The sequence below is a fragment of the Notothenia rossii genome (genome assembly GCF_949606895.1).
Source record: "Notothenia rossii genome assembly, chromosome: 2".
Lineage (NCBI taxonomy): Eukaryota > Metazoa > Chordata > Actinopteri > Perciformes > Nototheniidae > Notothenia > Notothenia rossii.
The window spans coordinates 30,310,859-30,430,902 of NC_136904.1; the positions used below are offsets into that span (position 1 = coordinate 30,310,859).

At 40.5% G+C, this 120,044-nt stretch overlaps 4 protein-coding genes and 1 long non-coding RNA gene across 9 annotated transcripts; 3 read left to right on the forward strand and 2 right to left on the reverse strand.

Moving 5' to 3' along the window:
* The first annotated feature begins 2,506 nt into the window (after positions 1 to 2,506).
* Positions 2,507 to 9,742, forward strand: LOC307028637 (guanylyl cyclase-activating protein 2-like). Its single transcript, XM_079663834.1, is given in 6 exon segments — positions 2,507 to 3,478; positions 3,480 to 3,575; positions 3,677 to 3,822; positions 3,824 to 3,826; positions 8,350 to 8,456; positions 8,577 to 9,742. Coding segments are annotated over 6 exon segments (783 nt in total). The 5' UTR covers positions 2,507 to 3,295; the 3' UTR covers positions 8,825 to 9,742.
* Positions 5,062 to 8,193, reverse strand: LOC307028636 (general transcription factor II-I repeat domain-containing protein 2B-like). The gene is made up of 2 exons (XM_079663833.1): positions 5,961 to 8,193; positions 5,062 to 5,757 (listed from the first exon to the last, which is right to left on the reverse strand). Exon 1 carries the CDS (start codon positions 7,234 to 7,236, stop codon positions 5,965 to 5,967), a length of 1,272 nt encoding a protein of 423 aa, XP_079519959.1. The 5' UTR covers positions 7,237 to 8,193; the 3' UTR covers positions 5,062 to 5,757; positions 5,961 to 5,964.
* A 33,464-nt stretch (positions 9,743 to 43,206) lies between the features above and the next one.
* Positions 43,207 to 102,922, forward strand: mapk8ip1b (mitogen-activated protein kinase 8 interacting protein 1b). 5 transcript variants are annotated; one of them, XM_079665471.1, is made up of 13 exons: positions 43,214 to 43,384; positions 56,174 to 56,437; positions 64,751 to 64,862; positions 84,819 to 85,076; positions 90,328 to 90,409; positions 91,987 to 93,108; positions 95,957 to 96,032; positions 97,142 to 97,314; positions 97,567 to 97,676; positions 98,119 to 98,235; positions 99,641 to 99,711; positions 99,973 to 100,071; positions 100,276 to 102,922. In XM_079665471.1, exons 1-13 carry the CDS (start codon positions 43,305 to 43,307, stop codon positions 100,346 to 100,348), a joined length of 2,637 nt encoding a protein of 878 aa, XP_079521597.1. In that variant the 5' UTR covers positions 43,214 to 43,304; the 3' UTR covers positions 100,349 to 102,922. The 5 variants fall into 5 exon arrangements, 4 of the variants coding, with proteins under 4 accessions (XP_079521597.1, XP_079521598.1, XP_079521599.1 ...); XM_079665472.1 differs by having other exon boundaries at positions 56,177 to 56,437; XM_079665473.1 differs by having other exon boundaries at positions 43,216 to 43,384; positions 56,356 to 56,508.
* A 6,539-nt stretch (positions 102,923 to 109,461) lies between these two features.
* Positions 109,462 to 113,045, reverse strand: LOC307029573 (uncharacterized protein; the record flags this gene model as incomplete). The annotated part of the gene is made up of 3 exons (XM_079665654.1): positions 112,351 to 113,045; positions 110,138 to 111,390; positions 109,462 to 109,867 (listed from the first exon to the last, which is right to left on the reverse strand). Exons 1-3 carry the CDS (start codon positions 112,693 to 112,695, stop codon positions 109,462 to 109,464), a joined length of 2,004 nt encoding a protein of 667 aa, XP_079521780.1. The 5' UTR covers positions 112,696 to 113,045.
* A 2,480-nt stretch (positions 113,046 to 115,525) lies between these two features.
* LOC307029078 lies at positions 115,526 to 116,947 on the forward strand. The gene is made up of 2 exons (XR_013805215.1): positions 115,526 to 116,579; positions 116,800 to 116,947. It is a non-coding gene; the product is annotated as an uncharacterized lncRNA (long non-coding RNA).
* The last annotated feature ends 3,097 nt before the right edge of the window (positions 116,948 to 120,044 follow it).

Consider the following 120,044-nt stretch of genomic DNA (forward strand, 5'->3'; position numbering starts at 1 on the left):
TAAACACTCCACATTGCGCATGAGTGGTTATATAGAAGGGTCATATGAGATCAGCAGCGGAAGTGAGAGTCAGACCTCTGTGAGGAAAATCCCTCACCTGAAAGCCTAATCTTGTTAGTTTGACTCAGTCTCCGTTATGTGTTGACGAAACATCATTGACACAGTGCCATCTAATCGTGAACCCAGACACAAACTGAATCAACCCTAGGAAGTATGACTAGAAATAATTTAAGATCTCCTCTTAAAAATAATGTATTAGAAATTCCAGAAATGTAAAATAATTATATTGTGGAACTATGTCAGCTACTTGAAATGTTACATGTTGACTTAACCGGTAACAACCAAAATATAATTTAAATAAAATTACACTTTTTTATGTGAAAGGCCCATGTAGGAACCGCCCATTGCAAACAAGCATAGGCTACATGCTGTGGTGACGTGGTACATTGCTATGGTCTTGTCCCTATAAAAACAATAAATAATGTCAATTACAAAATTGAACTACGAACAGAGTGGTGTGCATTATAAAAACATATTGTTTTGCAGTCCAAAAGCAATCTTGTTTAATTTCTTCTGGTTTAAATGTTTTCCCTCGGCAACTTCAACAAATTAGTTGAACAACCCCGATGGCTTTTATTAAATCTTCTTAGCGACATGCTAAGTAAAAACCATGTCTAAACTTTGCCAGGACAGAGCTGCTTATTTAAGATCTACCTTGAAGGTCTTGTATCTATTTAAGACCACAGGTGGTTTGACATGCAATAGCTGCATTAATGTGTATAGTATTGCAAAAAAAATAAAAACATGTTCACCCAAATTACAAAAACTCAATCTTGACATGACAAGACCTTTACAATAATTGGAGTGGAAATGTATTAAAAAATTAACCATTTGCATGCATGTCAATGGGATGCTTGAGACTGCTTTTTTTCAAAGAGATTTGAATGAACTCACTTTGACATGGGTACATTGGGGTAAAGAAGTCATTTTTACCTAGGTTGAGATGTTCTACTGCCACAGTCTATTTGTGTTGGGGATAGGAAGCATACCAATCTCAGGGCTAAAAGATATACAGATTGAAGTGTTTATAAGGACAAACACTGGAAGTATGATCAATATATCTGCCAAAGAAAACTTTCCACCAATAATTTTATTCCGTATGGATGCAAACTTTTGTATCCCTCTATTCAAATTCTTAAATATATTACAAATGTCAAATACATTAGTGTGAAGAGCCAGAAACACATCACATCATGATCAGAGGCGCTTTAAAAATTGATAAAAGACATCATCGGAGTGGCCCTGCTGTTGTGGGATTATCTAACAGTAGAAACCTCTAATGACTTCTCAGGGATTGTATCGAGGGTCACACCATTAATAAGTGTCCTGACTACCAGCCAATAATACATCAGCATGATAGCAATCCTAAACTAATTACACAGTACAAATGGTAAGTAAAAAACATATCTTTACTTTCTAATCTTTACTTTCAACTAAACAAAATCACCAAAAACTGCAATACGTCCAGAACTCTGCCGCCCATCTGTTCACCTCCACCCATCGCCGGACCACATCACTCCAGTCCTTCATAACCTCCATTTGCTCTCAGTCAAAGTCAGAATATATAAAAAATACCTCACCCCTCCTTCAACGCCATCAACTACCTGGCCCCTCCCTATCTCTCTGACCTCCTCCACCGTCACATCCCCACCCGCTGCCTCAGGTCTGGAGATGCAAACACCCTAAAGCCCACCAGGACTAAGATCCAGACCTGGGGTGACCGGGCCTTCTCTTCTGCCTTCCCACCCCCTGGACCGCCCTCCCAAACCACATCAGACAGTCAACCACCCTAGCATCCTTCAAACAAGAACTCGAAACCCACCTCTTCAGAGTTGCTTTTTCCCATTGAACTCTTAGCCCCCACATCATAACTCCGACAATCTGAATTTTGAATTGTCGTTTTCTTTGTGTGACCTTCATTGTTAAGTGTGACTTTTGTAAAGTGTCTTTTTGAAAAGCGCCAGATACGGTTTGGTTTGTGCAACTCAGCATCTTAATAACCACATTTGGTGACAGGTTATTGTGTCCTGAGTAGTTACTGGCACCATATCATAAGGTGTGATGGACCATTAAGTAATATAAACAGGAACTAACAAGTAACCATCAATTATTTTAAAACTAATTGGGCCCCCATGGTTGATTTGGACACACTGACAGAGCCTGAGGGATCTTGTCTCCTTAATGTAATCTAATTAAAGAGATTGATATACCAATTCAAAGTAAGCTTAACCTAAACAGCTTTAGCATCTTAGTATCTTTTAGTCGTGCAGACACTATGACTGATTAAAGATGGAAATGGAATTGGAAACCAGCCATTTGGCAAATAGAGTTTCCAGGGCAGGCCAGGATACAATTTAGTTGTTACCTGTTTTATACTGATATAAAACAGGTAACAACTCAATTGTATCCTGGCCTGCCAGTCATAGTATTAAGTGATGCAGCAGGTCAGTTAGATTAATATTAAACATGACGACATCTATGTCTACAGGGAGAGTCAAGGGGTTCCTAGATTGTTCAGTTCTTCACACAAATGTTCCAAACTGAATTGCAATTTGTATCCATTAGTTGTTAAAGCATTCAACTCAAATTCATATATGTCAACACAAAAGTGGCGCTTGACGAAATATCTGAACATCATAAAAGACATATCTAAAAATGGCATGTTTTGCCTTTATAGCTGCATTAATGAACGTTTGTTTTTTTCTTTTTTACCAATGGATTCACTTATTATTTGTAATGTCAAAAGTTTTACTCTTATGAAAAACAAAAACAAAGTGACCAGCTCTGAAAACCAGACATTCAAATGTAAGAAAGTGGAACATCAACTTGCTAAAGAGCGATGTTTTTCCAGTATTAGTAGGGGAATATATGTTACAAGTATTCACAGTTTGTTGCGGTTCACTGATGTTTCCAGAAAACGATTAACTATATATGTCAGAATTAATGTTGACCATCCAAGTGTCCCACGTATCGCCTTCATTTAACATTGCTGATGTTCTTTTTTTTATGTGCACCACACTATTGGAACACATACCGTTTCCTTCGCTTGTTGGAATTATGCCTGACCTTCCTACAAGTTTTCTTATACGCACAGGTACCTGCCTACCTATTTAACTCAGAAAGGAAACCCCACCAACATAATACTGTGGTAATCCTAAGGCCGCACTAATCACCTCTCTCATTGACAAACAGGACCATTGGGATTCAAGAGGGTTACAAAAAAAAGTCCAGGAGTATGATATACCCACTGCAGATTAGCCCATCGGGGAGTGTCCTAAGGTTTGAGGACGATGGTCTGCTTATATACAGGCCCGCCATGGGGCAGATTCAGCAAACAGAGAACTCTAAGTATGTTGATGTCCAAATAATTCAGGACATGTATCAAAAGTTTGTGTTGGAGTGCCCAAGTGGACTACTTTTTTCTGCATGAGTTCAAGCGTTTCTTTGGTGTGGCAGCAACAGGAGAAGCGTCCGATTATGCGGAGAGCATGTTTCGAGCTTTCGACAGAAATAGGGTGAGACCATAATAGCTGTAAGAGCCTGGCATATTGTTCATCTTTAGCAAAAAGGAAATATGTAACCCAATAGTTCTCATTCAACCTACTGTACCTTTCAGGACAACACAATTGATTTCCTTGAGTTTGTGGCAGCACTGAACCTTGTTTTCCGGGGAGAACTGGAGCCTAAACTGCGCTGGTCATTCAAGGTGTACGACCGAGACTGCAATGGCTATGTGGACAGGGATGAACTGAAAGCCATTATCAATGTAAGTCTACTTAAATACAACAAAATGTCTTGTGGGTGTTGGATGCAGCCAAAATACTGAGCTCTAAAGAGGGGATTCCCTTACAGAAAGTTCCTCTTCTGAACAGCATTTTGTTTAAAGCCTTAACTTCAAACAGATAATAAGAGCACATCATTAATTTGAACTCATATGCTACTTCCAATATTTATATCTTTCACTTTCCTACTGTTCAGTTCTGTGGACTTTATTATGTCTATCCCTAATAATTCTCCCATTTTAACTACACTGCAATTTGTTATTTTGTCATTGTAGGAAATGAACAGGTATCAACAGCATTGTGTCCCACTAAGACTATTATGACTGTGAGTCAGAATGAAAAATACCAGGCCTCTGACAGAGCTCAAAGGAATTCAGTTATTAATAATTTTAGATATACCTGGTCTTTTTGTACTATGACATGTCTGATGATAATCAGTTTAATCAAATCAAAATGTCATATTCAGGTGTAGCTTTTAGACCTTAGGTAAATTCACTGTAATCTAACATTGATTTAGTCTCACCTCTTCTGGAGAAGAAGGAAAACCAGAGAGGGAGGAAGGACAAGATCTGTTTTAATGGAAATAAGTAATATACAATATTTCAATTAATTAGTTGGTGTTTAGCCTCACCATTGAATCTGCAATCTGCTATAGTTACAGGTGGGATAGTACATGTGAAAAGTGTAATGGAGAAGCTGATTATCCAGACCATGATGTTTCAGTTCCAAGTGTGAACTGGTATATGTATATGTATTATAATAAAATATATATGCACAGTATCAAAACATGCTATTCTCTGATTAATATAAAAGGCTAACATAATACAAAACAAAAATGTGCAAACTGGTTTGAAGGCTATCACTGTGTTGCCTCCAATCTTGAGTATAAACAGATACATAAAAAAAAACATTTACTGACAAATTATGCAAGTGTTTAAAATTGTAAAATATTTCCCAGAATCAAAAATAGCTCAAACTAAAAAGGGAACATCATGCTGCAGTAAAGACATCACACATCATCCTAGTAACTCAATTAAATATTGAAAATGTAGGGTACTATTGCATCATTAGGGCAGCAGTGGCTATTATGGGGCCTTGTTTTTTCAGTTTAATACAACTTTTGGTTTATTTATTTCCACCTAGAGCAGGGGTCCCCAAACTTTTTTCTCTGGGGGCCACATTATCGTTCCTGACTGTGATGAGGGGCCGGGATCGATCATGTGGGCTGTATACTAGGCCACTGCCTGTTATAGCCATAATTTCTAGCACAAAATAGTTCATCATTACAAGTGATTTGCAAAAGAAGTGAGTACTTCACATGTTTTTCAATTTGAAATACCACAGGTATTCCTTTTATTTTCTAATAACAACCATGTAAAAATAGCAAGGAAAGGTTAGAAAAACATGGTGATTGACAGTTTATGAGTGATACAATAGAAATGGTAGGCCTATATTACAGTGAGATGAGAAATCATCAAGACAAGAAACTTGGTGAACAATATATCAACTAACCAACTCTTATTTGTATATTCAGGTGAGATTTTTTTTGTTCAAGGTGAAAATGCAATGAGCACCCAAACACTTTTACAGCACAATTATCATCCCTTTGAAATAGGAGATTGAGATGAGGGGCAGTGCATAAAGAGGAGAAAGAGGAGAGAGAGGAGAGAGAGGAGAGAGAGGGAGAGAGAGAGACAACGATGGAGAGGCAGATGCTGAGAGAAGAGATTGGGAGGAGAGACTGAGCAGTAAACCCTCGGCAGGTTAAACTAGAAGAGAGTAACAGAATGGGAAGTCAGCAATATGTGCAGTAGGTGAACTGAATTGGTACTTGTAGCCAGGGTGGAAGGAAGGATGGATGGGCAGTGATCTTTGAGGTCAGCAGTTGCAGTCCCCTCTCTTGCTGCCTGGAAACCTGGCATAAAGGGATGACATTGGACACATTCAGTAAATTATTTACAAATATGCTGCCTGTTGTTCCTTGTGATCTGATTTTACAAATACTGTGTAACATTATTCATTAAAATTCATTAAAAACATTAATCATATTTCATCAAAAAATCATAGTTCATGTTTACAGCCATATAAAATTGTAATAGTTAAAATCAGTATATTTACCATATCAGTGTGAACTGTGTGCTTGCTTCTGGCTGGTGAGAAGTCCGATGTCTGGGTGTAGCCTAGTGGTTGCCAGTCTCAAAGTTTGATGCAAATGTTCATCTGAGAGTCTGTTCCTCGTTGGATTTTTTATTTGCTTCATGCGGGAAAACGTCTGCTCGCAGGTGTAGGTGCTGCCAAAAACGGTACACATCTTCAGAGCATGTTGTTTAATGTTTGGGTAAGTGCCCTCTGGTAGCTCAGCATAGAACTCAAGGAGGTGGTCAGGCTTGAATGCGTCTTTAAGGACATCACAATTCTGCAGCTCGGCTAGTTCAAACTGAAGAGAGGGAAGTGCGTCGTCAATGTCAGCAGCAAAGGGGTTCTGGAACAGACTTATGTCTTTGTTGTTGACATGAAGCTCACGGAAGCGCACACTGAACTCTCGCTGCAGCATCTCCAGGGCATCTTTGCACTTCGCGACTGGGAAAGGGGCGGCTGGTTTCTCGGCGCAGTAGCTTTGGGTGGCAGGGAGATGTGTGAAGTCCAGCTTTTGGACCTGTCGCACAAGGAGCTGCAGTTTGACCTCGAATGCTTTTATGTGGGAATACATGTCGCTGATGAGATTCCCTTTGCCTTGGAGCTGTAGGTTGAGGTGGTTCAACAGTTCAGTCACATCAGTTAAAAACGCGAGGTCCCATTTCCACTCCGGGTCGGTCAGCTCCCGTACCGTTTCACCTTTAGACTGGAGGAAGGTGTTGATTTCGGGCAGCAGGTCGTAGACACGGCGCAATACTTTGCCTCGACTTAACCACCGGATTTCGGTGTAGTACAGCACATCCTGGTGAGCAGACCCCAGCTCGGAGAGAAAGGCCTGGAACTGCCTGTGTTTCAGCCCATTTTTCCGGATGTAGTTGACACAGTGCACAACCACCTTCATCACAGACGCCCACTTCAAAACTTTGCAGCACAGCGCTTGCTGGTGAATCAGGCAGTGGACTTGAATCAGTGGGGCGAGACCTCGTTCCTCGAACTCGCCGTTCAAGCGCCCTACTAGACCCCTCGTAGATCCGACCATGCTAGGCGCACCATCTGTAGTGACACTGGCAAAATTAGCCCATTGCAGACCAAGTTCGCCCATTGTTTTGCACACTTCGACAAAAAGGTCTTCTCGAGTTGTTGTGCCTTTTAGGCTTCTCAGTGATGCCAGCTCCTCTGACACTTCAAAACGTTTGTTGACTCCACGAATAAAAATCAACAGTTGTGCCGTGTCCTGTACGTCATTACTTTCATCCATGGCTAAAGCAAAACACTTGAATTATGCGGCTCTCTCTCTCAGTTGGTCAAACACGTTTCCCCCCATCTCCTCAATTCGTCTCGTCATCGTTTGTGCTGAGAGACTCACCCCACGGAAGGCATCTGTCTTCTCGGGACACACCTCCTCAGCCACAGCCAGCATCATGGCCTTCCCGAATTCTCCGTCTGTGAACGGCTTGCCGTGGGTAGCCAGTAGGTTAGCTACTTTGTAGCTAGCTCGGACAGCAGCCAGGTTGACCCGGGATTGACAAAGGAAGGCATCCTGTTGAACAGCTAGTCCGCCTTTCAGACGCCGAACCTTATCATCTCTCGCTAGCCCGCTCAAGCTAGCATACTCTCTGTGCCGGGTTTCGTGATGGCGGCGAAGGTTGAATTCTTTAAACACGGCCACATTTTCTTTACATATAATACAAATGGCACGGTCCTTCCATGGAACAAAAAAATAATCCTTGGTCCATTGTTCTTTAAAAACCCGACACTCTCTGTCAATTTTCCTCACTTTACTGCACGCCATTACACTGCTGTTCAACTGTAGCATAATATTTTCTGCGCATGACTTCGATCAGCTTGTAAGGTGGCGGAAATTCGGTCATAAACATACGTCATAAATAATACAGACACACATATTAAATTATATAAAATATAAATGGTTAATAAAAAAATATTTTAGTGTTAAAAAAACAAGATGCAAATGTAACAGATGTCAACCAGAACGTTACATAACGTTGCTTTTAAAGCGTGATAGAGGCGCTGGCGATCTGATTGACAGTTCCACTGTTTGGCTCATGGCCACTACCAGAGCCGCTCTGGCCACTACATACTGACGGCCTCGAGTTCTAATCTCAGGTGACGGAATGAACAGCGATTACCGCCCTCGTTTGGAGAGTCATGTTATTATTTCACAAAACAAGTTGGACAACTAAAATAAAATATTTAAAAAAATACTTTATAATTTTTTTCTTTTTTTTTTTTTCTTCTTTGGGCCAGTTCAAATGGTGAGGTGCAGAGAGGTGGAGGGCCGGTCAAAGGGGCGTGGCGGGCCGTATGCGGCCCGCGGGCCGTAGTCTGGGGAACCCTGACCTAGAGCATATAGATTCTATAAGATAAAGAAAGCCACAAAGAAGAATGAGGACGATTTTAAGCTTACAGTAGACGAGGCCGTGGATCGATTATTACGAGCCGTGGATACCGACAATGATGGTAAGCATTTTATGAAGCATCCCTTATCATGTAACAAGGACTGCTGTTGTGACAAAATAAGGTAGAATAACAATGTGCTTCAGCATAGAGCATAAATACTTCTTCAACTTTGTTCCTTAGGTCATATTAACATGGAGGAGTTTATTAGAGGCGCACAGCTGGACCCCTGGGTGCTCAACATGCTGCAGTTAGACATGAACCCTGCAGGATGGATGCTGTCTGAGCACAAACTGTCGGCCTTAACCATGTGGACTAATTCAAAGGACAAAATCCAGACTTTGACCAAAACACATCAAATATATCAAACACACATTTTACAACTGAAACATTGGACTCACTTTGGATACATGGTCAGCAAATGCAGTTGAATAATCACAGACTGAAATAAGTTGTTTAGAACTACCCAACGATAGGAACAAAAGCCCTTGAAAAATGTTACATTGTTAAGGCACAAAAACACTACTTTATCCTCTCTTGAATCTATTAAACAAATAATAATAGAAAGTCCTATATTTTCTTAAAATACTATTCAAACTATTTTATCACATTTTTAAAGGTGCATATCATATTTACATACAGTATATCACTGCTAACCTTAGTCCAGCCTTTTTGTTGTAAATGGTTAATATGTAAAAAGAAAATTATTTTAACGACTGCTTTTTTCTATCGTTGTCGTTTTGTGTTTTCTATAAAATTGTTTAAAATGTTGCTTTGTTTTTAAGCAACTTATGACATTAATATAATTATTGAGCATTCTGAATGTAAATACAAACTGTAAATTGGATATAAATCCAAAATGATGCACAATTATGATGCAAGTGTAAATATATATTGTTTGACTTGATTACTTTACTGTTGTTAAAGGAGGGGTTTAAAACCTATGAATTCAAGTTTAATAAAAAAAACAAAAACATAAGTCAGTGTCTTGTCCTGTCTACTATTCAAATATGTACACATATATCTGACACTGATCTGAAATGCACACCTAACTCTTTTTGACAAGCATGTACATATAAAACCCTTAGTACCTGACACTTGGATCCAATAAACCCTTTGATTCACTTATTCTCTACAACATTTACTAATGCTGGTGTTTTGATAAAAACGTCAACTTTCAACCTTTGCTTCATTTTAATAAACAACATGTTTTGTTGAAGATACTCACGTTGAAACTAAGGTGGCAACCACCGATTACATTAGACTTTAAATATTTTTTACACATCACTGTAGGAAAATTGTAGGTAAAAAACGTAACATTTTTGACGGCTGAATTCCAGTTTCCTGAATCCTGTACCTAATGCATAAAGACTTGGCATCTAACAAAAAATAGTCAACTAATAATCTAACAACAGCTACGAAGCTTGCCTCAGCAGATTTCTGTGCACACACACACACACACACACACACACACACACACACACACACACACACACACACACACACACACACACACACGAAAGCACCTCCAGTCACTATAACTGACTTATCATTTTTGTAAGGATAGCGAAAACAGCAGTGACCCTGCGTCACTAAAGGTTCAAGAAGGGACCAGGATACTGGATTACCACTTTAAACTCGGCTTGTCTTCACAACTTCACCTCTTAGTTGGGGTCAAGGATCACATATGACTCTGTGTTTGACCCCTTGAAGTGGACACTGTGCTAATTATTGCAGGATAAGGTCTGAGAGTTTAACAGCATTAAGCATCTTCATGTGTGTGGATCTTTTTGACATAAATTAACTACATATCATTGTAAAAAGTTTAATTTAATTAAAACGTGCATTTTATTTACTATATGTAAATCCTTGTGCCATCATTTTGATATAGTATAAAACAATCAGTGTTTATTAAAATACTTGGGCACAATAATTAATAAATAATAAAGATTCTACATTAGGACACTGCCTGTCTGCCTTAGACGTTCAATTAAAAAGATTTCAATGGAAGTATATCTATCTTGCTGACGGTCAAAATGAATTGATTGATGGATGGATAAGAATATCACTTTGTGGCCTCGTGTTTGATGAATGTGTCTCATATGGTCAGCCAAACAAAGAAACAGAAGCAGCTGGCAGAAAGGGGCATTTTCCTTGACATCCTGAATTTTACTCTCTAGTCTAGGATGTGTCAACCTTCAAAATCACTTCATCCTATATCCCAACCATGATGAGTCCTTTGTTACACTCATCCTCCCTAAAATAGCCATGTCTTAAAATTATACATCCCTGACATAATTCTCGAAAAAATCCCAACACTCCTCCAGAATCACAAAAGAAATGCACATTTAATGCCTGTCAAACGCTGCTGATAACACAATAGATCCAAATTATAATGGCTATGTGTGCATAACATACCATTGTGGATATGTTTGTAGTCAAGATTAAGTCCAAGTAGTACAATTATCAAACTAAAGATGACTATTCAACTTATTCACACATTCTACCCACCACGCAAAGGACAGCAGTAGAGGTGGCGACTGTCCATTACTGCTGTGAAGCTGCAACATGTAGGCTGTAAAACCCCTTACAGTGGCATCATCTGGTGGTAGTGTAACAATTGACAATGTGGCTGGAGGAAATGTGACTGAATAGGTATACTGTAGGACTCCATCGTTTTTTTTCAGTTATTCAGTATAAAAAACCTAAATATATAAAATAAAAAGAAAAATACTATATATTGTTCAAAATCACAATAGGTGATTGGAAACAGGAAGTTTGGTGGAAAACATTGCATCATTCATATACTGAAAACATATTGCCATATGATTACTTTTCAAACTTAGCTAATTTAAACTTTATTAACTTTCATTTAATGTTCATTGGAAATGTGCTGAAGGGTTGAATGTTCAAACACTGTACATCACATGTGTTTTTTTACAAATGTTTTAAATGTAAAAACATAATTCTGATTCTGATGTAATCGTTTTCAATGTAAATATTGCTATATTTGAATGATATTACAGTGTCCTTAAAATGGTTTTCTTTGTTCACTTTTCTTTATCATTGTTTTATTTGTATGTGTATGTATGCACCAACAACACCCGGGGCCTTTCTCATTTCCCTAATTTCCCCTCCTCGACTCCTCAAATCCTCGGTCCTCCGGTAGTGACCCGGAAATGGATTTCAGCACGCCATGTTGAAGGACATCTAATTTAGTAGTAATCAGCAGCGAACCGCTTCAACACGTGTATTTCCGTGTATTCACGGCATTCATTTTGTCATACTATTTGTGTTCTTTGAAATCGAAAAGGATAATCGAATTGTGTTTTTTACTTTCGTTGCAGTTGTATATGTCTTAAGTGTAATTTGGCTTGACTTCCTATTTATGGACATGCTTTTATTTTGAAGGAGAGTTAGCGCAGTTGACAGGAAGTTGTTGTTGCATAGAGAGGCGAAGTCCCTCCCCTTCCGGTCGAGCTCCATGGGACCTTATTTCGGAAAAATTATGTATTGAAGTCAATGGGGAAAGAAAGATTATCTTTCGATCCCGTTTGAATTGTGCCACGAATTACACATATGATGTTTGTCAATTTAAAAGAAAATGTTGCAAGTCAAAAAAATAAGAATGTGTAGTAAAACTGTGAAGTAATACATTTTTTGTGTGAAGCCGCTGTGTGAACTACATCTCTGGCCTCGCACAATACGCGTCACCAACACAAAGATGGCTGCCACGTTAGCACATTTCACCTCTTTCTTTCAGAACGAGGCGAAAATCACTACAAGTCTGGGCATGTGGAGAGCTCTACATTCACGAAAGGGGAGTTAGTCGGTTCCGTTGGAGCCAGCATGCGTCCCCTTCCAGGTCTTCGGAACAACTGGACTGCACACTGGAGGGTCCAGGTTCGGCGTCTGCAGACTGCACGCTGGAGGGTTCGGGTCAGTGCCTGCAGACTCAGGCCCTTTGGTGTAGATGTGGTCGGTGGACTGATTTACAGCTAAGCTCCCTTTCTCTTTTGACCTTTTGTCTTTTCCATGTGGAAAATGACAGCTGCATATTCTGCATTTCTCATCTGGCTCACTGTCTGCTCGTCTACTATGAGAAAATGATATTAATTACTAATAATCATTTTAACCTGCCAAATAGTCCCCCTACCCATAGTTTAAACAGTCTGCACTCTTATATTTATCTTGTGAAGCACTTTTAACATTCAGCTTTTATGTGTTTTGGTTGTCTTTATTTCCAGGTAGAAGAGGACCAAGAGCGAGGAAGTAAGACAGAGCTCTTAAAATGCCAAACAGTGTGTTTGGCCTTTTATGTGTGACACATATATGTAATGATAAATGGCTTCACCTGACCACTGTTCCTAAATAAAAAAAGTTATCTGCATCATCAGTAATTTTTTCAAAAATAATTACCAATATTTCACAAATTCTTCATGTAAACTTAAGAGCACAGCTGTATGTTGAGTATGTCAACTTTGCTTGGTTCATTTTACTGGGCAACCCTGTCTCCTAAAAAATACGTTCCCACAGAACTAAACTGCATTCTCAATTACGTTTAGCAAGAAACGTATTTTCTCCCACGTTACGTTCGTTATGAACGTATCTCAAATACGTTTATTTTCTACATATCTTCTAGAAACATATTTTATCCCACTTTACGTTTCTTATGAACGTATCTTAAATACGTTTATTTTCTACATATCTTTGCCATTTATTGTTTTGCTTATAATAATGATAATAGTAATTTATAAATATCATTTTAGAGCACACATTTGAAATTGAGAATCGGGCTCGATATATGGTTAAATTAAAATCAGTAGGCGAGGCTGTAATTTCGCCAGCTGTTACTCTCATGAGCGAGGCAGAAAAAATATGTAACTTTTTTTTTTTTTGGCATGTTTTAACATGCCAAAAAGCTGCTGTGTCGTTTATTGCACCTCAAACATTAAAACAAATCCAGAGTTACGTGTTTCTGTACTTCCTCTAAGAACAAAGGACACTAACAGAAGATCTCTGTGGCTTCAGGCTTGATCGCCGTTCAAATGACAGCGTTGGTTTCCCCAAAAGTGGGCGGGGCTGTAAAGTGACGTAGATTTTTCTCTCATCTATTATTCAAAACCATTCTATTTATTCTAACGTAAATTACATTCCACTGTTTTATCTTTTTATTTATTAGTTTTTATTTTAAATTGTATAATTTCTGACTTTTTTTCCCGTCTGTGAGGAAAATAAATGGGGCTTAGAGCCTCAAAATACTGAAATCTGTATTTTTGAAAATCTTTTTTTCCTTCTAATTTGTTATTCTTTTCTAAATAACACACTTTTATTTACTCAACAATAACACACAATTATCCTTGTTTTTATTTTTTCGTTTGATTCTATAATCTTGGGCTTTTTAGCATGCCTTTTAGCCGTAAATGGTGCACAGCTGATAGAAAAGGACTTGTAGTTTTTAAAGATATTACTGATTGTCTTTGACTATAAGAATGTAAATACTGAGTTGAGAGAATAGTCAGGGGATTTGGGTGATGGGAGACACATCTATGGAATCACAATTTCAATAGCTTACCATTAAATGACGGATATGCCTTTCTGTCTGTGATGTTTTACAAATCAGATATTATTGTGTAGAAGTAAAAGAAATAGTATAGCAATATCCTGTAAAATTATGTAAAAACATGAATAAAACTACACATTTTTAGATGTTATACACATAAGTGTCCGACACTAATAATACAAAGTTATTATTAGTATGCTGTGTGTACCTTGTGTGCACCGCCTCGTGGTTAAAGCACGCTATTGAACTATTTTTGTTGAATAATGTTATTTATGTTGAATAATGTTATTTGATGAAAAAGATATTAAGAGTACATACTTTCATAGGGGGAAAGTAGAAGGTCAATGATAGAAATATAGAATATAAAAAATCAAGAAGATACTATAAGTGATCTCTACAATAAAACAGTTTAGTGCTGGATGTACAAAGATATTAATAGGAGGACGTGCAAAACAGACAAACAAATGAACCTTTATTAGCACATTAAAGAATACTTTAGGTTAAGGTCTTCTTTCAAATAAGAAAAAAGCTTTGGGGGTATCTATCTACAGATAAATATTAAGCCTGACAAAGTACTTAACGTCTAATATATTGCTTTCCTGCAATGTTAACTATGTTGAAGTACTTATTTTAACTGATATTATACACATTAATTAAACTCTAATGTATGTAGATATTATAAAAAATTTGCAGAATTTGACAGTTTTTCATAGATATCTTGTAATGCACTGTTAAGGAACCTGTGACCCACGTTTTTCATTCATTGCATAACTACACCGTAGTTCAATCTATCAATCAATCAATCAATGTTTATTTATATAGCCCAATATCACAAATGTTACATTTGTCTCAGTGGACTTCACAGTTTGTACAGAATATCAGTATGACAATACGACACCCTCTGTCCTTAGACCCTCACATCGTACAAGGAAAAACTTCCAGAGAAAACCCACAGTTTAAAGGGAAAAATGGGAGAAACCTCAGGGAGAGCAACAGAGGAGGGATCCCTCTCCCAGGACGGACAGACGTGCAATAGATGCCGTGTGTAAATTGAAAAGATAATACATTTGCAACATAGGTAGTCCAAATGTTTGGAAATGCATGTGTGTATAATAGGAAGATGAATCCACAAGGATATCCATCCAGGACTTATAATCCAGGACCACAGCCACGACTCAAGATCCAGGACTCGCGATCCATGACACAGGACCGCAGGATCATCCATGACTCCGGATCCCGGCGTATATAGACACCAAAAAGAAAGAAATTTGGGGAAGCTGGGTTAATCGGAACATGAGAGTACACAGGTATAGACAGAGAGAAGGAAGAAGTAAGATGTCCCCCGACAAACTAAGCCTATATCAGCAAAACTAGGGGCTGAATCTAATCAGCCCTAACTATAAGCTTTATCAAAAAGGAAGGTCTTAAGCGCACTGTTAAAAGCGGATAGGGTGTCTGCCGTCCGAGCACAAACTGGAAGCTGATTCCACAAAAGTGGAGCTTGATAAGAAAAGGCTCTGGCTCCCATTGTACTTTTAGAGACTCTAGGAACAACCAACAACCCTGCATTCTTGGAACGCAATGCCCTAGTAGGACAGTAGGGTAAAATGAGTTCTTTAAGGTAAGATGGCGCCTGCCCATTAAGGGCTTTGTAGGCGAGAAGAAGAATTTTTAATTATATCCTGTGTTGTATAGGGAGCCAGTGTAAGGCAGCCAGAACAGGAGTAATGTGGTCCCTTTTCCTAACTCTGGTTAGTACACGAGCTGCAGCATTTTGAATCAGCTGAAGCGACTTGACTGACTTCTTGGTACACCCTGATAATAAGGAGTTACAATAATCCAGCCTTGAAGTAACAAATGCATGGACTAGTTTATCTGCATCGTTTTGAGGCAAGATATGCCTGATTTTTGCAATGTTACGTAGATGGAAGTAGGCGGCCCTTGAAATTGATTTTATGTGGGTGTTAAAGGATAAATCCTGATCAAATATAACACCAAGATTCCTTACAGTCTCACTGGAGGCCAAATTAATGCCATCCATAGTTAATATATCTTTAGATAATTTGTTTCGTAGATTCTTCGGGCCAAGTACAATAACTTCAGTTTTGGTCGTGTTTAACATCAAAACATTTAAGGTCATCCACGTTTTTAAGTCCTTGAGGCAGTCTTGAATTGTATTTAGATGATTAATTTCATCAGGCTTGATTGATAAATATAGTTGAGTATCATCCGCATAACAATGAAAGTTTACAGAATGATTCCTTATAATATTGCCTAACGGAAGCATATATAGTGTGAACAAAATAGGTCCAAGCACTGAGCCCATGGCTAACTTTGGTTTGCATGGAAGATTCATCGTTGACACGTACAAACTGAGAGCGTTCAGATAGATAGGACCTAAACCAGCCTAAAGCAGTTCCCTGTATGCCAACTAAGTGCTCTAGTCTTTGCAATAGGATATCATGGTGGATAGTATCAAATGCAGCACTAAGATCGAGCAAGACAAGAATAGAGACAAGTCCCTTGTCAGAGGCTATTAGAATGTAATTTGTGACTTTAACTAGAGCTGTCTCTGTGCTATGTTGTGTTCTAAAGCCAGACTGAAAATCTTCAAATAAATCATAGTTTTTTAAGTAATCACACAGCTGTTTTGCGACTGCTTTCTCAAGAATTTTTGAGAGGAACGGAAGATTAGAAATAGGTCTATAGTTGGCTAAAACCTCTGGATCGAGGTTGTGCTTTTTAAGAAGCGGTTTTATCACTGCTACTTTGAATGATTGTGGAACATAGCCTGATAATAAAGACATATTCATAATATTTAATAAAGAAGTGCTAATTAATGGAAAAACTTCTTTTAACAGCTTAGTTGGAATCGGGTCTAAGATACACGTTGATGGTTTAGAAGAGAAAATCATTGAATTTAATTGTTCAAGGTTTATGGCTGAAAAGCATTCTAGTTTACTATCTAGTGTAATATTAGAACTTACGTTTCGGGAGCTGTTGATAACACTATACTGGTCAAAGGCAAGAGGTCATTGATTTTGTTTCTAAGAGTAACAATTTTATCGTTAAAAAAGCACATAAAATCATTACTACTGAGTGCTATGGGAATAGAAGGCTCAATCGAGCTGTGGCTCTCTGTCAGCCTGGCTACAGTGCTGAAAAGAAATCTTGCATTATTCTTATTCTCATCTATTAATGAAGAGTAGTATGCTGCTCTCGCTTTACGCAGTGCTTTCTTATATTCATTGAGAGTAATATGCCAAATTAAACGAGATTTTTCAAGTTTAGTGGAACGCCATATCCTTTCAAGTTGTCTCGACTTTTGCTTTATTTTTGCGGGTTTCGGCATTATGCCATGGAGCTAATCTATGTTGTTTTATTTTCTTCTTTTTCAAAGGAGCAACAGAGTCTAATTTTATTCGCAGCGCATCTGTAGCACTATCAACAACATGATCAATTTGGGGTGGTGTACATTTTGTATAAGTTTCCTCCCCTACATGCAGACATGCTATCGAGTTAAGTATTGGTGGAATCTCTTCCTTAAATTTGGCTATAGCACTAACAGATAGGTTTCTGCTGCAGGAGCTTTTGGCTAATGCTTTGTAGTCTAGTAACAGTACTTCAAAAGTTACTAAGAAATGGTCGGATAAAGCAGGATTATGCAGTTCGACTAATAGTTGCTCAATTTCAATACCATAAGTCAGGACAAGGGCAAGAGTGTGATTATAGCAGTGGGTTGGTTTATTTACACTTTGACAGAAACCAACAGAATCTAATATAGAGTTAAATGCAACAGTAAGGCTATTTTTATCATCGTCAACATGAATATTAAAGTCACCTACGATAATTACTTTATCTGTTTTAAGTACCAAAGCTGATAAAAACTCAGAGAATTCTGATAAGAATTCTGAATAAGGACCTGGTGCACGGTACACTGTAACAAATAAGATTGGCTGCAAAGTTTTCCAGGTCGGATGCGTAAGACTAAAAATGAGGCTTTCAAAGGAGGTATAATTTAATTTTTGTTTAGTATTGATAAGTAAACTTGAGTCAAAGATTGCTGCAACTCCACCTCCTCGGCCCGTGCCTCGGGCAATATGAGTATTGATATGGCTGGGTGGAGTGGCCTCATTTATGCTGACATATTCTTCATGTCTCAACCAAGTTTCAGTGAGACAGCATATATCAATATTATAATCTGATATTAAATCATTTACCAGTATTGCTTTAGATCAGGGGTCGGCAACCCCTGGCACGCGTGCCAGCATTGGCACGCGGCACCGTAAACAGTGGCACACTAGGAATAAGTGGAATAAGTGTGCAAAATATTTAAATTAATTTTCGGATCCTGAACGCCAGAGCGCGTCTCCTCGTTACCTGCAGAAGGAAGCCATGCACGTAACGCAGCCCCGCTCTCTTTATCTCCAGGTGACTTTCTGCCGCTTTCCTCCGTGGTGCAGTGCTGATCGTTTCACCACGGAGGAAAGCACTTCACTAATTGCATACCCAAAAGGAGCTGTACAAATGACGCAGTTTTTGCGTGGCTGTGTTTATTTAGTTGAAAGCCCAGTGGCGATCTGCTCATCTCTCATCGAAATAATATGCTACAAAGGGGGCGGACTGGCCATCTGTGTGTTGAACTTTCCTGTCGGCTCCCAGACCGTAGTCGAGGAGGGCAGAAGCAACAAGCTTCAGGTTCAATAACCCACTTTAGCTTAAATGACTGGAGAGAGGCGAGCTCTTCTTGGGAGGACGTTGCATTTATTTAGCTGTTCTTCTGTTTCACAAAATATATCACAGACCTCTGTTTTTCTGCTTTCCCGTTTCACTTCCAGAAACATACACACGTTCCCTCACTGTCGCTCTACCATTCACAAACACACATGCACAAGCCACACCCCTCTCAATCTCTCAGGGACAGCGATCTCATCTCACTCTGCATGACCCTAATATCATAACTTGTGTGTTCTGGAGAATCACAGAACGGACGATCGTCCTTATCATTATGCCGTGTAAACCAATTATTTAAATGTGTTTGTTAAATTCGGCATCATGTAAGTTGCGCTGACAGGTCCACACACTGCTTCCCCGCAGCGAGGCTCGCTCAACCCCCCCCCCCCCCCATTGATAATTATCGATCGTTGGCACGCTGATAACATTTCTTTTTTTAAATGGCACTTCATATCAAAAAGGTTGCCGACCCCTGCTTTAGATGCTAGAGATCTTATGTTTAAGAGACCACATTTAATCTTCCTGTTTTGTTGCACTTTAGTAGTTGTTACATTTACTTTTATTAGGTTATTATGTATGACACCTCTATTAGGTTTTATTAAATTGTCCTTGGGCAGACACACACACCGTTAATATTGGGTATTTTATTGGGTTCGGGATTCCTATGGATGACTGCCTAGGAGAGAGCGCAGAGAAGCGTGTAAGACTGCGACTCTGCCTCCTGGTCTCAACTCCAGTTTGTCATGGATTAAGTCCACAAAGCCCTGAAATGTTTGCCGAAATGAGATTTGCACCTTCCAAAGTAGGATGAATGCCGTCTCTCTTAATCAGACCAGGTTTTCCCCAGAAGGCTGTCCAATTATTTACGAAGCCCACATTGTTTGCTGGGCACCACCAAGACAACCAGCGCTGAAATGATGACATGCGGCTATACATGTCATCATTGATCAGATTGGGGAGGGGACCAGAGAAGATTACGGTGTCCGACATTGTTTTAGCATAACTACACACCGACGCCACATTAAATTTGGTGCATTCTGATTGGCGTAAACGAACATCATTACCACCGACGTGAATAACAATCCTACTGTATTTACGTTTATTTTTAGCCAGCAGTCTAAGATGCGCCTCAACGTCGCCCGCTCTGGCCCCCGGAATGCATGTGACTGTGGACGCTTCGGTCTCTAAATTCACGTGTCTCATAATAGAGCTACCAATAACCAGAGTTGGCTTCTCAGCGGGTGTCTCGCTGAGTGGGGAATATCTGTTAGATACGTGAACGGGTTGGTGGGGACCTGCGGGTTTCGCGTTATGCCCCTTCTGAACAGTCACCCAATCTCCCTGCTGCTCGGGAGTTGCCGGGGGACGGCTAAGAGGAGCTACCTTTTGCCGGTCCGCACCGGCTAACATGGGCTTTACTGTAGCTGAGTTATTTTCTAAGATGCGGAGCCGTGCTTCTATGGCTATGATTCCCGCCTCCAACCTAACAACTATACTACATTTAACACATGTATCGGTACCAGTAAAGGAGGTAGGGAAGTAACCAAACATGAGACAGTTAGAGCAGGAAATAGCACCCGAGGGTGGGGAAAGAGCCATGGCTAGCTATCAAGCTAAAGTAGCTACCGTTAACAAACCCGAAAAGAGTGTAGGCAACTGTGGAGTTACAGTCGCTAAGAGAAGGAGAGTTTGTGAGTGCTTAAGCTGTAGTAACGTGTGATTACAACGTCAGGCAGTTGCCGTGATCAAGAGTTTTAAAACGATCTATTAAGTTAAGATAATAAGCTATCAGCAACAGAACAGGCACACGGGATACCCGGAGATGACAACAACAACAACCGGAAGTTACAACATGCTTCGCGCAATAGTGGTCCGTGTGTATGATATGTCAATAAACCTTAGAACATCTTGAAATCTTGAAAGGGATGTGCAAAATAGCAATTATACAGTCTTTAATTCACTATTAGAAGAGAATAATGAGTCATTAATATACTTTATAGAGATCTGCTGATAAATGTTTAGTCTTCTCAAGCACCAACTATCAAATATCTCTCCTGATTGTTGGCACTTGACAATCACCTATCCCTGATTTTTACTCAGGTGTAACTAAAGTCTGCTTTAAGGGTTGTTTATATTTCACATCATTAATCAGAATCTGCAAAGTAACTAAAATAAATTTAGTGGAGTAAAAATACCAGGTTAACCTCTGAATTGTAGTTGAGTAGAATTACGAAGTAACAATGAGCTGTTATGTGGGTATATATTAATGCTGCCCATTATGGATACAAGCGATTTTCACCCTTTTAGTAATTACATGTTTTAAATGTGTACACACCAATGTGTTTCCTATCGCCTAAACCTCCAGGGCTGTACACAGTTTAATACTGTCAACTTCTAATTTTGGGAAAAACAAAAACGTCTTTTAAAACTACAATTCCCATTAGAGACGTGCCATAGAGAACATGTTGCGAAACACAATAGCCAGCATGTGTAGTTCTCGGGGGGCTTTCGAGTCCAGTTTTGAATAGTCTGCCGTGGTTTCGTTCCATTTCAAAGACCTTGACGCTCGGCGTTGGCGCACTGCCACTCCAACATCCAATCCCAGAGCTTGAAGATTAATCACAGGGTTTGTCAAAGGGACTGTAGTCCCAAACGATAGCTGGGGATTATGGGTAGTGTAGTGTCTTCGGCCATCCTAAACTGAATTTTTTTTCGGATATCATATCGCATTAACAACACCACATCTGGCGTCACAGAGATCTTCTGTTACTGTCCTTTCTTCTTAGAGGAAGTGCAGAAACACGGAACTCTGGATTTGTTTAAATGTTTGAGGTGCAATAAACGACACAGCAGCTTTTTGGCATGTTAAAACTATTATTTTCTGCCTCGCTCATGAGAGTAAAAGCTGGCGAAATTACAGCCTCACCTACTGACTTCAAATGTGTGCTCTAAAATGATATTTATAAATGACTATTATCATTATTATAAGCAAGACAATAAATGGCAAAGATTATGTAGAATATAAATGTATTTAAGATACGTTCATAAGAAACGTAAAGTGGGAGAAAATATGTTTCTAGAAGATATGTAGAAAATAAACGTATTTGAGATACGTTCATAACGAACGTATCGTGGGAGAAAATACGTTTCTAGCTAAACGTAATTGAGAATGCAGTTTAGCTCTGTGGGAACGTAATTTTCAGGAGACAGGGTTGTACTGGGGGGCAACTACATGGATGTCGGTGCAGTCCACAATCATTGTGCAGTTGAAGGCAGAATTAATTTATTATTGACTCAGAATGAAGCACAACTTCATGTCATACAATACATTGACTTTATTTGTAATTGTGTGAAAAAATATGAGCATTGATTAGCAAGCAGGACCTGCCTGCCTGCCTTCCTTCGACTCTCCATGAACTGCCTGATCTTTTTAATGTTCAATCAGTGCATGACATTAAGGATTTTGGGAGATGGCCCTGTGGGCCATCTAAGTTAATTTACAGATGGCCCTGACCCCAATAGAGATTGCCCTGAAAAATGCGCGCGGACGAAATGGCAAAAAGGGTTTGGGGGGCCTCCCCCTAGAACATTTTGATTTTTGCAGGTCTTAGATGCTGTCTGGTGCATTCTCTCGACTGAATTATAAGATGAACCACCACAATATTATATTGTACAATTTCAATTTTATTCTTAATTTCACTTGTTTGTTTGTTCTTGTTTGTGTTTGCTCGCTTGCATGCCCTGCATAGCTATAAGAAATACTTAAGTTGTTGGTCAAGACACTTTCCATCTGATGAAGGCAAAGGCCTTCCCAGATGCAAAAAAGTAGAAAACATTACATTCAGTTGTAACTGCCAAAACAAACATTATTTACACTATTATGGCCCCTGTTAAAAATGTTTGTAATGTTATCTACTGTAAGTTGGTCGAAGCTTCTCATCCGGAAGCTGACAGAGCAGACCCGAGCGGCAGTCGAGAGGAGCCGAGCGCATCCGCGAAGCACACAAAATGGCGACGTCAGAGTTCCCGTTATAGCCGGCAAAATCTAAATCTCTTCGGTCATAATAATTTCCCTTTAGCGCAATACCGCTTCAGTTGCGCCACTTATGTGACAGACAAGAAGAGTATGTGACAGACAAGAATAGTCAATTCTAATGTCTAACACTTAATGTGGAGAAAGAGATGTCCTGTATAGGTTGATTGTGCGTTGATCTGTTGGTTATGCCTCGGGGTTACGGTGGGCATGTAAACAAATGCATAATGCTGCGCTATACTTTGTGGCCTCACCCAGTTGCACAGCGACACTTATTGTTTAGGTGTCTTTTAATAAGCAGGTAGTCATATCATTAGCTAGAACTAGCTGGATCTGATCAATATGGACATAAACGCGAGTGAAGTCTAATCTGACGGGAGAGAAAGATCAGCTGCTGCTGACGAGTCGACACCGTCGACACGCAGCTTTGCATGATCACATGTAGCGGTGAGCGGACAAAACACACACTTCAGGTTAAAATATCACACGTAGCTATTTTAATTACCTCTCAAACTACCTAAACTAGTTATAGATATGTTTAGTGTTACTGTCGGGTCACTCATTACTGGATCCGCGAGCTGCTTGATACTGGCATAATAGATTGCCCGATCGGGCAACCAGCAGGTGAGGCTTCATTGCCCGAGCTAAATACTAGATGGCCCCGGGCCAATGGTTCAATGTTAACCATTTGTGCAGATAGCATTAAGTAGAAAAGATCGCCCCCTTAGCACCCGTTGGAGGGGGCAGTAGGCTACTCTTCAAATGTTTCACGAAATACTTACCATCATGACTACTCTTACTGTTTAAAATGTTGGTTTACTTCATGTTAAGGCTAATAAAAATGACACGGCTAAGTGATGTTATGCTAACTAACGTGCTCGCTACCATTATCTATATCACCTATTTTCTCTCTGTGACCCCGGAAAGCAGAGTTGCGAGAAGCCAGTGTTAGTGCAACATCAGTTATTCTGGTTAGGACCTCGGTCCAAAACCCCACCTCTCTCTTAAACTCAGATGATATTTGCGCGTCAATGGTCAGATTATTTTTCCACGTATCATACACGACACATGCTGCCAAATGAGCGAGAGAATTCGTGTTCCTTAATCTTTTTAGAGAGACCCTGCCAATCATTTATTCCTATTCTCCACGCTTGGTGGAGGTGATGGGCAGAGGGTCTGTCACCGGACAGCCAGCACTGCTCACAGTACACCCGGTCCATAGATGGCGAGTAACATAGCCACTTGCGTGGAATTCTACATCCAATTTTAGATGTTTAGTTATAGAACTCTTTTGAAAAGCACCTTCCCTTCCCATCCCTTTTGAATGGCCCTTCAGGCTTGCATGGCCCGTTATTCAGAATGTACCGTTTAACATCATCGTCTTCTAAATCTACAGGGAATTTCCCCCTATCAGTAGGGTATTCAGTCACAGAGTTGTCGCTGGCCAACGTGTCCCTAGGGTGGGTGGGAGCTGCTGTCACTGTCGGGGCACGGCTAGCTGGCTGGGCAACCTTGGCTATGTCTGAACTGGCCTCGGAGGGGGCACAGCTGACTTCTTGTTGACCTGCAAAAATGAACGGATTAGATTCCAATTCCAATGTAACCTGTAGCATACTCTTACTGGTTATGGCGAATAAAACGTTCTATTATTCTAATGTCTCGAAGCGCGAGCCACGACTAGCTGGCTCGGCTGTAACGGGGCTGCTGGGCTGTCTGCCTGGACTCGGAGCTGCAGTAGGGCCTGGCTCATTTCGTGGCATCTGCAGGCAGTGGCAAGTACTTCCGGCATCTGCCACAGAGGCCGCTACTCCGTGGTATCTGTGGCAAGTATATGCCACAGATGTGGTATCTGTGGCAAGTATATGCCACAGCCACAACTTGCCGTGGCAAGTAAATGCCACAACTTATATATGCCACAACTTGCCGTGACAAGTATATGCCACAACTTGCCGTGGCAAGTAAATGCCACAAGTTAAGAGTTAAGAGAAGGTTTACGGTAGCTGCCACCCGCCTTCCGTGGCAAATGCTGATATTTAAACCCGTATTTATCGCGTAAAATGTCGCTGTTTTGGCATGACTTTATCGGACTGATCTGTACACAAGACTGATGATCTGTTACTGATGGTCCGATCATATTTTAAAAAAAGATTAAACATATGTTCAGATTTTACTTGGAGAACGTGGTTTGTTAAAATAAATAAACGTGCTATTTTTATGATAATACTCAAGATATATTATTAGTAAGTTGACATAAAGATCTAACATTGTTGACCAGAGGTGGGAAATAGGCTAACTTGTATACTCAAGTACTGTACTTGTGATTTAGAAATAGCCTAGTTGTACTTTAGTTGAGTATGTAAATGGTATGTTACGTAGTAGGCTACTTACCCCACTACAACTCAGAGGTAAATTGTGTAATTGTAGCCTACTCCCCTACATTTATTTAATACGCTACCTTTAGTTACTTACTACAGATTCTGATTAATGATGATACATATAATCAAGTCTTAAATCAGACTTTATAGTTACTCCTGGAGTAAATTCACAAGATACCCTACTACAGTATACAAAGTCATTAAAACTAGCTGCACCTTTACCAGCTTTGAGAACACTTTCATGATCAATCATTATAATGAAAACATGTAATATGCACTTTAAGTATATTGTTATGCTAATCATTTTGCGCTTTTACTTGAGTAACATTTTAATGCATGACTTTTACTTGTAACAGAGTATTCCAACATTTAGGTTGGCTACTTCTACTTTTACTTCACACTAGAACCACAAGGGGTCGCTGTATAGCCTACCTAAAACCACCAACGTGTCAAATGAACGAATAAATTGATTTTCAAGGTACAATGTTATTTTATTTATCATACTAGAACACAATGAGTGTTGCCACTACATCGCCGTGGCATGTGCCTTGGCATTTGTGGCATCTCCCACAGAGGCCACTACTCTGTGGCATCTGTGGCAAGTATATGCCACAGCCACAACTTGCCGTGGCAAGTAGGCTATATGCCACAACTTGCCGTGGCAAGTATATGCCACAACTTGCCGTGGCAAGTAAATGCCACAGATGCCACAACTTGCCGTGGCAAGCATATGCCACATCTTGCCGTGGCAAGTATATGCCACAACTTGCCGTGGCAAGTAAATGCCACAGATGCCACAACTTGCCGTGGCAAGCATATGCCACAACTTGCCGTGGCAAGCATATGCCACAACTTGCCGTGGCATTTGCGCATGCTGAACGGGAGTTGCCACAAGATGCCAGAGTTAAGAGAAGTTTTACGGTAGCTGCCACTCGCCTTCCGTGGCAAATGCTGATATTTAAACTCGTATTTATCGTGTAAAATGTCGCTGTTTAGGCATGACTTTATCGGACTGATCTGTACACAGGACTGATGTGCGATCTCTATTTTTCAAAAAGATAATAAATTATCATTTATATTCAATTTTACTTGGAATAGCCTACGTGGTTTGCTAAAATAAACAAACGTGCTATATCTATGATAGTATGCTAAACATAGGCCTATATTGTAATAAAAAAAGAAATATTGGCAAGTGAGCGTTGCAACGCAAGCCCTTGGCAATTGTCGCTTCTTGAGGGGAGTTTCCACTGCTTGCTACGATAACCAGGTGTATTGTTACTAGTAAAGACAAATAATTAAAAATAAATATCTGTATTGACACAGCAACGTGTACAATGGTGTTATTAGACTTGGCTACAGACTTAGGGCAGCTGTAACTGATTGCAGTTGCCACTGCTAGTGAGATGCTAAGATTTATATTTTATAAATGAGGCAAAGGACAGTTATATTTGATTGTACACATGTATAAATGTGTTATTTTAAATCCAGGCATATGTACTTAATTTGTATTATTTTCGTTGTTAATAAACAGATTAATGTCATTGTATCTGTTTTGTTGTTTAATATTTTAATTCTGGTTGAACATTTTTATTTAAATGCTTCAGATTATTCTTATTAGATATTGATATCGGTGAATCCAAACAAACCATGTTATTCCGTTAAGACAATCATGACAGTATATTAAAAATCAAGACACAATGCATGCTTTTTTATCCATCCTTTTATTGCGTTTTGAAAGTGGTGAACAATTAACATGAAGAATGTTCTCTTAAGCATGATACTCCAAGCAATCCTCATTTAACCGTATAAAGTTGATTTAATATGTTGAGGAAAGAGGGTTACAATGTAATATAATTACACCCTTGTTAAAACTTTTTGTGTGCATCAGTAAAAAGGTTATATGTCATGCATATATCAAATCATTGTGTTGCTAATTAACATAAACAGATTTTGATATGATACGTTGTATTTAATTTATTTATCTAAAATGTTGAAATCTTTGCGTTACAGCAAATAATAATAATAAAAAGAAACAGGAAATAATTTACACATTATTAGTAGATATTTATCTACAGAGTATCTAAAGAATAAACAATATAGCCTACTGAATATGTAAGAATACACTACAATAAACCATCTCAATAAAACCAATAGAAACATATATTTGTCTTTCTTAACCCTTTCATCCATGAATTATGAAAGCCTCACTCAGGATTTTTTTAAGTGTTTTTATTGCTCTTGGGGCATGAAAAACAAGATTTTAACTTTAGTTTATTTTTATCTATTTTTTTCAAATTTAGAACATTTAAAAATACATTTTAAAAAATAATTTTAAGGATGATGTTTTCCTTATTAATAAGTCACAAATCACAAACTCAGTAAATGAACACTGACATAACAAAAACACAGAAAATGACCACTAGTTGTCATAAAGTAAAACAGTAACAATAGGAAATTACAGTCTTTTCAAGTGAATGTATATATTTATATATAAAACAAACAATAGAAGCACACTTACTGTCAAGTAGCCTATACCAACATTAACATAAGATAATCCTTATGTGTATTATGTATGATGGAAATCCATCAAGGGTGAAAGGTTATATCATGTGCACAGCTATTGCTTATGGCAATGAAAATCGTATTGGTCCCGCCATGCGTTTTAGAAGGGGGATGATTTTAACCGTTTTTATTTCAGGGGGGATGCCATCCCCCCTCAACTCGAGTACCGACTATTATCATAAAAATAGCACGTTTATTTATTTTAACAAACCACGTTCTCCAAGTAAAATCTATAGAACATATGTTTAATCTTTTTGAAAAATATGATCGGACCATCAGTAACAGATCATCAGTCTTGTGTACAGATCAGTCCGATAAAGTCATGCTAAAACAGCGACATTTTACGCGATAAATACGGGTTTAAATATCAGCATTTGCCAGGGAAGGCGAGTGGCAGCTACCGTAAACCTTCTCTTAACTCTTAACTTGTGGCATTTACTTGCCACGGCAAGTTGTGGCATATAGCCTACATGCCACGGCAAGTTGTGGCATATATAAGTTGTGGCATATACTTGCCACGGCAAGTTGTGGCATGGTTGTGGCATTTACTTGCCACGGCAAGTTGTGGCTGTGGCATATACTTGCCACAGATACCACATCTGTGGCATATACTTTCCACAGATACCACGGAGTAGCGGCCTCTGTGGCAGATGCCGGAAGTACTTGCCACTGCCCGCAGATGCCACGAAATGCGCTTGCTGTCTCTCCGGAGCTGACAGCCGAGGGCCGGGGGGGGGTTGCTAGCGGTCTATCTGCAGTAACGTTAGAGTCTACGTCTACCTTTGCTGCCTGCCGGAACAATGACGTTATTTTAGGTAGTTTTGCCCTCTCCTGTTCGGCTTTCGCTCTCATTTTGCTTTTCTGAGCACCGCTTGGGTAGTGGCGCTTCATTTTTCATGTTTACCGGCAACGCAACTAATGAACGTTATTTATATGAGCAATGCTTCCCGCTTTGTTTTGAACGCTGCCCAGCCTACCAATGAACATTAGTTATCAGCCGGCTAGCCCTATCGCAGGTCAGCAAATAATTATAATGATACACTGTTGTACTACTACAGGCAGCGTACACATGACGGGGACGGGGTGCCTAGCAACATAGCAGGGAGGGGGGGGCCCCTAGATTATGAAATCTAAGAGGATAGCCTACAGTCGGGGCGGGGCCCCCTAAGGTCCGGGGCTCCCCCGCACTGCGGGGGGTGCGGGGGCCTCCGCTACGCCACTGTACACCGTGCAACACTAGTCAGGAGTCAGTGTCTCTCCACCAAACTCAGACATATAAAATTCGATATGAACTGAAGAGCCGCACAGGGCCGTGGGAAGTAGGGGTGCTGAGGGTACTGCAGCACCCCCTGGTGGAGGACAGGGGATCTGCACTTCTACAAGATATAATACAATAAAAACGAATTTTCAGCCTTTATGTAACAACATTCATAATTAAGTAAAGATAACACCCTTTTCACCCCGGTTAAATTTCCATTTGCTCTGTATGATGGGCGCTGTAGTGATGAAAGTGGGAGGTGTTGGCTTATCAGGCGCCCGCAGCTCACAGCCAAAGTGAGAGAGATAGAGAGAGGGGGTGCACCGGTGCCGGCGGGGATTGTTGTTAGCTTCTGCTGCGCTAACAGATATAAGAAGCTGTTTCTACAATAATGTGGAGGGAGAGTTCTGTCCTGTCAGACTGAGAGGCTCAGTGAAGTAAAGGACTAAATTATCTCAGTGAGTCTCAAACGTTTTGATCACAATTTATGTAAACAAATATTTCAAAGGCACACCTTTATAATTATTAGGATAAATAAAAACAGGTTTGAAATCATTCCAATGTATAGCCTACTATAGGACAGTAAACCAAAAAATATCATTTAAAACTGGAGAGATTTAAAAATATGCATAAATAAATAAATGTTTACTGGTAAAATAAGATATGAATGAACAGCAAAAATAAAATAAGTTACATTTATTTGTTATTGGCTATGGTAGGTTATTGAAAATGTTCACATACTTATTTGATTAATAAAATGCAAACCGATCTTTTTCTGGGTGTTTAGAGTTGTACACCCAAGATCAGTCTCTAGTAAATGGGCGCTCAAAGTGCACCAGATTGAAGCATTTTACTTTAAAATGTAAAAAATATCTTCCCGGGGGGGCACCCCCGGACCCCCCTAGAGGATGTGAAGTCCACCCCCCAATTAAAACATGTTATAATACTAAATACATTTGAAGCCTTTTTATATAAGCTGTCTACCATGTCAATATGTTTCTCTTTTTGTAGTGTATTGGTGTTTTGTAGAGGTTTTTCATTGTCAGCTAAAATCTTGCCTATAGGGCAGCACATTGGTCAGAACCAGCCCTGGTGCCATCCCCACAGCACCCCCCATTTGAAACATGTTCCCACGGCTATGGAGCCGCATGAAACTAGGCAAAGACCCGCATGCGGCTCGAGGGCCGCGGGTTGGCCACCCCTGCTTTAGAGTCTGGCCTGGATAGCTGGTCACAAATATCCTTCAGCAAAGTGACACACTCTGTCACATGGTTGGCCTCTTATGATGCTGCTGTCTTTTAATATATAATTATTTCTCAGCCGCTTGTTCGTACCTCGCAGATTCTTCAGTCTCATCAGCCTCATCCTTCCATCAGTCCCAGTCAACGCCTCCAGCATACTTCCAGTGTCTGACTCCATATTATATTGTCCTGATGCTGTAAGGGTGATGCCCCATGATCACAAAATGATCCAAGTGCCAAGGACCTCATATTATGTATGTCATTAATGTTACACCACCCATTATAACAATTTGCTTTCCTTTTTCTCCTCTCTTAACTGAATAGTACTGTCTTTAAGTATAATACAATGTAAAGTCCTTTTCCTGCACCATTTTAAGGCTTGAAAACAGGCATTTTTTACTGTATGTGTTTGGAGAAATAATACAATCAATGGCCCAGAATTGTACTTTATAAACTATGAATGGTTAAGCTGGCCAGGTTATATATATATATATATATACCTTTTTTATTCAATATTTATTAAAATGTCACTAGTTTTTTTTAAACAAACCATGCTGAGGATAATACAAGCAACCATAAAATGCCCTTTATCTAGAGAGCCATTGAAGCCCATGAAGAATTTATCCTTCCACAAATATTTTCATCTGGTCTATTAATAAAGTTGCAACGTGTTTTCAAATTCAAGTTAAGGCACTATCTGTGCAAAACATTACAAATATTCTTGATTTGCAGTATTTTATTTGAAAAGTGTTCAGCAAGACTGCATCAATGATATGCAATATATCTATATAATATCAATATTGTTAACTTCAACCAAAGTCAATTTAAATAGTGGGCAAAAACGGGTTGATTGATATAGTTTGCGTTGAATTTCAACTATTTTAGGCAGAAAAACATATATATTGACTAAAACTTTTTTTACAATTTACTATAATTTAGAAAGGTTTTTGTGAGAAATCATTTCAAAGTAAACTTTTTTTAAATTTTATATTTAAATTTGAAATGTTGGCACACAACATTATTAATTTATACATTTTTATCATTTAAAAAAAAGTATGAATCCATTTATTTTATTGTGTTTCCTGCATACAAATGTTCTATTACAAGTAAGTATAACATGGAGAAGGAAATAAAATATGTTTCATATGAGGATGTGGAATTGTTTTCTCTCACCTTGTAATTACACAATCAAACACTCACACTATAATTTAGCTATGGCCTTCACTCACACATTTTTTTTCTTGAATTGAACACATTTTTTGAATCTCTATTGACTTACATGCAATGACTGGGACTGATGGAAGAATCTGTGAGGAATGAACTGGAGTAGAGAAATAGTCCTTAAAAGACAGCATTGTCATAAGAGGCCAACAAGATTCACAAGGGTTTGTCACTTTGCTGAAGGCCAGTCTCTAAAGACTTTCCAAGGTGCAAAAATGCTGCTGCCTGGAAGTATTTCTGATATCATGTCATATCCTCTTAAAATACTCTGTCCAACAATATAATTCTCATGAAGAAAGGTGTTTTAATGCTGATTCAAAATAGCAGAGAAACATGCATTCTTGTACTCAGGAGGGGACATTGACAGAGGAGTACTCAAAAAGTACACAGTAAAAGTACTTCATAGTACTTGTGGGAGTAGTTTCACTAGTACTGAGTCCAACAGTGTCAATCTCACGAAGAACTAATGGCAAACATATTTTTTTCCCTCATCAAACTTAGCAGAAGTGGCTTGATTTTGTTCTCAGGAGGGGACATTGACAGAGGATTTTTTAAACAACACACTAGAAGTACTTCATTGTATTGTGGTAGTAGGTGTAAAACTACTGAGTCTTGCTGGTTTCAGAGTTATCTAACCGACCGTACTCAATGCGTCAGGTTGGGTAGTACTGTCTCTGAGCCAGTCACCTTGGAGAAGGGAGTTCCACAGGGCTCTATTTTGGGGCCTTTGCTCTTTTTATTATATGTAAACAATATTTGTAATCAGATGCCATTTTCTACCTATCATATGTATGCTGATTACACTATTGTATACTCATGTGCTCCTTCTCTGGATATGGCCGTTTCCAATTTTAAATCTGATTTTATCACGCTGCAGCATGCACTTCTTGATTCTAAACTGCTATTGAACAGTAAGAAAACCAAAGCAATGCTTTTTGCTCCCAAGTCAGCGTCCTCTTGCCTCTCCATTGACACCCTTGATGGTGTCTCTGTTGGGTTTGTCGATACCTACAAATATCTTGGCTTTTGGGTTGGTCTCTGGCTTATTCCTGTCCCAGCTGGACTAAGGTGATACCATTTATAGATTTGCCTGTCCCACTGTTTTGGCCAAACTTGACCCACTCTACCATGCTGCACTGCGTTATATACAAGCCCGCCTTAACCTGCCATCAGGCCCTGGGGCTGATTGTTTGGGTTTTGTAGGCCCCCTATTTAAACCACAAATCAAAGTCATTTATAGCCTCGGCAGGCTCTGTGATCGCACTTCTGGACTCCGCTCTACGCGCGCCTGGTTCTCTCCTCCAGATGAGTGACTTATCGGGCCTCCCTCATGTATTTGTCCGGTTGCCGTTGGCTCCCCTCCACGTAGCAAGTCCTCGTCATCCTCTCCATCTCCTCCAACAGATAATGTCTTCCCTCTTGTCTGTTTTTCCTCTCCCGCTACTCCATCGCTATCAGAACCAGACATGTGCCTGCTTGGCTACGAGGCCCCGCGGCCGGCACCGCTGCCGCTCGGTACAGAACTAATCTGTCCTTCCTCCTCATCCTGGCCTACAGGTTTAAAATAACCTGTAAGCTTCGGCAGTTTTTGTAATAGATGCTTGTCTCGAAACTCGTTTTCCCTCAACAATTCCCTTTTCCGAGCGCCACTCTCAAACTTTTTCTTCTCCGACTCACTCAATCAATCGCCATTTGAATAAGTCACATGTGAAACATATTCTCATTCTGATTGGCTGTTAAGTGGTGCCCACTGACTGTTACATGATTTTTGAGAAAAATCTCTGTAATCCATCGATCTGATTGATTAGCGGAGCAAATGATCAAAATAGTATGGAGGGAAGATATTTTCGTTTGGATTACTGGTCTGGGGGAAGCTCACGAGTGTGTGTGTGTTTGTGTATTTTTTGCGTTTGTGTGTATTGTGTTTGTTTCCCGGGGAAAACACTCACGAGAAACACCGGCTGTTGTTATGCCTGCTGTGACGTCAAGTTACTCCGTTCTCCGCTTGTAAGTATGCTGTTACAAGCTTCAAAGTTGTATTTATCATCTGAATTTGCCGAAACAAGTTTAATATTCTGAAAGCCAAGACTTTGTTTATTTGAAATCAGATGCCCTGCCGTATTATCTATGATTACTATACGCCTTACATTCATAATTTCAGCGGAGGGAGGGGAAGCGGCGCTGTGGAACAGCAGAGTGGTGAGGGAGAGCTGGCTTCTTCCCTTTACAAGCGTCAAAAATGTATTTATCGTGTGATTTGGAAATAAAAGCTTCATATTCTGAAAGCCAAGACTTTGTTGATTTAAATTCTTTTTAAAAACACCCGAAAAAAAAAGAAAATAAATTTGATTATTTTTTTTTTTGGCTCATGATAGGCCCCCGATCTCCGTAGGCCCCTGGGCTTTAGCCCAGCTCAGCCCGTGCATTAAGGCGGCCCTGGTATATATCAAATGCACCCTATAGGACTCATCATTGCAAACTCGCCCCGCCCCTCGCTCCAATGACCATTAGACCATTTAGTAAAGTAAAAAGCAAAAGCAAAAAGTTCTCTCAGACGCTCTTCCGTTTAGGTGTTTAATAAAAAAAAACAATTGGACGGTAGATACACGGATTCATAAACGTACTTAATAATTGGTAGCGTAAAGTTTTACCACATTATTTAAAAGGAATTTCAAGTTGTATGTCATGTCCAAGAAACTTATTGTGAAAGTTTATTCTTTATGTTAGAGTTGTCATGTCCCTTTGTCTTGTGCTTTATGTCTATACCCTTAATTATTTCTTCCTCTCATTTCAGGCCTCCACGCTCCCCGCCCCTTTTCTGTCTCCTGCGTCCTTGATTATTTTCCCCGCCCTGATTGTTTCCAACTGTGTCCCCTTTACCTGTGTATATATTGTGTTAGCTCCCTCCTGTTAATTGTCAGTTCGTTGTCTCTCGAAGACCACGTATCGGCTTACCTCACGGACCTTTTCACGGACCTTTCACGGACCTATGCTATAGATCGCATTATAGTTTTCCTCGAAAGAGTGGTTTTGTTTTTCCTTGTTTTATTACTGTGCAAATTCCAGTAAAGTCTTTATTTTGAAACGCTATCTGAGTCTGAGTTTTGAGTCGTGCAATTGAGTTCATGCCTCAGTGTTCTCCCCGTGACAGTACGAACTGACCATCAAAATGAACTCAGCCGACTCAGATCAGATTAAGAACGCTATCCGTTCTCAGGGCCAACGTCTTGGGCAACAAGAGGAGCGTATGGCCACCATGCAGCAGGGAGTGCAGGATCTAACCAGCAGCCAGGGGGAACTACAAACATCGTTGACGACCCAAGTTAATCTACTGGCAGCAGAGGTTCAGCGTGTGCTCACTCACCTGCAGGCTGTTTCTCCTCCTACGACTCCTCCGGTTCCAGCGGTGACCGGATTCGATCCCAACCGGGTTACTGAGCCGCACAGTGCTTCCATGCGTCTGGCTCCACCCGAAAGGTACTCCGGGGACTCAGAAGGCTGCCGGCCGTTCATCGTGCAGTGTGAGTTACACTATCACCACCAACCGGCTGCTTTTCCCACGGACATTTCCAAAGTGGCTTTTATGATCTCTCATCTCTCCGGCCGAGCAGCAGCGTGGGCCACGGCAGAATGGTCCCGAGGCTCGCCTATCTGCGGGTCTCTGGAGAACTTCATAGACACTATGAGGAAGACCTTCGATCAAACCACGCCGGGCAGGGAAGCAGCTCGGGCTCTGATCAAGCTGCGACAACATCAGCGGAGTGTGGCTGACTACGCCATCGAGTTCCGGACTAAGGCAGCCGACAGCGGCTGGAACTCCGCTGCATTGTTTGACGCTTTCGTCAGCGGTCTCTCGGATTCTTTACAAGACCAGCTGGCGCCTCTCGATCTGCCCGCTGATTTGGACTCTGTCATATCCATGGCTTTACGTATAGACAATCGTTTGACGGAGAGGAGAAGGAATAAATCCAAGGATGCGGTTGATCCACCTCTCCAGAGGAGACGCTCGCCGCTGGATATTACTTCTTCTTGGAGGTCCCGTCACCCCTCACCACCTGCGTTCCGGACAACAGCGCCCCCTGGCTCCGTGGAGGAGCCAATGCAGTTGGGCCGCGCCAAGCTGTCGCTGGCAGAACGTCAGCGTCGATTCAAGGAAGGCCTGTGTTTCTACTGCGGGCAGCGCGGACACCCACAAGCGGCTTGTCCGGTAAAAGAGGAGGCTCACCAATGAAGAGGAGTACGTTGGTGAGCCGGATCTCTTCCTCTGACTTTCCTCCTCGCACCCTGACCCGGATCCAGGTAAAAATCAGAGACAATGTAGTTACTCATGGTGTTCTCATTGACTCAGGGGCGGACGAAAGTCTTATGGATTGGGGTTTAGTTAAAAAATGGGACATAAAAACTAAACCTCTACCCCAGCCTCTTGAAGCGAGTGCTCTCGATGGGCGGCTGTTGTTTAAAGTGACTCACCAAACGGAGCCTTTAGAAGTAAGATGTAATGATAACCACCATGAGACAATGTCTTTTCACTTATTTAACTCAGCCCAACATCCACTCATTTTGGGTTTTCCCTGGTTGAAACTTCATAACCCTCACATAGATTGGCAATCTGGGAGGGTGGAGGGGTGGGGAAAGAATTGCATTGATCTCTGTTTTAAGCAGGTAGCAGAGATTGACAGGGGATGTAACACTGGGAGTGTTAGGCAGGATACAGTCCCAAAAATATATCTTCCGGATGTACTTTCAGTTCCTTCCTGCTACCACGACCTTAGTGAAGTTTTTAGTAAGTCCAAAGCTCTGGCTCTTCCTCCTCACCGCTCCTATGACTGTGCTATTGACTTAATTGCCGGGTCTCCCATTCCTAAGGGTCGACTTTATGCAATTTCAGGACCTGAGAAAGAGGCCATGAAGGACTATATTGATGCCTCCCTCAAGACAGGGCTTATTCGTCATTCCTCATCCCCAGCAGGGGCAGGTTTTTTTTTCGTGGGCAAAAAGGATGGGTCTCTTAGGCCCTGTATCGACTACTCACCTCTCAATGACATTACGGTTAAAAACCGGTACCCCCTCCCTCTCATCTCGTCCGCTTTCGAGCAGCTTCAGGAAGCCAAGGTTTTCACCAAATTAGACCTGCGGAACGCCTATCATTTGGTCAGGATCAGGGAGGGCGATGAATGGAAGACGGGTTTTAACACCCCTTCAGGACATTATGAATACCTGGTCATGCCGTTTGGATTGTCAAACGCTCCTGCAGTCTTCCAGGCTATGATCAACGACGTGTTGAGGGAGTTTCTGAACCGTTTCGTTTTTGTTTATCTGGACGACATTCTGATCTACTCCCCTGACCTTCACACCCACAAACAACATGTCCGCCTGGTTCTACAGAAACTGCTCCAAAATAAGTTGTTTGTCAAAGCTGAAAAGTGTGAATTTCATGTGGAAACAGTCACTTTTTTGGGCTTCATCATTTCCCCAGGTCAGGTTATGATGGACCCAGAGAAGGTTAGCGCAGTAGCCTGTTGGCCTACCCCTGACTCTCGCAAAAAAGTGCAGCAGTTTTTAGGCTTTGCTAATTTTTACAGACGTTTTGTGCGGAGCTTCAGCGCTATTGCAGCCCCTCTTCATGTCCTCACGTCCCCTCAGGTGCCTTTTGTGTGGTCTCCTCAGGCTGAGGAGGCTTTTTCTCGGCTGAAAAAGATGTTCACCACTGCCCCCATACTTACCATGCCGGATCCCACTCGCCAGTTCGTGGTGGAAGTGGATGCCTCCAACGAGGGGGTGGGAGCGGTCCTCTCCCAGCAACAACAGAAGGACAACAAACTTCACCCCTGCGCCTTCCTGTCCAGGAAGCTCTCCCCGGCAGAGAGAAATTATGACGTGGGAAACCGTGAGTTGCTGGCCGTGAAGTTAGCGTTGGAAGAGTGGAGGCATTGGTTGGAGGGAGCCGAGCATCCTTTTGTGGTCTGGACCGATCACAAGAACCTGGAGTACATCAGAAAGGCCAAAAGACTGAACTCCCGCCAGGCTAGGTGGACCTTGTTTTTCAACCGTTTTGACTTTGTTCTTTCCTACAGGCCGGGGTCTCAGAATGTCAAGCCTGACGCTCTGTCCCGTCTGTTTGACCCTGTGCCTGCAGCCAAGGAGCCGGAACCCATCATCCCATTGAACCGGGTGGTAGGAGCGCTGACTTGGCCAGTAGAGAAGGAGGTAATACGTGCCAACGCTGGAGCTCCTGCACCAAGGGGTTGCCCGCCTAACCGGATTTTTGTTCAGGAGGCCGAGCGACCACAGGTGATCCACTGGGCTCACACTTCGCTGCTCACCTGTCACCCCGGAGTCAAGAGAACTATGTTCATTATTAAACAACGTTTCTGGTGGACATCCATGGAGAAGGAGGTGAAGGAGTATGTGGAGGCGTGCCCTATCTGCGCTCGAAACAAGACCTCTTCCAGGTCGCGAATAGGGTTATTACAACCACTCCCTATTCCCAACAGGCCCTGGTCAGAGATCTCCATGGACTTCGTCACTGGCCTGCCCCTCTCTAGAGGTAAAACCACAGTTCTCACGGTAGTGGACAGATTTTCCAAAATGACACATTTCATTGCTCTGCCAAAGATGCCCTCAGCTAAGGAAACGGCGGAGGTCATGATGCAGAATGTGTTTCGGCTTCATGGTTTCCCTAAGGATATTGTCTCCGACCGGGGCCCCCAGTTTGTGTCACGCTTCTGGAAGGAGTTCTGCAGCCTCATCGGTGCCACGGTCAGTCTCTCGTCTGGATATCATCCGGAGTCTAACGGCCAGACAGAGCGCCTAAATCAAGAACTGGAGACCTGCCTGCGCTGCCTGGTGTCCCAGAATCCATCCTCCTGGAGCGAGCACCTCACCTGGGTTGAGTATGCACACAACATCCTCCCTACTTCTGCCACGGGCCTGTCCCCGTTTCACTGTGTTTATGGCTACCAACCGCCACTGTTCCCAGCCACGGAGAGGGAGGTCACGGTCCCGTCTGCCCACGCTCTGGTCAGGCGTTGTCGGCGCGTGTGGGCTGCGGCTAGGAAGATACTCTGCAGAAATTCACAACTGGTTAAAAGAGCAGCAGACCGAAAACGCCGACCAGCCCCTGTATACCAGCCAGGCCAAAAAGTCTGGCTCTCTACACGAGACCTTCCCCTCCACGTACTCTCCCGAAAACTGGCTCCCCGGTTTGTGGGTCCTTTTCCCATCACCAAGGTCATAAACCCAGTCTCAGTGAGACTACGGCTTCCCAGGGCCATGAAGGTACATCCCACCTTCCATGTAGGGAAATTAAAACCATTGAAGGAGAGCGCTATGGTTCCCACCGTCAAACCCCCCCCGCCCCCCCGGATGATCGATGGAGGTCCGGTTTACACGGTCAAGTCACTATTGGCTAGTCGGAAAAGGGGTAGAGGGCGACAGTTACTGGTTGACTGGAAGGGTTATGGTCCTGAGGAGCGGCAATGGATTCCTTCCCGCTTCATCGTGGACAAAAGCCTCATTGAGGATTTTGACCGCCTCAACTCAGAGGAGCCTGGGCCGTCAGGAGCCGTCCCTAGAAGGGGGGGTACTGTCATGTCCAAGAAACTTATTGTGAAAGTTTATTCTTTATGTTAGAGTTGTCATGTCCCTTTGTCTTGTGCTTTATGTCTATACCCTTAATTATTTCTTCCTCTCATTTCAGGCCTCCACGCTCCCCGCCCCTTTTCTGTCTCCTGCGTCCTTGAATATTTTCCCCGCCCTGATTGTTTCCAACTGTGTCCCCTTTACCTGTGTATATATTGTGTTAGCTCCCTCCTGTTAATTGTCAGTTCGTTGTCTCTCGAAGACCACGTATCGGCTTACCTCACGGACCTTTTCACGGACCTTTCACGGACCTATGCTATAGATCGCATTATAGTTTTCCTCGAAAGAGTGGTTTTGTTTTTCCTTGTTTTATTACTGTGCAAATTCCAGTAAAGTCTTTATTTTGAAACGCTATCTGAGTCTGAGTTTTGAGTCGTGCAATTGAGTTCATGCCTCAGTGTTCTCCCCGTGACATTGTATGTACTTAATTTATAAATGAGGTTGCTCCAAATATATTGTAATCAATCGTTTTTTGTTTTTTTGTTAGCTTTTTCCTGTTTTTACCTTTAAAGAAAGAAATTAATTAATTCCACAACAAAAATGTTAGGCAATTCTCTTTTTTCTATTTTGAACTGATAGTTGTCAGGAGAGACTTCATTTTTGTTTGAACATTTATTGTCATATGATAAATGTGAAGTCTTTGGCGATTAGACCCCGATCCTGAAATCGTATATCTAAAGGTGGAAATGCAGCCGTGAGCATATGGAACCCCCCGGGGACACTGGTGATGATGCTGAATATCTGGATTTGATGAGGAGATGGGATGAAGAGGGGATGTGATGAGGTATTTGGATTAGCTCTCCTGGCACTGGATATGATGAAAGGAGGTGGATGGGGAGGAGGCGGGCGGCAGCATGAAAACCTGAAATCACAGCTATCTGCGGGAGAGAGGAGAACCATTTTAAAGTGTGGCTGAAGCAGTGATTGGCTGCAGGAGAATGAGGTGAAACATAATAGGTAAAAGAGAACGCCTGTGATGAGCTGATTATATGCAGCTGCGGAGTGAATGTATACACCCAGTCTTCCTGAAAGAACTTGCGCTGAGCTTCATTTAAATCTTGAGAAAAAAAAGATATATAACAAATTTAAATTGCCCCACAAATAATAAATAAACATATTAGTCATATTACCATGGGAAATTGGGACACAGCAAATAAATGCTGCCATCACATCGAAGTTAGAGGCCTTTGCATATATAAAACCTGTGCCAAATATGTAAAATCTGTAAAGGTTTTGTAAAACTACAGTAACAAACTCTCAATGGCCACCAATCTGATGGCGATATTCATGTCCTTTTGAAGCACATTAAATAATAGGTTAGAGCATAAGAGATAATGAATTAGGTAACTGTCACTCTTAGCGAATTCAGAGCCATTATTACCAGCTGCTAAAGCAACGCTGGTATTGTTTTCACCTATTGAGTCTGCATGTGTGTGTCATCATCATGGCAATGTGGTCCTGAAGACACACAGAGGTGGTTTTGAGTACTTTGCCTAGTGTTTAAATGCATGTGGACAGATTTTGTCAATCACAACCGTGCAAGTTTTAGTGTATCTTCTCATCTTTTTTGCAGGTTCCATACACTATTTGAACTGGTTAAGTGAAGAGCAGAAGCCACTTTTCAAATTTTACACAATCCTTTTCCCATGTCATTGCTGTCAACACCTATCCATGCTGAACGTTGCTCAGATATTATTGATTGGGGTGTGGCCAAAAGTGCAATATCGAGCTTAAAAATGTAACTGACAGAGAGTAGTGCTTTTGTCCTGTGTTTTTACACTCTGCCCATGGATTTTATTTTACTTCAAGATTTGTAATTACTTCGCTAAACTCCTTGAAAAGGTCCTCTTCCTTTTCTCCAAAGTACATGAGAAGGCAGCGGATGGCTATAGTTCTCTGCATACTTCAATTGTATTGTGCTATTTTTGAAAAAGGAAAAAAAAAATTATCTAAATTAATATATTCTGAATGGGTGACTGCCAAACAACTTGCATTTCAATGACAACTCTAAATAACGATCCTACCTCAAGAAGCATGTCCTTGATCTGCTTCACCAATACAATTTTTTAATAAAAAGTGATATCACAATAGCAACCAAAGTATTTTTACACCCATAGTAGCCTCTACTGCTTTGTACCCTCTCAAAGAACTATTCGCAGTTCAAAGGCTGCTAATTTTGGTCAAACAGCAATTTACGTATACAGTGCAACTTCAAGGTTATCTACTGTATTTGAATGACAAAAGATGACACTCACCTTTTCATGACTGTCGGAACTAGTCCAGGCATGTTAAGTGGGAGTGGACTTGAAATCCTTAACTCAAGGTGTAGAACAATTAAGTTATCAAGCCAATTGCATTACTTACTACAACTTGAATTTTGTTTTAAGTCAATCAACGCAGAAATCCGAGTTTAAATTACACACAATATTAATTTGATGTAATTACCAATATTATTACGTCAACACAACTTATAAATGAATGTTTGCAACTTAAAATGTTTATCTAAATCAATTAAGTCAAATTTGTATCTTGAAACAAGATTAACAATTAAGTGGAGGTAAAAGGTCCCCTGAATGACTTTTTAGAATGTATAGGCCCGGCCTATACACGCATGCACCTCTTTTGTCAAGACATGTGAAGATTTAGTAGCTTGGGTTGACTTTTATGATTATCATAAAATAAGATTTCAATAATTCCCAAAATGCATAACAACCAGGGCCGTCCCTGGCAAACTTGAGGCCCCACGCAAAGTTAAATGATGAGGCCCTCTGTTATGCAAGCGTCGACGGGGGGTGCTACTGGAGGGGGGGGCTACTGGAGCCTGGAAACCATGCCGCGCCACACTAATTGCGCCGCATAAACACATAGGTGCGCCACATTTGCGGCTCAGTTGAGGCTCCCTCCGCAAGATGAGGCCCCCTCTGCGAGGTGAGGCCCCACGCAGTCTGCGTGATCTTCCTGTAGGGAGGGACGGCCCTGATAACAACTATCAAACTAATGCTGTGTAGCCAGGGCCGGCCCAGTCACTGGCGAACTAGCTGGTCGCCTAGGGCGCCAGATCTGGAGGGGCGCTGCGCTGGGAGAAAAAAATAATAAATACAAATAATTTTTTTTAAATTAATTTTTAATTTGTATTCTACCTAGTTGTATGCCCTTGATGTAATACATTTACATTAATAATTAAATGTAAACACCCTTTACACCCCGGGCCGGCAACATTTTGCATTTGCCGTTTATGATGGGCGCTGTAAGTGATGAAAGTGGGGGATGTTGATTTATCAGGCGCCCGCAGCTCACAGCCAAAGTGCGAACGAGCCTCCGAGCGAGCAAAAGAGAGAGAGAGAGATACGGCACGCATCAGAACCGCTGATTGTTGTTGGATTGAGGCTGATAACTACAGCTCAGTGAGGTAAAGGGCTCTGAGGGTTTAGATAGTTCACTTTAGTCTAAGTTATCTCAGTGGGTCTCAAACGGTTTGGTCACAATTTATGTAAACAAATAATTTCAAGGCACACCTTTATAATTATTAGGATAAATAAAAACAGGTTTGAAATGATTCCAATGCATACTATAGGACAGTAAACCAAATATATCATTTAAAACTGGAGATATTAAAAAATATGCATAAATAAATAAATGTTGACTTGGTAAAATAAGATATGAATGAACAACAAAAATAAAATACGTTACATGTATTTGTTAATGGCTATGGTAGGTTATTGGTTATGTTCACATACTTATTTGATTAATGAACCAATGGGCACCAAATCATAATCTGGGCACCAAAATGTCTAGGGCCGGCCCTGTGTGTAGCTGAGCATTGTTCAAACCATAGACTCAAACCCACATAACTTGTTTTTGAAGTTGAGAAACCTATTGAAAATGCTGATGTTTCCAAAGATGACACAAAGTACTATACTGTAGAAAGCAGATATAGGCCTGAAAACAATGTGTGAGGTCGCGTTAACCTAATATTTTCCGTCTATTACGGATGTTTTTTTAACAATGACGGAAAAATCTGAAAGCAGTCCGTCATTTCGACAGATTAGAACACACATGTAATCTATTATGTATGATGGACCGGAAAATTACTTGCATAGGCACTAAAACAGATCAAACAAAACACAAATGTTTCAAATCCTCCACTAGAATGTAGTAATTGTTGCGACTCTCTTCTGAGTTGCTATGTTTCTCACAGTCCTTGAAGGCAGCATCGCCGGACCTCAGGTGTCTGCTGGGCGTCTGCATATTCGGAGCCAATGGAGGAATGGTAACAAGGCAGCATGGCGGACCGAGAGAAGCGGAAAGTCAGCACACCCTCTGGCCGCAACAAAATCCAGGTGAAGTCCCCGGCCAGCTTCAGGTAAGCGCCCCGTCGGAGGGAGCCCGGGGGGGCTGGAGGCTGTGAGGGGTGAGACAGTGACCGTGGGGCTCTGCGGGCTGATGTGCTGCTGCTGGCGGCTATCAGTCCCTGCAGCTGCCGTTGGCAATGCTCAGTTCTGCGGTTTGAAGTCGCAGTGTGTTGTTGAGCCACATGTTTAGGGGTTGGGCGTGTCTGCTCCCCGAGGACCGAGACGAGCTGTGTGTTTAGACTACAACCATATATTCGTCAATGTGTCGCAGACTTTTTGGGGATCTGTTCCAAACAGTAATCCTTGTCATGACTGTATTTTTTTATATTGGTCTTATGCTCTGCTTTGTATTGCTATGTTTTCAGCCCAGTGAAAGTAGTTGTCCTCTACATGGCATCATTATGAACCTGATTTGTGACAACTTGTTTTGTTTTCGTGATATTCCTATAGTTACTCGTAAAACTAAACATCCGAGCCTTTTTCCTTCATATTTAATAGCAGTTCTCAAAGTGAATTAAACTTATCATGTTGCTTTTAGATTAATTAATTGCATATATTTAAGTATAATAATGTTGTTGTTTATTCTAATGTTTGCTGATGTGTTTGGATTTGGCCTGTGCAGTACACTGCAAAGTTAAGCAGAAACATTTAAATATGTGTTGTATAGTGGCCTATAACCAATCTTGGCAAAACAAACAAGAAAAACAATTTGGTACTGTTTTATAGCGTCACCTTTTGTTGTAGAATAGAAACAAGAGTGATTCTGGAGATCAAAGTTAGCAGCTGTAAATGTGCTAATTTTCTTTGAAAATCAACTACTCTGAAGTAATATATTCACTAAATTATCAAATATTGTGTGATAATACTTTAGAATTGACTCTATTATCTTATTGAAATCTCTTCTGGTTGTTGGCCGGTTGTCCATAATGAAAGCGCTACCTAAATAATGTATATGATGAGGAACTTGTGATGGGCATTTTATTGTACTAATTATTCATGAGTTACATAATAGCTTATATGTTATTCAATAGTAAAAAACAGTGTTGTAAAGCTACAGTACACATTACCCAGAGTTAATCAGGTAGGTGATCAGAGCTAATTCAAAGGTCAAATAAACAACATGTTGGAGGGCTGAGCACGGGGGGGATTAGCTGCATGCTGTTCACATACTTTCACACTCTGTGCCACACACTCACACACACACAGGCCCATGTTGCCTGAGGAGAAGCTGTGATTCCGCAGTGGTATGACTTAGTGGATGGATGGAGGTCTGTGATCAAAACCCCAGTGAGACAGCATCCCCCCTCCTCATCCTTAGGCTCAGTCAGTCCCTGTCTCATTAGCAGAGCTGCAAACAGGCTGATCCACAACCGTCTTTCATCACATGGCTTCAGAGTCGCTCCTATAGTTTATGATATGTCTGACAGAAGAATATATAAATATGTTTTTTGTGTGTCTCAAAGCTACTCTAAAAAACATCAGACAAATCAAAGCAAAGCAAAAGAAGAAACATTTTTAGTTGCACAATGGTTAATGACACAAATGTTCTAAAGGTAAGTAAGTGTTGTATAAGCACGCAAACAAAAAAACACAATGCTAAACATTACAAGAGCTAGGTCTTCTTATATCAGTCGTTTTAGAGAATCAGCTGTTAGTCAAACTCTTACTGTATCTTTTGTATTAGTTGTTGGCAGAACTTATTTTAATAAACAGTTTAACATAAAACACATTGCTAGGCAGCAAATTAAAATGTTAATGATAAAGACATAAAGGCAATAGATTACAAAAGTAATTAAACAAGTATTATAAAGGATGTATACTTTGTGTTTAACAGCTAAAAGTACACTTCAGGAACACATAATGTCCTTGTTTAAATTGATGTAGAAGACCACACAGTGTTGATAATTCTGAGTCAACAAGTCCTCCAACTCATACGACCAAATAGGTCGATTGTTCAAGCGCTTATAACGACCTATAATCACGTTTTAAAGTTTTCGACCTCTAGTGCTCCCTTTGAATGCAAACGCTACTCAGGGTCGTATATTCACAAATAACCCTCTCTGGAAAATCCTAAATTGTTGGCCATTAAAATGCTTTTTGATTAGATTTCTAGCAAGAAGTGTATATTGTACTCTCAGAATCCACGTCCAGTGGATGTGTAGGATATATAGTCTATATTACAAAGATGATTTGAGGTCTTGCCAGGAGAACGTGTTTATGCGGTCCATGTAAAGTTAGCGTCAACACTCATGGGGTGAAAACAGTATTTCTGGTCTCGAAGTTTTCATGATAAAACCGTATTCTCCTCACTGTCAAATTATTTTAAAGCTATATCTGCAGTACTCATCCACTAAAAACATCAGTTTATCCATTAATTGGTTTAAATTGTGTACAATGCTTTTGTGTTTTTCCATTTCGATTCTGAGAGACACATTTATTTTTTCAGAGGTTTTGATAGGCTAAAACATTGAACTTGAAGCTCGGTGATTGGATGTTTTAGCCGCAATGCACGTTAGGATATGGTGTTTATGCGATAAGAAATCCAAAAACATTTCAAAAAAATTCCTTTTTTCCGAGTCTGCTTGCTTTTCTCTTTGGAAGTCATCACATAACGGCATTGTAATACACGGTTCGGTCTGCATTAAATAGTACACATCTGCAGTAGTTCTCTATTTATAGAGCCCTGATGAGAAGACCTTTGGACAAACTGGAAGAAATGCCGCTGAAACTGAATACGTGCCGTGGATCATAAATATATCAGCAATTAAACAATATCTTCCATTTCTTTTCACACAATACGTCTCCTCGCAGTATCAACAATAATTCGGCTAACTTTTGATCCAATTGGTAAATAGGCTATATTTACACCATAATGGTGCACAGCTGATAGAAAAGGACTTTTCTTTGAATGTAAGAATGTAAATACTGAGTTGAGAGAATAGTCAGGGGTTTTGGGTGATGGGAGACACATCTATGGATTCACAATTTCAATAGCTTACCATTAAATGACAGATATACCTTTCTGTCTATGATGTTTTACAAATCAGATATTAATGTGTATACACATTAATATCTGATATATGACATTATATATATATCATATCATATATATATATACATTATCAGCTATAATATTTGTATGTGAAATAATATAGCAATATCCTGTACATGTAGTTGACTGTTACAGGTATACAGGTTCATGGTACAATGGATAAGCTTCAAATCGAGAGACTAAAACTGTATTTTCCTTTACCGTTCTGTTTTAATTTCACAATAAAGTTAATAGTAATATTATGTTTGATATTATTATGTTTTAATAACTAGACCACTGTTTTTTTAACCCGAACCGCCTAGTGGTTAAATCACGTTATTGAATTTAGTTGTTGAATAAGTTATATTTGATGAAAATATTTAAATTTTAAGAGTAGCCTACATACAAAATAGGGGTAAAGTAGAAGGTCAATAATAAAAATATAGAATAGAAAATATCAAGAAGATACTGTAGTGATCTCTACAATAAAACAGCTAGTGGAGGACGTCCAAAGATATTAATAGGAGGATGTGCAAAACAGACAAACTAATAAGGCTTTATTTAAACATTAAAGAGTACTTTAAGTTAAGATCTTCTTTTGAATAAGAAAAAAACGCTGGGGGTATCAACAGATAAATATTAAGTCTGACAAAGTACTTAAAGAGCCTGTGACACGAGTTTCCCCCATCATCCAAACCCATCAATTTGAGTAAATATTGTCCCCTTGAAAACCGTTACTGAACTGATTTTGGATATTTGTACTTTGATAACCATTAATCTGCCCTTCAATGTTGACAATTTTCTAGATCTTCTCGGGGATTCTTCAAGTCCCGCCAAATTATGTGTGACGTCATTGCGGGCACAGCGTTCCAGCTGCACCGTTCAGGATCCCAGCATCTGCATGTAAACGCACGATGGGGCACACAGTAGCAAGCTCAGACAGCGATGACAGTTTAATTTTGAACGTGTCTGAGAGCTCATATGAGGCTGAAGGATCGGTTTATGTTGTATCTGTTAGAAGTTTAGGAATTAGGTGCGTCAATATGGGCGATCATACGGTCATGTAGCCAGTGGTGGACTGGGAGTAAAAATCAGCCCTGGACTCTCGACCGGCCCACTTCGGTACCACTAGTAAATTGTCAACGGGGGGAGTGGGGGATGTGCTAGTGACTTATCCGACCGGCCCACTTCGGTACCGGCCCATCGGGATTCGTCCCGATGGCCAGTCCGCCACTGCACCCAGCCCAGCCCACGTAAACTGTCAACGGGGGGAGCCTCGCTGCGGGGAAACGGTGGACCTAGTGTCCCGATCGGAGTGGGAATAATAATAATAATCCGTGCATTTTAACCATTAATTTCCCCAACATTGTGGTAAAAAAACCCACACGTTTAATCCATGTTGGTGTAATACTACAACCAGTGGTGTAGTGGGGATGTTTTTACAGGGTGGACGGGGTGGTGGGTGGACGGGAGACACTACGGACGCGCTCGTGAACTGTCAACGGGGGGGGGCTTGGGGACCTCTGTGTCGCCTGTCAGCGCAACTTACATGATGCCGTTTAGACAATATAATAATAAAGGCAGTGCCGGCCGTCAGCGAACCGATCCGGCCTTTCTGCGCGACTATCACTCAAATGCGGGACATAGTCTCAATGTGTGGGACGCAGGACAAATAATAAAAATGCTGTGTGTGTAGGGTGACCAGGTGTCCCGCACTGTGCGGGACTACACACACAGCATTTTTATTATTTGTCCTGCGTCCCACACATTGAGACTATGTCTCAATGTATGACAGTTCTGCCCCTCACACACACACGCTTCAAATCAAGTTGCATAAATGCTTGAGCTACGTTTTTATTATAATTACTGTGAAATCTGCCTATTATGTTTTCGTCATTATTACAACAAACACACACTTGCAACTGATAACACTGGCAATGATTTTAGATGTATTAGACTATTAAAAAAAGAAATTATGCTTCAAATAAGTGGGGGTACGGCGTACCCCCGCGTCCAACGCCCACTACACCACTGACTGTAACTACAAAAAGCTAAGGTTTGTTTTCTCATCAGGAAATGCAGACCGGCTCAAACAAAATATTTTTAAATCATCATCCTCACGATCATTTAATGTATCATATGTTCGCCGAATTGACATGAAAGCACTAATAAATGTAGTTTCATCCACTTGAGTTTCCAACTACAAAAATAATCGATTTGTTTTTATATCACATCCGACGGGAGGAAATTCAGCAGCTCTCACTACCGATTTTTAATCCTAATTTAATCATCATCTTCACCAAGATCATTTATGTTTATGTTCGCCGAATTGACATGAAAGCACTGACAAATATGAATATACTGTAGTCAACTTCATTAAAACGTTATTAACGTGCCTAAACTCAGTAATTCCCCATTTCTACTCATGACAACACACTTTGTCCGTGTTTGGCTCTCTCGCCGCACAGTGAAGCGTTCCCGCATTGACGTCACTTCCGGCTTCCCCCAAAACCTCAAAATGAGTCGAAGGAATTTTCCCGCGATGTTCGAAATTATTGATATTTATCGGAACGGTATCGCTTTTTCTTTTTTAAACTGACGGTTCGAGATTACTAGTAGCCCACTATTTCATTGCACAACAGTTGTTGGGTTCGTGTCACAGGCTCTTTAACATCTAATATATTGCATAGTTTATTTTGGCACTTGACAATTACCTTCTCTGAATTTTACTCAGGTGTAACTAAAGTCTGATTTTAAGGGTTGTATATATTTCACATAATTAATCAGAATCTGCAATGTAACTGAAATAAATGTAGTGGAGTGAAAATACCAGGTTAACCTCTGAATTGTAGTGGATTAGAACAAAGTAGTACATGCTGCTGTATTAATATATAAATATATTAAATATTTCCCAACTTGGGAACAATAAAGTATATCTTATCTTCTCTTATCTTAAGATTATCAATGGCTACTGCCATATTTGCAAAATATGCCTCTGAACCTTGACAAGTGCATGTTTCAAGGCGTATCAATGAACAACAGGAGGGGTCACAGACATAAGACCAGCTGTTAAATAAAGCTCTTCTGACCTTAGCTGTCATGTGCGTACATTAATTCTGCCCATTATGGACACAAGCAATTTTCACCCATTTATTAATTATATGTTTTAAATTTGATAACACCACTGTGTTTCGTATCCCCTAAACCTCCAGAAGTGTACAATACACAGTTTAATACTGGGAACTTCTAATTATGAGAAATACGAAAACGTCTTTTAAAACTACAATTCCCAGTAGAGACGTGCCATAGAACATGTTGCGAAACACAATAGCCAGCATGTGTAGTTCTGGGGGGGGGAGCTGGGCTGGACCCGTCCAAGTCCGAGGGGGACCCAAGTTCCCATCAGCGAAAAAACACGTGGGTTTGTTATCCTGGCTCCAAAATGGTGGAATGGGCTCCCCATTGAAATCAGGACAGCCGATAGCTTGCACATCTCCCGGCGCAGACTGAAAACTCATCTCTTTCGACTCCACTTCAATAGATAGAATTACTAACATAGAATGACTAACAAAGCACTCACCGGTATATACTAATAAAGGACTGGCTTATCTAAAACCAGTTAAGTAGCACTTGAAATGTTTTAGCTCTATGAAACCTAATGTACTTATATGATTCTGTTTTCTTCAAGTTTGTATCTTGTTGGTCGAACGCACTTATTGTAAGTCGCTTTGGATAAAAGCATCAGCTAAATGCAATGTAATGTAATGTAAAAGTCCAGTTTTGGAAAGTCTGTCGTGGTTCCATTCCATTTCAAAGAGCTGTTTGACACTCGGCGTAACCTTGTCGCACTGCCACTCCAACATCCGATCACAGAGCTTGATGACTAATCACAGGGTTTGCAAAGCAAAGTGGATGTTGTAGTTGCAAACAATAGCTGAGGATTCTGGGTAGTGTAGTGTCTTCGGAAACTCTGTAGTGTCTAAACTCAGAAAAAACTATTTGTTTCTCTGAATCAAAGGTTAAAAACACAAAAGCATCGTCCACAATTTAAACCAATCAATATTGTGTAATTAACAAGGATAAACTGATGTTTTTTAGTGGATGAGTCATGCAGATATCACTGTGTAATCATTTGACAGTGAGGGGAATACTTCCGGTTTTATTATGAAAACTTCGAGACCGGACATACTGTTTTCACCCCGCGAGGGTTGACGCCAACTTTACATGCACGCTGCGTAAAGACGTACACGTTCTCCTGGCGAGACCTCAAATCTTCTTCGTAATATCTATCAAACTATAAATCCTACACATCCACTGGACGTGGATTCTAGAAGTACAATATACACTTCTCGCTAGAAATCTAATCAAAAAGGATTTTAATGGCCAAACTATCCTACAATTTAGGATTTTCCAGAGAGGGTTATTTGTGAATAAATGACCCTCCGTAGCGTTTGCAATCAACGGGAGCATGTTTTTTCTTACACGACCACTCGAGGTGCTACACCTTAAAACATTACTATGGGTCATAATAAGCTGCTGAACAATCAACCTATTTGGTCGTTTTTTGTAGAAAGACAGGCTGTTCTGAGTATAGTCTGCTAGAGAAACAAGGCCAGATAATCCACAACCCCAGCGTTGGCTCGGTCCCAGAACAGCCATATGTTGGCATGTTTTCCTCCGTCACCCTCCCTGCCTCCACCCACTGTGGTCCAATCCTCCGTCCCTCTCCAACCTGCTGCCGTCAGTTCAGCTCTGTGCGTGGAGATATTCCGTGACTGAGACACTCTGTGATTCCTCGGCTTTTCAACATGTGACCCAGTTTTGAGGCTGTGAGTTTGAGTTCAGCACATTTCAGTATTGCTTTCTACAGTACGTGACGACAAGGTTTTTACAAAAAGGTTGGTAAATGAGACAAATACATATTTTATATTTGATCAGGTTTAAAAAATAGCCTAATTGTTTTTAACGTGAAGCACTGAGGAGTCCCAAAATAAATAAAAAGAGCAAAAAATAGGGCTGCTCATTTACCATCTTCATATTGAGCCTACATTTGACTTCTTGTTGATCCTTAGATTGACCAGTGAATAAACACTTTGTTGCTTCAATATCAGTATCAAACTAGTTATGATGTCACAAAATTCTCCTTCTACATACGTTTTTAAACATTATATTATTTTTGAGTAGACCAGTCCTTAAATATTAACATTGCTTAGTCATACAGCATATAATAATTTGCTAACTGAACTATTGTTCTCGTAAAAACGTTGATTCCTGATTTCCTATTACAAAGCAATGTTAGAACATGATGAGCAGCAGCTGGTGTGTTCAGTTAATGATCTTCACACTGACTGTGAGCGATGACAGCAGAGTTAAAAATAGTGTTTTTTTGTGACATTTCTCAGGGTTCACGTCTGTAAAGCTCTGCTGTTTGCTGAAAACTGCATTTGAATAGTTTTGCGTTCATGCCGGAGATCAAGTTCGTCTTTTCAACAGCAGATCTACACTAACATGCATTCCCCACTAATTAAAAACACAATTATATTTCACACGATGTACAAAATCATGATAGGAAAAATGCGATGCAGATTGTACATTCTCAAAAATAGACCTCTCAGCTTAACCAAAGAAGTGGTTAAAAGAGGATGCATCTAATTACAATTTAATTTGAGATCTGGGTTGCGTTCCGATAATCCAAAAATCAGCTCCTAACGTCTAACCCTATCTCCTATTCCTTGACCTCTGAGTGAAACGTCACGGGGTTAAGGGATAGTGGATAGGAGAATTCAAAAGGACTTAGGAGAAGAGACTGCGGTACTTTAGAGAATCTGAATGCACTTTCACTATCCGTGTTTTTGATGCGCCAGCGTACGTCATTGTGTGCGTCTGCTGCTGTGGTGAAACTATGGAAACTACAGTGTTCTACACAACGGACTACATGGATGTATAATAAGAACGAGGGACTCATCTAGAGACTCTGCACCGTGCTCTGATGCTGTTGTTTTATGCTTTATGAACGTGGACAACAGAGAAACATATTCTTCATGACCAAAGTTGGAATTGAAATAAAAAATGAAAGTGAAACTTATGCTCGTCACCCTCTCCCTCTGGTCCACATTGATACAAATGATCCCAATACGTATGATTGTGTGAACTATGAAAATATCTTAAAATCTATACAAATGTATTTATTATAAACGTTTGTCCTTAAGATCTATCACTGTGTATATCACCATTCAAACATCTTTTAAAAGTTGAACAAACTCCACACAACTCAGTAAAGACTGTGAAATGTTGACTTTATTTGATCATTTCAGTAAAAACTAACGTTCATATTTCTCTTTTTGATTATAATACTGACGAACGTTCAGAACAAAGCACTTTGGCAACTTACCACATACGTTTTAAAATGCTTAATAAGCACCGTAACGTTCATGATATAATTTCTCCGTCATAATCGGTTGTTTCCGTGAACGGCCGACTGTTGAGTGACGGCAAATGCTGCGGCTGCAAGGCATTGTGGGGCAGCATTTTCTCCTCTCCTTTCGTCAAGGGAGGTCCAGTGGTTCCTAAGTTAAAGGAGGTTATAAAGGAAGTTTGAAACCTCCTTTCCTTTCATTTAGAGAATTGGAACGGCACTTAACATGGCTGCCACTGACGTACTTCCGGGTCATTTCACTTGGTTTGGAAGGTTCCTAAGCTAAATGGACTATTGGAACGCAACCCAGGACTGGGGAAGCAGGATTTAGTGACACCTGCTGTCTGCTTTCCTGTAAAAGTGGTATTGTAAATGTGTCTGCTAATTTCATTTAATCAGAGCTAGGCAAATAAAAAGGGATTATTTGTATTTCATATCATATGGTGAACTGTATCTTTAAATTCTCCTGCACCGCATTGATCATCTGTGGCACAAGAGGGCGTAGCAGAGGATTCTTTAACATTAGCAGGGTCTTTAACTGTGTGTGTGCATGTGCGCCTGCTATACAGCCAACCAACAGTGTAGGATTACATTTCATCTTTTAGTGCATTATGGGGAACATATGTTGGACATCTCATGAAACCAGAGATCCCTGTTGAGGCAAAGCTTACTCCTCAAATAGGCGGTTCAGTATTTATCCAAATGAAAAACATGCTTTATTATAATTGTTCCACTGGTTGGAGAGGAGTGTCCTTACACTTCAGTTGTTTTATATTGAAAAAAAGGATAATCTGAATAAATCTGACTTATTGTTTTAAAGCGTGAGAACACTATAATCAACATGAGAGTGCAGCAGTGTCCATGGTCTCTCCCTCTTGCTCACCCTCACTCACTTATTCACATAGCCTCTCTCTTCTCTTTCATCTTTTCACTGCTTCCGACCCGACGTGACTCTTCTGACAAGATGTGCTCGGGCAGATGGATTCACAGGGTGTGGGATGTGAGAAAGATTGAGTGATAAGGGGGGAGACGGGAAAGGGCGGGCGGTTGAGCAGATTTTGAAGTGTCAGTTTCCCTGATTCACTGCATCCGTGGACTTTGATGTTTTCTGTGGGCAGAAAGGCTCGATTTCAGGGTTTTTCAACAGATTTGACTCGTGTTTTCTTTTGGTTGTATTTTATCCTCAGAGAGAGAGAGCATTTTAATTGAGCTGATTTGAAATTCACTGGCAGTACAAGCTGACGGAGTGGACAGATACTGCTCTGGTTGCAGTTCCCCCCCGTGCTCATTATTTACAGCTGCCGCTCGGTTCTGCTGACATGGCACGTTCCACCTGAAGGCACCCCCCCTCTGCTTACAGCACCATCTCTCTATAAAGCGACAGGCCTGTTTTACAATTTTCTTGATTTCACAAAAATATTTAATAAAAAAACGGAATTTAGTGAGATATTTTTCATGTATTCTGATCTGCTTTTAAAGCTTGGGATGCCATAACATATTTTGAAATGTAAAATCTCCTCACATTTTGTGTAGGGATAGTGCATACATTTTAAATAATATATGAAATTAGCTTAATATTTAATAATAATCATTTAATGATGATTTAATCATGCATGTTGTATTGCCAGATTTTTGCCAATACGCAGCTATGTTATCAGTTGAGTTTCATTCAATAAATCATTTCACAATGCAAAGAAAATCTTTCTCTGACTAATTGATACATGATCTCTTTCTTTCTGTCTCTTGAGACCATCATGCATCATTTGAACAGTATCATTTGATGCAGCACTCAGTGTGCATTATTTGTGTTTTATAGGATTGTTCCTTTCTTCAGCATGTTTTATTACATCTTTAATTTGTAGGTGTTAAAGCTTTTCTGTCATGTGTGAAAGCTCCATATAGGCTCTGACCAGTTTCCAAGGACGTGCTGTATGGCCATATGGCTGTGTTTGCATCTCAGAGTGTAGACAAAAAGCCCAATACATTGGTATTTTAGAACTATACAAGTTCTGATTTAAACTGTAACTGGGAGGTAGAAAATCAGCATCATTGCTTAGTAGCAAATACTTCTCATATGTTATATTCTTGTAAAGTTGAGGAATGCATTGAATTCCTTCAGTTTTGGACCAAAATCCACTAAGCATAAGGATGTAATGATTCAAATATGAAAAAGTACTTTTATCAAAATCTGTTGCTCACTTTAAGCAATCTTTGTTTTCCTTTTACTCATGAAGCCTTTGGTGGCTAAAATGAGCAAGATGCTTCTTTATAAAGGCTCTAACCTGCATACAGGGCACATGCTCTGGCCTGCTGGCGGAAGGTTTTAATCTCAGCAGGGTTGATGGGGTTAATGGACTGTACAGTTCACTGCGTGCGGCATGCACACAATTCGACACTCATTGATTTTGAGATGAAGATGCTCCACCTGCCTAAAGAAGCAAAGACCAGGGCAGCCTAAAGGATGGTTCCAGTATATGACAAGATATTTCTCAGTGTTTCCCCTACTATTATCTTGGAGGGGGGCTGCGCCCCGCCAACGGAGCCCCACGCCACCCCTGAAATTCAAGGTGTTTAAAAAATTATAACTTTTTTAAAATAATTTTTTTAATATATATATATAGCACCAAATTGCACCTAATCTATATCTATATATCTGTATATATCAGTTAAGGGTTTGGAACACAGTTGGACTTACAAAAGAAACATAAACACAAAGTGTCTGTTGTAAACATCCATCACAGTTTATAAGACTACCTCCTGGTTCAAGTATGAGCCATTGCTTTACGCTGTGAATTCAATTTCCCTGCATATTGAGGGATTATAATATATTGGATTGGTTTTTAACTCCAAATAAGTGAATTAGATAATCTGGATAGAATGCTTGTTTGTTTACCACCTGTCGGGTTTTGACTCCTTGTGTTTTATACCCTGTCAGGGATCTTTTTTATCAATGACGCCATGTTGCCAGACCTGAGCCATTTCTCTGTGACACACCAGCATTTTCCTTTAGGAAGATGAATGGAAAGAAAGAAAGAGAAGAGGAAATGAAGAGTCTTATGATCGATGGGACCTCATGAATAATTCAGCACGCCTGTGTTTTGCAGAGAGACAGTGACGGAGGAGTGTCCTCTTGTGCCGGTGTTTCTCCTATTTGCCGTGGCGTAGGATGTCCTGCTAACAGCAGTTTTTTGAGGTGGCTTTGTAAATCTGATGTCCACAGGACGGAGTAAACACCAGAGAGAGGGAAAGAGAGGAGTGGATTATATAACACTGCTCCTTTGTGGCAGATTCAGCTCGTCTGCTTTAAATAATTCCCCCCTTTCTTCCTTTCTCTCTCCTGTGGCTGAGCGGCAGCAGCAGCTCTGAGTCAGACGCCTCTCGCATCGACCCTGAGGAGCTGCACCCCTCCTCCCTCTCCTCCGACTCTCTTCCTGCTCGCTCGCTCCTCCCTCCCTCTCTCATCTTCCCTCATTCTTCACTTTCTAACATCCTTGCTCCTTCTCCTCCTCCTCCTCCTCCTCTTCCTCTCCTCTCAGCTGTGGATGCCCTCCTCACTTACAGTATGGACTCGGGAGGGGAAGGAGAAGAGGGTTGGATGGAGGACCAGTGGGAGAAATGGTAGGGTGCCTCTCTCATTATTCCCTGTTTTATTTTTACCGGCTTGCAGCAACATGGCTGTGTGTGACCTTGTGAGTGTGGTACTGCTAACATGCCTTCTTCTTGCAGTATGTTGTCTCCTTGCATTATGAAGTCGATAGGCATGCCCTTGAAGGATGGTGGGTGTTGTGTGCGTCTTTGTAAAGAAAAGAGGTGGAGCATGGTGTATATTGGCCAAAAATAGGACTGCAAAAGTGACACAGGGGAAGAAACATCACACTTTCTGCTGGGTTGTGTGTGTTGTGACAGCACTGGCGACTTATATATAGTATTTGAAGTATTTGTTTTTCTGAGTTTGTTTTCATACAGTGCAATTATGAAGATTCTGGGGGGTGGGGGGGTGCTTCTCCTGGTCCTGTCCTTGCAGCAGGACAAATCGGATGAATGAGTGACAGCATTCAGCCTTGTTATCTCTCAGTGGGAGCACTGTGTAAATTATTGGGTAGAAATGGGGGGGGAAAGGGGTATACAGTACATGCGTCCACTGTGGCGACTCAACTGTGAGCTAATGTGTATGGTGTGGGAGGGGATTGATTCAAAACTGCACGGCACAGATGCTAGTCCTTTGATGGTGTAATATGGCAACAGACAGGCAAATGCAAAATAAGTTGTGTTACTAACTTTTACAAGAAAATATTGCAATACATAAATAAAAGAAATATATGGCTGAAATAATCAGATTTTGTTATTACCTAGGGGGATGTTGGTGTCTAATTAGCAGCTAACTTGCATTTTTCACTTCAATTTCTTACACACAAAGCCTTTTTTTCCTGTCTTCACCACAGCACGTATTTTTTTTTCATTCTGAACTGTCTTTTCTTTTTTGCAGTAGGAAGTGTTGCAACTTGTCGGCCCCAGTTTTTTGGGATACAATCTGTTAATACATATGACCCTTCTCTTTACTTGACCTTGCATGCTACATGTGAACACAACAATGCAGGTCAACATTTGCAAGCAAGCAGTAGATGAATACGGCACTAATGTATCATTGGTGGATTCAAATAAAGGCTAATGAGCTGGCTGGGGCCCTCATGGCTAGAGCGTGAGGTCATGCTGTCCTTCATTAACACACGCAGAGAGACAGGCCGGGGAGACAGAAACAAGCCAGTAGGACGCCTGTCACCCCCCACTGTCAGAACAACGCAGGAGTTTATCCCAAATCCTCAGCCAAACAAACTGAAACGTCCATCCTGCAGTGTTGTTGCCTTCGTACTGTCATTTTACCACACATACTGTATATCATGTCTGCGTCACGTTTCTGCAGGGAACCTTTGAAAAGTGCACTCACAGTCCAATTGATAATCATATCTACTGTTAATTGGAAGTGGGAAAATGATCAAACATGCTTACAATCACGAAATAGTATGTGATCAAACAAACCTTAAGGCTTAGGACACATTAGAAGGGAAATTATTGAAAGAGACATTGATGTCTTATGGAAAAATGTTTTACATTTTTAGGATATATTCAGGTTCTTCTCAGCTGACTTTGATTGCCTGGTACTGAGTAGTAATTGGAGAACTAACCTTAAGTTCATCTGCAGTGGCTTTGGCATTGGTCTATGGCAGTGGTTCTCAAAGTGGGGGGCGCGCCCCCCCTGGTGGGCGCAGAGGCATGCCAGGGGGGGCGCGAGAGACCAGGAGGAAAAATGGTTATAAAAAAAAAAAAAAAAAGATAAAAAAAATAAATAAAATAAAAATCATAATTTGAAAAATTATTGATTCGAAAATAATATGATGCAGTACAGTACTATTACGTCTGGGTCTCTGTTTCATTAAAGCTCGGCTCTGTGTGTGTGTGTGGAACGAGCCATTTTGTGTGCGCGAGAGAGAGAGAGAGAGCGCACTGTAGATACTGGATACTGGAGATCGTTGTTGTTAGCTTCTGGTGCTAGCGAGCTACGCTAACGGATATAAGGAGTTTTTTCAACAACAAAGTGGAGGAGAGTCCTCTCCTGTCAGACTGAGAGCTAAAGGACTCTCTCAGTGTTATCTCAGTGGGTCTCAAATGTTTTGGTCACCATTAATGTAAATAATTATTTCCGAGGCACACGTTTATATGATCATTATAGTTATAAAAAAATAAGAGAATAAATGAAAAACAGGTATGAAATACTATATGACAGTAAAACAAGAATAAAGTTTAAAAGGGTGATTTGTAAAATATCCATCAAGAAAAAGTAAATCTGTTTACATTTCTGTTTCATATGGGTGTTGAGAGATGTATCCATAGATCTCTTCCTTTCGCTCTCAAAGTGCACCAGATTGATGCTTTTAACTTCAATATTTAAAAATAAATCTTCCCGGGGAAGCTTGCCCCCGGACCCCCCTATGTGACGTCCACACATCACCTATAAAAATAGCACTTTATCCCTGCTTACACCTATATGCCGTGAGCTGAATATCGAGCCTTCATTGTAACAGTCGCGGGTACGTTGTGTATTTGCGTGGGGATTGTTGCAGTAGAAAATTCCACTGTAGCGACCGGTACATTAATGGGAAACCCTAAATGTTTGAGCACCCTCTATGAAACGTCAAGCTACCCCACAGCACCCCCAAAATAAATCTCTGGCGCCGCCACTGAGCCTGATTATTCGTTTTGGGGGGGCCCGACTTTTTTTTTTCTCCAAAGGGGGGGCCTGACAGAAAAAGTTTGAGAACCACTGGTCTATGGTGTTTAGTGTTGTATTAGGATGCGGACACATGCCATCTGCATTGCAATACACTTTTCCTAAAACAACTGTGAAACTACAAGCTGTCAGTTACTGAATGTGTCGTTTTATCACATGAAAAAATTGAAAATTATAGCTTTTTAGTTTCCACATCGGGACTATGTACTGAAACCAAAAGCTGAGCACAGAGCGTGTTTAATCTCAAGTCCTTTACTCATAAATTGATGGTAAGCACCCAGCTGATGGATGTTATTCATTACTGGCAACTTAAGCATGAATACCAGTAATATGGTTATGCTTAGGTTGCTTTAAATACTTTGTTAAGAATCCAAGTCAGCATTGATGCTTTTTATATTTACCTGAAACCCTTCCAATCGTGTTTATCTGCCCAAACATCCATGCGGAATTGGAATGAAAGTTGCTAACCCTAACCCATAATCAAGTGTCAGGTATCACATGGTTGACAGAGGGAATTAATAGTATAATACTCTGAAAAATGTCTGCATATTTTAAACAAACTATAACCCTTTACTGTAAGTCTAAGTTAGATGTGGCTGGATTGTAGTTTAGCAACAGTTCCCAGTGATGATATTGGTGTCAGTCTGGTTTTACTACAGTCGAAAGGATTTGCTGCGTCTCACTTTCAGTGATGATGACATAGTAGATGTGGAACAGGGATCTCTGACCTGGACAGCCCAGCCAGTCTGCTGAGTCAGCCTGCATTGCTCTGTGAGTGAGATAAAGGGAACTACATCGTACAGAAAACAATCCCAAAGGAGATTAACACCATATTTAGGGTTCTGGATGTTCTAAATGATTGGTTAGTAATTGGGATATGCAAAAGAGTGACGAGTGGAAGTCAGTCCCCTTTCAAATTCCCGGGCAATATCTTTACTGTCTATCAAAACTCAATGCAAAAATACCCAACATCCACTGTAAAAGTTGTAAGAGGACACCATTGCAGTGGTCAAGTCTCAACAGAAGTTTAGGATGTCTTCACACTTCGGTAGAGAGCTTTGGAACTTTTGGAGTGGTACTGTACAAATGCTTCTTGAGTGATTCATCAAATTATATTTTGTCCATCCCATTTTGATCAGTGGGGACAGGTTAAATAAAATAAAAATCTCTCTGTATAGTGCAATACAGTTCAACAGCAACACAGACTACATCCTCTAAAACTGTGCCAACTAAAACCTAACAATTATAACCTTCATAGAGTTAGATTTTCTGTAGGACTACATTGTTTTAGTTTTAGATATAGGTGTAGCAGAGCAACTGAGTGTATTTATGGAGGATATACTGGTGGGATTTATCATATAATGAGACTGCCCACACTGTTTTGAAACCGTCCACAGCTGCAGTGCTTCTGTCGGCTGGATTCTCTTTAAACTCAATAACATTGTTGTAAGTGGCAGGCAGGTGATGGATGATGTCCTTGTGGCTGCACTTTGGGCTATGCAAGGTAACAACTGTATGAATAAAGGAGAGATCTGCAGAATGAATACATATAAAGTTGAGCATGCTTTTTTTGGTCAGGTGTCTTTCTCTATTTCTTTCCTTTTTATGTAAATCAAATGAATAGAAAACAGGTGTTTTGCTGTGATAGGGACACAAACTTACAAATCAATCATTTTATCTTTATAGCAAGTGGTTTCAGGAATTACATTTATTCCACTATTGTGGGAACTAAAAAACAAACTCAAATGTGTTAAAAAGGTGAGAGATCAAACGCTCAGAATCTATTTTATGCTTTAAGACAAAACTACCAAAGTGTTTCGTGTGGCTCCCGGTGATGCGCCCTTACAGCTTGTTTAATGAGAGTGTGCTCTGCATTGTACACACTACCTACCCTGTAACGCCTGCTCCTTGATGTGTGTTTTTTTCCGGTGTCTGCATCCCTCCTTACCCACAATTCAGTGCAGCAAAGGGGTCACCCTATCCTGTCCAGGTGGTTTATCTCCCGGCACTTTATTTCCTCCTCCCTCCGTGTCCCCATGAGTCTCTCTTTCCTCTCACTGTCCTCTGCCTCTATTTGTACTTTCCTCTGGGTTTGATCTGAAGTCAGGACATCTTCCTCCCACCTCTTGTTCACCACTCTTTAGACTCTTCCTTTTGTCCTTGTGAAGTGACAATTATAGGTCAAAGCCTCCATAAAAAGGGTCAACATAAATGACATGCTTATGGCTGGTTTGAACTCTGATTGGCATTCAATCTCTCCTGTCCTTTCATTTCCTTTCTCTCCTCTTTTCTCCTCCACCTTTCCCTCCTCCTTCCTGTAAGTGATGCTGATAAGGGGCATGCTCAGGAGCATATTGATTGTGTTCCTCTACCAAGCATTTGTCTGTGTTGTAATACATTACATAGTAGTAAGCCAATGTGTTTTCTTTATTTAAAAGTGGTGCAGTGTCCCCAGACCAAAGCCTATAAATTGCACTCTTTTCACAGCAGACATTTTGGCCTGTCAAAACAGAAGCACCGATGAAAATAATCACATTAACGATGGCTCCCTTCCATTGGGTGCAAGTAAGCGATGCAAGTGAGTGAGCATCCACAGGAACACTGCAAAATGTAAAGCCATGTTGTTACTCAGAGCTGATCATGTTAGGTGGCCTAAAACAATATAAGCTAGAGACATTTCCGGGGTGCTTGAATATAAGATAAGAAAATAATACAAAGTACTTTTATTTAACCAAATTTGGGAAATGTTTGTGTTGCAGAAGCATAACAAGTCATGGCATTACACATTAGAGAAATTAAAAGACTAGAAATAAACAATCCAAAATGTAAACATCTCAAATAGAAATAAAATAGCATTAAAAAAAAAGTAGAAAATAAACATGCTGAAATACAAATTAGAGTCTCTTGACATATATTTTTACAACACAATAAGTACAATTATTTGCAAAGGATTATACACTTTCAATTGAAAAAATGGAAAATAGAAAATATAGAACCACTATGACTTTCTGTAAATGCTTAATTCATCATTATACAGTACCTTTACCTATACAGGTAGAAACCAAAAATGCACTAGTCCCAAATACAATAGTCTAAAAATAAGATGAACTATACTTTCTCAATCAGGAGAGAAACATGTATTTGTTGGCACTTATTTCAGTCGCTGATTAACACACATCACCATATTCTTAATGGGTTAATGGTCTCAAAGTTTAAAGGCTTCTTCAATTCGGCATGATGTTTAATCTGTAAATGACGGTTTCAATCAGGGTGATACAGACCGAACTTTAACCCTTTATTTTGTTTTCAGTTCTTTTGGTTTGCTAAAAATGTGTTGTTCAGCATTTGGTGGTGCCTTGCTCCACATTTGTTGTTGTCACTTAAAACCTAAATGGTCAGTGATGCTGCCGGTTTTTCACATGCAGAATTAAAGGTGCATGATCCACCTGCTGATTTCTTCATATCTTTCTTTCTATGTTTCTTCTCTTTCTATCATGTGTATTCCCATTTGAGATAATTTATTCCATACCGATGGACTGCTCTACTTTCTCTTGCTCCAACCCTCAGCCCTTCTTTCCTGCCTCCTTTAGGGCCTCATTATAGACATAAACAGATGCTTCTACCCCGGATACTTAACTCCCACACCCATATTCCAAAATGTGAGTGCTGAAGAAGGCCACAGCTGTGCGTAATTTTGCAACATGAGACATCTGCAGTGTTGATGTAGCCAGAAATGACATTAGCTTCATGCAACAATATGAGGATCACAGCTTCCCAAGTTCACCAGGTTTCTCTGACAGCTTGATTTTAAGCTCCTTGTGATCACTGCCATCTTCTCTTTATCCCTCTAATAACATATTCCTGCTCCTCTGTCTGTTACGCCCAGGAGGCTGCAGGCTAAAGAGATAACAGGCGGACATAATTACAGATGGGGAAAAGCGAAGCATTGTTTACTGAAAGCTAATTGAATCCTACCACGGACATCAGGACCGTACATTTCCCGGGTTGACACTGGAATGATGTTCAGGGTTCCTGCAAGAGCAAACACTCATGTTCTTCCCTGCAAAACAGATTTCAATGTGCACGTACGTTTGGATGCGGTACATGAAGTTACCAGAACTGTCGATATGCTGGTAGAAACCTGATGCAGAGTTTGAACTGAGAGGATTGTTCTGCTTTGACAGGGGTGTGCTCATTATTGAGGTCCTTGGTGTTATAGCTGTCTTTTGTTCTGGTAGGTTGCATCAGTTTGTCACGAGTTTCAGCAACAGGCTGGTTGGAATTACATTTACACTGGATATTCCTTGCTCCAAGGGTTCCCAGTCTCCATTGTAACCCAAAAACGTTTTTGGTTACACTGCCAATTGTCAAGCATCAATGAAATGCTAAAATGTTCACAAATAACAAAACCTAATTAAGCCCCTCATGCTCCCCAGAGGGTGATACTCTTTGATTTAGGCTAGTATGAGTTAACTCCTGGAGCCACCTTCATTGCAACAATGACCCAAAAATATACTTTATTTCAAAATCTAGCCGGAGCTATGAAGACTGCTGAAAGCGCAGTTTCTTTAGAGAATAGACAACTTTTGTTGTTTTTGAAAATGTAGTAAAATCAACAATATGTGTATTGATGTATTCTGTGTACTGCATTCTAAATGAACACTGTGGCTGCTACCTTTACTTGTTACGTGATGTTGTATTATAGATTTGTAATTTTTCTGTGCTGTTGTTTCGGTCAACACACACATTTTAAATGTAAAAAATTAAATATGTTAACTCTGTATCTCGGAAAAGCCACTCAGAAATGTTTGGATTCTGTCATCAAGTTTGCCCTCGATCCTGTTATCATTTTGTGTTACAGTAAGCTTATGGATTGAGCTGTGAATGTGAAGATGCATTTCCCAGTAGTACTCTGATTCAGCTTCTCACCACTAAAGTTGTTTAGCTTTATCCAGGCTGCTAATGCTGAAGCAGCAGCCATACAGGCTTTCCATCACCCCCCCCCCCCCCCCCCCCCCCCCCCCTCTCCAGTCAGATATCTGTTGTTGTCACTGAGCAGGGAAATACCATTGCTTGTGACGCAGAAATGCTGCCAGTGGCTTTGAATAATATCATCCTTTATTTACTTGCTTTTATATTCTAACATATGGTAATATTATGATAGCATGTATAATAACTTATAAACATTTAATAAATGGTTTACCACTATAAATAAGTGTAAAAAAACTTGTGCATATTTACTAACATGACTATAGTTGCCAATGTTTAAACTTAATAACAGGTTCGGTGTTACTAAAATGTGTTGAATACTAAAGACTACATTACACCCTGTATTTAATTATTTTAGATTTCATTTAAATTATGACATATATGATAAACAATGAATGTATCCTACAGTTTATTTGGTGAATATTTATCTTTATCATTTCTTAGCAACAGTACTATTTTGACCGTTATGTCCAGAGCTTTTGACCCCTCTATGTGACATTTGGCCTGGAGTAATCACCCTGTCAGAAAGATGATTCGACCAATTTAAGATTTTAAGATATTCTGTGGCTTTAAACGAGTGCTAAGGGATTAACACTGATTCATTTTCCTCATCTCTCTCCCTTCCCCTTCTCCCCCTAATCCTCCCCTTCATCCAGGTTGACCCATGACATCAGCCTGGATGAATTTGAAGATGACGACCTGTCGGAGATTACAGAGATCACGGACGAGTGCGGGGTGAGCCTAAACTTCAATGGCCCGGACATAAAGGTGAGCTGCCTCCATAACGAGATATTTGAGTAATATTTGGGTCGAGTAAAGTGTTTTTCAGCCAGTGTTTCTGGGTTGACCTTGGCTATTCCTCTTCCAAAGTCCAACCTCACAGTGGTAAAATCACCAGTGATATTAGACACTGCTGCACTCCTTAGAATGGGAATAATAACATGCTGGACAGTTGAGGAGATGACTGTGTCCTTGTTCTATTAGACCTTGGAGACGTCCAAGCATGGCAACTCATTATTTATACATTTTTCAGTGTCCATACCCAGATGTTAGCATAGATCACAAAGAGCAATAGGTGGGAGAAAGTGCCAGTGTTCCAGTATTCATACATCTAGTAAGCCCATTTGACTATGATTCAAACATGCTGTAGTGGCCGTGCCATGATTTTGCTATAATGTTGAAGTGGTTGCACTATGAAAAATGGCTTACAAACTTTGATTGTTAAAATTGAGTGCAGCAGCAAGGTGTGAAATCCAAGATGTGCAAACGTTGGCAAGGTTTGGCGTCATTGCTCTTTATCATTGCAGCACAAAGTTGCTGCTTGTCTTGACTCATGTCACGTGAAGCTGAGATTAATATAGTGTCTGTGAAATATAAAACGAAATCCTATCACTGCTCTTGAAGGGTTTTTGCATCTACTGGACACAGTCAAAGGAACTCCTGTCAACAAAAAAAACGTTTTAACAGATTTTCTTTTTTAAAGATAAGGAGCAGCAGCTGACTCTGTACATAAGCCCCTATAAGTAAAAAAGGAAATACATAGTTGCTCTAGAGCAGTGGTCGCCAACCAGTCGATCGCGATCGACCGGTCGATCGTGAGTGTGTTGCGGGTAGATCGCGGACCGTTAAAAAAAAAGTAACAAAAGAAAGAAAAATAAAATAAAAATAATAATGTTTGAAAAATACGTTTTTAGATGTAAACCTATCATCCACCACCCCGTTAGCAGGTTCCACTTGATTGACGTATATTTGAGACACCTCAGTAATATAATACATTAACCGTGCTTTACGTGAACCTCATCATGACACAAGAGACGACGGCAGGAATGTAATTTCCCGTGTTCAGTGAACGCAACAGAGGCAACACACCAGACCAATCAGAGAGTTGCATGGAAATACACGTGTGCTTGTGTCATTCAAGCTCGGCTCTGTGTGTGTGTGGCGAAAGCGCATTTAGTTTGATAGAGAGGGAGAGAGGGAGGGAGAGAGCGAGGGAGAGAGGGAGAGAGAGGGACCTGTGCTAGCGGGGACCGTGATGTTAGCATCTGGTTAGCTAGCTGCACTAACGGACATAACGAGCTGTTTCCACAACAAGCTGGAGGAGAGTCCTCTCCTGTCAGACTGAGGGGCTCAGGTGAGCTAAAGGACTCTTGAGTGTTTAGAACAGTTTTGTCACAAATTATTCAGAAGATTATTTCCGCGGCACACCTTCATATGATCATTATAGTTATACAAACAATAAGAGAATAAATGAAAAACAGGTATGAAATAGCCTACTATATGGCAGTAAAACAAGAATACAGTTTAAAAGGGGATTGATTTGTAAAATATCCATAAAGAAAAATAAAATCTGTTTACAGTTCTGCTTCATATGGGTGCTGAGAGAGGTATCCATATCTCTTCATGTTGCTCTCAAAGTGCACCAGATTGATGCTTTCAACTTCAATATTTAAAAAAAAATCTTCCCCGGGGAGCATCCCCCCGGACCTCCCTTGAGGAAGTGAGGTCCGCCCCCCAATAGCACTTTACCACTGCCTATATGCCGTGAGCTGATTATGGAGCCTTCATTGTAACAGTAATTCAGATGCAATTAGCCTATATAAAAGGCCTCAAATTGGAAGCACTGTCTGGTCCGTCTTTTTCACTCAATTCTGCAATAGGTAGATCTTGCCTTTCACCTAGGCCGAGGTCGGTGATCTTGGGCTTAAAAAGGTTGGTGATCACTGATCTAGAGCATATTTTATTTGTTATCCATGTATTCAACAATACATTCCTGACTTTTCCCTGTGTTTTTTATATATCTGTTGTAATTTATTGTCTTTTATTGTGATTGTAGTAATGTGTTTTTATGTGATAGTAGCATTTATTACATGTACAGCACTTTGGCCCGACCAAAAATCGCTTTTAAATGTGCTTTATAAATAAACTGTGATTTGATTTGAGTATCCACCTTATATGCTTATGCTCATTTCATAAAATTGTATGTGTCATTCTGTGCTGAACAGCTGCTACATTCAGCTTCCTCCCAGCAGAGGAAAAAGCCCGGTGGCAGAGAGGCCTGATGATGGTGACAGAGCCGCTCAGTAAAAACCTTGAGTCTGATCACATGTGATTGCCCCGTTACATCCTAGTATCTGAATAATTCACTTTGAGCCGTTAACTGTTTGCTCAGGTCCTCTGAAATGGGGCTGAAGTGGAGACTTTCCTTTTTCGGTGAATATAGTTTTAGGCCCACTAGCACCTACTAGTTTATCGGGATGGGAATAAGTGTGCCATTAATAAAAACTGGAGTGCTGAAGTGCTAATATACAAGAGGGGGGATGTGGAGAGGTAGAGAGGGAGAAAATAAGCAGAGGTACATTTATTATTCTGTCAGATCTCTCCGGCTCTGTTCCCAGTGAAACCTTCATCACCTCCTCCGCCTCCATTCAGCTCTGCTACAGTAACCAAGGCAACAGGAGGGGCTTTTTTTCAGTGTCATTTTTACGAGTAGATGAGATATTTTGTTGACTGGTATTTGATTGTTTTAGTGATGTAGTGACGTGACAGATGAGGAAGAGATATTACTGAGTGCTGGAAATATCTTGAGGTTTAAAATCCATGTATTTCTTCTTTCTCTGCTTTGCTTTGTCTTCCTATCCAGAGGGCTAATTATAGCCTAGATTACTGAATGTTGGAGCTCTCTGCAGGGGGTAAACACTGTACTGTATATGTATTTAGATTACTCATCCACCTGCAGGGGAATCAAATAGATCAGAATCCAGAATTACTCCTTGACTTGACAACACAAGACACTGCTGAGCGACATCAACAACAATAAACCACACGTGTCATTGAGTGTCTCAGAACATAACACTAACTGATTGGCTTCGGGGTATAAAAAGGGTGTAAAAGGACATTTCAGCTTATGGTATTTTGTAGGGAAAGAGCAGGCTCTGCTGGTTGATCTCAATAACGTACCTCCCCCCCCCCCCGCAACTATCATATGTCAGTATTATTGTATTATTGTGTCTGTTCATCAAATGCAGATTGCGTTCTGTGTTTGTTTTGTTACCCATCACAAGAGAATATCTTTGTATTATGCTATTACTATGCCATTGCTATCCATCAAGCTTTAAACAAACACGTTTGCAAACAGCAGTTGGTGTTTTACTGGAGGCAATTGTGAATCTGAGACATTGAACCAGAAATCAGGATCAACAGGTTTATCTCCAAGTAGGTTTACAAAGTAAGGAATTTGATTTGTTGTGTATGTTGCATACATTAACACAGTCGGAGAAAAAACCTTTGAAGAAAAGGACAAACAAATGTAACAATTATAAAAACAATTTAAAACACTGATATAAAATGTAAAGTGTAGATACATATGTACAGCTAATCTAAATATACAGTTAAACATAACTCAATACTTGGTAAATATTATGAAACATTTGCAGTATTGGGATGAGCTGTGCATATATTGTGTTACCTTTGTTGGATATTGGCCAATGGTTACACAAGCCAAAATATCGTTATGACATCATAAAGTGGCCAAAATCTAATCAGCTCATTTTCAGTTTTTATATAAATGGATCAGGACAAAAAGTGAGCAAATCTTTTTTCCTGAAACTTTCAGAATCTCTTTAAACAGAGGGGACACAGGTTTATGTATAAAAGACATGAAAAAGTGGATTTTGCATAATAGGTGACCTTTAATGTAAAGAATAGTGTTTATGAAGAGGGTAAGAGCCAGTGTCAGTGGGGGTCGCGGACCTTGTTAATGAGGATATTAGCAGATGAGAAGAACCTGTTCTTGTGGCTGGAGGCTCTGATGGAGTGCAGCCTCCTGCCAGCGGGGAGCAGCTCAAAGATCTTATGCTTGTTTGAGATGAGCTGTGGCTCGCCTCGAAAGTAGACGAGAATAGCCGATTGTCAGTGGTCTTGACCAGTTTGCATTTATAAAGAATTCACATATGTGTATAATCGTTAATGTCAGATATGTACTAAGGAAATACATTTGTTCCTGCTCAAGATTAGATTCAACTTTATTGTTATTGCATATTACAGGTACTGAGACAACAAAATGCAGTTTAGCTTCTAACCAGGAGTGCAACAAGCAGGGTTAGGGTAATGTACACAATCTACAGAATAAAATATAGAATTCAGTGTTTCCCCTATATACAAATAGTGGCGACCCTTTTTCATTTTTGATTGTTTGTTATGTAGATTTGTAGTATTTGTGTTACTGGCATAGGCGACACAGGCGGTCGCCTAGGGCGCCAGATCTGGGGGGCACTGCGCTGGTAGCTCTGGGAGGGAAAAAAAATTTTTGACCGTTGCCGCTCATCCAAATGTTCGGCCTTGATGTAACAACATTCATAATTAAGTAAATGTAAAACCCTTTTCACCCCGGTTACACGTTTAATTTGCCCTGTACGGTGGGCGCTAGGTTAACTAGGTAAAATAAGATATGAATGAACAACAAAAATAAAATAAGCTACATTTATTTGTTATTGGCTATGGTAGGTTATTGGTTATGTTCACATACTTATTTGATTATTAAAATGTAAACCAATCTTTTTCATATGGGTGTTTTAGAGTTGTACCCCTTAGATCAGGTCTCTAGTAATTCTGTGCTCAAAGTGCACCAGATTGAAGCATTTTACTCTAAAATGTTCAAAAGAAAATCTTCCCGGGGGGGCATACCCCCGGACCCCCCTAGAGGATATCACGTCCACCATGTCCACCATTCAAACATGTTCATACAATACTGAATACATTTGAAGCCATTTTGACGTCTATTACCTATGTCAATAAGTTTCTGTTTTTGCAGTTTATTTGTCTTTTGTAGAGATTTTTCATTTATTCTTTACACATAAAATGTCGCCTAAAATCTCACCTAGGGCAGCAAATTGTCTAGAACCGGCCCTGGTACTAGGCCTAAAGAGCCTTTCTTGTGCTGACACATAGAAACAAATTGGCGGGGCGCACTTTGCACGCGCACACACTAAAAAATTCCACGCGCTCCGCGCTCACATTATGCTGTGCCCACGTGCCTTAGCACCGCTGCTATGACTCCATCCTAGGGGAAACACTGGAATTAATTGAATGATGAATAAACAGTGAGGGGTATGAGTACACTAGATATACACAGCAGCCTGTGAGCAGTATGAACAGTGTGTATGAATATGCTAAGATATATAAAGTATGAAAACGGTAAGCAGTGCAAGTATAGTATAAAATATATAGATATTAATTTCATGATGATAAACATTGTGGAACAATGATGAAAAATGTGAATGGAAGTGGCGACGTAAAACTGACACAAAACAACAACAAACTTTTGCAGAGCCAATTGGAGAGTTTCATCAGCAGCACGGGGTAAAAACCACCAATGAACGCTCAGCTCGAGATACCAGCGAGTCGTTTCCCATCAAGCATTTCGCTTCCGGAGCCCGTGGAGAGGAACTGCGCCGCCTCGCCGCGCCTCGCTCTCAAGGCTGCCGGCGTCTTTGTCCCGCGAGATTTCAACGTCTCATGTAGTCGAGCCTCCAGAGCAAGTCGGACAAAATTACTAACCATCATGCAACGCACGAGCAAGACGTTGATCGAAATTGCGCAGGTCTGTGTCGGTCTCGCTCATCTCGAACAAGCCACTTGTGTCCAGTATGGGAGGGGTCGCCCACAATCTTTCCTCCTCTCCTCTGGGTCCTTGAGGGATGGCAGATTGCAGCTGATCATCTTCTCGGCAGAGCAATCACCTTCATCATTGAATATGCATATCAAAAAAGAAAGCGTATCAAAAACTGATAATGAAATGTACTTGAGGGAAATTGTTTTAACTGGAAGAAAACCACATGAATTTATTTGATTAATCTGATTTATGTTGGCCCACAGTAGCAGGGAAAATGCCTCCAGGGATACCAGAAAGCTCATATTCCCACTGGAAGTCTTGATGAGTAATTTTCAACATTTAAATGTGCATTTGACACATCTTGGAAATAGCATCTTTATGCTCATACAGACAATATCACCTCAGTGTTGAAGATAAGCAAGCAGGAGGAAGATGGAAACTCTGAAGGTCATGGTCACAATGACAGAGGTGTTTGGTGACACAATAGCCGCGTTCACACCGGAGTACTTTTCCCACTTTAGTTCCGATATAGTTCCGAAATGTCGCGTTCAAACCAAAAAGAGCCGGAACAAAAATTAGTTCATGAGAACCTTTTTACCCCCTTTTCCGTCCCTGATAGAGAGCAGGGACTCTCATGCGGCTCTCTTGTGAGAAAAGAGCTATATTTCTGATTGGCTGGGCGGATTGCAAACCACGCCCCGTAAAACTCAAAATAAGTGTTGTGAAGCCACCATTTTATTATCCTCGCTTTAGCATTATTAGCATTAGCATTCGCCCAGCGCAGAAACGAAGAGAGACTAACTTATGGCAACACAAAATGAAACATGGGAGCGGTGGAGATGAGGAGGTGTCGGCGAGGTGTCGGCGTTCTGGCGATCTGAAGCCAGTCCCCAACTCCGGGGACTTCCGTCCGGGGATTTTGGGCGGGAGTATACGCCGTGAAGTTGTTTACGGCCTGCCAGTAAACCCAAAGCAGAAGAAGAAGTGACGTCAGCGGCTTCATTTACCTAATCCACCCCCAGGGACTTATTCCGGCGTGAAAGTTCATCAGAACTAAAGAGTTCTGATGAACTAAGTTCTCATGAACCTTTGTGGGAAAAGTACTGCGGTGTGAATGCGCCTAATAGTCTGAAAGATACAATGACGCAAGGATATTTAAAGACCCGCATTGAGTCTCCAATTAGCTCAAGAAATGCTGGCTGAGAAAACTGTTGAACATAATGTGTATTTTTAGGTTGGTCTCTGGCTTATTCCTGTCCCAGCTGGACTACGGTGATACCATTTATAGATTTGCCTGTCCCACTGTTTTGGCCAAACTTGACCCACTCTACCATGCTGCAGTGCGTTATATATCAAATGCACCCTATAGGACTCATCATTGCAAACTGTATAGCCTAACTGGATGGTCCTCACTTAGTATGCGTAGGATGCTGCATTGGTTTTTATTAATGTATAAAGCCATTTTAGGTAAGCTTCCACTGTACAAACTGTATGTGCCAGATTTGCCCCATTTTGTGGCTCTTATAACCTCAGATCCAGTGCCTGGATACGGTTCCAGGTACCTGCTGTGCGGACTGAGGCTGGAAAAAGGAGTCTTTTTTATTATGTTCCTTGGTCTTGGAATGACCTTCAATCACGCCTCAAACTGACGGCACTTGTCTCAATAGCATGTTTTAAATTGAAGTCTTCTGAAGTCCTTACCACCAGCTGCTCTTGCAGTAATAAGTAGTGCACCTTTCTTACTGTCCTAATGTGCACAATGTAGTGACTGCTTTTTTGCCTTTTGTTTTCTTAGTTATGTTCTCTGTATTTTATATGTTTGTGTTACGTGTAAATTATCTTGGCCAGGTCAGCATTGAAAATGAGATTGTATCTCAATGCTTTTATCTGGTTAAATCAAATAAAAAGTGCTGTCTATCTCCCGACAGTATGGTTGGAATCAAGATGGACGGAAACAACTCGTAGTTTTGATGGTTTAATCAAATCTAAATAGGTTGTTAACCTTAGAAGAAAAAGGACAAAAACAATACAACTATTAGGATCACACATATCCCATACACATTAAATCACATTCAGTACAATAATCACACTTACCTTAATTTTCGGACTATAAGGCGCACCTGAATATAAGCCGCAGCAGCTAAATTGAATGATGTGTACATATATAAGCCGCACTGGACTATAAGCCGCAGGTGTTTTAATGTTTAATTACCATATGTAAGGGTTCGTGCACAGAGGGGATTGTCGGGAAAGAGATGGCTGTTTGAGGAAGCTCCCATTTATTAACATTTCAACAAACAAGTTGCATATTTGCATAACGTATTCAAGTGTTACCATTTAGTGCAATAGTAGCTACAGAACATATACTGTGCTGTGTAAACTGTACTGTATCACATAGCGTTTCAGACACACAAACTTTTCAACTTTCAAACTTAAACGGTGCGCTCCCAGCGCACGTACCGGCAGTGATCTACAGCAGTGGTTTTCAACCAGTGGTACGGGGACAAACTGTCTCGCTCTCGTAATGTCTATCTGTCTTGCTCTCGTTCTGTCTCTCGTACCACTCTCAGTTCTACTTTTACTTTTGCGCGCTACCTGTCTCACTCTTTTCCGGCCTCCAGCTTTTCCTGCTGTAGCCCGCCGCTTAAAGGTGGGGGGCGCGGACCGGCCATAGAGCCCATAGAGTTAAAGGTGGTGGACTGTAACCTGTAAAATCCATAGATTTAGGAGGTCCCCTAATGGCCGTTAGCTGTAAAAATCCATAGATTAGCCGCACCGTTATATAAGCCGCAGGGTCGAAAAATGGGAAAAAAGGCGCGGCTTATAGTCCGAAAATTACGGTACTAGTGGCCTCTCCTGATTCCTCAATCTCAATGATGTTAATTTATCTATCCCCTCTATTTATAACACATCAATAAACCCCGTGAGTCTCCACCAAGATTTAAAGTCAAACTCACATAAACTGAACCCCATTAATTTAAACCTCATACACCCAACACAAAACCATGAGTTTACAGCATAACTCCCACTTGGCCTCCTGGTCGGATGACCCAAGGAGGCCACCAACCTAAATAACCTTGCTCTGGTGGTGGTGTCTGAGGAGGTTCCTTCTTCTTAGTTCTCCACTTCGGAATCTTCAACGACCCCGAAGCCAGGTCCCCCCGCACAGGCACAGGTTTGACTCTTCTGTTGTCCAGGATTCTTGCCTCCCACTTTGCTTGACCCGCCGCTCGGCCTCTTCTAGTCAGCCATTTCTCTGCAGCTCGCCGGACCCATGCGACCACTCCACATAGCCTAGCCAGTCTGCTGAACCTCTCTGGTTTCACCAGGTTCACAACAGCAATGCTCCGAAACTTTCCTTCCGGTCTTCTCTCTGTCAAGACTGAAGCTTCTTCCCTTTCGGAGGTTTTTGGGGATCCACCAACCTTAACTAGGAACTCCTCAGCCTCTGCGTCCTTTCCACTGGTTTCATCACGGATAGGGGTTTTGTTTGACTGGGCTCTGGTGAGTATTGCCGAGAATGCTTTTCTTTGAAGCTTGCCCACACTCTGTCTGGCACCAGTTGCCACCTCTACGGCCGACTTCATGGGCCATTCTTCTAGCGGCCTCACCAGGAACTCTGGTCCCCTCTGCCACTCTGAGCCCTCTCCCAGGTCTTCAGGAGTTGCTCCTCTTGTTACGATGTAAGCTTTTAACCGAGCTGCAAAGACCGCACCGCACATCTCAGCTTTGACTACGTCTCCCTTTTGGTCGAGAGGTGTTAGCTTTGCCTTTGACTCCACCAGCCTGACCCCTGGCTCTGCTACTGCTCCAGCTTGGACCTGCTCCGCAGTCCTCTGCCTCTCACTTTGGCCTGACCTGACCCATGGTTTGAAGGAGGAGCTTCCGGCGCTCAGGATCTCTTCTACCCCCTGTGTGATTTCCTCCAGTCTCTTTGGGTCATTGTGGGACGTTAAGATATCGTCCACATAACTGTCCTCCTCCAGGACCCTGCGATCTTCCACCATGTGCGCAAAACTGGGCTGCTTCTCTGTTTTCAGGAAGGTGGCCTCCACTCCTCTTCTGTTGTTTGGAAGTGAGGCTGGGTCCTCGGTCCATGGGTAAGATGCATCCCAGTGAGGAGTCAGGCAGTGTTCATCTTTGGGCATGTAGGACAGCCCCTCTTCAATCACGTCCAGCTCCCTTACTTCTGCCAGGGTAATTTCCTTTCCTCCTGGCTGGCATGTCCCGCAACGACACCCACCACACCTGGGTTCACAGGCTGCACCGATGCTGTCCCACTTCCACCACTCGAGAACTTCTCTCCTTGTTGCAGTTGTATTTCTGGTCTCTGCCTTTACTTCCTGAGTCAGACTCTTGGTCTCTTCTTCCCTCAGGATCTCAGGACTCTCGACTACTTCTCTGTACCCCACTGCAGCTGTCCTCATCGAGCGAGTGAAGTGAGTCTTGGACCGGTGCATAGCCACTCTTACATCCTCGAACAGACTGGGATGTGCTCCGCCCACGGTTTTACCCAGTGGGCCTTCCCATAAGACGAGGTCTTCAACTATCCTCAGTCTTTGTGGAGCGAGTCTCCCCTCTCTGTGACTGACTAGAAGCTCGACATGGTCTGGTCTATTCAGTTCGTCCGTTGCAATCTCTGGAAAGAACCTCTTTAGCTGTTCAGGTCTGACGCTCCGATGCACTTTGGCGATCTCCTCTAGGCCATAACAAACCAGCTCGTGAGCCCTCACACCTTTGGGGGTCTTGACTCTTACCCGACCATGCACGACCAGAGTGACACCAACAATACAACAATTAGGATCACACATATCCCATAAACATTAAATCACATTCAGTACAATAATCACATTTACTAGTGGCCTCTCCTGATTCCTCAATCTCAATGACGTTAATTTATGTTCCCCTCTATTTATAAAACATCAATAAACCCCGCGAATCTCCACCCAGATTTAAAGTTACACTCACATAGACTGAACCCCATTAATTTAACCCTCATACACCCAACACAAAACCATGAGTTTACAGCACATAATGCTTAAAGCCAATTGCAGAATAATCTCAATGACTGTTTCATAAGCATTTAATCCCACCAGATGGAGGTTTTTGTTGCTGAAAACAAAATGAAAAGCCACAACAAATTACATCAGTGTTTATTTTCTTAATTGCTGCTATTTTCATTTAGTTTTTAGTTTCTTCTTCTGCTTAACCCTAACATAAGAATCCCTTCAACGTAAAGGTCTCATTTTCATATCTGCAGCTACAAATAAACTGTACGAATATTCTAGTCCTACAGGTAATGTTGGACCGGCCACATTAAACTGTAGGGATCTGTTTTTAGCTAACAAGCTCACAAATAGCAAAAGTGTAACATCTGCATCTAAAGATTAAAACATCTTGAGTTGGTCAAAAGCTAGAAGAAAAGTTGATATTGGACTAAAATTCACAGGTCGGCTGTATTTCTGAGTGTTTTTTTCTTTTAATGTCTTTTCACTTTTTCTTGCAAGACATGCATTACCCTCAGTGTTTAGAAATGGAAAATAATAGAATACTGAAGCTCTTTCTACTTCTGTTATATTTCAGATGGAATAGAGACACCGCTTTATCCTTGCTTTCCATTCAAAGTTGCACAGTGTTTGTTAGCGGACCAACCACTTTATAAATGCATGAGCAGGTGGTTCAGCTGCAGGACATTTTAGGGGGGGGCGGGGGTAGGGGGTTGTGAGCACTTTATGCAGAGCCCTCTCTATATGTATACAAACGCACAGTGGTGACTTCATCAGTGAGCTTATTACCCCAGGGGAATTTCAGGATACATTAATAATGGACGCTCACATTTTAGGTGCTTCACTCACTCCAGACGTGTGTGTGTGTGTGTGTGTGTGTGTGTGTGTGTGTGTGTGTGTGTGTGTGTGTGTGTGTGTGTGTGTGTGTGTGTGTGTGTGTGTGTGTGTGTGTGTGTGTGTGTGTGTGTGTGTGTGTGTGTGTGTGTGTGTGTGTGTGTGTGTGTGTGTGTGTGTGTGTGTGTGTGTGTGTGTGTGTGTGTGTGTGTGTGTGTGTGTGTGTGTGTGTGTGTGTGTGTGTGTGTGTGGGTGGGTGGGTGGGTGGGTGGGTGGGTTGGTATAGGGCATTTCCTAACTGACAGACATAGTGTTTATTGTAAGGCTGAAGGTCAAACTGGGGTCTGATCACATTAGTGTTTTACAGTAGTATGTACAACAACATAGACTACGAAATAAACGACTGTCGTCACTTTCATATGTTTTACTTGCAGCTTTAGTGGCCTTTTTCAACAATGAAAATATATCTAAGAAAATACTATGAACCCCCACTTTATCCACAGGATTAATCCTTGAAAAATAAGGAATGATTTCAAAGATACCACATTCATAAAAAGACAACATTTAGCTCCAAAGACAATCACCCTCTGTAGTTTTTTGTATCCCTGCCCCTGCTCTTCTGATGAAGCTTTTCCACAATCACGCAAAGGAACCTCTTCCCAAAGAACAGGAACTTTCAAATCTGGAGTTGGTAGAACGTAAATATTTTTGACTAACATCCATTATTAGTGGATATTACTTATTTCCTACAGTCAAGGAACTACTTGGGCAGATATAGCAGTGCTAAACTTCATTTTCAGACACACACCATTAATGATGCAAACAGTTAAACTATAGGATTCATTCACAAAGTAAGCAAGCACTGGTTGCCTGTAGTGTCAATATAAGGCTATAGAGCCTTTTTCCAAAAGAAAATCATAAAGATCTTTTAAGCATATCCTTATCCTCCTTATTCGTATGCTTATATCTATTAAAAATAAAAGTCATGCTGTAGATTTTTCGGGCATTTTTCAATTACATTATTTTTTTTAAAAACTCTAATGTTTAACAATTATTAAAACATTGTAGTATGACAACAATTTATGACAAAGAAAAAGAAGAAAGAGAGGAAGAAAAGCACCAGGATTCCGTTTCACTTCTCAGACAAAGCAGTTGTATTTTGTTTAGTCTAATTGAATCATTGCAGCTCCTCAGATCTGGTGGGAACACATAGATGAATGCACTAAAGGGGCTTTCACTCCCTAGTTCAAATCCTCATTGAACAGGCTCAATGTGTTGTTCATAGAATCTCAAAACAGAGAGAAAAATATGGATTTCCCTAATGTATCTGCACATGGCCATACTTACGAAGGGCTAATGTGGAGCAGCTGATGTCCAGAACGAAACATTACAGAGATGTGATGTTCCTCAGAGACATGATATGACAACATGCATTATGCAAACCGCTGTGGAGGAAAGTGCTTCCATGTATGTGTGCAGGGGGGAAAAGATTAGATTAGCAGCCATTTGTCATGTGAACATGGCTGAATAAGTCATATGTTGGGGTGGGGTCGGAAAGAATGGGCAATAACATTAAGTGAGTGTAGAAACCCATACATTACCACTATGTTGTATTTATTTAACAGATATACTATACTTCTACTGGACTGCCTTATATTATCATATTGAAAACAGACACGCTGACTACATTATTCATTACTAAATGATCAAATGAATAGTTGACTCTGTAGTTTGAGAAATCAAACACATTAATTAATTACAATGCTTTTTACCCCAATGTTTACAGTTGTTTTGCATTGATTACCGTGGTTCATGGCTTGTTTTATAGGTATTTTATTATTTACTCAGGTGACAGGAAAATGTAAACATAGAATAATTTGGATATGTATAGCACACAATATAAAGACATACAATATAAATAAAAGATTGAAGTGTCTTAAAAAACCCGGTTTAGAAGCATGTAGAACATATGGTGGGTAGATGTTATAATGATTTTAAATTGTTAACAGGAATGCCATTACTCAAATATGAGGAGGAGGGGTCTTTTTGTGCATGTTAATATTTTTTTTATCTTATATCAACATATACTTATTATATGGTTATATACTGTATAAGACTTTCACTTTATAACTTTGCGTATATTGTTTTCTAAATCCTTTTTGCAAATGTAGATGATTAATTGTATTTCAGTGTTATAAGTATTTAAGGAACTATAAACAGTGCTACATCAATATTCATCGGCAGGCGCAGATCTCATTAACCCAGATAAGGAGAGGAAGGGAGCTAAACCAAGCAGAGTTAGTTAGGAAGAGAGAGGCCAGCAAAACACTAACAAGAGGAGAAGGAGACCTATTTCCATGGCAACAGTGTTTCTCTCACCTACCACATGTCAGAGCTGAAAATACATGCAATACAGTTGGCGCGTGCACACCCGCTGCCCCCATGGATACTGCCCACGTCATGATATCATCACATGGTAACAGCAGAGAGTAAGATCCATCATCAACACACACAGAAAGCAGAGGAGCCTGTGTGTCTCTGCGCCTGGGTATAGTTCGCTGACATTCATGCGTTTCAACGGACACCAACACCTTGTTTACTGGGAGCAATCAGTGTGATAAGCAGCAATATACTGTAATCCATTATTGTTTACATGGTTTGTGGTGCAGGGACTTTTATCTTTGTATAGGTTAGTAAGGGTTCATTTAAAGCTGTGCTGACTATTTGTTTTCATTGAGTAAATGTGTGCCTTAAAAGGCAGTGGAACAAGTTAAAAACCCTTTTGATAGAATTGTAATGATTATAGATAAGCAAGCACTTAAAACAATGACAGAAGCATTCATTTGGACTAATATTTGTGTCCACCTGATTTATTATTATTATTATTTATTTTTTCTCCACTTCGGTCTCCACAAAAATAAAAAAACAATGTCAATGCTTGCTACCGCTATAGAGACTATGTTGAAGGGACAGGCGTTTACATGTAATATTAGAATATCTACAGTTAACTTTCCCATAAAGTGATTTTTTTGGAAGAACAAAACGATAAGATTTATTTTTAGTTTAAATATACTAAATAGATTATAATCCTTTAAAAGTTTATGTTGTTTATGATTCAGATATTTGATACTCAAACTGTCAAAGTAATGCATATCACATTATTTATTTATTGTTGTTTATTCTGATTTTCTCTCCTTTTTTTGCATCTGCTGTCCTTTTTGTTTGTATTATTATTATATTACATTGCATTATCTTGTTATGTTAGGCCTGTTGGTGAGTGATTCCCCCTTAATAGTGCTCTGATTGCACCAGAGCCCAGCATCACAGCAGCTTCAGGGCAGCTGCAGATCCTCAGCTGCTAAACGTCACTGAGCCCCTTGTCTCCTAGCAACAGGGGCTGGGGCTCTCTTAAAGGGGCCAGCCATATTTTGAGGTCATGGAACATTAGAGGAAGAGTAGATCCCCCTGCATTAGCAGGTATCGATCTTCAGCAGGTGAAGAGATGGAGATAGAAGTGAACAAAAAACAATAAATAATGGCAAGGGAGTGGCTGCACTGTGATTACATCGCAGTGGTTCGATGTGACCATAGAAATACAAGGAGTAGAATGAATTTGCCTTGGTTATCTGACACATGGAAAGAAAAAATGGTGTTCAGCACTTTGCATTGGCCATATAAATAGAATGAGTAAGCTAGTAAACGGTCACAGCTGTTCTCAATGGTAACAGCACACATGAAACACCCGTTGCTCTGAATGCCTGTTCTTCTCTCATACCTTTTCTATAGATGTGATTGAGATGAGTGCATTTGTGGAAGGATCGATGAAAAGGATGGATGGCTGATAGATTGATAGACAGATCACAATTGGAAGGACAGGAGACAGCTGTGAACTCTATAGATTATATATGATATAAATAATGTTTGACATTTTAATTATTCACTTTTGCTTTAGACTGATTATCTATCTACAGTATATTTCATTTCAAATAAGCATTTGGGTTCTTGCCCAACTACCATTATTTACACCCTGCACTGGGGTTTTAAATGTATTTACCTCTGACCAAATCTGAAATACAACGTGCTTGTCAAGACTGTCTGTTAATAGAAAGCAACATCTGCGCGCCACATTTGGACAAATATTTGGAAACAGACATGCATTGTATTGGTATTAAGGCTAAAAGACTCATAAGGAGAAGGGAAATCAATAGAAATGCAACCGCACAAACATTTCCCAGTTTAGTCCCAATTGAAAAGCCTCTCTCTTTTGAGAGAGACCTCTGAATTATTGGCTCCAGTGTTTCTCTGCATACAAATGTGATTTAAGTCAACACTAATACCTGTTCTGCTTTACTATCACTGATCTTCTTTCCTGAAACAATCCATAGTGTGGTTAATGTTGTTACCATGGCGGCTGAGTATTAACACAACCGTTACATTGTTGTCCTCCTGTCTCTAGATCAGCTCTGGTACAGAAGTGGCGTTGGTTTTCTTTTACCATAGTGCTTTGATCTTAGATCATCACATGCCAATTCGTATTTTACTGATAAACCAGAATAATTTAACTATTCTCGTAGTTCAATTACAACAAAAACAATGAATCAGAATTTGACTCCTGTCTAATAGACTCAATTACATACTGTATATGTAATGAAACATTTGTATATATAAAGAAACATGTGAAAATAAATTAGAAGGAAAAAATATATAAATTCGTTTTTGGCGTGTTTTTTGGCAAATGAATTACACTCAAAATACAAGTCTAGGATGGTTTAGAAATAGTCTGTAACAGTAACACAAAAACATTAGAAAATTGAAAATACTTTTAACGGATGGTGAATTGGAGTGCGGCAATTGACCTTTCGCAAAGCCACGCCCCCCCTTGGTTACTGTTGCTAGTCCGACAAGCTGAGAGCCAGATGCGTTAAACAAAGCCATAATGGAGGGTCTCCGTAACGTCGGAGTCGCCTTAACAGACTCATTTTGGAGCAATAACGCAGCAATATCCTCCAGGTCCCGACAAAAGGGGCTACAATACGCTATGGAGGGTTATATCCACAGTATAAACATTAGAAAAGAGGGAGGCACAACATCAATAGAGGCACTATTACAGGCTACAGGTCGCAGTGCAAGAGTGAAAAACCACATGAGCTGTATGTCAAATTCGACGGAAATATTATTATTATTTTTGGAATAAAACAATACAATCACAAGAGGCATTAAATGTTGTAGTTTGTCTAAAGTTAATTACCGTTTCCTTGGTGGCTTTCTGCATCCACCTTGTTGTTCCTTTGTGGGGTCGGGGTGCCCACTTGTGCAGCAGGATTAGGGAAGTCGGCAGTAGGCTTTCCATTAACAAAATGCTACAAAGATTAAAGCAAAAATATAAATGAATGATTGCCTGTTGGCTTTCTTGTTTGTACTTTGACCACAGGTAGACTAATAACGGAGCTCAGCTGTTCAGACATTATTATGCATCAAGTGATATACATGGTCAAAACGACCTATAAGCACACAGCTTACAGCTGTAGTCGTGTGACTTTAGCTAACGTTAGTTAGTGAAATTAGTTAATTAAATTAGTTAGTTAATTTGTGAATGTAATCTTTGCTAGCTAGCTAGCTACGTTAGCACGTATTTACCTTGGAGCAAACATATTTTTGTTTGTTGATATTCGCCATATTCAGCTGGGCATGGGGCCTGCCGCATTTCTTTATCCACTGGCGGCCTCTCTCCTCTCGGGTTTTGGGTTTTGGGTTTAGGAAACGGGTAAAATATCACCCCCTCCCCCTCTCCCTCTCTCCCTCCCCCTCTCCCTCTCCCTCTAAGCTTATGGGATATCTGCTATCCGATTTGCAAAGACCATAAGCACAACGCTTCACCATTTTCGCAATTTATTTGAACGCTAAGCTTGTCGGACTTCCACAGGGAGCCGCGCAGGGGATCGAATATGATTGGACAACGGGCATTTAGGGGCGTGGCTTTGCGAAAGGTCAATTGTATTAAAGTTAACTTTCTGCTTGTGTATTACCTTTCATTAAGTTGACAGCTTAAGACTTTGGTTTTGTGCACTGTGTGTGAGCATTACTGGACCCCTGTGTTTATGCCAGGAGCAGAGAGGTAGATAAGGACTGAAGAAGGCTTAAGAGTGACTTTGTGTGTGTGTGTGTGTGTGTGTGTGTGTGTGTGTGTGTGTGTGTGTGTGTGTGTGTGTGTGTGTGTGTGTGTGTGTGTGTGTGTGTGTGTGTGTGTGTGTGTGTGTGTGTGTGTGTGTGTGTGTGTGTGTGTGTGTGTGTGTGTGTGTGTGTGTGTGTGTGTGTGTGTGTGTGTGTGTGTGTGTGTGTGTGGGTGGGTGGGTGGGTGGGTGGGTGGGTGGGTGGGTGGGTGGTGGGGGTGTGTGTGTAGCTGCAGATAGTGATGGTAAGTGAGGCAGACTGTGCTGTCCCAGTGCCCTCGGACTAACTGTCTACCAGATGACGTTTGTGCTTGTCACTTGTTTTGATTTCAGCAGCAATGTAGAAGACAGTCAAAGTGAATCTCATCATAAAAGGAAACAACTGTTCTGATGTATTTGGCCAATGCCTTGTGGAATCATTTGAATACAATAGAGCGTAGCAGAGCTTTTTAGGCTCGATTTAGAATGGGCGGTTTTATCTTTCTAGGTTAGAGCGAAATAGACAGCAGAACAAGACTGATTCTAAAGCTATAGCAGCTGTGGTAGGCTGTAATGACAGAGGGCACAGCTGCCCTTTAGCTAAATGCTCACATGTACATGCTAACATATATAGCAAGCACAGTGTACCATACTCACTAAAATTGCTTCAATTGTAGAGCATGCTAATTTGCTAATTAGTCCTAAACTAAAAGTGCAGCATTTAGGCAAATTAAATATCATTACTCATGAATAATAATGTGAGCATAGGGACACATTTATATTTGACCTCATTCTGTCACTAAGATTTCCTGCACAAGGTTTTTTCCAATTGTTGATATATAAACAATCTTCTGAGAATGTGTCCTGCTGGTGGTATTAGAAGAAATCTCAAAGGATCACCAATATCACTTAAGAAGTATCCTCTAAGGACCATGAATATACAGTATGTTCCAAATTTCATGCTATTCAATAGTTCCTACTGAACCCCACATATTAATCTTGAGGTCGTGTGGGATAACACAGGGTCGAGGGGTCACCAAAGTCAGTAGGATTCAGCTTCTGTAGACAATGAATGTTAAAATGGCATATCTATTAACTATTGTTGAGATATTTGAGTCTGGATCAAAATGAGACGTCAATATTGCTGTCCAAAATATAAGGTCCAGAATAATCGACACTGTTTTATAGGTTGTTGTGAGTAATTTTACAGAAATATCTGCTTAAATGTTTCCACACTTGTCTTTTCAACTGGCATTTTTTTTGATGCTGCTCTCATATACAGTACACTCCCAGAATGCTTTAGTTTTTCTGAGGGCTACTGACAAAAGCCACGTCTGAGACAGTGATAACTTATTTTCATAAGAATACAGTGATTTATTTTCTTGTTCATATATGGTTAGCTACTAAAACACATTAGCTGTGCAAAAGCGAGAACCAACCATAATAATCCCAATTTGTACTATAAACCCTTTTACTATGATAAAGGCAGAGTAGTTGGCAGACATTGCTATTTACTGATGTAATTTCCCCTCTTTGTCTCCACCGTCTGTGTTTTCCTAATTGTTCCTTCTATCAACATGACAAAAATGTTGTTATCAAATCTTTCTTTGGCAACAAACGTCTTCCACAGTTTTTGCGTGAAGTAAAAATGAGATCAATGGACTAGATACGTCAATCAATACTGGTGAAAAAGTACACACTCCAAATGAAGGCTCACATGGACACAATGGGATAACCAGGGGAAACTTGAGCCAAACTAAATTTAACAGCAGTCTTCTTCAAAAGACATAATACAATTTAAAAAAAAAAAGCCAAACACATTTGAAAGTGAATATTAATTAGCAAAGCAGAAGGAGTTTTTATTCACACTTATTGTATTAGTTAATGTAGGTAAATGCTGTGATGTGGAGAAGCTGATGCTGGGCATAGTCATACTTCTCTTTCTGCTCTAAGGAGTGCAGTGTTGGCACAGAGAGCATTACAGACGGAAGACAGAGCAGCCTGTAATTGGCCGGCTCAATCTCCTCATCCCATCCACACTCTCTCTCTCTGTCTCTGTCTCCCTCTCTCTCTCTCTCTTCCTCTGCCTTGACTGACGGCGCGTTTCCTCCAATCCCTGCAGGGCCGTGTGAGGCGAGGAACCAATAGCCTGTCAGGGAGGGCCGAGCTGGGTGCTGTTGGCCAGCTCCAAGCAGAGATGCTGCATTTGGAACTTATCGACGGTGCTGACGGTTACCACGGTGACACAGAGTCCACGAAGGCATCTGCCATCGCTCCCCAGCCTCTCATCAAGGACCCTGCAGCACCTGTTACCATGGATACGTACCGCCCCAAGAGACCCACGACCCTTAACCTCTTCCCGATTGTACCGCGCACACAGGTAGATTCTTACTGAGCCACACACACACACACACACACATACATACACACACACACACACACACACACACACACACACACACACACACACACACACACACACACGCACACGCACACGCACACACACACACAATTTCAGTGATTTTTCTTTTCTCCTCCTATTCTTTCTATCTGTGTGTCTTGCCTGTCTGTGTTTCCTTCCTCACCACAAATATGACATGACATTTAGAAATGTAAATATGAATGAAGAGCCTTTGTGACATCACTATTGGATTCACTAGAGTTGTTTTTCTGACAGGATGTATTCACTGGCCTAAACAATAGCCTCAATTGTCTTGACACAGAGATGTTTTTTCCTCGGTGCCCGTCTCTGTTAGTGTTTGAATGCTGCTCGAGCTCGTGACTGTGTGTCTGCACTTGTACTTTCATCTTTGTGAAGACCAATCTCAGCTTTAAACCTCTAAGGGGAAGACATTTTGTTGTTAAAGGGATGTTTTGAGTATTACTTTAGGCTTATGGTTGGAATTAGGTTTAACTTAAGATTAGGAGCTGCAGAATGCACATTATTGATAAGGGTCCTCGGAAATCTATAGATACACAAACATGAGTATATATATGATTTTCAAGATGAGTATGCGTGACACAGTAGGTATGCGGCTATTCGCTATTCATCAGTGGAATAAACATTGACACACTACTTGTTTGTGTGTGATTGTGTGTGTATGTTGCGTGTGTGTATTAAAAACAGATCACTATTCTTTCCTCCAAACTTGACAACAGAATACATCATATCTACTGCCCTCAAAAACGACACAAGAGTTTTCTTATACGACAACTTGATTTGCGGGTGATAAGAAATCAATCAAATGCTCATAAGATGAAACTGAATCGTTTTGAAATATGTAACAGAAAATTTGGATTTTTGAATCACAAAAGTTTTGCTGAGATTGCAACAGTAATATGAGCTGTCAGTAGCTAGCAAGCATACAGTAAAGGCAAGCATAAAGAAACAAAGCAACATTAGGATTTATATTTCCAACAGATGAATGCAAGAGCAATGGAGAGAAGTGAGAGTAAAGCATACAGTAGCAAAACTATACTCTGAAAGAGGCTTACAAGCTCTGTGAGGTTATCACTATGACCCCTTTCACATCACATGTACCTACTAGGACCAGGCTCTGTAGATGGATCTGCATGTAAGCTGATTGTATTATGCAATGCGTAGAGTAATATCAAGCGAGTTTGCCTATGATTCTTATACACAGACACACACACCCACACAGTGCGTGCTGTCAACATGATCAACCAAGCGGCTCTATATTTGTCTGCTCTGTGTGTGTGTGTGTGTGTGTGTGTGTGTGTGTGTGTGTGTGTGTGTGTGTGTGTGTGTGTGTGTGTGTGTGTGTGTGTGTGTGTGTGTGTGTGTGTGTGTGTGTGTGTGTGTGTGTGTGTGTGTGTGTGTGTGTGTGTGTGTGTGTGTGTGTGTGTGTGTGTGTGTGTGTGTGTGTGTGTGTGTGTGTGTTTGAGCTGTCAGAACTGGAAAGTATAAAGGAAATAATTGCTCTGCAGCATTTCTTTCTTCTTGGGAGGTCTTCCTGACATTATTAACCCTCTTTATAAAACAGCTAGGAATGAAGACCTGACGTGAAATATGTAAATGTTAAATTGCTGAAGTGCCCTGTGCATGAACCACGAAGACATCAAGCAAACTTCTCCACAATTTGGGCTTGTTTTGATTTCTAGACTTTAATATATATTTAGCAGATTATGTTGTCTGCTACTCTCAGGATTTGGCTGTTTGTTTAGATTGTTATGTGTAGCAAGCCAAACCTTGATTGGCATTACCGTGTTGATTTTGTACAAAAGAAGGACAGTTGTGATAAGAGAAATGTGTTTTGTTCAGGGAGTTCAATGGATAACACACTTTTATTTGTACCACTGCAGCATTGGAATAATGATCAGAATAATCAGAGAACAACTTCAGAATGTCCTTACAAATAGTCTTTTTCAACCTATTTCTTGTCATTAGCATTTTTGTCAGCTTAGCCACTCCACATACATTGATATATCAATCTTCATCAGTAATGTTGGAAGAAAAATAATGAATTATACCAACCAAATGGCAAGGGGCATAAAGTGGCTCTTATTCAGATGACACGCTACACATGTAGCATGCTCTTTATGAAAAAAAAAGATGAAAAGAGATAGATTATTTATTTTTCTCCAGCACACCGATAGTTGAGACATGACAGCTCTAGCAGCTCCGGCTGACAGTGAAAGCTTTAGTCAAACTGTGCAGACACAATTCAAATTAGATGAGTGTGGATGATGTCTACGCAGTTTTTCACATACAGAGTACTGTAAGAAGAGACAGAGAGACAGCGCACACTGGGTGACTGTTTCCAGGTCAGTGGATCTGTAAAAATGCAAAAATATACAATTAGCTCTGCATCATTTGGCAGAAAGTGACAAACCCCTGTGGTCAAGGAAAAGCAGCTTTCAGAAAAGCAACATTTTTAGAAACAATAATTTTACAAGATGAATAGCCGAAACTATCATGAAACTAGAACACTTCTTTTATGTATTCAAGTTTCCTTTTGTAGTTATTTGCATCCAGGCATTAAAAGAAGATTAGCGAAAGTATAAAAAATACAATTACAATACACAATGTCTTAAGATTGAAGAAGACATATGTGCAGTATAAATATCTCTTTGCAGAAACAAGGCCAGGTTTTATTTCACAGATGGACTCCTCTGAAGCTGCTTGAGTAAAATGATTCAGACAGAAGAAAAGATCAGACACCCATCTCAGGAGGAGGGATTCCTCCGCCCTAATCCAAGTCCAACTCTAATCTTTCACCTGTTTATCGCACACGCCTAACGTACTGTGATTTGGATCGTTAACCTACCTACAGGACACCTCAGTTCAGTAGCATCGAGGGAAAATACAGCATAAAGAAAATGGTGGAAAACTGGCATGGTAGGCATCTATTACATTATATATATTTATATATACTGTATATGTGTAAAGCTCTATCTGCTTCTCAAAACAAAATAATTAAGATAGCTAAGGAAAGGGAGTGTCAGTTAAGCTTCCTCGTTAACTCTCTCCTTTCAGTTACTGCAAATGGCAAATGAAAATGTGGCCAATAGCTTTAGATAATGTATAGAGGTTCAGGAAACCACCATCCTAACTGAGTGTGATAGGCTGAGACTTCTCTCAATGAACACAAACACTCCAAAATAAACACCTGTTTGTACTTTATCAGAAGTTTACTCGGATTTTCTATTTATAATAAAAACAGTCTCACAGAGTTAATTTCTTAGTTCTGGGAACATGTTTACGTCTTTATATGGATACCACATTTAATCTCTTAGATATCTAACTTAGTCATGTGTTAGCAGAGTCACTCCCATGGAGTAATAAATACATGCGCACACACACACACACACACACACACACACACACACACACACACACACACACACACACACACACACACACACACACACACACACACACACACACACACACACACACACACACACACACACACACATACATACATACATACACACACACACACACACACACACACACACACACACACACACACACACACACACACACACACACACACACACACACACACACACACACATCATTATATCTGAGTCACTGCCCTGAGCAATGATCTTTGTATCGTTCTTGTCAACCAAACCTTTGCTTCTCATATCAGCGCTGCTGTCTCCCACCTCCTGCTGATTCACTTGTTACCAAGGCAACAGCTCTGTCTCCGCCCGGTGCACGTACATGGGAAGTGAGTCATGCGTGTTGGTGGGCGGACAGAGAAGGAGGATGAAATCTTATTTTGGGCTACTGTCATCGTCACAGGAGTTTCCACTTCTGTTTTCTCTCTTAACCTCAATTCCAATATGTATTCCTGTTTTGTTTTTTGTTTTTTTTATAAACTCTGGGCAGGTGTGTACAGTGAATTTGAACAGATTTAAGTGATTTAAATTAAAATAGCTGCCTGCTGTGGTTAAAAGCTATCCTAAAAGATCAGTAAGAGTGCTGCTGATTTGGTACATTCATCACTATGAGTAACCCCTTTTAGATTGTTAGGGTTGGGCGCTGTCTACTAAACTGACTAATGACAATGTCAACAGTCATTCACCTTATCGAATCTGACGTTCTTTGGCAAGAAATACGTGTATTTAATAGGCTCTAAAGACAGATGTGCTTATAATTGCTATACTGCTCTTAATCTCTCTCACACACACAAATACTCTCACTCTCTTGTTCATTTTCTAAGATTGAGCCTCTTCATCCACTGTTTTGTGTTTGAACATATTCCCACTGTGAGAGCCTGTAAAAAGAATGTATTGATAACTGGAGACACTTTAAATCAGTTGTCCACCTGTGCATCTTGGAGACAGGGTTGGCATTGCTAATATTGTTTTGGTCTTATAAAGTAAGATATGTGACAATTCTAACTCATTCCCTCAATTCATTAATCATAAATGATAAATAATGCAGACATTACTCTCCCCACTTAAAAAAACTGGACGTGCTTGATTGCTCGTGTAATCACACTAAACTGTGAGGTTACTGCATACTGACCACACCCTGTTATTCTCTGCTACTTCACTGCAAAAAGCTAAACCAGTAAAGGTCAGCAAACAATAGGGTTTCCAACTGGTGCTAAAATGCTCCTTAACAACATTATTCGGTTATTCTGAATGCTTGTCAGCCATTGTCGATTTCTGTGTTTATAAAAGTCACAGCGTTTTTGTGACTTGAGGGATCAGACTATTTAAACTAAAATGTGTAAGAGGGCATTTACAAGTAAGGCGGTTTCTAGAAAATACTCTCTTCACCCCCCCCCCCCCCCCCATCAGTCTAAAAGAGATTCCCAGTATATGTCTGTGTCGTGTGTTCCCAGTAGCTTTGGGAAAAAGGTCTAGTTCCCTTTAAATGCACCTCACGGAGCACAGACAAAAGACTCCCTGCTCATTCAACAGAATAAAAGCTTTGTGTGCCGTTGTGTGTGTGTGCCGTTGTGTGTGTATGCGTGCGTTTCGTAGGGGAGGAGAGAGCGTCAGACAAAAAGTTGTGTACATTGAGTGTCTGGATCCAGAACTCCGTGAACACATTTCTCCCTTCCTCTCTCTTTTCCACTGTGTACTATCTTTAATTCTTTCTCACGACTTCCCTTTTATTCTCTTCTTCTTTTTCTGCATTTCCACAGGATACATTAAACAACAACTCATTTGGGAAGAAATATAGTTGGCAAGAGAAGGTTTCAGGCTCGTCCTCGCCTCTTAAAACAGGTGAGATTGTTTGATTCCACAAGGCTTTGCACCAATAATCGTATTACTTGGACTTACTGGTAACTGAGGTGTGCAGACCAGAATGTTGATAGTATTCATTCTTGAGCTTCTAACACAGGAACTAAATGTGAGTAGGACTTTCATTCAGCCTGGCCGGTTTTTTAGCTATGCTGAGCTAACTGTTGCTAACTGAACTGAGGCAATTGTGTGTTATCCAGCACTGGCTTAAATAGCTGGAAGCTGTCCTATCTCATTGCTACAGCTTTTTTTAGAGCACCATGTGAGGCGAGACTGCAACAGTCAACGCCACTGATGAAAAAAGTAAACAATTACATTACTTGTTATCTCAATCATTAAAAAATAAGAAAAAATAAAATAAATATGTGAAAAACTGAACTTGTCAACTTGCCTTTTTATGTCTGCTGCACCAAAATGAATAGATTTTTAGACCCTAAACCTAACTGCCAACAATGATGGCATTGCGGCCACTTTTGCTGACTCAGACATTCAACTAAGAGGCTGATGATTGCTGCTTTTGATAACAGTCTACTCAATAAGGTGGCTGCACTAGAGAGATCTGTCCAATGTTGCTTAATAAAAAAAACTTTTCCAGCAAGAAAGTCATTGGCCTTCTTTCAGAATAAAAGTTTATTGTTTGGTATCAAACTAAAACATTTAGAAAACAATTTGAATATTTAAGAACGTCAACAATGCAACGACAAAGCGATTACATAACTCGATCAAGATAATCATTGTCTGATATTTTCAAAGAAGAGAAGTGAGATGGTATTTTTTAGTCAAAAAACAAAAGATAACTACGAGCTGCTTATTTGTTCCAATTCAGGGATGCTTCAAGTGCATGTTTTCCACCATACTTTATTTATATGTATCTTTATTTTCAAAGTTGTTTTGACTCACACAAGAAAACTCAGACTTGCTGTGATAAAACCTGAATGAACACAACCGCCTCCATTCAAATGCAAAGTTGAAATTGAATGCCATTGATTCACAAGTACAACAGACTCGGTTGGTTTTAAGAATGTTTTGAAGGAGTCAACGGAAAATATACATACTACATTTTAATTGCCAAGTAATTGATATAAGTAAGTATCAAACACCATAGATAATGATTTTAACACAAAATAAATCTTAAAGGAGAGACAAGGCAAAAATGTTTTAAATTGGCCTTTATGGGCCGTTGCTGAAGTTTGTTGAAACAGAACTCACTTGTCTTTTGCTCTCCTTTAGCTTTAGATGTCACTGTTGCATTACCCACAATGAAAACATAAAGCCTGGATTTGCTGCTGATGGATTATGACATAAGACACCAATCGCCTTCTCCTGGCCGCACTTAAAATGTGATGAGTAATGGGAATTTAACGGCGTAATCCCAACATCTGTTACCTAACCATTTCTACTTCTCTCTCTTCCTTTTTGCGCTTCCCTCTCTCTATATGTGCATTTGTTGTCATGCCTGCCTGTCTGTATCATGTTTATTTACTGTCTGTGTGTCTGGTCTTTATGTGTGCTTGTGTGTCTGCGTGCGTGTTTGTACATTTTGCTTGCTCTTCCTGCAGGTGAGCGCACCCCTCCACGTGAGCACAGTTGTCTGAGCGACGAGGACAAGTGTCAGGGCGGGGGAGCGCAGACCAAAGACCGCGGGACGTCCACTGACGCCCCCTGTAGACACAACCACACCTCTGGACACACGAAAGGCTCATCTACAACGGCTGCCACTCGCTCCAAGCTTCAGGAGAAGCCCCCTGCGCCACCCCCACCGCAGAACTACACTCCAGCTCCTCTATACCCAGCAGGGAAGGTGGATGGAGGTGCTCCCCACAAGGAGAGGATCCGCTACCAAACGGATGTTCATCTAGAGCCCACAGAAGAGATCTATCTAACTCCTGTGCAGCGCTCCGCAGACCCCCTAGACCCCCCTAACTCGCAGGACCGGCCTTTCCTCTCGCAGCAGACTGAGCAGGGCCGCATGTCTATCAGCTCGGACACAGAGGGCCCGCCTCCTTACCAGCCCCTTCCGGACCGGACAAACACCTCCATCTATGAGGAGGACGAGGTCTATGTCCCCCCGCCTTCATATGCTTCTTGCATAGAGGCCCTGATCACGCCTCCCTCAGCTCGCTCCACCCTCACGCTGGACCTAAGCCGGAAAGGGTCAGGAACGGGGGCCGGGGTCATGCTGAGACCCGGATCATCGGTGGAGTATGTGGATGCCACCGATGATAGCTACTGTGGGGAGGATGAGGATGTGGACAGGATAATGATGGACGGACAGACGAGGAAGGGGGAAGGGGAAGGGAATGGCGGTGGCAGCAAAGTCCCACTAAGGACTTCCATGAACTCAGAGGCAAGCGGCCTTTCATATGACTCGGTCAAATACACATTGGTGGTGGATGAGCACGCTAAGCTAGAACTGGTTAGTCTGCGGCAGTGTTACCAAGGTTACAGTGATGACAGCGACACAGCCACCGTCTATGACAACTGCGTCTCTTCTCCCTTTGAGTCGGCCATCGGGGAGGAATATGAGGAGGAAGATGAGGACGATGAGGACGGCATTCAGATAGGAGGAGTGAGGAGAGAGGCAACAGCTTGTCTGTCGGAAGATTCCACTCCGGAAGTCGATCTACAATTTTCCAAAAAGTTCCTAAACGTCTTCATGAACGGACACTCTCGCTCCTCCAGTAAGTCACTCATGAGTTTTTTAATTTCAAATTTGAATATTTCACATAGTTTTTTGTGCATGTAAAGGGTCTGCAAAGGTTCCCTCCAGAGGGAGTTTCTCCCCTTTGTTTTATTCCGTAACATAGTAACATCACCACGTAACACTTGCGCTTCTATTGGCAAGCGCTCCAACACATTGTACTTGATAGGCTAAGGGGCGGGACATCTTTAAGCAGTTGACCAATCGCAGCAGAGTTGGCCAACTACCCAAACAGAGGGTGAAAAGAGGTGCTGCAGCAGAAGCACAGGCAGTATGAGAAAATAAAGACCTTTTTGAACATTACAGTCACAGTAGAGGCATAAAATACAATAACCCAGAATATGAGCCTAATATGTCTTGAAATCTTTTGGGAGGCTCAAGAGCATACTCTTAAGTGATGAGAAGGGGAATGTTTGGTTTTACTCTCCATCTAAAAAGACATATATTATGCAAAGACAATCAAGCTAAGATACTTGTTTGTATGTAGAGTAGACTCACAATGCCAATGTGATGTCACGACCTCTTAAATCAATAGTATTTTTATTATCTTTTATCAACAATATTTCCTTCTTTCGTACACTTGCCAGATAGCTCCACCTCGTCTTTACATTTTGCCAATGTGCATACTTTTTAATATCCGCCCCCAAAGAGAGTTATGTGTGAAACAAACAACCACAGAGAATATAGATACAGCCGGCTGTTATCCTGTGTCGTTTCCATTTAACACGGAGTAATGTGAATGAATGCTGTCTCGCTGAATTTGCAGTTTGGTGGGAAAGGCTTAAAAGGGATGTTGCTGATAAAGCAAATCCACAGAGATATTCAAGAGCTGGAATATTCTCATAGAGCGCACATCATCATGTACAGTAACTCTAGATGATGTGACTGTCTGTCTGCACTGAGTTAGATTGAACGTTATCTTGTAGAATCACATGTGAATCTGGTTGAGGAATAGTATTCAAACATTTTTATTTTGTTTACCATAGCAGGGGTTTGTAAAGTTTGTAAATGCAATTAACATGAAAGTTATGCTAATTCAGGTCACAATTCCTAGCACAGCTTGTAAGTGTTGTAAATGAAAGCTGCAGTTTGTTGCTACTTTGTTGATATTGTTATCAGCATTCTGACAGCAGCACATTCAGGGCTAAAACCCAGTTGGACATTTAGATGGCCTACTGGGTGGAGGCACACCGAGCAAAAAGCTGCTTGCAGTTTCATGGATGTTCCTCTCTCTAACCCTCTGTGGCCTAAACCAATCACACATTTGAATAACAACACATTCGGTGAGTCTTCCGCTAGACCTTTAAACAATGGCAGTACTAGAGAGGGTGTTGGGAAGGACTGAGGAAGAAAGAAAGCAATGCCGCAGGCAGTGAGTGGCAGTATGAAAATAATTGTATGTATTTTAGTTGATTCTGCTTAATATTTACCACCAACTATAGTTTGACCACTCCAAATAAAATAAATTATAACCTATTACAGTATTTTAAGTCTCAAGAATTACATCTCGTATTTATTTTAAATATTATCTTTGTTAATTACGACATTTAGCTTTTACAGAACCATAGATGCTTGCTTAAATTCATAATTACTGCCCATGCATGCCAGCAGCACTGTTGTTAGGTCTGTAATGCAAATACAATGAAGATGGGGAACAACACCAACACCAAATGTAATTTTTGAAAGCCTACTCAAAATGTATGATGGTGCTTTAATACTTTTTTATTATTGGGTTTTTTATTGACTAAAAAACATTTTACTTTAATATTGATTAACTTACTTCATCCGGCTATGGAGAGGCCCACAAGGAGGCACAGAGTTCTGCCATTGGTGGTGCACATCACAAATACACTATTTTTTTATTCCAGGACATTGTTGATTGTCTTTATTGTTCTGAGGTTAAATAACACAACCCGGTGAATCTTTAAAAGCAGTGTTATTTTTGTAATTATTTGCCCACGATCTGTTGCATTCTTTCAAGGCAGTAGATCAGGGTGTGTTTGCTGCCCCCAGAGTTTTATACAAATGCTTTTTGACACAGGAATATGTTATAATATTACAACTTTGCTCATCCAAGTTAGCGTTTTGTTCCTTTCAAATTGATGCAGGAAAAAACTGAGATATTATTTGTGCAACCATATTTCTTAAACCTGGCACATACATTCCCCCCAATGCAAAGCTACCTCAAAGGTTTGGTCAGAGATGTTGGGTATGCTATGCTAGTAGATTAGCTGCCTGTGTCTTTTTGGTCTCCCAGTGGCAAACAACAACAATTCTGAGGAGGAAGAGGATGATGGATTATTGTTGGATTTACCTTATCATACTGATTCTCACCCTGGGCATTCAATGTGACTTCTGTATAAAGGATATGTGTTAGCAGCCAGCAGTAGTAGGCAAGAGAGAGGACTCCTATTAAAGAAGCAGACAGAGATTAGTCTACATTATATGTGTGTGGCCATTTCGTCTAATAGCCCTTGCTGGCCTCTTGGAAGCTGGCCATGTGTATCACAGTCTCATTAGAAAAGCCACCTCAGTGTATCTGAGCAGTGCAGAAATGGATAAGGGATGTCTCAGGAGAGGTGAAAAATACACAATGCTCATCTGTTTCATGGCTAATTACAGTGTGATTCATCGGGTCCTCAAGAATGCATGTTTGCTTTAAATTAAACACAATGTGGGTAATTGTGTTTACTGTTTATATGGACTTATGTTGCGTTTTAAGTCAATCATCTCTGTACCAGTCAAATACAAAGGCTGGCCCTCCGCACTGTATCCGTGCCATGAGTAATTTTCCCCTTATGATGTTTTCTTCTTCTCCGGTTTTCAAGGTGCAGAGTCCTTTGGCTTATACTCTTGTCTAATTAATGGAGAGGAGAAGGATCAGAGCCACAGAGCTGTCTACAGGTGAAGAATAACGGCATCCCCATCATTCATTAAACTGTACTTCTCATGTTTTGAATACAGAGAGGTGGAGTTCGAGCAGATTTCAAAGTTGTAGTAACCTTCAAACAGGCTCATCTCCATCAGTCATGTTTTATTTTGTATGGAGTTGGTAAAGTAGCAAACGCTCCATTTCTTCATGTTTCCCCCTAAACTCTCACACTCCAGTTGGCAGCATGGAGCTACAGCTGCTGTTTAAGACCTCCGGCTGATAAATGCATAAGGGAGGGGGGAACAACACAGTAATGCAGTCATGTGAATCACACAGATCAGATGATGGTGCAGGAAATGAGCTATGCATAGCTGAAAGCAGGGGGTTTTCACAGCCTTCTAGTGTGTTTGTCTATACTATTTACTATACTATTAGCTACTCATATGACAGCAACAGCAACAGGCTAGTTATCTATCATTTTGAATTCAGCTGATGTATTAGAAGTTTAATTTCGGTAAGACTTCTGAAACTATTTGAAAATGTGTTCGATTGACTAATGGATCCATAACAAGAAAACAGTAGTATATAGTAAGTATATTTGTTATGAGAAGCTGACACTGGTATTTGTTGTTTGACAGCAGGATAGAGTTTCATAAGACTTTTAGTACATTGTATCTTATTAAACCTATAGATCAAAGTAGAAAGTAGATGAATTGAGCTGATTCACAAATGCAATTTATAATGTTTGACTAATCAAAAGGACGGTAATAATAATACATGGTCTTTATACTTCGCTTTTTCTGGTGCTCAAAGTCGCTTCACAAGCAAGTAATGAAAAATAACAACAAAAGGTAATAAAGTCAAAAGTTTGCTAAGATAAAGAGCCAATTGAGGTTTTTAAGTCTTCTGTGTATGACTGTGGTTATAATTGAATATGAAAACCTGAAACAGGTTTTCCATTGACAATTATTGTAACTTTGTGAATCAAAGCTTACTATAGTTGTTCTATATTATACTTTATTATTCTTCATGAATAGGCAAGATACACATTTTTCAAAACCACCATTCAAGCTTACAGGGAGTTCACTTTTGAAACACTTAATACGTATACTTTAAGATATGACTGCATCTGTCTGGACAGGTTTGTCCCTCGGCATGATGATGAGTTGGAGCTGGAGGTGGAGGATCCGTTGCTGGTGGAGGTCCAGTCAGAGGACTTCTGGTACGAGGGCTACAACATGCGAAGTGGTGCCCGTGGGATCTTCCCAGCTTATTATGCTATAGAGGTGACGAAGGACGCTGAGAGCTACAAAGGTACTGACATTGCCATGACGATGAATTAAAGAAGGCTATAAATATGTTTGTAAAACTGAAATGCATCCAAACATATTTAATTGGTGGAAAACAACAGTGCATGAATCAGTATATCCAACTTTGTGTAAACTTTTTCTTTAAATTAAATGTTTGATTATTATATTTTCAATGTATCATCAAGTTATAGAAATATATTATAGTTAGTATTTATTTATATAAAAAAGCTCAAAAATTATAAATTATGTCTCACAGATGCAGAAAAGAGCAGTGAATGGATGGACATATACCGGCTGAAGTTCCTTGGCTCAGTTCAAGTGCCCTTCCACAAAGGAAATGATGTTCTGTGTGCAGCTATGCAGAAGGTATGAGGCCTGTGGTGTGGGTGTGTGTTTGTAAATCATTTGACTCATAATGATTTGTAATATAAGCCACAATTACACCATTTATGGCATGTCCCACACCTTACAAAAACTACAAGTTATATTTGATCAATAACGTCTTTAGAGGGTCATGTGTCCATTATGGAAAACACTGTGTGTAATCGTCCAGCAATCTGACACAGAACAAAAATAAAGGACCCACTTGCAATTGGCAACACCCCAAAGAAGGAAAAATAAATCCACTCAAGATAACTGCTTACTTCTAATCACAATTGTACTGTTTTATAAAATATAGAGCACTTCAACATAGTTAAAATGTTAGAATTACTCTTGTCTTATCGTCTAGTTACTGTATATATTTGGTTTACAGTTTGATCGTATAGTTTTGAGCATTTTAAAGTAATCTTTTACATTGTTTTTTCAGATTGCCACCAACAGACGGATGACCGTCAAGTACAACCCTCCTTCCTCCTGCATCCTGGAGATCAGTGTGAAAGGCATCAAGCTTGCAGTTCAAGAGGATTATTATGCATGTGACAGAGTAAGTACTAACTTGTTTTGGTTAATGCACAAGAAGTTAAGTGCTGCTTTATTGCACTTTGTGATATAAAACCAAAACTATTGAAGCATGTCACCCCCTTGTGGTGGCCAATAGAGGCTACAGGCCAACATGTAAGGGGGAGTGTTTTCTTTAATTTTACTCCATCTTAGGTAGCTTAAAACTACAGTTTCAGATCAAATGGGAGAACAATTTTAATATCTTCTCTAATTTTCTACAGTTATTTGACAGCTGTAGTCACTTTACCTCAAATGAATGTTGCACATACTAAACATATTATAAACTATAAGAAGTTATGTATGCACATTGAAGTTGCCATCTACTCGGACTTATAGGACTTAGGGGGGACAGAGCCTTCTCCATCGCTGCCCCGACCCTCCGGAACTCCTTTCCACAACACATCCGAGACTGCACCAACCCCCCCCACCTTCAACACACTGACCAAAACACACCTCCTCAGACTGGCTTTTAATATTTGAATTATGTTGTCTTGCCGTTTTAATATTTTTATTCTATTATATCTCGTTTTATCACCACTGTAAAGCGTCTTTGAGCACCTGAAGAAGCGCATGGAAATTAAATGTATTATTATTATTATTAAATGATATTATTGCAGTGAAACATGTTGTCAGAACATTTTGAAAATTGCAGTGAGTCTTGAATCCCAAACTCTACAAATATAATCTGATTTGAAAAAGTTATCCTGTACTAAAACAGATAATCCTCTAACTAGAGTTAGGAGGGATGAGGTAATTTGTCAAATAATTGTTTGCTTGAGTTAGAACCATAGTCTGCTCACAGTGTTCATTAAATCAAACTAACTAAATAACAGACGTTAGATTGTTGTAATAGACCAATTCAAAATAAGTGTTCAACAAAGACATTTAATTAATACATTTGAGGCCTGCCCCCTTTAATAATCTTATAAAGATCAGTGAAACCAAAATCAAATAGCAAACAAAGTGTACAATCTACTGCTTGGTTGTTGGTTTGGTTAACAATGGTACCTAATGAAACTGTGGATTGAGATATTTAACTTTTGGTCAAATTGTCTTTCACATAAGTGCCTTCCTGTAGCTGTCTCATATGAGATATGTCGAGAAATTGCGTCTGCAATATTTGTATCAAAGTGAATCATGGGTATACTATATTACTTTCTAGTCTTATAGTTGCTTCATGTAGCACTTCTGCATATGGATGCAGGACTTTCACCTGTATCATAAATACAAATGAGTTGATCATTCATTCAATATGTCAATTTTGTCAACAGACAAAACATGGGGCAAATACAGCATATGTATTATGTAATAGTAACAGTAGACATCAAGCAGCCTTCTTTATGGAAATCTAAATCATTATTTGCCTCTTGGCTGTGTTCTGTTTACAGAGTAACGAGTGCAGCCACTTTTTCCAGCTGAAAAACGTCTCCTTCTGTGGGTATCACCCCAAAAACAGCAAGTAAGTAAAGATATGAAGCCTGAATGAGGGACTACAACACCAAGTCCAAATGTTATGTACCGTCAACCTAGAATAAAAAAAGATCAGGAAGAAGCTGTAATGTTTTGTGTTCACCTACACCAAATATTAACTTACCACAAGGTGCTGCTACGGTATAACTCAACAATGTACAAAAGACTGGGCCAACTACTGATCTAGTGTGAACAGCAGTTTTTTATTGAAATGACAGTTTGCCTTATCTCTTTTCTGTCTCTTTTGCAGGTATTTTGGTTTCATTACTAAGCACCCAGCAGACCAGAGATTTGCCTGCCATGTATTTGTGTCTGAAAACTCCACCAAACCTCTAGCAGAGTCAATAGGGTGAGTTGAACTGTGCATTAGCATATCCAGCATATCCATTACTTTACTAATACTTGGCTGACACATGCTCTGATCTGGCTATGTTGGGCATCAATTTATTGAAATCAAAAGGAGCTGACTGTGTAACAGTTGAATGATTTATTCTTAAACTAAAGTACAGTTTGAAGATTCTGACTGAAGTATTTTCCTTTTTCTTTTTTTCAGGAAAGCCTTCCAGTTGTACTATAAAGAGTTTGTGGATTTCTCGTGCCCTACAGAAGACATCTACCTGGAATAGCCCTGCCTTCAACCTCAGCCCTGTACAGTACACTGTATCATAACATAATGTTGCATGAAGGACAGACATATCTAACATTAAGAAGAAAGAAGAACAAATTCAAAATTAACACATCTGACAAACAATCAGGACAAGAAGGATAACATATTGGAGCTGTGGGGAAACCTTTGTGCCGCAAGAAGAGATGGAAAAATTAGCCAAAGTGTCTTTGGAAAAGAAAGATATGCAAAATGGTGTCAGTGATGAGATGGTGAATTGGAAAGCACAACTATGATATCAAAGCAGCCTTGGCGACACAAAATAGCCTGCAATGTCATCTAACCAGGTGTAACACTGAAAGCCCAGGAGCAGTACTGACCTGGACCAGCTTGAATTTGCACTTAACAAAAAAGGGTTTAGATTTGAATACACAAGAAGAGTTTGCTTTGACTATAAATATTACGAGTCTGAGCACTGAGGAAGTGTATATTTTCTAAATAACATCTGCACACTGAAAATGTACACTGAGTAAAACAAATCCATGTTGGAAGAGGGACCTTTATTCTTCCGGAACTCCTGATAAGAAGGTGATATCCGGAATAGTTCAGCCGCAACAAGAAAACCCTAAAACACTGTTGTAAAACCATATAAATACTCATAAACACCGTTAGAAAACCAGCTATAGATGATAAGCTCTTTGCATTTGTGGGTCTCTTTTAGAGAATGATTCCGGTGCATGAAACCCTGTTTTTCCTTCATGGGTAGCTTTTAAACAAAGTCAACGTTGTAGCTGAATGAATTATAAGTGCAGTGACAAGGTGTGATCTATCAGTGGTATAAAATGCCAAAGGTTGCATAGCTAGGGTGTCCTGCATCTTGTGTGTCAAGTTCTTTAGAGTCACACCCTTTCATCAATGTTCTGCAACGGACAGGGAGAGAAGAGAATATAATCCACAGGATAAAAGCAGATGGTAAAATGTTTAGTTTCCATGCTAGCAGATCTGGTCTGTGGTAGGTTGAAAGGCATTGCAGGTCAAATTAAGGTAACGAAACATTGAAGCAAGAGTAGGCTAGGCAGGTACGACGAAACATATTTAACACTGAACCACAAATAAACACTGAAATGCACACAGAAACAGTGTGAGGGTGTACAAGAGTGGATTTGTATGACAAACCTTTTAGCAGCTTCCATGGTACTGTAGTCGTAAAATATAAAGGCCCCACAATTTGCCCAGTAAAGCCATAAACCTTTATTCCTAGCAACACTGCGCTTTTTTAATGTGTGTTCTTACTAGGTATAAAATCAATGATGGATATGTTGAAAGAAAGGACATCTGGCTTAGGCACTTTGGTGGTTTAAGAAGAGTTCTGACGTACAGAATTGTCTTTCCTGTGGGTTTTTTCGACTCTCGCCCCTCATAGTTTACACATCAGAAACATGAAAGGCTCTCAGCGTGGCGGCGATCAGGCTGATTCTCAGTACAGAAGTTGCTGACAAGGGAGGAAAAGCAAGACCCTGGTGTCTTCATATCTTTACTAGTAGTGCCTCTTTTTCATCAGATCATAGTGACCTTCCTCAGTGAACATTATCACATTTTAACAGATTGCCATCGAGTGTGTGTTGAGTTCAAGTCTGAATGCAAATTGTAATGAAGGAGTGTTATTGATGTGACTTGGCACTTTTTTTCCACTGAATGTGCTGTGCTGTACCTCTGCTGTCACCGGTCACATCTTACTACAGTAAAATGGTTGCAACACTGAGCCTGTGTGCACATTCTCCAGGTGTGTACATACATAATATACATAGGAAGGTTTTCAAAATGCAAATGAGGCACCTTTAATATGTTAAGGAATATAATTTCCAAAACTGCAGCCAGCAGACCAATGGCCACAGGTCAGGAATGACAACATGTTGAAAGCCACTTGTTGCATGGCTACATGGTACCTCGGAAATATTGCTGGAATTAGGTTTTTACATCAACACTATAGCTGTTGGCTGATGCTAGCAATTACAGTAGAGTAAATCATTGAAAAATAAACGATTGCCACTGTTTTAAGTCTATCTGGGTCCAGCATGGGTACAGCACAGTTGTTTCTGCTGTGAAAAACAACAGAGGATGTGCTTCCTACATCATGTATCACTAAAAAGACACCTAACACGACAACAGATTATTCTATGTGATCTATATTTAACAGAATATACAATGTCTGTGAAAGAAAGATTATCTAATGAAGAATGTGGAAATTGTAAAATTCAGCCATCTCACCAGTCTCAATGGTTTGTTCCTTTGAAAAGAAAAACATGTACAAAATAAACAGCCGTCTGTTGTTGCTGATCAAAGCCTCATGTTAACATAAGGAGATCAGCACTGACTTTTGAATAAATTCCCTTCTCAAGAGCCAATCAGAGAAGTAATGACAACAGAAAATGTACTGGAATGGAGGCTATACTAAGGGTGTATAGATATGCCATATGCCATATATAAATAAATAATTTAATATCTGTAATTACAAATATTACACTGTATTGAATCCGTATGTGAAATTGCTCTTTTTTTTAGGTGTGAATTCTTTATTTAAACATTTTAATGCAGATCTCATGGTGTCCTGTCATTATTACGTTTGTCTGAAATACACTAACAAATAATATCACTATGAATGTGAGGTCCTGGTTCTCATCGGGTGATCCGGCAATTCAACAATGTACTTTCACGGCATCCCTGTATCTCAGTAATGGAGTTAGTGAGACAATTATCCGGTCAAAATAAAAGAGGACAGTCCTGATTAATATGTTCTCAAAGGTAGCATGTGACAATGGCTAATATTAAAGGTGACCTATCATGCAAAATGCACTTTTGTATGTCTTTTATACATGAATATGTGTCCCCGGTGTTCCAGGGAACTCACCAAGTGTCCGAAAACACAACCCTCTCTATTTTCCTCCATACCCAAATCTCTTAAAAAGGAAATGCGACGGATCTGAGTAGTTATATTCATCCCGCTTTCGTCTCATTAGTATGCATACAAAAGTAGGAGGTCACACCTCCTACTTCTAAGTCCCGTATCCCTTTGTTTGAGGTGTGATATCCCAAGTAGGTGTGATATCCCAAGTAGGTGTGAGATCCGTCGATAGGAGGGGGTGATGTGTATTCACAGGTGTGAAAAAGCCCCCACTGTAGCGCCTTCTGGCGTAAAAAAAAAAAATGCTGTTTCAATCACATTAGTATGCATAAAAAGTGACAGGTGTGTGTGTGTGTGTGTGTGTGTGTGTGTGTGTGTGTGTGTGTGTGTGTGTGTGTGTGTGTGTGTGTGTGTGTGTGTGTGTGTGTGTGTGTGTGTGTGTGTGTGTGTGTGTGTGTGTGTGTGTGTGTGTGTGTGTGTGACGGTCTCCCCTAACCCCTGCTGTGGACCGGGGCTACATCAAATCTTATTTTAGCCCCTAAAGAAAAGCCCACCATAAACATAATAATTAAAAATAGTATTGATGTATGTTACCACTTTCCTTCTTCATCAGACAGCCCCTTTCTAACGGGAATCTAAGCTAACATCTACTCTCGTCTCAAAGCCTCCTTCCTTCTGCGGTGATGCAGGCAAATGCTGCCCCTCTCTATACTAAAGTCACCATACAAACTTTATGATCCTATCTAAATTAGATTAAGGTTTTAATATGATTTGTGTGAATCAGTTTACTAGCTATGAGGAAGTCTCTGTCTACATTACAAGGATTAGACTGATGGTTGTAATTTTGTTGAGCCATTGACGTGGCTAAGGGTTTATAAGGATATCTAGTTTCTACAGCAAGAGAAAGGTGATGATGAACCACCCTGGCATTTCTTCTCTGCGTTTTCCTGACCTGGATCTGATCCTGAAAAACTCTGGTAAGTACTTCATATAATTATTAAATGTTGTATGTTGTGTGTTAAGCAACCTCTGTGTATATATTGTATTTATTGTATATTAGCACTATGATTCATAATGGTTTTTAAGTTTTGGGGAGACTGTTAACTAATGTTGAAGTACTTTAGTGGATGGGATGGAGTCTCACACAGTGTGTGTGTGTGTGTGTGTGTGTGTGTGTGTGTGTGTGTGTGTGTGTGTGTGTGTGTGTGTGTGTGTGTGTGTGTGTGTGTGTGTGTGTGTGTGTGTGTGTGTGTGTGTGTGTGTGTGTGTGTGTGTGTGTGTGTGTGTGTGTGTGTGTGTGTGTGTGTGTGTGTGTGTGTGTCTGAGCCTGAGCCTGGCCCTGCCCCCTCCTCCCCCCTTCCTGCCATCTTATCACTAGACAGAGGGGGGATGGAATTTAAAAACAGTTACCTTACACTTGTATTTGTTCTCTCTAAAACACAGTGTCTGTAAAAGTGGGGGAGACTGTCTCCCCCCTTCCTGCCACCTCTCTGTTTCTGCTGATGTGTAAAATATACAAAATAACGTTTTATATACTTACTCTCTTGTTAAAAGGTGATGAAGTTTGCAGCGTAAGCCAGCCATCAGTGTTCTAGTTTTAAGGTTTTACATACCTCAAAGTGTGTCTAAAAGTATCTTGGCAAGAGAAAAAAGCCAAAATCCGCCTAGGCCATTAAAAAGAAACCAAATTCCTTACAAAGTACTTCATATAACGCTGTTTCGATGAAACAATGCAGTCTTGATAACTTGACTTGACTAACATTACTTTTTTAAATATATGTTTTTAGATGCTTTTCTTTGATTTCTTTCATGTTATTTTAACACAACGTTACTTTTTTCATATTTTTTCAACATCGCCCCCAAGTCTATCTCCAGACTCAAATCACAGCTTTGAAAAAGTTCAGTCAGAGCAGCCAAAAAACTGTCCACGTTTTACAAATGAACAGACACAAATGCAGACTTGACTACTTGGCAGTTGATTAAAGCAGATTTGTCCTTTTTCATCTCTCAAAGTTTTGGGTCCTGTTCAACACTGGGTACAGAAATATATTCAATATACAGTCATTTGTACGTAAAGATTTTTTAAGTTGTAAGCACTTAGAAATATACATTTGATTGCATTTAAAGTGGCTGTAGACAACTTATCATAATGAAGTAGTTGATTGGACAAATGTGTAATGGATGTAGAATAAATACGAAATTAGCATTTAAATTGGCTCCCTCGACTCGCTTTCTCTATGAAATTATGTCTGGCTCTGAGTAGTGTTCTCCCTTTCACAATAAAAGCCCAAACACAATACTTTCTGAATCACTGCAGGAAGTATTGTGCTAAAATGCAAATACAAATAGCTTTCAGTAGCTCCCAAGTACAGATGTAGCGATTCATTTCAGACAGTTTGAAACGCGAGGGCCGTGATTGGTACGTGATCTGCCCTCGCTCAAGGGAAAACCTCCAGCTTGACTTGAGACCGCCCCCGTGATAGATAAATGTAATTATAATGAAGCCAGCTGCAATGGATCATTGATCCACCAGGGGGTGCAGTGGGGTTCCACACTGGAGCTCATGTGAAATAAAGTCAGATACAGTATGCTGGATGTACAGCGGAACTTTGTTAAGATCCATATGTCACGGATATCATACTACTGTGCTAAATAAGAGACATGTAATCATTTACAAAACATCACCATGTTGTTATTTAACAAAATAATGTTGTTTAGTCGAAAAAAACGAACAGGAGGAAATGCAGCCCGGCTCTCAATTTTTAATCCTAATTTAATCATCATCTTCACCACGATCATTTATGTTTATGTTCGCCGAATTGACATGAAATCACTGACACATATGAATATACTGTATTCAACTTCATTAAAACGTTATTAACGTGCCTAAACTCAGTAATTCACTAAAAATATTTATATTTTATTGGAGCCTCGTCGGCAGATCAGGATCCCAAAGCGTGGCGGAGGGATCCTGATCTGCATGACGGGTGCTATTTTCCCTATAAGGAACAAGTCGCTGCAAATTATCCCGCTTATTACATGGCCACATTCTCAACAAAGACATGACTCCCAGTATTAATTGAAATGCTTGGATTTTAGAATGTCTTTTTATTGATTTAAGAAATAGTTGTATGTATTGATTTAAATTGACATGCATCCGCTAAGAAAAATAGTCCGTTGTTACCGTTTTTTAAACAGTCTGAATGAAACGGCAGCTCTCAGCTGTGTATTTACACAACTAATGGCCCATCAACAGTGTTGGGCAAGTTACTTCCAAAATGTAATATATTACATATTACTTATTACTCTCTTTTGAAAGTAATAAGTTACATTACAATATTACTGTCTCTGAAATGTAATGAGTTACACTACTTTAGTTACTTTTTAGTTACTTTCACCAAAATAACCGCAAAAGAATAGCTAGGTATTTTAAATGCTAAAATGTAGTTTAGTGCAGCTCATTATGCATCCAGTGAAGGGCAATGTGGTATAGCATAACAACTGTGTAGGCCCTTAAAGGCCCAGTGAAGTGCATGTTTTTGCACCAAAATGAAATGGCAGTTTCATTCCTTACATATCATTGTGCCTGTTCATGGCTAAAATAATTTTTAATAATTCATAATTAATGAATTAATGAATTATTAATTTTGCCGTCTGAGCCTAACGGAAGTTGCAGACGATAGTGGCTGTGACGTCACAAGATGTACCCAGTTGCGATTGTAAACATGGCGGAGACTCTGGAAAGTGATACTAGTGTGAGAGAAATGATTGATTTGGACAGCTTTTCGGACAGGATAGATGAGGAAAGTGATCAATCTGGTGCACTTTGAGGGCAACATTAAGAGATTTATGGATACAGCTCTCAACACTCATATGAAACATATATTTCAATAATCAAAAAACATTGGAATGATTTCTTAACCTATTTTATACAACTAATATTACATAGATGGAAATATTTGTTTACATAGATGACCAAACCCACTGAGATAACTTAGGCTACAGTTTACCTCCCTGAGCTGACGTTATCTCTCTCAGTCCCACAGGAGAGCACTCTCCCTCTCCTTATTGTTGAAACAGCTAATCTCCGTTAGCTCCGATCTAGCACCAGATGCTAACAACAACCCTGTAACTCTGTCAGTCTCTCTTTCTCTCTCTCTCTCGAATCGACCACTGGCCTTTATTTATCATGATCAATCAAATAATCTACGAAACAATGACCCCAGCCAGGCTCACCTTCATCTTTTGGGAACAGAAACATCGCCACTTCGGCAGACTTGACATTACTACAGCCAGCGGCAATGCATCGTTTCCCCTGTGTTTTTCATCCCTCTTTCTTCACTGTCGCCTCCATTGTCAGGTTTTCTCGATTGGAAATCACTTCCAGTCGACTCCGACACACTTTCCAGGAAAATACTAGCTCAAAAACGTTGAGAAATTCGACTTTGAAAAAGAGAAAAAACGAACGGTGGTGAATGTAAACAGTGCAGCGGCGTCCATCTCGTGACGTCACGCAGTAGATCGCAAGCCACGCCCACGAAGGCGAAGGTCGACTGCAGATTTCCCCGGAAAATGCAAAACTCGTCAAATTTGTTGCTATTCCAACATTTTTTGATATGGGTTCCAATGGACAATTTTGGTCATTACTATACGTATTAGCATAACAGATCATGCACAGGTGCACACTTCACTGGGCCTTTAAGGCTACTAACAACTTGTATTACAGGGCTTAGTTGAATACTCGATTCTGATTGTAAATTCTTAACATGTGACACGTTGTTAATACAGCAGTAGCCTACAGACCGCTGTCAAGGACTATAATGAAGGTTAACATATTGTAAATCAGGGCAAATATGATTTAAACCATGCTAATGGTTTGAAATGGCAAACATTGAAAGGCAAAAGTATTATTAAAACCATGTAGCCTACTACATCATCACCTTGCTCCCATCATATACGCTGGGAAGAGAATATTTACTGCTCTTGAAAACTGGTATCACATCATCATGTGAGGTTGACTTTGTGACCTGGAGAAAATTTCAGCTGCAACATCAGCTCGTTTATAATAAGCTTGGGATATGAGATATTTTTGTAGCCATTCGTGGTGAAGGCATCTGTGCTATTGTATGCATTATTTTTGACCCAACATTTGTACAGGCATGTCAGAATATGGTACTATTTTCACATGAATATTCTAGCCATTGTCTATTTTTATACCACAAGCTGCAAAATGACCGCCTTACCCCACTGTACAGGCGGGTAGTTGTTTCGATATACCTGGCACCTGCGGGCCGCAGAGGGGCGGCGTAGTTTCGGGCGACGAAGACTGCTGCTCCGGGCCCGGCGAGTCAGGCGGGAGTAAGCTAGTGTCCACAACGGAGGGTAACGTGATGTCCGCATCTGACTTGTTGCTACTGTCTGCAGTAGATGCAGTGTTGCTGGCGTTTAGTGATGGTTGCTTTAACCGTTTTCGTATAAATGATTATCCACAGATCAGATGTGTATCACTGCTAGGGTTGCCAACTCCCAGAGTTTCAAATAAGGGACACATCTTGGCAGCGCGGCAAAACCCCCCATTTTTGGGTTAAACCCCTCAATTCCAGTCTAAATTTTGTGTCAAACACCCAAAGTGTGAGGTTATAGTTAGGTTATAGACATGAGACATGAGAAACAGATTATCGTTCAATCATTTATTTTTTCAAATGTGCAAAACAGTTGTCTTTAAATAACTAAATAAATCAGTGCAAAACACACCTTCTGAACAAAAACATAAATATACACCTTCTGAACAAAACACATAAATATAAACCTTCTGAACAAAAAACTGTGTGTTTGAGATGTAGTGCAAACATATTTGGCCTCTTTGAAAGAAAAAATAGATTAGTGCAAAACACACCTTCTGAATAAAAAACATAAATATACACCTTCTGAACAAAAAACAGTGTGTTTGAGATGTAGTGCAAACATATTTGGCCTCTTTGAAAGAAAAAAGTAGATTAGTGCAAAATCGTAAACTAAAGAAAAACACACCACCTGTGTGTGTGTGTGTGTGTGTGTGTGTGTGTGTGTGTGTGTGTGTGTGTGTGTGTGTGTGTGTGTGTGTGTGTGTGTGTGTGTGTGTGTGTGTGTGTGTGTGTGTGTGTGTGTGTGTGTGTGTGTGTGTGCACATTAAAGCAGAAAAAAAATACTATTGGCAAACCCCAAAACTGCCTATGGAACAACCAGAGACGATGTCACACAACCCTATTTCTTCCACTTGTATTTTTGTTGGCCTTTTGCAGCAGCAAGGAGTTGTCTAGAGATGCAGTGTAAAACTCTGAGCAAGACTCTTCATAATTGAGAGTGACAATCAGCTCACTCTTAATTAGTTCAACAGAGCATCTGTTCCGCACATCTGACCATTTATTTTTCATCAAAGAAAAGACCCTCTCCACGTACCCAGTAGAGGAAGGGATGCTGAGGACAAAGGACACCACAGCCAGAATGTTTGGAAGGTCAGCTGCCCGGCCCCTGAGAACTGCTACCCACCTCTCAGCTGTTCCCTTCAGCTCCCAATCATCCTTTGACTTTGTGAGGTGATCGAGGAGGCTGTTTGCCGTAACACACTCATCAAAGAGCTCATCCATGGAGAGGTTGAGCCTGCGAATAGAGATGAAACTGGAATTCAACATTATTAAAATTATTAAAAACTACTGAGACACTTGTTGAATTCATTTGATAAAATGTTATATTAAAAACAACACATAAAAGCCCCGTGCATTTGTTTGCATTTAAATAAGACATGATTTGTATGATGAGAAGTATTTATGTATAATTTTGTTTTTTATTAATACAAGACAAAAGTGGTGTGCATAATATGCCAGTATAAAGGGAATAAGTACAAAGTGGTACAGTGTGTGAGTTACATACCTGGCAACTAGGTGTAGCTTCTCAATGATCTTTTCCATGTCTTCATATGAGATGTTCCCAGATGTCAGACAGAGTGGCTGCAGGTAAAAGAGCCAGTTTTCCTGAGAGAATGTGAACCACTTCTGCAGATAAGTGATGGCAGTGTTTAAGAAGGCTGTAAACTCTTCCCTGGCAAGGTTAGCTTCAGATGGAATGAGACGCCGAAGCTTTTGTTTGGTGAGGTAGCCATAGAACTGATCATCTCTTCTCTTGATTAGTTTTCTCAGAAAAGAGTCCATGATGGCATATAGGTCAGCAGATGTGGTGGCATCCCTCTCCAGTTCTTTGACCGACTCTTCAAAAAGCATCAGGACATTGTTGCAGAAGAGGAGATACACCTCTGCAAGATCAGCCTCCTCTTCAACCCCAGCTGCATCTTCAGGCAACCTCAGCAACTCTCGCAGCCGCCTTGGACATTCATCACCGAGGCTGATGAAATATGACTTCAGCGCAGTCCAGTTCTCCAACAAGCGGCTGATTGCAGGGTTGAGTGACAGCCATCTGGTCACCACATGGCGCAGAATGTCATGGAACTCTACATCCAGAAACTCACAGAACTCCTTCAGGGTCTCTCTCCTTTTGGCAGAGATGGAAAAGTGACCGTACACCTTCAGGACAATATTTTCCACATCAATTGACAGCTTATCCAAGGCATGTTTCACGGTGTTATGGACCACATGTGCATGGCAGTTGCCACGGAGGATCTCGCTGTTGGACTCCTTCAATTTTGTGAAGACAGAGTTATGGATGCCATAATTGACATTTGCATTGTCTGCACTGAATGCAGACACATGATCCAAAGTTAGACCCATTTTGTCCAGAGAACTTTGGATTGAACTGGCTATCCCTGCAGCAGACTCATCTGCATTTTCAACAAAGTCGATCAGCCTTTTAACAATGCCCTTCTCTGGAGTGAAAAACTGCACAGCCAAGGGAAACATCTTACGATTGCCTCTATTTGAGGCATCAGTTTGTAGAGAAAACTGGAGCGGCTTCACTTCACTCTTCAAATGGCTGAGTACCTCTTCAACTGCCTTTGGTGCCAGGACATCAGTGACCACTGCCTCAGCTTTTGTCTTCCCACACGACATCTTTTTTGCGATTGAGGAGTCACTTAGTGTTTGCAGGGTCAATTTGAATGCACAATCAGATGAGTTATAGCTCAAATTATGTTTGACCGTGTGATAAACATGGGCTACCTCAGCAGCAGTTACCTGTAAAAGAAAAAGAAAATATCACTATACATATAATCATTGTAATATAATATTATATATAATATCAAATACTACCTGATATGTATTACACATGTATATACTAGCTGTTTGAGTGTGTATAGGTTGTATATAGTATGCATTATTTTTTATTATGAACAGAGGTGGGTAGTAATGAGTTACATTTACTTGAGTAGCTTTTTGGATAAATTGTACTTTGAAGAGTAGTTTTAATGAAAAATACTTTTTACTTTTACTTAAGTAATATTGTTCTAAAATAAGAATACGGTTGGCTGCTCTACCCACCTCTTGAATACAATATATATATATATATATATATATATATATATATATATATTCCTTCCCTCCCTCCTTGCTTCTTTCCTTTCTTAAATCTGTACTTCATTCATTCCTTCTTTACTTCCATCCTTCCCCCTCTTTCCTTCTTTCCCTCCTTACTTCTTTCCATCTTCCACTCCTTCCTTCCTACCTTACTTGCTTATTTCCTTCCTTCAATCTTTCCTCCTTCCTTCCTTCTTTCCCTAGCTCCTTCTGACCTCCCTTCACTCCTCCCTCCATCCTTCAGTCCTTCCTTTCCCTTGGTGTCCTCTATAGTGGACACAATTAATTTCTGGGTCTCCGGAGGTGAATAGTAGTTTTAATGAAAAATACTTCTTACTTTTACTTGAGTAATATTGTTTTAAAACAACAATACTCTTACTTGAGTACACTTTTGGCTACTCTACCACCTCTGATTATGAATAAATATTAGTCATTACATCTACTTGCATCATTATATGATTAAGTTGATCATATATTGTTTAAAAAATATCACAGTGTATCAGTGTTGGGGTACTTAATTACATTGAACATTTAGCAGTATGAAATTGACCAAACAAAATGTTTGTAAATGTAGGTTTAATTTAAATTCATATACAAAATTAACATCCTTATTTGACATACCAAGTTAGCCTCTGGAGTTGCTGGACGAACGAGGAACTGTGTCAAGGCTCCCTGGCTTCTCCTTTGCTTCTCTGTTTTCATGTGGTTTTCACCTGCAGCATGTTGTTTAACGTCAGTTAGTCCTCCGTGACTAACTGAAAATTGTCGGCGGCAGACAGTACAATTTGCCTTGTGCACATCGTCCCTTACGCTTTCTAGCCACACGTATTCTTTTTCCCACTCAGTTCTGTAGTAACTCTTTCTTTTCGTCTTTTTCTTCGGCGGAGGAGGAGGAGAAAAGTTGTTTTTTGCATCACTTTCGGACTCTGAGGAGGTAGTTTTGTTTGTGCTTGTCGTCGGCAGCATCTTCCATGTTGGGCAGGACGAGCAGCATGGAGGTGAAACGGTTGCTAAGATACGATACGTTATAGTGATTGGCTCCTCTGCTGCATGACTATGAGTATTGACCAATGAGCTGAGCGTGCATGCTGCTGCTCCCACAGCTCAAGATAGCCCCCCCTGCTTGTGTGTGTGTGGCTCTGAGAGGTGCGCACGCAGTCCTCAAGAGAGCGAATGACTGAGAATCACCATAACGAGCGGTCATTCTTCCACCACCCCAAAATACGGGACAAGGTGCGTCCCGTATCAGTTCATTACGGGACAGGTACTTACGTTTCCAAAAACGGGACAATCCCGTATTTTACGGGACAGTTGGCAACCCTAATCACTGCTGTGGAAGCACTTTGGAAATTATGCACGCGCAGCGGAGCAGGTCACGCGCACCTGACGCAATTTGTTGTTAGTATTTTTCGCTACGTTCTCTTTTTTGAATGGTTGCATAACGTTCAACTTCCCCGAAGATCTCAACGCGAAGCCTGAAGGGTAAACACCAGGTTTACTAATCTACCCGCACAATTTGTCCGGTGTCGCAATGTCTCGCTATGTTAGTACATTCTTAAAAAACAAAACACCATTTAATTTCGGGTTAAAATGTGTTGTAACTGCGTTACTGAGCATTGTAACGGGTAATATATTACCCACATTTCATTAGTAATGCGTTACATTACTTCGTTACAGCAAAAAGTAATATATTACTGTAACTCCGTTACTTTTGTAACGCGTTACACCCAACACTGCCCATCAACCACAGCTCTCTCCCCCCCTCCCCCCCTGATCTTTCTTTTCCAGCGGCTAAATTAACAGTAGGTTACTCTGAGTGACCATAGACTGTATGTGACAAGCTTACAGTTAGTGACGTAACAACACCATAAAAGCTGGTGGGTTGAAAGCAATACGGGAGGTAAAAATAACTAGAATAATTGTGATTCATTTATTGTGGCTTTTATGTTTTTAGGTATAAAATGTTATGTAATTCAGGCTTATAGTTCACCCTTCTCTAAAACCCTTCAACAATGACAATATTCATTGTAATTTAATAAATCCTTCCAACACACATTGTAAAAAATAGCCTACTGTAAGTTAAGAAATCATTTCAATATGTACATCTTCTGATGTAACAACAATAACATTATAAATAGTAACATAGCTGAACATGGTATTGCACATTTAGCTTTGAGTGTTACTGACCTGAGATGTTTTTATTACATGAATTAAGGTGACTGAGGCTTTTTAACATACAGGGATGCAAACTCATCAGGTATGAAAAAGGTGACAAGGATCCGAGCCCCCGGCTCCCCCAACCCACGGAATGACAGAGGATTTTAGCAGTCAGAACAACTAAAGCAGCAGTGTTAATAATAACAGAAACGCCAAAGAGTCACATCTAATAGAAATATATAAAAGCATTTATTTTAAATTTTGTAGCAGTCAGTTTATAATTTTGGCAGCACTGTTGAGCATTTTGAAAATGTATTTTCATGCCTCTGTGCAAGGCTTAGTCTTTCTATCTTTATAGCCACATGGTGTAAAGTAACTAAGTTCATAAACTCAACAAGTACTATACTTGGGCACAATTTTGAGATACTTGTACTTTATTTAAGTATTTCAATGTTTTGCTACTTTGTTCTTCTACTCCACTACAGTTCAGAGGTACATGGTGTACTTCTACTCCACTCCATGTATGTAATACCTTTAGTTACTTTACAGATGTGGATGAATGATGTGAAATATAATCAAGTGTTAAATCAGACTTTAGTTCCACCTGGAGTAAATCCACAAGCTACCCTTTAGTATACAAAGTCATTCAAACTAGCTGCACCTTTACCAGCTTTGAGAACACTTTCATGATCAATCATTATAAAACATATCATATATATTATTCTGAAATGGACCAATCTGCACAATGACTACTTTTACTGTCGCTACTTTCACTATATTTTGATGAGAATACTTTTCTACTTTTACTTGAGGAACATTTTTGAATGCAGGACTTTTACTGTAACAGAGTATTCCTACACTCTGGGACTATTACTTTTACTCAAGTACAAGATCTGAGTACTTCTCCTTTTACTCAAGTACAAGATCTGTGTGCTTCTACTTTTACTCAAGTACAAGACCTGAGTGCTTCTACTTTTACTCAAGTACAAGATCTGAGTACTTCTACTTTTATTCAAGTACAATAAATATATATACTTATACCACCTCTGTTTATAGCCTATGAAAAAAACTATTAGAAATAGTAGGCTAAAGCTAACGTTAGCAGATAGTGACAATGTATGCTAGCTAGCTAGCTCAACGATTCCTTAAATAATATTGCCACAGAAAAACTTTTCAGTTCACGTCACGCTCTGCCGCTCCAACAGGGAGCTCTGCTCTGAACACCTGAACGGCCCGTTCTAACAGCTGTTCACCAGCGGTCCAGTCTGTGCCACAGTGACTCCGGACGCACAGTTAATATTAACGAACGCACCCGTAGGTAATGTAGCTGCTGAAGCTAGACCATCATCTCGCAGCAGCAGAGCCTTATTATACATCCATGAGCAGAGCCGACAGGCAGGAAGACTCGAGCACACAGCTCGTACTTCATTATAATATATAAAAAAAGAACACCATGCGTGTCATGATGGCACATAACAGCTCACGGCCGCAGATTACTCCGGGTCCCAGACCCCCCCATACCCCAAAAATATTTTTATTGCAGATCTACATGAATCACACAAACGACTTATTTTGGATTCAAAACGGCGAATTTTGCCGAAAGGTGACGAGTTTGCATCACTGAACATAGACATAGAGAGGCGAAGTCACGCCCATCTACTTCCGGTCCATGGGACCCCGGAAGCGAAAAATTATACATTGAATTCAATGGAGAGAGAAAACGTATCTTTTGATCCCGTTTGAATTGTGCCACGAACTACACATATGATGTTTGTCAATCTTAAACAATCATTTCCATGTCAAAAAAGTCAAATTTTGCAGTAAAACTGTTGAAATATAAGACTATGAAAAATACGCGACTACAAAGACTACAAATCCCAAATCCCATTCTGGGTCGCGCATGTGATGTCACAGGCGATAATGCTCCAAGTGGTTGCGACTCGTAATTAAAGCGAAGAAGAAGATTTCATAACTGATTTATTTCCTCCAATAAATATAAGAGATTGCTCCAATAAATTTACTTTTACAAGATGCCTGTGTGCTTTGTACCATGTTGTAATCACAAAAGTGATCATACCACTTGCTCGTTCTATCGCTTCCCCTCTTATGAAAGGACCAGGAGTCGCTGGATCAGACATATCAGGTAATATCATAGGTAATATACATGTTGTGCATGGAACATAGTCAAGTTAGCTACCTAGCTAGTAGCGACGAGTAGCGAGCACGTTAGTTAGCATTACATTACTTAGCCTTGTCATTTTTAGTAGCCTTACCATTAAGTTATTATTTTATTACATGAAGTACACCAAAATGTTAAACAGTAAGAGTAGTCATCATGGTAAGTATTTCGTGAAACATTTGAAGAGTGGCCTACTGCGCCCTCCACCGGGTGCTAAGGAAGCAGTTCAGGGAGAGTCGAAGGAAGGCAGGCAGGCAGGGAGCTTTGCATGACATTCTTCTGGACGTGTTTCATTGTGATGACAGTGAGGGTGAGTCAATCTGTTTGTTGGAAAGACAGTAGTTGAGTGATTACTGAGAGAAAATTATTAAAAGAGATAATTATTCAGTGTTGTTACTTTAAAGTGTTGTTACTGACCTTTTTCTCTTTTATTTTCTTTACCTCACCTGTAACTGCTGAGACCCTGAGGAACATGCACACTGGACTGACCTGCTCTGGCAACCTGATTTCCACTGTACGTAATAGTATTTGGTTATGGTATATTATTTATATACATCAAAGGCACAATGCACCCCCCAGAGAGACACATGTATTGATTGTGATATTTTGCATAGGTCATGTGAAATCATCTTTACATACTAGAAAACTGTAGGAGCGGCAACTTGTTTTGAAATTGAATTTTTAATATCCGATAATAAAGTTGATCTGTTTTCTTTATTCTTCTCTCTTCCCAGCTCCATCCATCACCGTTCTCTGTTCCTGCAGGTCCTGCTTGCTAATAAATGCTTTATTTTTTTACACAGTTACAAATAAAGTCAATGTATTGTATGACATGAAGTTGTGCTTCATTCTGAGTCAATAATAAATTCATTCTGCCTTCAACTGCAAAATGATTGTGGACTGCACCGACATCCATGTAGCTGCCCCCCAGTAAGATGAACCAAGCAAAGCTGACACCCAACATACAGCTGTGCTCTTAAGTTGACATGAAGAATTTGTGAAATATTGGTAATTATTTGGAAAAAATGACTGACGATGCAGAAAACTTTTTTTATTTAGGAACAGTGGTCAGGTGAAGCATTTATCACTACATATGTGTCACACTTAAAAGGCCAAACACACTGGCCAAACACACCTCGTTTACAACTCCCCAGTTGACAGCCATGACTCCGTCTAAATTGTACCCCCCAAGCACCCTCTTCATGAGGAACGCGCATGGAGTGGATGAAAGTCCCGACCTCAGCACAGCACCAAAATTGCTGGCTGTCAACCTGCCCTGCCTGTGTAACTGCCACTGAGGATTTGTCCGCTGTCCTACGGTGGCTGTCTGGATGGCAGCTTGCTGGTCTCTGCTCAGTCGCATTGAGGCAAGAATTGCCTCAAGCCCCCGACCCCCACGCTCCTTCACCAGCTCCGACACGTTGAAAATGGCCTGATGTTGAGGCTGCAGCTCTGGCTCAGGTGACAAAAGCCATGCCATGCCATGCTGCGCCCCTCAGTGCAGACCTGAACAAGTCTACTTCCTCAGTGGCGATGTCTCTGGCCAGTGGGTTGTATGTCTCCTCTTGCTGTTGGTAGAGTTGAGACACCGGCTGGACTACTTTTGAAGTGCCAGGCTTCCTCCACTGGCACTCAACTTCTGTGGAGCTGATCTGCCACATGGCAAATATTGCCAATGCTGCAGCGTGGCTGCATTTGTACATCCCCCGTGCACAACCACAGACAGCGCTCTGCATCACGCCATCCTCTCCCATGTCGATCTGTACAAATAAAGTAAGTACCATGTTTGTTAACATGCTATAATAGATTGAATGAGCAATACAAGGATGGTCCAGATCTGGGGGTGGGAGGGTTTATTTTTCCATAGTTTTGTCCTCTTGTCTGATTGTTGTTTGTTTTTTCTGAATTTTTTGTAATTTGTGTTGTATTGGTTGTGATTGTACATTGTATTTTTTTTAAATGTGTATTACATTTTTGAAAAACATTTGATCAACAAAAAAGGATTTGGTCAGGGTCTAGACTCAGTGTGTAGTTTATGAATTAATCAATGCTCTCTACATTAGGAAAACATACCAGTGTACCAGAGGGAGTCACACACAGCTGTGCCTAGATAACCAAACAAATTGACAAGATAACCAAAATCCTTGAATCTACACACAGCAAATAAACTCAAATTACACAACGAGATGTAAAAAGGAGATCACACATATAGTCGATATAAAACTGGCCGCTTCAATCTGAAGAGCAAATAAAACAAAACACGGGAGTGTACCTTGTTCTTGTGAACACTAATGTTATCCACAGCATACACACCCGTATACAGTACACCCGTTCTAGGTTTTGATTGGCTCTCTAGGTTGGCATTCTAGCTTCTGACTGGCTGTCCAGGTTGTCAATCACAGCCGTGGTTCATATTATGCTAGTCGACTCGTAACATCGCTAAACTTTTTTTCTTGACGGTTTTCTCAGTCAACTAATGCTATTGATAACAGTAACATAAATTAAAACAGCCCTGCACACTGCAGTCATTATATGCCGGGTCTGTGGTTCATCATCTTTTTTTTCATTCTCCTCCTTATTGACTGACATTAACCTTAAACATTGCACTCATATTACTCACCGAAACCTTGTAAAGCCGGTCCCGCATGCTGGCTCTTACAGAACCGACTAACTCCCCTTTCGTGTATGTACAGCTCTCAACGTGCCCAGACTTGTAGTGATTTTCACCTCGTTTTATACTTTTATTCTCATTCTGAAAGAATGAGGTGAAATGTGCCAATGTGACGGTCATCTTTGTGTTGGTGACGCGTATTGTGCGGGACCAGAGACATGTAGTTCACTGAGCGGCTTAACACAAAAAAATGTGTTACTTCACAGTTTTACGACACATTTTAATTTTTTTGACTTGCAAAATGTTCTTTTAAATTGACAAACATCATATGTGTCATTCGTGGCACAATTCAAACGGGATCAAAAGATACGTTTTCTCTCTCCATTGAATTCAATGTATAATTTTCCGCTTCCGGGGTCCCATGGAGGCTCCCGGAAGGGGAGGGACTTCGCCTCTCTATAGCACAACTGAAACATAACATCTGAAACGATGTAACAACATAATACACTTGTGGGGATGCAGCTTGGGATGTGAGGAGTGAGGGACACGGCTTAGAACGGGCGTGTGTGCACCAGTCTGCCTTGATCTATGAATTCATGTCCGTGACACTCACTGCTGCCCACAGCTGTTTTATAGAAGGAAAACCTCCTTTGCTTCATGAAAATGTTTTAACCACACACACCTCTACACACACATGACGGGTGTTATTTTCCCCATAAGGAACAAGTCGCTGCAAATTATCCCGCTTATTACACGGCCACATTCTCAACAAAGTAACGACATGACTCCCAATATTAATTTAAATGCTTTTATGGATTTAGAAAATGTTTTTATTGATTTAAAAAATAGTTGTATTGATTAAAAAAATTGTTGTATGTATTGATTTAAATTGACATGCATCCGCTAAGAAAAATAGTCCGTTGTTACCGTTTTTTAAACAGTCTGAATGAAACGGCAGCTCTCAGCTGTGTATTTACACAACTAATGGCCCATCAACCACAGCTCTCTCCCCCCCTCCCCCCCTGATCTTTCTTCTCCAGCAGCTAAATTAACGGTAGGTTACTCTGAGTGACAAGCTTACAGTTAGACACAACACTGTAATTGCAAGTGACCCTCAGTTAGTTGACTTTTATGTTCAACTGCTAAATTCGTTACTGATAAAAAAAGGGCTTCTACTGTACCTAATTACCTTAACACTAGAACCGCCAGAGGTTTTTGTATAGGCCTACCTAAACCCGTCAAATCCCGCTATTAGAATGCAATTTTTAACAACATAGGGTGCTACATAACACACTTTCAGGAAAAGTCAGGGACTGGGAGACTTTAATATTTTATTGAGAAAAAGTTACATTGCACACACACAACACA

Coding starts and splice junctions, on each gene's coding strand:
- mapk8ip1b (XM_079665471.1), top strand. CDS start 43,305: ATGGCGGACCGAGAGAAGCGGAAAGTCAGCACACCCTCTGGCCGCAAC. Junction 43,385..56,173: donor AAGTCCCCGGCCAGCTTCAG/GTAAGCGCCCCG, acceptor GCTGAGCGGCAG/CAGCAGCTCTGAGTCAGACG. Junction 56,438..64,750: donor GAGGACCAGTGGGAGAAATG/GTAGGGTGCCTC, acceptor CCCTTCATCCAG/GTTGACCCATGACATCAGCC.
- LOC307028636 (XM_079663833.1), bottom strand. CDS start 7,236: ATGGATGAAAGTAATGACGTACAGGACACGGCACAACTGTTGATTTTT.